Source organism: Dermacentor andersoni, chromosome 3 (assembly GCF_023375885.2).
Source record: "Dermacentor andersoni chromosome 3, qqDerAnde1_hic_scaffold, whole genome shotgun sequence".
In the NCBI taxonomy this organism is placed as follows: domain Eukaryota; kingdom Metazoa; phylum Arthropoda; class Arachnida; order Ixodida; family Ixodidae; genus Dermacentor; species Dermacentor andersoni.
This window is the reverse complement of record NC_092816.1, coordinates 24,404,485-24,540,000: the sequence shown is the minus strand read 5'-3', so window position 1 is coordinate 24,540,000 and position 135,516 is coordinate 24,404,485. Positions and strand designations below refer to the sequence as shown.

The following is a 135,516-nucleotide window of genomic DNA, read 5'->3' as shown; positions in this document are numbered from 1 at the left end:
TTTATTGGATTCAAAAAATGGGTACAAAGGGCACCATGGGGATTTACAGTAATGAGAAGGAAGAACTTGGAAGGGAAAAATCTGTACGACAACAGAGAAGCCAGTGCCTTGCTATTTGAGGCTCTAGCCGGTTGCTTAAGGACGAAAACATACTGGAGCAAATACTCTGAATTAGATGAGGCATGCGTACGCTGAAGCAAAAGTCCGAACCCACTCAGCACAACCTAATGGAATGCGAAGGGATTCGCCCAGTGAGAGCCGTAGGTAACTTGCACTTCCCAGAAGAGCTTGGATTTAATGTGGACGAAAGCGTCAACCCGCCAGCAGTCGAGATAAGCAAGAGACGTTTGGAGTATTGGTGAAAAAAAAAGCAGGGAAGAGATCGATATGACCGGATCTCTTACAGTCGTAGCTAGAGGTACAAGGTAGATTTTGAAGGAAAAATCAAATGTTAAGGAGATTTACACAAAAAGTCCCCATAAAGAACATTAATTGCATACCTGATTAGATCAAGCAAGCTAGGCGACTATTTTTCACCGCCCTGTTGCAGAGGGGATGCCACTAAATCATCGTCATCATTATCATCTCGGCAGCGGCGGTGCAGACCATGCGGGGGCAAAAAAATGGCCTTGAATTAATGCTGTCAAGGTGGTCGGGTGCAAAGCTGTAAACGACAACTAGAACGAGTACCTATGGCGACGCAGGTTGAAATTACTCACTTGGTGACATTCACATGTATCTAATTTCATTATTAGCCAAAAACGTTTCGACGGCCTGCGACTGGGCTTGCCTCGCTACTTCGCGCAATTGCAAAGAGTGGACCAGAGAGAAGAGAAATTTGCAGCGCCTCGTCTGGACGCTGCTTTTCAGGAGTCCTCACTACAAGTGGTCTTCCCATAGCACAACACAACACAAATCAGTTGCTAGGCGGGTTCTTCTTTTACGTACGAAAGTGTAGTTACGTCAGTCCCTGCTTCGTATGCTACAGTCAATTGAGCTGCCGTCGCCATGGCAGCTTGCCCAACAGTAATCTTTACTGAGAAACGTATGCAGGGAGCGCTACGTTTTTCGCATTGCATGTAGTCGCTGGAGCGTCTTATCATCAATTATTTGGTTGGGATGTTTCTTTTGAGCGTGTTCTTTATTGGAACGCAAGGTATACTGTTCTGTATGTTGTATGCGTGATTCTAAAGAATGTATACACTTTTCGCTTCACTTTGCTGAGTGCTTGTAGCCTCTGCCTTACGGGGGTAGGAGCCATTGCATCTGGACGTATGAGCCATAGATGATGATAGTTTTCTATCTGCGTTACGCCACGAAGTAATCCCGAGATTCTAGCTACAGACAACTTGGCTGTAAGAAAGATTGTTGTTTCGCCCGAGAAGCCAAGCACCGACTGGGATGGCAAATTAGTAGATAGCTATACGAAGTAAGGACAGTAGATTGTAAACATTCGTTTACTAACTAAATTAACAATGTTATAATGTGTAAGCGCGACCGAACGAGGACGTAGGAATAAAACAGACACACACAAACAGCGTTGTCTCTGTGTGTCTGTTTCTTTCTATGTCCTTGTTCAGTCACGCTTACACATTCTATCATGGATTCAAACCAAATAGCCCGATAACGGGTTCTAACTAAATTAACAAGCACGGTGTCAAGCGTGCACAGGAAAACATGAACACGTTTTGAATGATGAGCGCGGAAAGTCGCTGACAAAATGCTGGAGTGAGGAATTGCAGCAGCAGCAGCGATTGAATTTACTTTCGTGCATCTCTCGCTTCAACGCGAACGAAACGTCGAAAGCACTGCGCAAACGAAGCGACCGGCACTACGCGCACTCTGCAAACATCGCAGATCGCTTTGAAGACGAAGCCAGTGCCGGCGCGCACTTTGGCCATGTCGCACGTTGCTTTCAAGAGACGGCGCCCTCACGGCCGCGCCGCAAGCAGCAGCCGCCAAAATCTAACCCCCCCCCCCCCCCCCCCCTTCACACACGCGCCCTCCCTCGCCTCACCCCCGTGCCTCGCACACGACAAGGGACGGTGCGCTTCCGGCCCACCTTCCTCGCTCCGACACGTGAGATTGAGGCGCATTCGCCGGCTCCCCCTCGTGCGTTTTCACTCTTACATACAGCATAGAGCACGCGGCGACGATTTTATCAACCTTGGACTTTATACGGACCCTCACGGCGACGGTGACGGCGACGCGAGGCCCGCAATAAATACGAATAACCAGAAAGCTTGGCTTCGCGCGTAGCGTTCGCCGCAACTGTTTCTCGGTTAAGATGACGGTTGCATAAACTGCAACAGCCGGGAAGCGGCAACTGTAGCATAAAAAAAAATAAATTATGGGGTTTTACGTGCCAAAACCACTTTCTGATTATGAGGCACGCCGTAGTGGAGGACTCCGGAAATTTCGACTACCTGGGGTTCTTTAACGTGCACCTAAATCTAAGTACACGGGTGTTTTCGCATTTCACCCCCCATCGAAATGCGGCCGCCGTGGACGGGATTCGTTCCCGCGACCTCGTGCTCAGCAGCCCAACACCATAGCCACTGAGCAACCACGGCGGGTAACTGTAGCATACGAAGCAGCGAGTGAAGAAATTGCACTTTCATCTAGCAACTGATTTCATTTGTGTTCAGATAGCGCTATGAAAAGGCCACGCATAGTTAGGACTGCAGAAGAGCAGCGTGAACGCGATGAGCGGTGACAGGAAAAGTAACGTCAATATGGGCAACGGCGTCGTGCTCAGGCTATAGGTAGGACCCAGTTCAAGGCTACGTCACATCGGTCCATCGGATCAATTGATACTGCAGCTTCGCTGCCCAACCACCTTGGAGTTCGCCCGACCCCCTTCTTTTTATTTGTCTCAATCTTCAATGGAAGGGCAAAACACTGGCAGCGTGGGGAAATGTGTGCGTGATTGCTTGGTGAGGTAGTGCGGCACAGTGGCGTGCGACAGGCAATGACGGAGGGCGAAAAAAAAGTAAGGAAAAACGAAAATTGGTGGAATATGCGTTTCTTATTGTCTCAGATGAAAGATCATCCGTAATACCTTTATTATCGTTGCACTCATATAAGGGATAGAGCTAGGGGGAAGCGTAAGGGGGGGGGAAGCGAGAGGGAGTAGCGTTTGAATGTATAATCTAAAAGAGGCCGAATCGCCAATCCTTCTAATAAACATGCTCAGACTGCACAAAGAAGTGCGAAGTAGAGGCAGCTACAGCTTTCCCATCTACGGGGATCTAACGCTTGTGAATCTCGCTCTGTTGTTTTCATAATTTTTTCTGGTGCCTGTGCTGAGCATTTCTTTTTCTCGCTTTTAGGTTATTCACTTCTTTTATAGGAGCAATGGGGCGCTGCAGTAAGCTGCAGTCTAATACGGGGCTTCGGGAGAAAGCCCCAGCGTTCGTGACCACGGAACAATCCACAGCAGAGTTTACTGTGCAAGTCGTTAAACTTCGAAGCCAGGCATTTCACTCTTAGGGGAGGCGCGCGCTCTACTATTATCTCCTATAGTGCACTTGTCTATAGAGCATGGGAATGCCATTTGCGCAGCGTACTGAAAGTCGCTGGAGCGAGACAACTGCTCTCTAAGTAAGCGGCGCCTTTCTACTCCTGCTGACCTCTGTGCAGCGAAGACGGTCGCTGTAATGAGACAGGCCGCGCGAGCCAATAAGGCAAGCATTCTCTCCGCATCTTCGCGGCTGCTAAGGCTCGCTTGACGCATGCGGCATCGTGTACATGGCTCCGGCCAGAAATGACCGTAATCTTGCTGCACAGGGCTCTAGACAATGATGATGGCGGTCATGGTGATTCTTATAGGTCATTTGGAAGGAAAATGGCGGCATGCAGAGTCAACGGCCAGCACATCCCATAAGGTTCCGTGGTTTCAAAAAGAGAAAATTGCCGCATTTAGTACGTACACTTGAGAAAGGAGGGGCGCACCTGAAGCTTCATGGTAAAAGACAAAATGATCTGGAAGTTTGCAAATATAACATAAAAAAGTAGAAGAAAGGGACTCCTCAAACACTGCAATTCCACATTGACATCGGGCGCAGCTGGTCAAAGAAGCGATAATGCCGGCTAATTTGCGGACAATCGTGTGGTTGTGGATGCGGCGAGCATAGAAGGTTTTCCTTATTACTGTCGGCTGTATGTCCGCACACTCTTGTTTCGCTGTCGTGTTTGGAATTACTTGTTTTATTTCAATGAAATTTACAGTTTTTATTGCCTGCTGAAACAATCAAGTGGAATCAAATCTGCGGCACGCCCTTACACATTACAAGCAGGGCCGTAGGCAGGAGAAAGGCTTATGGTTTCAGCCACCCTCCCACCGAAATTTTTTCGTGCTGTCATGTACCGCCGACGAAAACAATCCCCGGCGCCGGAAAGCATTGTGGATTTTGTCTAGAATGTCTTTTTCACGCTCGAAAAGACATTCGGCGCGAACACTGCGAACACGGTCAGGATTTCGCGTCAACGCGCATTCACCTGGGGTCACATAACGCAAGGAGCCCCATCCGAGGAAAAAGTTTTAAAGGGCCTTTTTATGGCGAGCTGGCTCGTTGCGGCATCTCGCGGAGGCCGTGGAATCTACGGAGCGCATGGATTTCAATTCCGAAACATTATGGGTATAAAGTTCTCATAAACTTTTGATGAGGAAGGTGCATTGACATTTCCAAAGTCGTTCTATAGAATTTCAATTCCGGGACATTGTGGGTTTAATGTTCTTATAAACCTCTGTTGCCAAAGGTGCATTGACTTTTCTAAAGTATTACGTTGGACCATACAACGAGATAAGTCAAGTCAACGCACTATCAGAGAAGTTGACAAAAAGGGCAGTGAGGTCCGATGAGACGAAGCGTTGTGGTGGTTTATTTGTGCCGGCATGTCACAGAAAAGAATATGAACATTTTTTTCACTTGCGCCAAAGCCTCCATGTCAAGACACTAAGAGCAGCTAAAGTGACTACGCTCTTTTCCTTTTTTTTTTTCAGCTTTGACTTTTATTCGTGAGGACACGTTGAGCCTCTTCAATTTTCTTGTTCTCGCTATTCGCGGGCTGCCAGAGCCAGCCAGAGCGCATGCGTTTTTCTCGTGTTGGCCCGACCACCACGCGGCGCACTTCAGTGCGCGTTCGTTTTCCTCCGACCGAGTCGATATTGGCCTGGCAGAGTTTTGGACGCTTTCTGGCAAGCAGACAAGAAAAGAAACAATGGTCGCTCGCTGCCAGCACTGTGGGAACTAGACAGATTTCAAAGCGTTCGCTTGAGTCTATGACCTTCACTTCGATGTTATCGCAAACTCTCACGTAAAGTCTTTTGTCTCGCCGGTGTAGAATACCGAGCAGTATGCGTATGGTTCTCCGTGGACTAAGAGTCTCACGTTTTCTTTGATATTCCTTCGGTAGCCACATCAGGTGCCAAAGTGGGCATTCGATTGTGGCCAACATGCTTTCGTTTGCGTTCTTTCATTTCGGTGCCCCCGCCTTACAAAAGAAAAAAAAGGGAAGTGTTGCGCACAGCGAATTGTCGCATGGTGAAAGTTCCATTGTGTTACTTCTTCTGCGGAAATTAATACCCCACGGGACTCTTCAGTTGCCGGATACTCTTATTATATTATTGCGATAGCTATTATATGGATACTTCAGGCGCATTCCTGATGCCGCCGTAGCCGTCATGTTCCTTATAAAGTCCAAGGGCGATAACATCGTCACCGCGCACCGCATGCTATATGTGCGAGTCAAAGCGCACGGAAGGAGAGGGAAGGGAAGCCGACGAAGGTGGGTTAGGCCGCTATTTTGTAGCGATGCCTTATGCCTTATTCTATGCTATTCTTATCATCCACCACACACGGCCGCATGATCGCGTTGATAATGTGGGCAGACCGTCGCTCTGACCAGTGGCCAAGCGCGAAAAGCCTGAAAAACATAGAATCGGAAAAGGCATCGCTACAAAATACCGGCCTTAGTCTCGCGTGCGCAAGGGAGAAAAGGGGGGAGGAAGCGCGCCGCCTTCCGTCGCGCGCGTTCCATCCGGGGGTGCGGAGGGAGGGCGGCAGGCTTTAGGATTCTGTGATCTGTGAATCTGTGGTTGCGCAACATGTTTATGTGCCTTGTTTGACGATTATATACAGTGACGTTTGCTTATATACGTAGATATATCGGGGACTTATACGTATATTTAAATATATTGTTGCGAGGTTTTGTGCCTACATGCAGTGAACTTTGTTTCCAGTGACACTTTCTTGCCCTTTATCAAGCTGCATATTCGCATTCGTATATTACATTGTTTCTTTTACATCTATTTTGAAGAACTCCTGCTTTTATATGTGATCTCTGTTGCGAATTTTGGTGCAATTACAATGCACGACCGACGAAAGTTGCTCCTGCGCAATACATTGGAGAAGGACAGCGTCATTGAGATTTTTCCCTGGCCTTCGCATGTGTACACATATGTAAACAAGGTTCTTGAATGATAAAGTTGTATCAAAATATTTGTCCTTAATTTCTTCATTTCATGGCCTTTACGTTTTTCATATCAGCGACATGCACTGCTTTGCTGGTTTCGAATTGATATAGTTGTAAAGTTTGCGCGATATATTATTATTAAACAGACAACAAACCACGGAAGCATTGATATCAGATATTTATGGTGCAATTTTTAGGAAATAGAAAATATTGGAATATATTCTTATTTAGAAAATTTTTGCTTGTTTTGAAAAAGTGTAGCGTTCCAGAATTCGTTTGCAGCATCTTTGGCAATGGCAATTGAGTTATTGTTCATGTATGTGATACCTCGGAAAATTCTGAGGAGGCCGAACTATATATATATATATATATATATATATATATATATATATATATATATATATATATATATATATATATGTATATATATATATATATATATATATATATATATATATATATATATATATATGTGTGTGTGTGTGTGTGTGTATGCGTGTGTGTGTGTGTGTGCTCCACACTCTTCTAAGTTTTCTCATCTCCTCTATACCGCGTGATCGGTCTCCCACCCTTTATTCACGCATACTTTTTTTTTCACTTTGACACTCCTAATGCTAACGCTTTAATACGGACTGGCGGGGATTGCTGTTTCATGATGACCTAGGAACCTTAACAAAAACTCACTACATTCATTCATTCATTCATTCATTCAATCGGAAACGTGTATGGAGAAGCTTTACTCCTTACGAGCGTATTACATAGGGGGGGGAGGGGACGATCAGAGGCACTGGTCAAAGTTTGCACATACTACAAACAAGAGAATGTAACAAAAGTAATAATACCGTAAAACATAGGTAATATCCAAGATAATTAAGTCACAATTATTACAGAGAAAAGAATAGTACATATTAGAAGAACATAAGGCAACTGCAATGGAAAACACCAACAAACATCGAAAAGACTGTAAAAGTCCAAAAAAATAATAATAATAAAATTAGTCGACAAGTCGTGAGCGAATCAAATGCTGAAACTTAGTCAAGTCTGGTTCCGTGGCAATGACTGATGGTAAGGCGTTCCATTCAGTTATTGTGCGTGGTAAGAACGAATATGCATAATGGGATGACTGGCAGTTAATGCGTTTTACTTTGGATGGATGGTCACGGCGTGGAAAAATAACTGGCGGTGACTGAAAGAAATCATCATGAAGTGATGGATGGTGATAAAGCTTATGGAAGAAAAGTGCTAGGCGACATATTTTACGGTGAAGTGCTAAGTTGTCCAACTCGGCTTTATTCTTTAACGAAGTGACGCTGGTGTAACGTGAATAATCTGAAAATATAGATCGCGCAGCACGGTTCTGCAAGGCTTCGATGTTACTGATGATATAAGTTTGTTCGGGATCCCAGATGGCAGACGCGTATTCAAGTTTAGGACGCATTAATGTTTTGTATGCTAGTTTTTTTACATGCATTGGGGCTTCTTTTAAGTTATGTTTAATAAGTCCGAGAGTACGGTTTGAAGAGGCAAGGGTAAGATTAATATTATTATTCCATGATAAGCTTGACTGAAGATTGATGCCAAGGTACTTGTAAGTTGTTGCGAGTTCCACAGCGTTGTTATCAAGGGAGTAGGTGGTTGGAATTCGTGGCCTACCGGTGAAATACATGAGTTTAGTTTTGGAAATATTTAATGGCATTAACCAATTAGAACACCATGCACTTATTGCGTCCAGGTCAGTTTGTAGTAAGTGGCCATCAGTGTTACTTGTTACACATCAATAAACTACACAATCGTCTGCAAATAGTCTGATTTTGGATGACACAAAACTGGGTAAATCATTATTATAAATTAGAAAGAGTAAAGGTCCAAGTACGCTGCCTTGTGGAACTCCAGACGTAACATCAGCATAACATGAGTTGGAATTGTTAACTGATATAAACTGATTTCTAGATGAGAGAAAATCGTTGATCCATGCAATTATAGTAGGGTGAATGTTAAGCTGTGAAAGTTTAAGTAACAACCTATGGTGGTGGAACACGGTCAAATGCCTTAGAAAAATCTAAAAATATTGCGTCAACTTGGAACCCGGCGTCTATTAGTGCGTGTGTGTCGTTAATAAATCCGGCAAGTTGGGTGTCGCATGAGTAGCCCTTGCGAAAACCGTGCTGATGCTTAAAAATAATGTTATGGTCGTCAAGGAAGTTGATGACTTGACTATGTATGATATATTCGAGTGATTTACAAATAGTGCTGGTTAAGGAGATGGGACGATAATTAGGGAAGAAGCACGATCACCTGATTTGAAAATGGGTAGTATTTTAGCAATGCGCCAGACATTAGCAATATCACCAGTTGATAGTGACTGGGAAAATAGAGCGGTTAACATAGAACAAATACTATGCAATGCATTCTTTAAAATTTTATTATTGAAACCTAGATGGTCGGCACTAGATGACGTTTTAAGATTGGTTAGTAGAGATAAAACACCAGCCTCACTGATGACTACCTCATGCATTGTGATTCCCACTAATGTCTTTAAAGTTGGCAATGGGTTAACGTTTTCATGAGTGAACATTGTTACAAACGTATCATTAAGAAGTTGAGCGCAATCTGAATCGGGGATAGCAACACCATAAGAATCAGTAAGAATGATGTCAGTGCGAATTCCAGGGTTCACCACACGCCAAAAGCGACGAGTAATATTTTTTAGCATGGATGGTAAATCATGAGAAAAAACGTTATGGCGAGTAGATTTTAGCAATGCCTTATCAGCCTTTTCACACGCTTTGCGTTTATCATGGGTACTCGCTAGACCAGTGAGCGTTGCCTGCCTGTACAGTCTCTTCTTTTTGTTATTAAGCCGCCGAAGCTTGTTGGTAAACCAAAGAGAACTGCTTTTGAAGGAAATGGATAACATAGGAATGTAGGTGTCAATGAGTGAACTGAGAGTGGCTTTAAAGGGGACCCAGTTCTGTTCAATGGAACGTGAACGAAAATCGTGCAGAAATTGATCTGAAAATGTTAATTCATTGTTAATTGCGTCGAAATTGGCTTTACCGTAACACCTTATTTTCTTTTTGGTAATTATTCTTTTGCTCACGCAAAAGTTGCTGCTTGCAAAAGTTGCCTGCTTCATGAGTTATGTCGGAAAATATATCAGGATTGTTAGTTAAAACTAAGTCTAGTATATTTGCCGAAGTTTCAGTGGATCGTGTTGGTTGACTAACAAGTTGGGTTAATGAAACGTCAAGACAAGTGCTGAGAAAGGTATGAGCGGCCGCATCCGTGGCCGATATGGAGAGCGTCGACCAATCGATATTTGGAAAATTTAAATCGCCAAATATGATAATAGCCGACCGCGAAAAAAGCGCGCACACCTCGCTCAGCACTCGATGATACTCACCAGAAAACGCGCCAGACATGTCGGGCGGACGGTAAAAAACGCCAATGATCACACCAAATGCAGTACCCTTCAAGGAAATCCAAATACATTGAAGAAAATAATCGACAATGATGGGTGCGGCAATGAATTCTTCCTTTATCGCGATGAGCACACCGCCCCCTCTGCGCTGTGGCCTATCACATCGAAAAAACTTGAAAGTGGATTCACTTGTAAAGGTGCTGTTGTCGTGCATGGTGTTGTTAAGCCAGGTTTCGGTAAGTAACACTAAAGAAGCCTGGAATGAATCGATGAGCGATGAGAGTGCAATATCATTAGCGACAACACTTCTAGCGTTGGTGTATAAAAAGAGAAATTTGTTATCAGTGCTACAGTGCAATTTTACGGGTGAGCTAGTAGATGAACTTGAGCTTAATGAAACAAAGGAGGAACATCATTCATCTCTGCGCCGGGAAATAAAAACAGCCTGGCCTTCATTGATGTTCCACTCGTAAACGTCATTGTTCAAATGCAGTTTGTTAAAAACAAGACGCCCTCGATCTCCGTCTTTCTTCATAGTTCGCGAGAACTGGAGAAGCTTCCGTCGCTTTTCGCGAACTGCTTACGAGTAATCTCGCGAGATGCTCAAGTTAGTGCTTTTCAACTTATGGCCGCGGCTCAGAACCAGTTCAACTTCCTTCTCATTGAAAAATTTGGCTATGATAGGCCGCTTCTTCTCTAGAAACAGGGTAATACCAGTGATACAAAACAAAATAATGTAATGCTGAAACAACTCTACTGGCATATTAACCTTGCTTTAACGCTTGTTCTACAACGGATGTGAGTGCACACGGGAAAAATAAGTTCCACATGAAATTACCTGGCACAACTAAACTACCAACATACAAAAAAGTGAAAGACTGCTTTTATCATTGCGATTTGTGAAGCTGAAAGCAAAACCGTGTTGCGAACAATATTCTTCGGATAACAGTGAAATAGACTTCAGAGTCTAGTAAAAGGCGGCATTGATTTTCAGGTTGAAGTAACTGCCATAGCAAAACGGTAAATTTGATTGCAGATATCCAAACTAAAACAGTGTATCAGTTAGGCAATATCTAGAACCTATTGGGAGTCGATAATACTGTTAACACCGCAACACTACACTAAAGCTTCGTGAAAAATGAAATCAGATGCCGCAGTGACTTATTCGAACAAGGTGATTTGATGTGTGTTGCGCAGCCTCCTATGGGTGGTCGTAAATAAAATCCGAGAACAATTCGCAAATTTAACACTTCTCGGAAACAAATTTGCTAGCGAAACATATATGTTTCGTTAGCAATGGAAGCAACTTAAAAGAAATTTGCGAGACTGTTCGATACGAAAGAGAAAAGAATTCCTGAGACACTTACCTTTGAACTTCTACCTTACACAGGCACCGCTTAAGCACCATAACTGTTCTTTCTTCGAAAAATGAAAATTTACACAAAGTAAATGCTCGAAGTGCAGAAGACAGCCGCATGCTCTGGCAGAACACCACAGAATATAATGCGACAACACGAGATGAAAGATATACGAGAATGAGGGTACATAATATAATTTGCCTCACAAGTAGAAGCTGCAGCGCGTAAATAAAATTATTTAGCATCCCAAGTATCGTCGTAACAAATTTTGCATTGTGCTGCTTCGACGTCCCATTTTTCTTCTTCTTTTTTTGTTGGTTGTCATTATGTGGACATATGGTAAGCTCTGTTCCCAAAATAAATTTTCATTACTATATTACTTCTAGTCCTAAGATGATTGTTGTAACTGCCATTTTTCTGCTAATTGCTTGCGTAATTTTCATTTTTCAATTCGTTTCTTCTCGCTCTCAAAGTGCATATGTTTTAAGCGCATCTCTTCACACAACTTTAAAATTTCTTGACACGATAAGTGTTATCTTTCAGTTAGCTCCTATTTCATGTATAACTGGTTACTTAATGTTCTTCACTGCTAGTACTGCTTCACTGCTAGTCATGTGAAAAGATGCATTTTTGTTCCTAAACTCAGCTTCCTTCTTATATTGCTATCCTTGAGCAATTGTTTTATTTCTTGTTCTTTTTTTCAGTTAACTTTTCTGCCTATATGTGTACTGATATACATTTATACTGTATCGCCCAACTGCCAATCTCTCAAATGAGAGTAGCAGTATTGTAAATAAATAAATAAATAAATAAATAAATAAATAAATAAATAAATAAATAAATAAACATAAGGGGTTAATTTCAAAGATAGTGCCTCCCTTATTACTGAAAGTACTCTTTTACCTTAAATGATATACTATTGAGTTAACGAACATGATATAAAATGTTAATTAGTTTGAATGTGATGTTACAAGTGCCCCGATCACAAACGAATAGAGCAACTGAACTTATCAGTAGGCCAATCTTTTTACAGGTTCGTTAGCATCTTCTCTGCCACTGCTCTTAGTGTGACGGTGAATGAGGTTATCTGCGGGCTATTCTCAGCTGCTTAAATTACAAGCCTCTCTGTGAAGAAAATATTCTGGGACTTTAGTCGAAGTATATACTTTTGCGTGCACAAGGCCACTAATTCTCTATTGTGCTGTGCTCTTTGAAGGTAACTGCCTTCACGGCCACCTGTGACGATGTCAGTAAACGTTCCCCAAGTGGTTATATCTACATTTACTGACTCTTTATATGTCTTCTTGCCTTTCACCCTTCCCTCAATGCAGGGTATAGTCCACCAAGCGTGACAATAATTAAACTGTTTATTTTCTTTCTTCTTCTCAAGCTCGTTTTTTATATCGCTATACGTATCCTTTAACAAATTTTCTCTGTGAAAAACGCGACAAGAGACGTCGCGTAACTTTTCCACTTCATTAAAGACAATCGCTCACCGTCCGAGCCAGGACACGTTAACGGTGCGTGACCGGTGCGACCGTAAACACTGCTCCAACTTCTTGAGGCTAGAGGAAAACCAGACACTGCGCTAACTTTCACTCAGCGCTCGCTATCCCGCTGTCATTCGACGCTCGAGAGCTCTCCACATTGGACAGAACAAAGTTGTTTTAGGCAGCTTTGTTTCTCGTGCGTTTCCTTCGCCTCCAGCTATTTTGGTTAGCGACATTTGGGCGGAGAAGTTTAGTTAGACCAAGATGGGAGGAGGAGTTTGAGACAGCACTCCTGCAGATGACAGTCAAGGCTCAAGAGAGGACCGGTTGAGCTGCTACTCGTCCAAGGGATGAGTAACGCCCTTCGACTTTAGAATCTATGGGAAAAGTAAATAAGATCAGGTAAAAAAATCACAAAGCTCTTCATAGGGGCCTTGTTGAGTGGCTGACTGGCTAATTTATAAGCAGCAGTGCGGTGATGATCGAACTGGTCACAAAGCTCGGTACCGCGAAGGTCGCTGGCGACAGACAGAAACCCAACTCTGAAAGATCAACACGATAGGAGCTCTAGGTACCAAAATAAACATACGAAATTGAAACTCCGGAATAGTGGCGCAGCCAGAAATGTTTTTCGGGTAGGGGGGTGGGGGGGAACGGGGGTAGCCGCCTTAACTTGACCGGAAACGGGAAACGGGAGAAATGAGGTAGGAGAGGGCTTGGAAGGCCTGATTCTAACACAGATATCTGAGGGAGGGGGGCGGAGGGGCGTGTTAGCCACCCACCGCCTGGCTATGCCACTGCTCCGGAGAGACAGTCAAAAATGTTTGTAAAGTAATGACGACCGCCTTCTCTTGCTCCACTGACTAACATGAGGATGAATTTGTAGAAAGAAAAACAAACTTGTTGTTTGTAACTTAAAGATTGCACACAAAAGGTTTTGAGTTCGAACCACAGAACGTGGAATACAAGGCAAATTGTGAAACTAGAGGAGCTTAGATGCCGCAATCGTCAGCAATCATTTGAAGGTCAAGGGCGCGGTGAAGGAGAATTCTTTTTATTTATATCTTAGCCGGCGCGTATAGACTATAATGAAGCACAACAATGCACCCATCCGACCAACGTAGCACATGTTCTATTTGCACACTACGCAAGAGAACGTCAAAAGAAAAAAATTTTTTTTTCGCCTCTGCTATAGCGGGTTCTTCGAAACTTTTTCGTTCTGAAAACAACTGAAAGTATACCAAAGAGAAAAGAAAGATGGCAGTGCACGCGTTTAAAGTTTGTGCTTTATTTTTTTCAAAGGTGTCGAGGCAGAAAGCGGGCCTTAATTCACAAGGCGTTCACCTCTGTAGGAAAACCTGTGGCGTATCAAAGGTGCAGCTTCGAACGCCGGCGTCAATTTGTTACAACACACAACGCGCTCCATTAGCTTTAGTTCGACAGACGCTTTCTCAATGATCCAATGGAGAATCGAGCTATACAAACTGTGATCTTGCAAACGGAACGAAAATCAAGAAATATGTGACGGGCTGGGCGTTACGCCAGAGTTGACAGCAGACGGCGTTTGCTCAAGTCCACTTGGATATGCCGCGACTTTTAAGTAGTTTGATTTGTAACTGGCGTGTTTTTGCTTCTAGTACACTGTCAGCAATACGAAGGAAAAATAAATCCAACGAAGCCGTTCGAATAAACTTAGACGTTAAAATAAAATAATAAATTAAATGGGATATTGACCTTGGAGTGCTTTTATAACTGATTGAGATATTTAAAATTAGAATAATAAGTAAAAAATAAAAAAGAAAACCTTACTCGAGCTGTTGCAAATTACACAGCTGAATAACTGCCGCAAGGCCACGTGCGGTTACATTGTCTGCCACCTGGATAACTTGTTGCCCTTGATGTAGCGCGAAAACCACTTTTGAATCTTAAATGGCATGTCTTTCTATTCCGGGAGCGCGCTGCTCCTCTGACATCAGCAAATAGAAGTTGATCTTGTTTACTCTCCTTCCCCACACCCCATTTCACAACCGTCATTTGTTTTCATAAATGACAAGGCTTTCGCTGTGTTTGCGACGATTGCTTCGTCGCTTACTTGTTATTTTTCAGTCAAAGCATAAATTACGAAATGCGCCATGAGAGAGAGCCCTTGTTGACGGCCCTCGCTAATGAAAAGGATGCAGTGCATGTCAGTGTCTCCGTGTCTTTTTATCATTAAAAATTCTTTGTTGGTTGCATTGCTTTATTGGTAATTAATACTCGATGTTGCCGACTTGTACCAGCCTAGCTTACTATGTCACCTTCGCTGAAACGACAACAGCAGCAATGATGACGACAATCACCCCCACCACCATTATCATCATCATCGCAGTCGTCGTTGTCGCTCCTTTGCATGTATGCTAGTTCAAGACTGCAGTCACGCATTGGCTGTTTTTCAGAGCAAAGCTGAAATGGTCACTGCGTCTACGTGATTCTCTCGGAGATGTGGTAGTACTGATGACAGGCGAGGAAAACCGAACGCAACAACCTAAAATGGCGAAAGAAGTTACCTAAACCAAATTTTAGGGCAGTGCTCGGGGAGTCCTTATTTTAAGTTGCGGAAGAGTGCCACAATGGGCTACTAGTTATTGTGTCTTCTGGTGGAAACCACATGAGACACGTGGACAGACACACACATCATGAGCGCCGACTATCAAGCAGTGGTCGTTTATTCGACGAACGGAAATATCTATAACAAAAAAGAGGGGAAACAAGGAGGACAGTGTGGATCACAAAAAAAATGAAGCTTGAGACTGTATCGGGCGCTAAATGAGGCGAGAGCTATACTGCCAGCCGGCTACTAACACAAACTTTATCACGCGGGCAAAGTAAAGACACTTGTAAAAACGCAAAAAGCAAAAATGCAACCACACCAAAACAAAACAAATGGTAAGGATAACAGACAACGCACGTAAATCACAAAGAAACCAAGAAGATAACAGAAAGAAAAGAAAGCTGACAATGGTTAGAAAGAGCGCGGTGTGTGGCAATGTGCGGAAAAACGTAAAGAGTAGAAAACAAAAGACTGCTTCTGTCGAAGCGCCTCTGGCACGGTGTAATAGCTAAGATATTCTAAGAACCCTCTAAGGTATACGATTTCTTTTATGATTAGGCTACTAGACTATGAGCTGACACAACTATTGCCTTTTAAAAGTATTCACAAAACGTCCACGTTGAAGCTATTTTTTTTTTTTTTTAAACCCGCACAATATTGCCAGGTTGGAGCAGGCGTGTAAGCGAAAAAAGGCCAAGCATTGCTAAGTGTGAAAGCCACACCAGAGAGTTTGTAAAGGGTTCCGTAGGAGTGGACTTAAATGTACCCTTGTCTTTTGGGTGCTACTACCTGGTACAGGCCTTAGTTGCTTTTGTGACGACGAGTATCTCCTAGCCTTTCGGCTTTTTCTTTTGCATATTTCTGTTCTTCGATATAACTACTAGTTAACAGTCAGTGTTCGTGTTGAGCGTGTCTCAGTCCTCTTTTTCTGGTGCCATATTATATTTAGAAAACTGGCAAGACATGCCTCTTTAAGGCCCGCTATACCGAAATTCAAGTACACAACCCAGTTGTAATCAGTAATGAAGAAAAAATCCAACAAAGAAAAACATCATAGTCGTAGGTTTTTTGACCAGCCTGCACGTCGTATGCATCTTTTTTTTTTTTTTTTTTTTGCCTACACAACTGGTCAATGCGCGGGCGTCGAATCTTGTTAAGCTCCGTCGCGTTTACGAATCTTTTAAAAAAAATTGGCGTCGACATTTTTTTAGGACGATGGATAATTACACACGCTTCCTAACAGCGCATGTCCTTTTTTAGATAATCGTCGCTATCATCATATTGATAATTACTGTAAGCTGCTGAAATCTTCCCCTGTGATCCTCGCACCTAATGCTTCCAGTTCTAGCGGCTTAAGTAGAAGGCATCTAGTTCATAGCATTTTAGACTCGGTTATTTGTGTTGGCTCGTTCCTAGTCGTTCCATGAGTAACCTGCAGCTGCGTAGACGAATACGTGTCCCTCATCAGGGCCACTGCAAAGAAACCTTGCTCTCTTGCGTGGTGCATTGGCCGCCACCCAAAAGCACGGTTGATGAATACCGTTCCGGCATACTGAGTGAAAGCGCGCGTTGACAACAAAGTTGGTTGCTTGTTTTCTTTCTTTTCTACTGCTAACACATCAGTGAACTAGCGCGCAGCGGTGGAAGAAGCTGAAGTGAGGTTAGTTGTTTATCTACAAAGGACATGATCCTCCGGCGTCTAGTGTAATTCAATATGTGTATAGTGCTTTCTTACTTTTCTGCCGTTATTGGCGCCGCCAGCGTGCCATCGGTGTAAAGGCCCGTTTATAGTCCGACGTTATCGGCGCGCGGGCGAGCGTCGTTCGCGGTCAGTCACGCTACGTCGGTTGCGCTGCGCCAGCCGAGATCCCATCCCCTCTATACTTCAACGCGCGCGCCGTCGGCTGCTATCTTCGGAGCATGCGCAGAACTTTCGCCAAGTCGCGCGCCGTCCGCAAAAGCCGTCTGCGGAGTTGTGTTGGCGCCTTTTTTCTTCGCGCGCAATGCATTGTGGGTCGACGCAGTCGGCGGCGCCGGCGTGCGAATGGAGCAGGAGCCAAATCTGCGCCGGGCCCGTCGGGGCGCGCTGGCAGCCGCCGGTTACGTCGGCGCTGCAGTGCGTCGGACTATAGAAGGAGTTGTTTTTTTCGCCAACGTAACGTAGCGTGCGCGAGCGCGTTACGTCGGACTATAAACGGCCCTTAAGCGTCAGTGCTGGCGTCGTCGTTATTTTCGCCGTGTTTCTGTCAACGTCAAATAACGTCATAACGCCAGCATCGTCGTCAGACTTATTATAACTGTTTAAGGTGGCATTCAAGGTTGGCTTTCTTTCTAATTTTTTTTAATGTCACAACCAATAACTATTCATCTGCTTCGTCAACAGTTACATCCGGAGTGTCACAAGGGTCCATCTTGGGGCCTCTACTCTCCTTGATTTATATTAATAATCTCCCTAACTGTGTAACGTCATCATCAATTAATCTGTTCGCAGACGATTGCGTAATATACCGAAAGATCACTAACCTTGATAATTCAGATAAACTGCAAGGAGATCTTCCCTATGTATCACTCTGGTCGCTTATGGAACTGAACGCTAGCAAGTGTAAACCTATGCGCATATCACGTACGGCCAGCGATAGCTATCAGTGCCGATATGTACGGAATGACACTTCATTAGCGTCCGTTGACGTTCACTAATATCTCGGCCATCACATAACTAAGGATCCCTCATGGAATATGCATACTAATTATATTACTGCTAATGCTAATCACATGTTAAAATATCTCCGTCGTAACGTTTCTACCGTTCCTCCTTCGGTAAAATTGACACTCTAGAAAACCCTAGTTCGCTCAAAACTAGAATACGCATCTGCCATTTGGGGTAACAATCAATCATCACTAACCGTAAACCTTGAAGCAATTCAAAATCGAGCAGCTCGCTTTATTTTATCCAACTATTCCCGACATTCCAGTGTTACATGCATGAAAAAAAAACTGAATCGGCCAGATCTTTCATTACGCCGCAAATGTGCTCGTCTTTGCCTACTTCACAAGTTTTATCACTCTAACCACGTGCTCAAGAATCAACTTTTCACCCCACCTTCCCACGTTTCATCCTGTTCCGACCACAAATATAATGTTGCCGTCCCATCCTACCGAACGAACAAGTATCATGATTCTTTTTTACCCCGCACAAGTGTCCACTGAAACCATTTTCCTGCTTCCATCATACAGATCATAGATATATCTTCATTCAAAACAGCAGTCCACCACGCTATCGCTTAACGTTGTCTGCGTACCATTGTCTGCATATTACATTGCTTTGTTATGTACCACTCCTTTCTGTAGTGCTTCAGGGCCTTAAAAGTATGTATAATAAATAAATAGATTTTTTTTGCAATCTTCTAGTGATATCAGTTAGGAATTATACAAATTTTATGGCCTTTGTTCAATCATGCCCCATAGTTTTCCTTTGTTTGCGTATTTCTGTTCGTTATTTTTATTTTATTTTTTTCACCTCTTTATGTCAATTCAAACACCTTACCTGAAGTAACCAGCCCTTCAATATACTGAAGTCGTCAGCTACCATCCATTTTTTTCTTACCCGCCGTGGTTGCTCAGTGGCTATGGTGTTAGGCTGCTGTGCACGAGATCGCGGGATCGAATCCCGGCCACGGCGGCCGCATTTCGATGGAGGCGAAATGCGAAAACACCCGTATTCTTAGATTTAGGTGCACGTGATCGGAATTTCCGGAGTCCTCCACTACGGCGTGCCTCGTAATCAGAAAGTGGTTTTGGCACGTAAAACCCCATAATTTAATTTTTTTCTTGCTCCCTAGTGCAATTAATATGTCTTGGCTCGTTGTTCTTCAAAAGCATTTATTTTGACATAATGATCCCCCAACATGGCTTTTGTCATCAGGGTTGACGAGGCAGAAGGGATTGCCATGGAGTTAGGCCCTGAAGCTAGTCTCCTCAAGCTTGTTATTATCATATTTTGGCTCTGTCTTTGGCATGGTTGAAAAGCTGTGCTTCTTTGTAAAGTCAGTATCCCTCTTCACGGCCCTTCTTTCGGTCTTGCCTTTCCAACTGCTGATTCGTCTTCTCCGAACCGGGAAAGCTGTCTGGGCTCGAAGTTACTTTCCTTGAGAAGGCGCCTCGAAACGAAAAGCACAGTGATTCAAACTTAGCTGAGTCTTCGTAAAAATAATAAAGAAAACTTTGCACAGCTCTGGCAGCCTTATAACCTGCTAATGTAATCCTGACACAAAAAAGCAAGGACCTAAATATAAAACCAGGGCGACAGGGCGTCTTAAAACGGCAAGAGTGACTCAAAAGGTAGCTCTCTTTGATCGTGTAGTTAGTTTCCTTGGTTTAATTTTTTTTGTCTCTTTTGCGCTGGAAGCAAGGCTTTGCGCTTACAACCGGGAGCTTCCCAAGACGCTGTCTCTGTAACTTCTTAGTATCAATGCGCAGTATTTTTCTGTGGAGTTTAGAACGGCAGCATTGGAAGTGAATTGAAATTAAGAGCGTCATGTCTCCAAAAGAGAGCGGTGAAACCTACGGTTTTAGTGCTATAGGATGTTTCTAGGCTAAGGTATCGTCAGAGAGACATCTTAACCTAAAGCATGCAAGGTTAGTGCGCACAGGAGTCAGTGTGTGAGCTTGAAATAGTAAACCCAGATGTGGCAAGCATAGAATCGGCCTGAATCCCACCCACTCTTCCCCCGCTTCATGGCCACTCTACCGGAGCGGGTGAGCGCCATTTTAAGCAGCCAGCCAGAGCACCAAGTTCTCATTAACTCTCCAATTTTCTATATTTTTGCGTTCACAGTTACACAGTAATAAAGCAGAGGTAAATAAAAAAAAGCCAATATGCGCCTTTAGGTGACATGGTAGCTGGTGTAGGATTTCCACTCACACAGTGAAAACAAACATTCTACAACTAAGCCCGGACCGAGCCACTCTACCGATGCTACAGCAAAAAAGAGCACTGCGCCTGCAGAATACCTTGCGTGGCCTCTTGAGCACTCGTTCAAGTAGGTGATACCTCGCTCTGCTTATATATCCATTGCCAGTGCCGAGGTGACGAAAATTTAAGTAAGCCAGCAACAGTAATCAAACGGAACAATATGAAAAATTAAGAAGGAAACGCCATGTCACTCCACTCTACACCACCGGATAACAGTAATTTCGCAGATAAAGGCTCGAGAAATCTGCCTTCTCGAAAGCAGATTACTCGCGCGCATCAGCGAATTTTTATTCTTATGTCGATACGGCACAATGCAGTTCATGAGTTCCTGTGCAAAATGTTCATCCATCTACCCGCGTTCCATTAAGTCGGAAGTGCAACTTTTTTTTTCTTCCCCTTTAAACTGCCATCTCGTTAAAGGCAATGGTCACAATAAGCATTGAGGTAAATAAATATTACGAGGTATGGAAGCCTAATTTCGCTTTTCTGCAAGCTTCCAATATCATTACGCTTTTCGAAACAACATGCGTCAAACAGGCTGTGATACGCTAGCAACGCCATTAACCTCCTCTTTCTTTTTTGGCTTGAGCGGAGCTGTAGATGCTAGTGGCGCCGCACTACGATCCACGAACGGGCGCGCCAAACAATCCCTTACTTATCCGCCGAAGCAGCAAGCGTCGCAATGGCATTGTAAAGCCAGATGACTAAGAACACTTTCTGAAACAGTGTGAATGATGGGGTATCTTCCTTTTACTTCCATAAAAACATGCCATAATTGCGGAGTGCCGTCACATACGTTGGATAGACAGCACTGAGTGTAGTTTGATACTGTGGGAATCGACACAGGGAATGGGAGCAAAGACTGTTGTAATTTTATTCCACATAGTCGCGTCGTCTTGATTTCACATCTTCCAGTAACAGTTATCGAACCTCAGTGCAAGTAGTAAAACAGTATATAACTGAAGGGTAAAGTTAATAAAGAAATATTATGATCCGTATAAAAACACCGTCGGATGACTTGTTAAGTTTGGGAAGAGTGCCATGATTTCGCAGTAGCAGCAGCAGACACTAAGTAATCAAAGCAGCGGTAGCACTCTGACACACAGCCTATTGGTTGGAATCGTCAGTGGTAGCTTAGTTAACACTGTTGCGCAGAGCGACGAAAGGACAGGACTTAAACGAGAAAAAAAACAACACGACAGCTGAGCGCAAACTATCAACTGGTTTATTTTTCAGCATGCAGCAAGCGTACATATAGCCTACACACATGCGCAGGGGAGCGATTCCCGGTGTACCTACGCCCTCTGTTGTGAGTGATTATGCTAATCTCTTTATTGCTGAGTGAAATAGCGCGCTGGCACATGAGCCCTGTGGGTCCATCCTGATGTTGTATGCGTCCACGACTTCTCTTTTCCTTTGGTTCCTACTTTTCAGCAGAATCACCGTCTTGTGGAAGATAACCTTGCACTTGCATGAAGCGCAATGAGCGAATAGGTGCCCTTGTGCTTGTATCAGACTGCAGTTGTAACGATATTCGCGCCGTCAGTCATTTACGTACCTGGGAGTGGTCTACGGGATACCTTTGCCATGTGGGGTTAATTATGTGGGCCAAACTGGCAGGTAAACCTTTAGGTTTAGATAGATATGGCCTGAACAGGGTCTGTGTGCGTGACGTGATACGATGCGATGATCGCAGACAGAGAGGAAGGCGAATGCAATCGAAACAAGATAGCAACCCCTCGCTTTTGCTTGCTTACGCTTTGCACTTGTTTCTCCCATTTTCCGTTTGTCGTTTCCGGTACTTTCCCGCACGAATGAAGTCATCGAAAGTGGATGTTACAAGGGTTAACCAACAAAAATTAATTTCCCCGTAATTTTTCTAGTTATTACCTCCAGCTTACAAAATTTTGTTACGAAATGTGCAAAATGCATGACGTGCAAAACGCGCGCACACAAATAATTGGACAGTCAGAACTTATAATGTAATTTGAGATGGTAGTACCGCCCCAAAAGTAGCAGTCTTAAGTATTACTCCACTAGCCATGCGCAGTTACAGCGCGTAAGAGGGGTTAACAACGCTGACGCGAAGATATGATGACAGAAGCGGCGATGCCTCCTGCTTGACATACATCTTTGGTCTCTGTAGGCACCTACACATGGAAAAGGAGTGGGCAGTTTTCATGCAACATTAGCGAAACAGGCACATATAATTTCATCAATAGAGTTTTGGAGGCATTACGTAATCAACGAGTATAGGTCGCTTACGTAAATATCTTGTAAAATATTAACCGAGATTCGACAGCTACCTTAATTCTACACAAGTAGGAAGATACCTTTAAATAAAGGGGTCAGACAAGGAGACACAATCTCTACAATGCTATTTACTGCGTGCTTGGAAGACGTATTCAAGCTATTAAATTGGGAAGGCCTAGGAGTAAGGATCGACGGCGAATATCTCAGCAACCTTCGGTTTCCCGATGACATTGTTCTGTTCAGGAACACTGGAGACGAGTTACAGCAAATTATTGAGGACCTTAACATATAGAGTGTAAGAGTGAGGTTGAAGATTAATATGCAGAAAGATAATCATGAATAGCCGGGCAAAGGAACAAGAGTTCAGGATCACCAATCAACCTCTAGAGTCTGAAGGAGTACGTTTACCTAGGTCAATTAATCACAGGGAACACTGATCATGAGAAGAAAATTAATAGAAGAATAAAAATAGGTTGGATCGCATACGGCAGACATTCTCAGCTCCTGACTGGAAGCTCACCATTATCATTGAAAAGAAAGGTATACAATAAGACATTTTATTGGTGCGATTATATGGGGCCGAGACTTGGAGACTGACAAAGAAGCTTGGGAACAAGTTAAGGACCGCGCAAAGAGCGATGGAACGAAGAATTCTAGGCATGACGTTAAAAGACAGAAAGAGAGTGGTTTGGATCAGAGAGCGAACGGGAATAGCCCATATTGTAATTCACAATAAGAGAAACAAAATGGAGTTGGGCAGGTCATGTAATGCGCAGGTTAGATAACCGGTGGACTATTAGGTTACAGAATGTGTGTCAACAGAAGGGAAGCGCAGTCTAGGTGCGGCTACGCAATTAGGAAATTCGCGGGCACTAGTTAGAATTAGTTGGCGCAGGACAGGGGTAATTGGAGATCGCAGGCAGATGCCTTCGTCCTGCTGTGGACATAAAATAGGCTGATGATGATGATGAAGATGGTGTGTGTATAACATGCAGCTTTCACGCAAATTCGTAGTAACGAAAAGGCGGTATTGAGGAAACGTTGTAATAGATGCGAATGTAAGCTGAGGCTGTCATGTTTTTTGTCTACAGGATTGGGAAACTGACTGAAAATTGTGACGTACCTGCTCAGCGACACTGTTTCACTCCACCTAGTGTCAGAAGTGCGGGCATAACCTAGAAAGGGGTGTGATTGCACGTTCTCTAAAGAAGGAATCAGGGGGATCTTCGTTACAAAGCTTAAAAACAAAAAAGACTCACAGAGAGATTGAAGTGATCATTAGGGTCTTCAAGAGAAAGCATTAACATGTAACCATCGTCTTCACAATGGAACCTGTCTTTGCCAGGGTTACATGCTGCTTTCACTGGCATAGTTCTTATAGGAAGCTCGTCGCCCCACCCCCTTCAATGTGAGGCACCTAAACGGGTTTGAAAGAGTAAGGTGTAGGTTAAGAAAGTAGACGCGTTTAAAGGAGAGATTAGTTATTGTTGTGAAAAAGTTCCTCCTTTGAACATTTACAGTTAAAATACTCTCAACTTACGAGGCTGGTGCTTTCTGCGAGCTAAGGAGAAGGAGGTAAAAAAAAGGGAGAATGCAGAAAAAATGTTACCCATTCTGTCTGCTTGGCAAAGACGTTATAGTGGTATGCTTCCAAACAGCAATGGATAAAGCGTTCTTTATTTTGTTCCTGAACTGCTCGTGTATTTTCTCGGTCCAACCTTACAGTTTTTCGTCCATTTGCGACTAATGAGTTCTCGAGTTGGCTTTTCGGCTACAAAGCCTATTCGTCGCAGAAGAAAATTTCCATAATTCTCCTCTAGCCATCACCCAACCCACCATTTTGTGAAGAATTCGAGGCTTTTTGAAAGCATAGACCAACGATTTGGGCGTCTACAGCTTGAAATTGGAGCATTGAAGCCCAAGGAACCGGTAGGCGATCGGCTCTGTGACAGCCACAAGAGTCATGCGGCCCCCATTTAGCTGCCTCCAGGACATTCGTTAATAAAACGGAGGCAGCCTCACCCTTCCCCTTTCAATCACAGCGCCCTCAGCGCATACTAATGTGGAATAAAAGTGGATTCATTCATTCATTCATTCAAGTCCATCAGTTTATGGCGCCAATACTGAGAACACTATAATTCTCCGAATTTGAATTAAAGACTTACGTAAGCGTTTCGATATTTGCTCTCCTCCATGTTGTTGCACCGCTGAGTACTGATTCTCGACAAGACATGTTCCTTGAGGCAAAACTCGTGGAGGGTTTACGATGAAATGGTCCAGTCACCCTCAGGCAGGCCTGCTGGCCGCAGATGCTTTATTTTGTCCTTCACCAAGCTTGACGCCGTTTCGAGCATGCTGCCACTCGCAGAAAAGTCGCGCAACAGCTTGAAGATATACCGCTGTTGTTCGTAGGGCAACTACCCCTTCTATTTGTGGGTGCTCCCCATAATAGAATAGCATTCAACGACGAGGTCTTCTTGCGTCAAATAGCTTTGCATAGGCTGTTTTTGTTCGTTAACTAACTCCCCGGTACGAGTAAGCAGCACTATATTTAACAATAAGGATGTGCGTTAGCGTTAGAACGCTACGTCATACAATCTAGGCGGGACTGCGCAACTGCCTACACCACACCACATTATGTAGAAGGTAGAAGGCTGAAGAAGGTAAAAGGTCAGCAGACAGCCTAAGCACTTCAATACTGCCCTTTCATTTCCTTGATGAAACCGACATTGCTGGGAGGAGTAACATGGAGGTTAAACGGCAGGTTTCGGGAATCCTCAAACTTCTATCTAGGCGAAATCGTACCTAACCGCGAAGTCATGTTCAGTCCCGGTAGTGCAAAGCCCACCATGCCTGCTATCCATCTAGGCTTTATGTTCCACCATATTTCTTTTTGTCGCCAATAAGCGCGCATTGTGGTTTAAGGTTGTTTACAATAAAACTAGTCCATTACAGCCTTTGTTTTCTTGCTGCGAAGGGTAGTGATTGTTCAACGGCAAACAAGCGACAGTGCCTTTATTGATTTTGACTCCCTGTCCGGCATTTCAGATCCTGAAGAGAGCTAATCAGAAATTCAAATTTAAAGACAAGAACACAGTATGCGGATGTCGAAAAAGTTTGTCAGGACACAAGGAAGTATTGATTCGCAGCCTCCTCGCTGAGCTTATCGCAGTGCTAGGTGATCAGCTCCTGACGCACTGAAATTGCGCCGCTAGGGGAATTAAACTGTTCGCCTTCCTCCTTTTTCCCCACCTGGTGGTGCTATGTGACTGGCGTGCCTGCCTGCATGTTATGACAGCCAATGTTTTTCCGAAGCTCGACGCATATGTTTGCTCATGCAAAAAAAAGTTCTGTAATTTCCTCGCGCCATTTTTTCATAATGCGCCGACGCTTGCACATGGAAATCAAGGAGCTCAACGGCTGCAGTCAGAAACGAGAGAGAAAAAGAGGAGGAGCTATATAGACCACATGGTGTTTGAAAATATCGGTGCAAGCACCATAACTTAAACTTCCAATCATGTAGTATGGGTTCTTTTAATAATGCGATTACAAGGCTTCGAAATTAGCAGTAAAAACGGACGTATGGGGCAAAAATGTTTACCCTTAATTTTCTACTCTAAAAACATATTAAGAACGATAACAAGCCTATCTTCTTGCCATCGAATAAGTTTTTACCTCCCGTCCGGGTTTTAACTTCCACATATCAGCAGCCTTTGGAAAATATAAGATAGATGAAATGACAGAAGTACCATAATGGAGACGAATGAACGCTAACTTCCTATCTAGTATTTGGTGATCGCACACTTTAGTGTCTATACTTGCGCATACCAGAGCAACGATGAGAAGCAGCTTCAGTGGTGACAATGTAGAGCCTGGCACTATCGGATAAGTCAGAGTGAGGATAGTCCGAGCAAAGCGAACATCGACCACAATCGACCCGTTGACGCCAGATGACACCAAGACGGCTCAAGTAGCGAATTCCGAGCAGCCGTCATCATTCAGAGTGTTTGCCAGGGGTTCTTTATATTTCTCTTTTCTTTTGAGGATCTTTCGACTGCAGTCGTTTGTATGGTCCATGTGAGTTCGACCCAAGAAAGTCGATCTCCGACCTTTTCTTCCTCTTCTGAGTGCAAGTGATGTTCACAGCCGACGACGAAGCTCCACGACGATGGGATTCTGGGAAAATTTTAGGGATTCAGGTTATACAAGAGAACGCTTTCAACGGAATTAACTTCCTCTGCGGGAAATTACAAGAGCTTCACAGTCAGTTGATACACTAAGGATTTATGCGTTGGCTAGTTTGTGATGAGGCACAACAGCTGTTCTTGAGGGCTACTTATCACACGTCACATGTGCCTGAATACAGGATGGCGTCGGAGACTGTACAGGGGCGCTGTGTTTTCATGTTTTCTCATATCATATGGCTTGTTACTTCCACTTACGTAAAAGACCACGTTAAGAAATTTGGTTGCTTCCTTTCCCGCTCGGAGAAGAGGAAATCCATTAATCTATATAGGGTGACCCAGCTAACGTTAGCAAGCTGTTCAACGAAAAATAAAGATTAAAACGAACACTCTGCAAGACACGATTTTAAGAGCTGCGATTTTCGGTCGTTAGACCTCTGACAACCGAACACAGTAAGCTTTAAAACTGTATCTTGAAGCGCGTTTTCTTAATTTGCTTTCTTTCGTTGAACAAGTTGGCTAACGTTAGCTGGTACACACGGTAGATGTTAAATCCTGTAGACACCCCCCCCCCCGTCAACAGGATTCATACACCGTATCTATCAGCTATCATACTATCAACTATATACACCGTATCTGGTATGTATGTATGTATGTATGTATGTATGTATGTATGTATGTATGTATGTATGTATGTATGTCTGTATGTATGTATGTATGTATGTAAGTTGTATGTATGTATGTATGTATGTATGTATGTATGTATGTATGTATGTATGTATGTATGTATGTATGTATGTATGTATGTATGTATGTACGTATGTTTGCGTGCGTGTGTACGTGAGTTTGAGTTTCTCCTGCTGCTTGAAGGGCACTGTAATAAAATGTAAGCAGAACAAACACTTATACAATACGTTTAATTGGTTTACCTCCCAATTGTCGTTAGTTCTCAAGGTTGTTCTAAGGGTAAACATAATACACCGACTAGACAGTCTATATGAAATTGACTCTGTCAGAAAACACGTCATAAGAAACTGAAATATAGTTTTGGTGCCATTATCTATATAAAGGAAAGGGTCAGACAACGTGACATTGCGTGATCGGAAGAAGTATTCAAGCTAATAAACTGGGAAGGCTTAGGAATGAGGATCAACGGTGCATATCTCAGCAAACTTCGGTTTGCAAATGACATTGTCCTGTTCAGCAACGCTGTTGACGAGCTACAACAAATGATTGTTGACCTTAACAAAAAGAGTATAGTCGGCTTGAAGATTAATATGCAAAAGACAAAGATAATTATCAATAACCGGGCAAGGGTGCAAGAGTTTAGGATCGCCACTCAGCCTCTAGAGTCTACGAATGAGTACGTTTACCTAGGACAATTACTCACAGGGGACCCTGATTGTGAGAAGAAAATTTACAGAAGGATAAAAATGGATTAGAGCGCATATGGCAGTCAGCGTCAGCTCCTTACTGGCAGTTTACCATAATCATTGAAAAGGAAGGTGTGAAATGCTGCTGCTGATGATGATTATTATTTTCTGCTGTAGTTTGGCACTAAATGTGGTGTCACACACACGGTGTTATTGACGATCTGAGAATGTGATGTAGCATAATGGCGAACCTGGCGCCGTACAAGCACGTGACAATTTAGCGCAACCGCCCATGTAAAGTGCAAAACATCCATACTATTGCCACAAGGCTTTCAACACGCGTATACACAAAAGAAGCGTCTATGACTTTCATTTACGCAGTTATGTTTAAGAAATCACCACACATGTCACTCTACACAAAATGACTCTAAACAGCACGAAAAAAATGAAGCCTCCGGGAGCTTTGGAAAAAAGTATCTACTGTGACCGGAATACCATTGTCGGCGTGAGAAATGAAACGAAGCGAAACACACCCATAAAAACAAGAATAGCCGAAATCAATAACCAATTCAGCTCGGAACGAAAATACCTTTTCTTCGGGTGGCTGCGTCGTTTCCATAAAATGACCCGTTTCACCATCTCCGGATCTTCAAGCTCGAGTTGAGTGCTATAACAAAGAAATACAATGTGTGAAAGGCATGACTTGAAAGTGAGTCGGGTGTTGTACTTTCTTGATGTCCGCTGGGAAAAACGGGGATAGTTGTTATACATTTCCAGCACAGTTTTCTTTATTTTTTGCCGGTAATGTGAAAAATATTTCAAATTGACGAGCATTCGCCGTACTGTCGTGTTGAGACAGTGTTGATTGTGTAGAGGGGACAACGTTAAGCGGAAATCTGTGGTCGTACTTCTGGTAGATGACTTTGGGGAATAGTATATGACGGTTACGTGACGTGGCATTCTGCCCGACATCTCGTTTGAGCGTCTCTCCGACTGGTTCGGCCTACCAGCGTCCACTGAAATTGTTATCCAGTTAAAGAGATGGATCCAGGATAATGCCTCCTGTAGAACGTCTAAAAGTTTTAAAGCGAAAGCTTTACTAACCGCGTGGAGCCGAGTTTCACCGTCGCCAGCAATTTGACCATCATTTGACCGCAACCGCGCCGTAGCCTTGGCAAGGCATCACGCGACTCGCCGCGCCGACATTCGCTGCCACCGCCGGCTTGGCGAATGCGCTCTCCGCACCTGGGTCGCCGTCTGACCACGTGGCTCGCCAAGCGCCTGGCCAAGAGGAGCGCCGCGCTCGCCTAGTCAGTGCTAGAGCTTGGCCAAGGATGAGAGCGAGGCCGGGCCGTCAACTCTGAGCGTTGCGCGGGAGCAGGAGGCTTTGAGCCATCGTTGCCAAGCGGCGTCTGACCACCCCGCGGATATCGCATGGCGAGCTGCTTAACTGGAGAGAGTCCGGAATGCAACAGGCGTCGCACCGTCGAGATCAAGGTAGCGACCGCGTTCAAGCCCTGTCCGCTTGTGCTTCGAAGCTGCGCGTTTTCGTGGCGTCTCTTTGCATGTCTAGCACTTTGCATGGCACAGCAGGCGTCGCACCGTCGAACGATGCGTGTCTACCCAAGCCTTACCACAGTCATGTATAGCCACCGACCGACTCTGGAACAGCCGTCATACCTGGCTTAACGGTGATTTTATACCTAAGTATAATAATTACGGCTAAATCAAAGGTTATAAGCAAGTGAAACCAAGTGTTAACCAGGATAAACAAAGCTTTCGCTATGCGTATCCCGGGTTAGCTGAGCTAAGCCGAAGCCAATTTTTCTACCGCCACTCGACACGAATTTCTGTCAGAGCACTGTGGAGCTACTTTATGTGCCAATATTTTCAAACCATTGTTAACGCCAAAATATGGGATTCAATTTCACTGTGATTCAATTTCTATGTTTATTGTTTGAAACGCTTCATTCTTCCTTTTGTCATTGATCAACCAGTGTCGGAAAAATTGATGCAGCAACTGCACTGGTAGTTGTCTAAATATGCGCAAGCATTCTGCCACTTGCTCATCTCCACGTAGTCCGGTGTCATTATCAATGCTATGGAACTTAATCCGACCATTATATTTCCTTATCAACCATCATCAGTCGTTCGCTTATCATGTTCGATAGCGAACATGATAAGACAGGTTTAATTAAGACAGAGTTCATTACGGCACTCGTACCCACACCCATTGGTGCTAATTATGGGGGAGTTAATCAGCCACAGTTAATTAAGACAGAGTAAATTAAGGTACTCGTACCCTCTACTTTTGCGGCGAGTCTAAGCACACGATCTGTGGTATTAATTTAGATGAATAAGGGTTAATCTAGCGAAGCTATTGCAAAACCACCACTACATTTGCCGAGGGGGGTATGCAATGCTTTGTTGATGGTTCGGATGGCTGTTTTGAGCTTGTTATTTACTCAAACGTATGCTGTTTTGTGTTCTGGGTGATTTATGGGTTATTGTAATAAATGTATGCACTGTTCGCTTCATTTTGTTGAGCGGTTATAGCCTCTGCCTTACCTTGGTATGAGTCAATGCATCTTTTGCTTGCTGACAGGTATATGAGCTATTGATTAAAGGTATATGAACCATTCATTGCCTAACGTGACGGATAAGTACCTCGTTGGGTCGGCATAGAAATGCTTAGGCATTTAAAAGAAAACTGTCATATGCACAAGTAGCTTCTTACACTGGCTAGGTCGCTCAGCACTATATTGTTGCCATGTAGGCGCAGCCACTTGGGGCACAGCATAGAGCACGCCCTTACAATATACGCTTTGTAGATAGCGCACTACGCCCAGGTCTCTAATATTGTTAGAAGCTTACCGGTGCTAAAATGGTTGTCATTGCTTCCTTTTTTGTGTAATGCGTATCATTTATCACTCGTTCTTAGACAATAAATTGTTGCAGAAAGCTTAGCTACCTAGGTCGCCAACAATCTCCATTTCACGAAGAGATCGATAAACACACTGTCGAACAAAAGGACTCGTCCTTTTACAAAGCTTTCTGTGTGTTTCGTCCTTGAAATTACATTCACCGACCCGACACGCAGCATCACAGATTGTCGCTTCTGCCCCCTTCTCTTCTGTCTCGGTGCATTCTCACAAAGGCGTCGTCTGTAATGATTCGTAATAGACGCGATAACGGCAACTGCAATGTCATATATGTTCTGTTCTCGTCCGCTGAGCATGCCAGAAGTCAAGTCCGGAACGGAAGAGTGAATAGCTGCCAATATCAGGTTTCTTTAGTCGCATGATGATTTCCGTTGTCGAGGATCTATGCCGTATTGGGCGTTGTTCACGAAACGGCTCCTTTGTTCCATTGTGCGCACAACATCGAACGAGATCACTCGAAGTCGCCGGCTATGCCTGACTCGGCGGCACGGAGTTCGTACTGAAGGAGCATGAATGCTCTCTGTTTGTTCCTTACCGCCACCTCTGCGTGCTTTGTGGCTTGAAATGGTGAGAGAGGTGCCTTTTTGGCAACAAATAGTCCTAGCTTTATTTTTTTTTATCTCTTTATTTACTCAGACCTTGGAACCTGGAAGCAGACACAGGCACTAGCAGTGGCTGTGACTAATAGCCTCCCGCGCTGTAACCTTTGCCGCATGACTAAATAAACGTCGAAGCTAGCTCCTTTGCGATTCATTTCCGATTGCCTCGTGCAGACATCGCTTATGCACTATTGACATGTCAGCCTTCCTAACTCACTTTGGTAAATACTTTACTTGTTCTTTGTTGAGCATTTCTTTATCGTTTTCCAGATTGGCCACGAACGCTGTGGTAAATATATATCAGAAAATGAAATATAAACTAAATATATAAAAAAATATCGTTAGAATATGTCTATCTTTTTGTCTGTGTACGCTCAGTACGTTATTACGGTGGGTAAAAAACAAGCTCCCAATAATTTTATTCCTTACCTCCTCTTTAATTTATACGTTGCAGTAAAGCCGATACCAATGTACGCGTTGATCTTGACAGGTGTAGTAGAGCCCTACTGCTATATAGGTGGTTAATTGCAAGGAATTGGCGTGTATACCACGTTCATCCAAATGTAACCGTACAGTTAATACTCTCTTTCTCATTCACAGTTTATTACAAACAATTTTACATTAGAAATTTTCCTCGTCACCATTGTCATCATCATCCCTATATGGTTTCGTAGCCTGCCTACACCGTAATAAAAAAAAAAAGACATGAGAAGTTAAGTGCAAATTATATGCGCAGGTATACGTACGCAAACAATAATCCATACTTTTGACAATTTCAGAATGACTAGACGATTATGCTTATCTTAAAAAACCCTGCGATTTAATTGTGCGCTTGCATGTGCACTCTATTCTGAAATATAAGTCAAGAGCTTACAGACATGAAAAGGAAAAGAAACACAGTCGTAACTCGCAATGTTGAACGTGGCAGTAAGTTCGATTGATGAAATGTTCAGAAAACGAAGAGATCAGCTACATGTGCTCTCCGATCAGCGAATTGTTGCAATAATACGCTAAGTCAACAAGGCCGCTTCAATAAGAGAAGAGAAAACAGAAGAACAGAAAAAACAAAACCGGTGATCTGAAGAAACCAAGCAAGAAAATTCATGTACCAGCAAGAGTTTGCCTAAACACAAGTACCTTTTATACACGTTCGCATTTATTGTTCTTATTGATAGCAATGGCGCATGCATGAAGGTTCAGGAAATCTCATATACTCTCTAGCAATGTGTATATATATCGTTGTTTGACTGTATCCTTGACAGAAACGCTGAAAGCTTAATATAGTACTTGGCTGTAATGCAAAAGGACGACTCGATTCTGAACCACCTTGCATTGTGAAACGCATCCGAAATGTTATCCGAAATGAATAATTGAATTATTTTAAAGGAACGAACTTTTAAGCGTATGACGTTTGAATAAGAAAGCAAGTGCTCTAACTTTCTTCAAGAAACCTTTCCTATTTCCCCGCATTTCAAACGCAGCAATGATATCATTAGACAAGCGCAAAAGCGCTTTGAAGTAGACTTATTGCGTTTAATAAAGAAGACAGTACAATACCCTATTGCAAAAACCAGCGTCTTCCAGTGTGAAACCAGCGCGTTTTTGGCACTGGGTCGCACTGGGTACGCTGGCGCTCGCTGGGACTCACTGGATACCAGTGAGAACGCTGGATAAGAGCTGGGTCACACCGGAAGAGACGCTGGTTCCACTGCCATGACGCTGGGGCGCACTGGTTTGTGCCGCACAGGCGCAGGTTCGCACTGGAAACTGCGCTGGTTGTGTTTGTGCCGCGCTGGCTCCAGTACGCAAGGACGAGCGCTGCTAAATCTTAAATGCTTTAAACAATTTCATCGCTTGATACTGGTCTCTTGTCCCGAATAACGCTATATCTTGGGGTCATAAAACCCTATTTGGTGTCGCAGCTAGCAATAAAGGTGCGCGAGCTGGCCTGTTTATTCGTGGACATTTGACACTGAAGATATCCCTTTCGTGTTTTTTTTTTTTAATTTTCCCTTTTGACTGGGCGGGATAGCTAAATCCTTGAACGAAACCACGCAAACGCAGAGGACGCCGCGTTTTTTAGTAGTTCGCACGTTACATATGACTGGAAGTTGTCGCCGTTGTCGCAGTGTTGTGGAGTGGACATGAAATGCTGAAGTCGTTCAGACACGCGCGAAAGGACCCCGAGTTCGAAGCCTATCGCTGACTAATATTATCGCACCGATAGCAAAGCTGAGGTGATCGGCACGTCTAGGCTCAGGAATCAAGAAGTCTAACAAGGATAAATCACTCTATATTTCAGCTTTCGCATTGGTGTTCTTAAACAAACAATTTTTTCATGTCTACAGTGCCAGCACAAGAAGCAATGACCGCCGATGTGACGCGTCATAGACACAGGTATATGTGCTATCGCCGATGGCTCCCAGCACTAGCCTGCGTCTCTCTGACGAAGATATATGACTAGACAGACGTGTTGACTGAAAGGCATCACTGAACTAAGAAAATGTTGCATATCCATCGCGTGAAGAACAAGAAACGGCTATCGAAATCGGCAGTAACAGCCCATACGGCGTCCCGGGTCGGCGGTTCATTTAGGACTTTTTTTGAAGTTAAAATACCAATCGCAAGTGAAAATTTATGTTGTGACACTACCGAGCATGCTACTGAATACGGACAGCACATTTTTAATTTTAGTGCAGGCGTGAGTTTTAGTTGCTGGGCGATAGCGCATCTACCATGTCTGTGCGAGACGTAGGTCTGCGAAACTAAAACTGCATCTCTATTTTGACATTGCATATTATCCGCTTATGTTCGTCTGCTGGTGTGGCGTAGTCAATAAAGAAAAAAAAAAGGTGGTGTGGCGTTGCGGTAAAGCGCCGGGCTTCGGATCTGTAGGTCGGACGATTGAATCCTGGTCGGAGCAGTTTTTTTTTTTTTTATTGCACTAAAACGCTCTTTGTTACTTTCTGTATTCAAAAAAATATATACGGTGTCCAGCCACCGCATATTTAACGCGCTAGAGTTGTTTTTCGCACGAGTAGCCGCGCCTTCCCAGCGCCCCAGCATCCAGCGCGTGGCACTGGGCCCATAATCCGGCGTACTGGGTCCCAGTGGCACTGGGTTTTGCAATAGGGTACTGCTTATTATGCCCACGTGCGCGTGCCCATAAAAGCGGCTGCGCGCTTGTATCTGTGTTTATTCTGAGGAAGGCCATCGCTTCTCGGCCTTTTGGCTAAGATCAAAGTGTAAAAAAAAAAAAAGGCCATGCCACGGCCGAAACGTGAAAAACAGCACAGATGCCATTTTCGTAAGTGTGCACCTTCGTTTCCTCAACTATATATATATATATATATATATAAAACAGAGAGAGAAAGAGAGAGATTATCTTCTTCGCTGCAAGAGGCAAGGAAGAAGAATATTAAAGTCAATGTTCGGGCGCCCATGTTTGTCTGCGCTCGTAACCTCTTGCTGGCGTCACATATATCTAACAATGAGTTTAATTGCAAGGATTGTTTCCGATGTTCTTCACTGACGGCGCGGTGCCTTATTTACCACATAAAGACAGAGCGGAAAAGACAAGTATCCGCAAGAAATATGTGTCAGCGTCGGCGAGAACTTCATTGTGTGCAATGTGCACTAAGTGTATCAAAGCAGGTGCGCTTCGCAGCTATCGCTTGTCCGTAGTATTCTGGCAAGGATGCTCGCAGACACTAACCTAGGTGACCAATATGGCGTAGTTAATTCCAATCATTTATATATATCTCTCTCCCTCGCATTCTTTTGTTGCTGAAACATCCGCAAAATTAACTTTTCCGCTTCCATTCTTTCGTGTTATTTCACGTTTTCCATTTCCAGATCTCCCATTGGTCCATACTATTTTATCTGAAACCTCTGGTCCGCGTGCGCCATTTTCTGATCCTTAAGCTAAAGCACATCCAGTACTCTCACAAAGCTTGCATATATTGAGAGGTAGTCCTGCAATAAAAAGAACGTTCTCTACCACTTCTGCGCTTCATTCTTTCTAGAAAGCCTAGAAGTTTAGTTAAACCTTCCCTCTGAATGCCTTTTGAAGGGTCTTCCAGGGTCGTATTTCTAACTTGCCTCCCTCCGAAACAAGTTTCTGGCTGTAAGACACTTAGACACAGTTTAGTAACAGTTTTAAAAATGAAGAACGTGCGAGAGAAGTCCTGAATCCGCTATTTCACCCCAGCCCGCCACGGACACGCTTTTGATTAGTTCATACGAAACTTTCTCTCTTCCTGGGAAGGAAGCCGTCACGCAATCGTCAAAGAGAACACCAATTTTAAAAAAGCGGTACACAAGTGCGTTATGCAGGTCCCACGATGCGCGGGTGTCCAAGTGTTCGAGTATCTCATCGTTGTTCATCCTTTTACAGCGTGGTACAAGATAGTACAGACCCGATGGAGATGAACAGGCCTCAAGCTTCGGCAGCGATTCCGTGTCTTCGTCCTTTAAACTTTGCTACGTCAATAAATCGATGGCCGCGAGCTATTGCGCCAGTAGATGGGTCTCTGGGAAACCGATCAGGTATAAAAAAACTTGCGTGGGTTTCTAGAACTCATGTTGCATATGTTGATAATTTATCGTATTCCGTTGTTCTGGCCACTCTATTTGCAAAAGACGTGCTTTTTTCCCAATCCCCCTTTTGAGGTAAATTCGACGTATTCTGGGATACTGTATCTTTGCTTTCAAATGCGGTAAACTAAAACCAGTCTTCTTTCTTTTCTCGCTCCTTTGATTGCTTCTTGTAAAATGTCTGTTCTTTTTTTTTATGTGCATTCACGTGCAAGAGCGAGGATGAATATAAAAATCCACTGGCAGGCTTTCTCCCATCAACTGGTCGCCTGGAATAGACGGACGCTCGCAATACAGAGCACGAGACGTTCACTGGGCGTTGAAAAAATTGTTCTGTGCTGCAGGTAATAGTTTCCGCAAGACATACTTTGTAAATAGATTGTTGCGGCATAAAAGCACACGCTCAAGTGGAAAACCACGCGGAGTTATTGCAATCGTCGAACAAAATATTACTTACCGATAACTGAATAAAGGCGCAATCGACAAAGCTCTACTTTCACTGCTTGCAAGGCGAAAGCAAAAGGATACCACATGGAATCACAGAACCCACAATACGTAATGCTCTTCACGTTGTTTACATGTGGGCCGAAGATAATTTGTAATGTTCGGTGTGGGGTTTAACATCCCAGAACTCAAAGCGAGAATTCTAACCCAATATGAAATGCTTTCACCAAAATAAATTCTTTGTCTGCGGTTCAAGGAAGTTCATATAACTGCTTCTTTCTCCTACACTTAAGTGTGCTCGACAGACATTTGAAGGAACATATAAACAAGAAGTATGTTCTTGAAAAGTATCCACAGAAAATAAAGAAATAGGTGTCAGGCGAAAAGCGTTTTACGTGCTTCTATACTAACCCCCGTATTGACTCAAGTGCGTTTGAAAGCAACTTCCTCGCGTGTTGTTATTAGCTGAAGTGCCTACAACAATTAGCCTGAGTGGCCAAGTTGGAATAGTTCATTTCTGTGCCTTTCCGCAGGCTGGAATGCCTGCGAACTGGATTATCAGAATGAAATGTAGGCAGGAGCAAGAAATACGTTCCAAAGAGCCAGCCATTGATGTCGCAAACGTTGGTTAGAGTTGGTTGCAGGAAGAGTAACAGAATAATTTAGAAATGACCACAAAAATGCTAGCAGTAGAGTGTCAGTAGCAATTCCCTAGCATCTACAAATAAAGCGAACTATCAGCTGCAACTTAACTTTATGCCAACGTTTCTCTTTTTTTTTTCTCCAGTATCTTTTCATCATTTGTTCCCTGCCTTCCTAGCAACGTTCAGCGTATCCATAAAATGACCACAAACAAAAATGTGGTTAGCGCCCCGTAAGGAAACTGACCCAGTCGTCGATTAGCGTCAGAATTACAGGTGCTGCCATGTTTATCAGTGCTATTTTGCTTCAATTCAAAAATCCTGTAAAGGTTGCTACATCTTTTTGTCAGTAATATAGCGAGAAATATTTCAACGAGAAATAACATTCATGAGGGACTCAAGCGGGAATTGAGATAGCAACGGCGCAAGTGCGAAATAGACGTAGGTCTATGTAAGAAAATTTTTTTTTTATTTGAGCATAATGCGCAATGTAAGAGAGAATAATTACAAATTGAGGGTCAAATTTCTGAAGCTCGCAAACAGTGCTTGTCAATGCCGGAGCACATTCGGTAATTTCACGTTGACTGTTACTGTTAGCTGTGGCTCCGGAATAATTTCGGCCCCCTGAGGCTCTTGATCAACTTTCACAAAAATCTGCAAGTAGACGAATTTTTTTGCATCCTGTCCCCATCCCAACGCGGCCGCTGCTGCCGGTAATCGAACCCGCAAGCTCGCGCTCAGCAACGCAACACCGTAGTCATGGAGCCACCACAGCAGGTAGAAGTCGTTAGCCAGCTTATAGTTGCTACAGAGTGATTACGCCTGAAGACAGACCGAGAAGTTTCGTTTTACCTTCTTTGAAACTGGAGGAAAGCAGAACCACCTTCAAACAGCAAGGCAGGACGCCCCATATTGTGATTAATCTTACTACGCTGCCATTTGGGTTTCCCTCTGTCCCTGGCATACACATGTGGAGGTGGTCCCGCTTCTTTGGTAACAAACTGTGCGGGAGTGGTCGGCGAGATACTCAGACACAAAGGCACAGAGGAAGATACTAAATTCGTATGGCAAAAACTAGACGGTCGCTCAAGTGATGATTGCTGATTGAAAGGAACGTACGCGATGAGGCTGGGCGCGTGAAGACAATGCAAGTCATAAAGAGTGTTATTGGAGGCCCAGCGAACCAGCGTAGTCGCCACTGCGCATGTGGTACCGCTCGTGCGCCTTGGCGTCTACGTTTGTCCGCTGGGCCCACTGGCCCGCTGTCTTTTTTTTTTTTTGTATCTGCTCTAGAGCGCTTGTCTAAAAACATGAACCCTTCATTAAGGAAGAAACGTACGTGCATCTACTTTCTTCAACCTCTAAAAGTTACTGAGAAAAAGGAGGTACAATAGCACGTGTTCGCAGCTTTGTCAATGGTCAGTCTATATGTTCCGAAAATACAAAAAAAATTTAGGAAGTGTCCAAAACATTTATACGATTGCATTGGCATTTTATTATTCAATAGTAAACAAGACCATAGCGTAACAGGTTTCATCGCATCCAGTATCAAACAACGTAAGCATGCTTCATTTTGTAGGACCCTACGTTCTATTCTCTCTCCAAACAGACATACAAAGGTGAGGAGAAAATTGCTACTGTACTTATTTTTATTCATAAACTTGCAAGCACATGTAAGCGCACCTTCTAAAGACAGATGAAGGCCTAGTAGAGCCGAAGCCTTTAAAAGACAGAGCAGATGACTCAAAGCACGAAAATTGCGGTACATAGGATCAACAAAATGGAGACGAGGAAAGCTGTATGGGCGCAATCTAGTATTTAAGCAACCCATGTGACACGAACACTTTTCTTCTCCATAAAAGTCAATGGACACTGAAGTTCTGAGTACCGTCTAATCATTACGTCCCCCTGACAACAAAGAAGTGAGGTTTGGGAATCGTAAATGCGTTTGATCTCAAAAGGCTCGTAAACTGCAAAACTTTTAGAAGGTTCTCTTGTTTCGCGTCAGCGGCATCACTATCCATTTCCTGTTTTAGGGCATATCTGTCATTAAAGCTCTCTTTTTGTTGAAATACATCATTTTCTGAAAGCGCTTCTGCTCTGTGAAAGGTGACGGCGACAAGCAGTCAGTTTCTTCCTTCTTGACACATTCGTCGAACATGTCATCTGGAGGCACGTCTTTACTTCTGCTTATCAGTGGAAGCAACAAACGATTTTCGCAAAAATTACCAAGAATGGCGCCTGAACGGGCGTTTTTCAGAGAGAGAGAGAGAGAGTAATATAGGAAAGCAGGGATGTTAACCAGTCAATAGTCTGGTTGGCGACCCTACGTTGGGGGAAGGGAGAAGGGGAAGCGAGAGAAGGGAGAGAGAAGGTGGAGATACGTGTACGGACAGCACTTGAGTTAAAGACGCTCGCGCAAAGCAGAAGTTCTGAGAAAGCATAAAAGTGCCTTATCTGCCTTCTGAGTCGTTGATCGGTCGGGACGGTGCTCTAGTAACGTCTGTTCACTCAGAAGACGATTATCTAATTTCCTCAATTACCCGCCGTGGTTGCTCAGTGGCTATGGTGTTAGGCTGCTGAGCACGAGGTCGCGGGATCGAATCCCGGCCACGGCGGCCGCATTTCGATGGGGGCGAAATGCGAAAACACCCGTGTACTTAGATTTAGGTGCACGTTAAAGAACCCCAGGTGGTTGAAATTTCCGGAGTCCCCCACTACGGCGTGCCTCATAATCAGAAAGTGGTTTTGGCACGTAAAACCCCATAATTTAATTTAATTTTTTTAATTTCCTCAATGTGTTATACAAAGAATGTCTTTGTGCTTGAAATTGAGGACAATGGCACAATAAGTGTTCAATGTTCTCCTTGCATCCGCAAACATCACATGCAGGACTATCAGGCATTCCAATTAGTGCTGAGTAGGCATTCGTGAAGGCAGCTCCAAGCCATAACCGGCACAGAAGAGACGTTTCGCGTCGGTGTAGACCGGCTGGAGGTCTGAGTTGAAGTGACGGGTTTAGTCTGTGCAGTCTTGTGCGCCTTGTGTGTGCGGTGTTCCACTCTGCTAAAGAGATCGTGCGTGCTAAAATGCCAAGTTGTCTCGCGGCGTCGGTCCTTGAGAGAGGAATGGGGACGCAGCGGTCTTCTTGGTTTGATGTCCGAGCTGCCTTATCGGCGTGATCATTTCCTATGATACCGCAGTGACCTGGTATCCACTGGAAAGAGATATCATGGCCTTTTTCTCTTAAGTGATGGAGAAGTTCCACGATTTCGCACGTCAGCTGATCGTGAGCTGCATGTCGGAGAAATGACTGCACACATTGCAAGGCCGGCCTTGAATCGCAGAAGACTGCCCATTTTTCAGAGTGTCGAAGGAAGGGTACTGGTGATGCGCAACGTCGACACAGCGAAAACAAAGTAAAATGGCACAGGAATGGGGAAGCGAAGTGAACGTAGAACTTTATTATTGCAGTCTCAAAGCCAGCTTGAGGACAAGTGTCAGGAAATACTTCTTCCATTTGTGCCTCCTTTTTCGTGGCCAGCAAAGCCTATATGGACTAATAACGTTATGTAGACATAAGTCGCAAAACGTCTGCTTTGAGTGTCCGATTGTTGAGATGTATTATGCTTGAGCTATCACTTCATCTGTACACCTTGTTCCGTATGATGCTAGCCAGCGGAGCAGCTCCTACTAATCACAGCGCGTGAACTTCAGGAACTCCGTGATTCCGCAACATCATTCAAGCCGCCAATTCTATTCTCCTCATATCTCATCGATTTCAGATAAAATGCCAGCCAATAATCAACATGACTGAATGACTGAGCACCGACCAACTTTAAACAAGTCCAGTGAACGAAAACATCGCTATCAAGACTCATGTTGCCTCAAAGAAAGGAGGGGTTAGCTTGAAGAAGAATGAACAATCACCGCTTTCTATGTGGTTTTGAAAGCGGAGTATCTGAGGCAGAAAAAGGGCTGCAGGAGCGAGCAGAGAAGTGTATGACCCTGAAATTTTAGAAGCAAAACATATAAACATCGAGGACATGCATATGCTGTCCATTTCGCAGGGAATTTGCAGTAAACTAATACAAAAGTGCCAGGTTAAGGCTGAATGTTACGACGGATTTAGTTGCGCTAACGGTTTCGAGTGGAAGATAGTTGGTTAAGCATGCAGCTATGAAGACATTTTGTATTGAAGATAATACCCCGTCTAGAATTGCACATTACGGAAGAATGAAGTCGAGGATCCAAGAGGCTCAAACGAGATGAGATAGAGGAAAGGAATGAAAAAAGTATGCTAGGAGTTGGAAAAATGTATTTTGGTAGTAACTCGACAACGCTCAAAATACTATTTATAAAATAAACAATTCCTATAAATCTTTCTGTATGACTCACCTTCTGCTAGCCGTGACATAAGCTCTCGCAGAAGTCATTGGGAAAATATAGCTATGAAAAAGTTGAGTACGAGAAGACAAAGAACAAGAAAGAGAATGCCAGGAGTGAGCTCGGAGGAACATTTACGCCGGAAACGAGCAGCAGGGGTAACGTGCACCTACTTGCCGTCCAGAGCTCCGCCGTGATCTGAGCTCACGTCGATAAAAGCCAATCAGTGCTCGGCTCTCACCCCACATATAAGCCAAAAAGACCCATCTCGTGGTAGTCAAAGCACAAGCAACCAAACCGTGTCCTAGTTATAAAGGTTTATTGTTCGTTCTTTTCGCTAGTTCCTTCGGTTACTTACCGAACAGTGGGAATCTGCTGTTTCCGAGGAGCGGTGCCCTTTTTGTGTCCGTACACGAGGAAGGGTAGTCCGCGTAAGACTTCTTTGAGTTCCGGTGGGAGATTGTTTCCGGAATTTCTTCCGGAGAACGGAAGCCTGAAAACATTATGCCAAGAACACGGGGGTTACTTGCCTCATAGCTGCCAGTGGTAGATCAGAATTCCGCTGAAGTTGTAACAGACAGAAAACAATTTTACGAAGTACGTAAAGGCAATGTATAAATCTAGGTACCTAGGTCTATCACTCACAAGTGACTCTGATCATGAGGAGAAAATCTCGAGAAGAATAAAAAATGAATCGACATTATACATATGCACATATTACATTTGGTGAAAATAACGGCCACGTTATTGGTTGCGCGTAGGCAAAATTCATTTTTGAGGAGGAGGGGGGTGTTAATTATGGCCTGTGCGATAAATTACGTATTGAAGCACTGTAGAGCGCACATAACTGAGCTATTATTAGTGGCGCAAGCTTTAACAAGCAGCCCTGGCATTATTACAGAAGCCACCAAAATCCAAATCACCAAATATCGGATTACCATTATATGGTAAATCTTTGTGTGAAGATAGATCCAAAACAGCTTTTGTAAACTATTCTTTAAGCAACTGTTTGAAAGTGTCACACTCCTGTTGTCAGCTACGTTTCCCAATGTTCCAACGTAACTCTGCTTTACAAAAAGCTTACACCTAATAGAAATGGGGGACGCGGGAGGGAGTGGATGCTAAGTGCTATGTGTCGCATAATTTTAATGTTTCTTGCTTAATTAGTAGCGTAATAACAAATTACTGTAGGATCGTTTGCCTTTCTTCCTTTTTTTGCCATTTCTATGTGGTATGCGAGGTTGATCCAGTGTCCTCAGTGAACTAAACGATATACGCTTTTTTATGTATAGTGACAGAAACTGCCATATAATACGTGATGTGTAGGCAAAGTTCAAAGTGCATATTGCATACAGCATGCATTACCACATCATGTCCTACCCCCTAATCGTTTTACATAAAAAGAAAAGCATACAATGATAGCACATTCTAACACATGGGGCTGAAACTTGGACGTTAACAAAGAAACTTGAGGTGAAGTTAAGGACTACGCAACGAGCGATGGATCGAAAAATGTACGTTAGGCGTAACGTTAAGAGACAGGGAAAAGAGCAGTGTGGATTAGAGAGCAAACGGGAGTAGCGGATATTGACACGTGCACTGATTTACTCTTTTCTCGGGGACTGCGTTTCACCCCCTAACAACTTAAAGTTAACGCTTATGGCAAGACGAGTCTGCATGATTTGGAACTTATCCGAATGTTATCGTTGATTCTATCTGCTGCGTATGTTCTCGGCGAACCTTGTATGATAAGATTGTATGCACGAGGCGAATTGTGTAGTAATTTCTGGAAGACATGCGGGCCCCAGTGATGACACTGGAACCTTCGATGATTCATCTATAAAAGCCGACGCGCTTGACCAGCTGATCAGATTTTCGACGATCGCTGGCTGTGTCTGCCGCTGTCGTTATGCTTTGAATGTAACGTGCTTTAACGGACACAAATTACCCAATAAAAGGCTAGTTTCGTCATTCACAGTTTTGCTACCGTGTTCTTGACCATCACTACAACGTGATAATATTCTAGTTGACATTAGGAGAAAAAAATATGGAGCTGGGCTGGCCATGCAGTGTGTACGGTGGTCGATTAAGGGTGCATTAACGGTGGTCGATTAGAGTTACAGAGTCGGTGCCAAGGGAAGGGCAGTCGAGGACGGTAAACAATTAGATGGCGGGATGAAATTAGAAAATTTTCAGGCACAACTTGGAATCATCTAGCACAAGACAGAGACCATTGGAAATTGCTGAAAGAGGCCTTTATCCTGCAGCGGTCATAAATATAGGCTGATAAAGATGATGAAAGGGAACGGATAAACATAATACTCAAGATTGCTTTAAGCATTGAGTTCGAAGTAATGTAATTCCAAAACATGCGGTGGTGTTAGTAGAATGAAAAGGCAGGAAGTGGCGCTTTTAACAGTTCATTTGCGAGTTTCTTGTTTATATTGTTGGTAAACTTGGTATGGCCGACCATAGAACACAATATGCCATTCTATACTTCGTTTGAAATCACCGTTGCATCTATGTATAACTGTTGCTGCCGCCTCCCTCTCCACAATAAAAAATAATACAAAAAGGATGTTTTTTCTTAATTATTTTCTTCAAATGGCATTGAGGTATAACAAGCGATCTGCATATGTATTACACGCATAAAGATTTCAAGGAGTGAGATAAAATATTGATTGATGTTTGTTTTGTATATTAACACACAAAAATTAGAAGCCTGCGATAATTTATTAAGCGATAGCTGTGTTTCGACTCCAAGATAATCGTACAGGTAAGGCAAAATAGAGGCAATGACCTGAACTCTTGTTATCAATATCCTCGTAAACGTCGCATCTGCGCTTTGGTCACTCGGCTTGTCGGTTCTTGACGCTAATCTTCTGAGAGGCGGCTGTATCCGACTGAATTTTGGCCACATGAGACAACACTATATGCTCGATTAGAAGACTGAGCAACCCCTTATTTAATCTTCACTGATTACTGCGCACAGACGAATAAAATAGAATAATGTATGTCAATTATGGTTCGAGGTACATTTGAGGAAGTGAGTACGGGGAAAGCCGAATTGGATTAGTGTGATTCATTAAGAAAACTTGAATCACATACGAAGATGCATAATGAGGTAGGTGTCTCTCTGATGTTAGCCCGCGGCCGCACCCACTCCTCGAAACCCACACAGAGACATAGTTGCTTTCCGTTTCCTTTCGCGTTGTGCTAGTGCGCCCTACAACTCCGTGTTACAGGTGGTTATGCCAGTTTGCTGATTTCGTCTCTGCACGGAGCATTCCCGAGATTATATGGTATTCGTGAGTTGGCTTTGCCGCGGAAAGTTTCCCGATGCGGAGAAGCCGCCTCTACAGATGGTGCTCTCTGCAATCTTGTGGTTTGGCCAGGTGGCGTAGCATGCCTGAAAGCCTCGTGTCGCTGATGCACTTTCCTTGCCTAGACGCAGAATGCACTTGGAAAAGTGCCGCTGCCTTCACAAATTAACCCGAGGGAGTAAGTTTCCCCTGCGGGGCCCATGCACGCAGTTAGCGTTGTGGCAGCTGTTAGGCAATCACTAGAGCACCTGTGTTAAAGGAAGCAGAGGCAAGAGGTGCTGATATAACTACGGATAAGCGCACACTGCTTCGTTTAACGACCTGCACGGATGGAACCTTTCCTCCAAGAGAGGGAAGAAAAGAAGAGGCCTCTATCTGGGGGTACGTACATTCCGTTGGTTCTAACGACCTACTATCGTACAAACCATGGGCGCCAACAGTGTTCTTTATTAAATGTTAAGAAGGAAAGCGTAAGCACAATTTCGCGAATAAAGCACCCATAAGACAAGCGCTGTCCTGTTTTGTTTCCCTCTATGTGCTCCCTTTGTACTATCTTGAGCACGCTTTCTTTTTTGGTGAATCTCGCTTTCTTGGCCCAGTTTTCTAACTTTACCGCATGTTTCTTGCTCCTCTTCCACACGATCATTATCATAATCATTACTCTCGCTAATAAATTCCCCTGTCTTCTTTACAAACACTCATGTAGTATATAAATATACAAAATACACACCTGCGTGAGATTACACGAGAAACTAATATCCTGAGGGCCTGCCTCCCCCCGACAGCGGTACACACGGGCTTGTTTTACCAGTGCGCACAAGACGCTGGGACATGCGCCACACTAAGGAACTCAAGGAAACACATTGGAGTCTCATGAAAAGAAAGTGCTTTGATGTGTTTCGCCCGCGCCAGGGAAAAGAAGGGGAAAAGCTTTTTTTTTTCCCCGCAAACTGCCTCATCCCTCTTGCTTTATTGTTTCTTTATTTGGCTCGTTCACTATGGTCTTTCTTTTATGTTTTGCGCACCTGAATACAGGGTCCATCGCTCGGTGTGCGCTGCCATTTGGCGCAGTGGGATTTACGTGTACGGCTTTACGGCCAAGTGATGTTTTCAGGAAAAACAGAGACGGTGCTACTCCTCCCTATAGCTGATGTTAAGATGGCGCCATTTTTTTAGTGTCCCTCTACGCGTCGCTTGGTCAGCGGCTTGTTGAAAAAATGTTACTGCAACGAAAAGCAAAAAAAAATAAGTAAGAAGCAGAGGGATGCGACAAGTTAAAAGCATAAGGGTTGTAAGCTTTGGTCATTCTAGCAGAGGCCGTTCAAACTTTGTCATCAAAGTGTAAAAGGTTAATTTTTTTTTTACTCCTACATAGGAGCACTTTCTTTTCTGAAGGGTACCAGAAGCAAACTTTATTTCAGCGGTTCCTTGTTTCGTGTCTGGTGTATACATCTATAGCGCAAGGCGGACAACGTTTATAATTTAGTTTTATCTATTCTCGGACCTCAACATCCTCAACTGAATTCGCCTAAGCTATACACGTGACAGGATGCGGGCAGCCGACATAAGGCACCTACCAAAAGAGCATTTAATATGTCACGGGACATTATAGGTTCAATAGCAGCTTATACTTCACAGTACACAGTAAAATGCCTAAATTATTGTGTCCGATGGCAGAAATATTGAGACACTTCAAGGTATATGTTTGACTTTTGCAGGTCACACGCCTGATGAATGACTCACTCACACGGCAGGACCACAGCGAATGCCTTATGGCATAGTATACCCTTCATGAGCCGGAAGTATTGGGTTAGAATTCCGCTCCCACCGAACTGGAGGCTTCCAGTGTAGAAGCGGACTAGGAGCGGCCGGATAGGCTGACTGCCCTCTCCTTCAAATGTGTTTCAAATGTCTTTCATATATATATATATATATATATATATATATATATATATATATATATATATATATATATATATATATATATATATATATATATATATATATATATATATATATATATGTATATATATATATATATGTTATCTCCACTACGTGACCGGCTTCCCATACTTCACGTACATTCTTCTTTCACTTTCAAGGAGGAAGTGCGTATTAAATGGCTCGCAAACAAGAATTCGCTGAACTACGGATCGGATAACTTACCGTCACTGTTAGTGGAGTCGCATTAAAACTTGTGTACTAATTTCCCATGTGGCACCTTATCAAGTGCCTTAAAAAATCTGCAAATAAGGCGTCCAGTTGACCCGCCACGCCAAGGTTACATGAAAATTTGTGTACTGTCGTTACAAGTTGTGTTATTCTCGTAAGGTGCTTTGTGAAGCCATGTTGATGGGGGGATGATACAGTGGGCATTTCGTCAAGAATGTGCTTCAAGATCAGATTTGCCAACAGTTTATATAACATGTCTTTGTAATAGATATGGGCCGGTAATTAGGCACTAATAATCGAGGGAGCTTTTTGTGAATGGGATTAATAAGCGCTTTACGCCGCTCGTCTGGAATTACACCTGTTGCAATTGATAAATTGAAGAAACATCATAGCCTGGTAGAGTAGAGTCTTTCCGCGTACAGACGCAGAAATGCATTTGGGATAACGCCCCGTCCCGAGGGCTTTTTTTCTTTATGTTCACATTAGGAAGCACAAATACGATTCATTCACGTGTTATTATTAGACCATCGTCTGTGAATGAGCCTGCGCTCCGAGACGCGTAATTATCACGCCTTGTAAAGGCATTGTGAGAGTAATAATTCAAATACCTTGTAATTTGTCTAAAGTCGGTAGTTGCACCGTCCCCAATTTTCATTCGAAAAACATCCTGCCTAGCTTCCTTCCAAAACGCCAGAACTTCTGGTGGTCGCAGTTAATGAACTAGAAAGATTGTGATCAACGTAAGCACTTCGAGATCCCCTTACGTTTTCTAATAAATTTACATCTGAATTAAATTATTGTTGTTCTTCATATGGCTTAAATGTTCATACCCATAAAGGCTTGTCAATCTCTGAACAAGCCCCAAATATTTTTTTTTGTTTTTTTTTTGTAAAGTATTATCAATTTTGACTAAATGCATTACATGGCAGTGCAAAGCTTCAGAGCTACATAATTATTTCCCCTGTGAAGCGAAGTAAGGTACATCATTATTTTGTCATTGCTTGTTTGACGGCGGCTATTTAGGAGGGTTCATCATTCTGCTGCCCTCTGGCGGGCAGGTTGACACACAAAGCTAGTGGAAGAACAAGAAACACACGCTAAACGCAAACTGTCAACTGGGATCTGTGAAAAAAGAAAGCAGAGTTTATTCCAGTAACTGCTATCAGTAACTACGAAGTTACACCAACTAAGCCCTTTTCAAGCTATGCTTACTTCCATTAAGGAAGGCCTGGTTTCGAGTAGGGAGTGGCGCTGCAAGCTTTTCCGGCGTAAGGAAACAGCAGACTTGCTTTCGCGATCATGCGTGTCCCGTGCGCTTAAAAGCGTAAGCGTGTTAGCCGAGAAACTTTTCCAGTAACGGAGTCGATCTAATTTAAACATATCTCACAGCGAAGCCGGGAGAACTCTTTACGCTTTTGTTTGCGCTCGCTTGAGACACCGCTCCGCATACTAAGCGCAAAACGCAGTGAGAAGGAAAGGAGGAAGACAGAGGGGGCGTTCGAGGCATTCCTAACCAAGCTGTTTATCCTGCTAGAGGTTCCAACTCTCGGTGTACGAAATGAACATCGCTTCTCTGCGATGGAGCGCCAGGCGCGCACGCTTCGACGCACTCGTGCGGTTAAGAACACGACCAACGGGGAGTAACTCAGCTTCTATCCACGAAAGGAATTCTAAACGCGGGAACGCGCGCACGAACTCACACGCATCCACACTCGCTACAGCAACCCGGATATGCACTGCACTGAAGAGAGGCCGCCTGGGAGCTTGCGATCCCTGTGTTCTCAACGACGAAGCGGGCATAATCCCCGCCGCGCTTGAGAGACTGTACGGAATGCAATCGATAGGCGGTGCCCAGATGGACTGGATGGAGTTTTCTCGAAATCAGATTCGCATGGGTTATACGAAACGCCTAACTAACGCGTTAATCGTGACGTGTAAAGTCTGAATTCGAAGTCCACCATGTTACTGCCCCGCCTTATGATGCCAACGAGAAGGGGTGGAATAGTAATACATTCAGTAGGAATAGTCCAGAAGTATTTGGTTTCGTATGCAAGGTGTAGACTAGGAATGTTAAGTTAGCGGAATGGGAAAGGTGGTTGGAGAGCGGTGCACTTTCGTTTTTTGTCTGACTAAAGACGCACTGGTGCATGCAACAATGACCCGCTGTAGAATGGGAAGAGGGCGGTAGCCCGTCGAAAGTGCTTAAGCCGAGGAGAATATTTTTTGCGGAATATGGCGTTTAAATCTGTTCTCGGTTCTTCAACACAGGATGAGCGGGCAACGATTAACGATGATTGCGTAACGTGCCTCGACATGTTACCCAAGCATGTGCTCCCGCGTACCCTAATTTCCCCTCTTTCTATTTTTCCAGTTTCCGCATTCAATTATCTATCTCCTGCGGCAAGTGTGAGAGAGAACAAAAGGAAGGGAAGCAGGAATAACATGGGTACAATGTGCAGAAGCACTCGTGTGCTCCGAGTGTTAGATGGACGTTAGAAGGAACGGAAAAATCATTTAAAAGCTATAACGTGTCCTTTGAAACCTTCATTTTTTGTTAATTTCGCGATGAAATGTTCATTACTGCCACTTTTCTTCTTAGATTTCGCGCCGAAACACCAGCTTCCGTACGTCACTGCGACGTGATGGATTCAATGCCATTTCTCGAATTTCGGCCGTTTTGAGCAGACGTCGTCGAAGCCCATGACGCCACGGATAACTGCCGCCGAAACTTCGTCAGCGTCGTTACGCTCCTTTCGCTTTTGCGTCATTTCTGGCTTGTCCAAACCTCCTCTCACCGTAAGAGTAGGTGGCTAACACACATCAACTTGCTTTGCCCTTTAGAGTCCCTTCACAATGAGTCCGGGGCTATATACATGGTTATTTCTTTAGCTTCACCAAATTTTTTAAAATTCGTTGTGACAGGTAGCACAATTATAGCCCTCGATCTGAATTAGTCGATGAGGCAGCCGCTACTTCTGCAAGAAATCAAAATGCCTAATTGTATAATTAACATAATTACACTAATTATATTTGTAATCACACACATAACGGCACACATTTCAATTTACGACTTGTAAATAGCGCTTCCTTAAAGAAGTAAGTGGAAGAACACTGCCTTTTTACCGCAAGGTTGACAGTGCATGTCTAGAAGCCGGTGCCTCCCTCACAATTTGTTTTAAGCCTATATGCCTTGCGTACTCGGTAGCTACAATTCGTAAATTTAAATACGTGCCGTACAGTAATAAGATAAAAAATCAATTAGCGTAATTATGTTAAGTATCCGATTAGACAGTTTGATTTCTTGTACAAGTAATGGCTCCCCCATCTATTTAGATCGAGGCTTCGAATCGAGGTATCAGCCACAGGCAATTTTAAAAATTTTGGTGCAGTTAAAAAAAAAAATACTCAAAAGAACACCTTCTACATTACCTGGGTCTGCTTATTGATTCCGCATGCGACTTTCCTGAAAAGCTGCGCTCATTTGGCGACTAAGCGCTGTCAGGCTTAAGAGGAGGAAAAGGTGACCCATACTTATAATTATGTTAGAAGAAACTAAACACTGGCTGAAATCCAAAACAAGACAGAAGTTCACAGTAAGATGGAGGCTTGAAGCGAATAAGAGTAGTCGAACAAGAAATGACGGCTCGAGCACAGTTTCGACAAGAGTGCTGGTCTTCGCCAGGACATCTTTAGTCTCACTCTCGATATTAAAGCATATCTCTTCAATGTCTACATCAAATAAACTCTCTACACTTGCTATTTCTTGGGAAATCTGAACCCGCGGGATTAAAAATGCTTGCTTATAAGTAAAGGTTATTTTCCGTCGTGGTCAACCATGCTTCTTGAGAGAACCAGTGGCAGCGCCCTCACGTCTCTTACCCTTTCGAGCGCATTTGCTTTCTTTGTCTTAGTCTATCCACCCGCCTATACTGCGCCCCCATCAGGAATGGAGTAGAGTGAGCTATGTCCACGCTAACGAGGAAGGCAGTTGTTGCTCTGACGAAGACAACTTCCTTTCTCAAAGCGTTTGCTAAAGGGATGTCTCTTGTTCGACGAGTGTTGACCGGTATGATGAGTGACTGACCGGTATTGCTAGCAGCGCGCTCCCTAAATTCACGACTATAACAGCTGCCGTTGTCGGCCCGTAAACATAGACAGCTACAGCGTAATATATCGTTAATGGGTGAAACGCTGCCGAGATGACCCATCACACGATTACTGTTGAAGTTAATGCGTTACCATTGAATCGACGCAGCGACGCAACGTATTGCCATCGCCGAAACAGGTTATGTACGAAGCGTGTACTGCAGCGGGACTCTTCTTTCTCCGTATACTCAGTAGCCCAAGTTGGTCTGATGGTTGATTTCGAATCCGGTTATCTCAGGACAGCAGCCTGATGCGCTACCCATTCGGCCACTGACTACCCAGTGACCCAATTAAGTAGACGGGAAAATGATTACACAGATACAAACATAGATAGTTACATAGATAGATGAATAACCCCCGGAAATTACGTGAAATACCTTAAGAACGCTAACGCATTAAAAACAAATTAGGTTTTGGCCAAAAAGACAGCGACGACAACATTGACAACAGCATCAACGACGGTGAAATTAACAATAACAACAGCATCGATGTCGTCGTCATCATTTATTCCTTATTTTCCTTTATTCATCAATACCCTGCAGCGCCAAAGGCGTTACATCAGGGGGATTGCAACATGGAATAAAATACATGTTCTTCCATACACTGCATTTGCTTTTTAGTCAGCCTATTGCGCTGTTTAATTGTTCGAACAAAAAATGAGTTGGCATATATGTTCGTCTTGGCAGAGTATCCACAGCAATGACCACGCAATTACTGACGAAGTTGAGAAAAGCAATATGTCAAATACACAGACGCACCTAAATAAGTCTAAGAACGACTTATGATACCTTAAAAGTCTCCATAAAAAATATTAGGCCCCGCCATACAACAAAAAGCCTCTTTGTCGGTTGGCAAGATTATATCATTTATGCAGATGCGAATAACTGCCCATAGTATCATTGTATAGGCAAGCTAAACTGCTCAAGAAAATTGTGTTACCATAAAAACGAGGAACGCGTAAACCGGCCGTGAGAGTCTCTTTGTTTCTTCTTGTTTCGACAAAAACAAAACACGATACCAGGCAGGTATTACGGGTAAAAGCCGGAATAATGAGCTTTGAAAGTGAGCTGAAAGCTTTAGCGTTTGTGTATTGTTTTATCCTCGTACGAGCTCTCCGACAAAGAACATTGAGGTCTTTGTTTGCGCCTGCTCAAATGGGAGTGCTGCGTCGGAACTATGGGTGCCGAGGCATTCACAAGACGGAAGCGAGAGTGCAAATATCAAGCTGGCATTTTTCTTTTTTTTTTCTCCCTCAGTGAACACCGTAATAAGCAATTTCTACCACACGCAATGCCACACTACAGGTAGAGATTATTAAAGAAAACGAGAAAGACTTTGTATGTGAGTTTGACGGATTGCGATTAGAGACTGCACCGTCGAATTTCTGGGCGTAGCTGTCTGATTATTAACGAGATAAGAGAGTTTTAGCTTAGGCTAGGCCCTTCGCGCTTGCACGTCCCATACGCTGAATCATTGTGACTGTTACCGGCTAATAACCATAAGAGCCACCCTAACAACGATGACGTATGACAATATGGCAGCGCCTATACAGTCCAGATCGTCCGCGTCAATTCGAATTCATGATTATTACTGACTCTCAGTCCGGACAGCAAGAAATAAGTGGTAAAATTTCTCGTCATTTAGTCTCATCTCGCGCTGAGAGCACATCACCAGGCATCTTTTGTCGTTATTACTGAGATCAGTTGTTTGTTTTGATGTGGCTAGGACTATAACGGCGGTTCCAAGCCGTAAATGTAGTTTGTTGTTAACTTAGCAGATGCTGCCAGAACATTAGCGCTGTTGATGCGTTGACGATGCGGAACATACCAAATGCCTGATTATTTCCTGCGCCAATAATTTTCTACTCCGCTCTAGCACGCTACGTGATGACCGCTGAAAGGGCATCGGGTGATTCTTCGGAGCACATACCGTGTAGACTGTATTGCTGCCGCTGCTACACACCTCGTTTTCGGGCTGCCACCGTATCACTGCCACCTCAATTCCATAGAGCTTGTGTGGAGTGACGTTAAGCGCTTTCTGGCTCCTGCGAACCGCGTATTCAAAATGCAAGACCTGAAGGAACATGTTGCAGATGTCATAACATAAGTCCACAGAAGTGGACGAACTATGGAAAACATGTGATTGAGGAAGAAGAGAAGATGAGAGAACTGGACCACATTATTGACGACATTGTTGACGACCGACAACCAGTTGTTGTCAAACTAGGAGAGGACACAGCATTGTCTGACGAGGAGGCCAGTATAGAGGATGAAAAGCTTGGGTGTCAGCGACTTCTCTAACATTAGGCACCTCTTCTGTAGCCATGTGTTGTTTGCCAGTCACGCTATAAACTTGAGATCATGATGCTACTTTGAAAAACATAGTTTGTTTATTCGTTTATTGTTCTTAAACTCAGTGCACACACAGTACAAACATACACTATGGTAGCCAGAAACTGTAATGGGCAAGCGAAAATCGAGCTGTCGGGCTTCAGTATCAAGGGAGTTTCGGCGGCACAATAATGGATGTTTAGTGACTTTAGTTGGAGCATGTATCGATGCGTTGATCTCGACTGCTGTAATACACTTAACCTTAATATAGCCACAATGCGTCTCACTCGGGGAGAAGCTATCAGCCTTATCGTTTCCCTACATTTTGAGGCGTAGTAAACAAGCCATATCAAGTGTGGGGAGCAAGTACCGACAAGGGCTACGAGCAGACGTCAAAGAAACACCGATAAGGCGATGAGAAGACGACGCGGGGCGGAGTACCACACCTTGGGTCCTTTCGCCTTTCCTATTGGCTAACGAGCCCTGCGGCGGCCACAATGCTGCAAGGTACTACTGATATGGAGTATAGGGAGGTTAGCGAGAGCGGGTGTATAATCTTTCGGTGCGAAATAGTCAAATGACCCATGGAGCGAAAAAACCGCTGTCTGTCGTCTGGAGCTGCGAAATGGCACCTGAGTTACCATTGGCTGCGATGCCACGTCCCGAGCGCGCCTCTATGGAGCACAGCAGGCGAAAGGAAACACCTGCTGGGCGCTAACATGCCCGGTGTTGCGTGAGCGGAGAGGGCATCGCCGCAGTACCACGTCATCCTCGCTCTTGCTATTGGAAGCCGGCACGCGATCCATATCCCTCTCTGTCACCGCCACTGGGCTTAGCTGCTGCGTGCCTGCCGGCCTTAGTGGCCCCTGCTACTTCTTCGGTCTCTCGACGCGCAGGACGTCGGCGGCAAGCGGCGTTGGCACAGGAGGCTGTTGCTGCTTGCTGGTTGGGCAGGACGTACCACTGTCGCACATTACTCGCAGCGCAAAACTTGAAGGACCGCTCAGCGGCACTTTATTGGACATTAATGTTTCGGCATTCACAACTCATAAGAAGTGTTGAGGTGTTCTCGGATATTCTTGCAAAAAAAAAAGCCCTCATCTGGGCTTTTTGTCGCTTCATTCAGCCAGGCCTAGCTTTCTGATAAGCTCGTCCTTGCATTTTGTTACTTTGGTGGAGGAGTCCACCAGTCGATTCTCTATAGGTTGTCGGCTGTTCTTCTTTGAGAAGGGTGATTAGGCTGTCCCTGATGGCTTGGCGGCTCTAGAGGTAGTCCCACAACATGTGAGCGTTGTATGGAAGGCCACTACATGCCTGACAGGTTGGTTTACTCGATCTACCTTGTATGTAATCCGTAAAGTGCAGTGTTTACAAAGAGTCCGCCTCTGCCCATCTCCATAGGATCACCTCTTGCTTGTAGGGCTCTTTCCAGGTGGTGATTAAAGCTTCCTGTTCAATCGAAACTCCTCTAGACTTTCGTTCCTATTTATTCGGTCCAGGTTTCTTTGTTCTGCAGGGTCCACTGGCTCCCGCGAGCAGAAAGGAGGACCAGGGAGATGCGTACGGGAGATAGCCTGTGCCATCTCATTTCCCCTAATCTCTAGCTGCGTGAAACATATCCGTTGTGCCCTGATTTTAATGCGATAGCGTTAAGGAAACAGTTAAGCCTCGTAGAAAATCTGGCGTCAGCGTCCCAAGTTTCACGTGCAGTGTCTACCGTCTTTTCACGAAACAGAATTAATAACCACTCATACCCAACCACGCAGGCCCTCCGGGTAGCGCAGAGACGTTACTGAATTAATTGAATTTCTCAAAGCATAATGCATCAGAAAAATTGTAAAGTACGCGTTGCACACAACCTATATACAGACGTAATGGCCCCGGGTTGTAATTTGAATATAAGAGAAAACATAATTCTGTTACGTGCAAACCCCTTTTCCAGCGTTTCGACCATTCAAAGAGCGGCACGCCCGGTGTCTTGCAACACCTCCAGATGCCGTTCGCCTCCGCGAATCCGTAGCCCAAGAGAGAGGCTGCTTTTCTACTGGAAAGCTCGCCTTCGCGCACAGCGCTCGCCGACAGCGTTTCTCGGTAAACATTACGGTTACATAAGCTGCAGTTGTCGGGAAGCGTGAGAAGCAGTCAGGGATCCTTGAATGCTATCGGCGTTCTACGCTTAAAGGCGAAGCTTAAGCGTCTTCCAAATTTTTGTTAGCGTTGAATGATGATAGTTTAATAGTGACACTATTAAAACACCCTTATGTCTAACCCTACTATTCCTCCCAGTTGGCTGTTGCTTTTCTGAGTATAGTTTTCTTCTATGGCTAGCATGACGTCCTGTGTCAACGAGGGGATGCGCATGAGGTGTGTTGTTCCAAAATACTGGAGCTCGGAAACATGGAATTTACCAGTCATATTAAAAACACGCGAAGTTCTCTAATACGAGTGTTTTAGCGATCCATCGGTATGGTAATATCGCGACTATGGCCGCACGATGAAATTGAATCTGCGACCTCTTGTTCAGCAGGAAGACGACACAGGCAATGAACCGTGCAGCGAACGTGTACCAAAAAGAAAGAAAAAAAATAAGAATAAAGTATTTTTCGAGCAACTAAATTCGGCCAATGCAATTCGCACACCTCGCACTTGTATGAACCAAGTGTTCAGAACAATTCTACCGAAAAGCTGCACACATATAGTAGGCTCAATAGGACCTAGGAAAATACGAAAGGCGCGCGTCTTGTATATCTGGCTGTTGCGAGTTTTCATCGAAGTATAATTTTTTTTTCCTGAGTTCACAACAAACACTAAAAAAAAAAGTTACTGTAAGTCACGTGCCGCAGAGTCAGCGCTCGAGCTCCAGGAGCAAACGCGTCATTTCCCTCTGGAGCAGCAGCTTTGCCATATTGCACTTCACGCGGCTACTAGCGCCGACCCCGAACTTTTCACTTACAAGCTTCGACGAATTTTCTCGCACCCAGCAACTCAGCTCTTTGTCGATCGCGGCAGCACGGATTCCGCATGCTTGCACTTTTTGTCCTACCGTGTTCGGGCAATTTCTGCTGTGTCGCTGTCGACACAAATTGCATTGTTTGACCGACTGACTGACTAGTTGAGTCATTATTTGAATATGAATTCGATATGTTGCTAACAAGTGCAACTTGTTGCCAGTTTCTCCACAATGTTACCCGCGCGTTCTAACATAATCGAAGGATTATTAATAATCGAAAATTAATGTGGCAGCTCAACTTTTGTTGACTCGACGTAATTGGAAGCATTCCTGATATGTAGAGAACAGTCGAATAAATAATATGATTGCTTTGCATCGAATGGTCGTGCACAGATTATATGCTGTAGTATTTATAATTGTAATACGTAAGATAATATTTCTAATAGCAAGATATCAGCTTTGAAGCAAACTAAGACCTCGTGGCACATAGCCAGTCGTCCTGTGAGTCGTCCCTGCGCCACATAGATTCAGACTAAACTATCACCAGGATCAGCCTACGAAAACGCCCGATAGGCAACACTATCTCCAACAACTGGCCCGCCAAAACAGCATAATATCCATCCCACCCACCCTCGAAAACATGGTTGCACTCGGAGAGTAATCCTTCCCATTAAACGTTTAAACAAGGCGCTGTGTATTCGTTGTTGGACATTATGTCTGTATATCTCTTTGGTATGCTACTAAAGCCTTCAGTACTTTAGCAACGTACTGGCTAGTTGGCTCATCTTTTGAACTAAGCTCCAAGGGTGCGACTAAAGCAAGGACACAAAGAGAAGCAAATACCACAGAACGAGCGCTCGTTCTGTGATATTAGATTCATTGTGTGTCCTTGTTTGCTTCGCGCCGTTGCAGCGTACCGGTTCAGAGCTGTTAGTAGGGCTGGTGCGTTACTTCATGGTCCTCGATAAGACAGCGGAGAGAAACCCAGGATATACTTTCACTCAAAAGGGCAGGCTGACCGCAAATTTGGTATTCCTTTACGTGATGTGTAGTACCAACGGAAGCCGCAAGACGACAAAGGCGTCTTGTCTTCATATTCTCTTAGTAATTTTCTCCGCACCAAGCTCTACCTTCACAGCCTTCGAGTCAATGTGTATCGCTGCCACTAACCCCAAAAGCAGCGCCGTGACATTGTTCGATGTAGCAATAATTTATATCGTCTTGAGCACCCAAAATAGCATTGGCCATGATAAAACGCACAAGGGAATGTTTCAGGAATTATTTAAACAGATCGGGCCTGCTTAACGGACAGCTCGGCACTCGGGTGGTTTTTTCTATGTCGCTCCCATCCGAACGTGACCGCCGTAATTCAGAATGTAGTAGAAACCGTCGCCCTACGCACGGTAAGGGAACGGGGTCATAAGTTATCCACCACTTCGGGTTAAACGTTTTACGCAATTGTCTGTCGCATTGGCTAACGCTTACTCGTGCGCGTTATCTGCCGATAAAGTGGTCGCCTGGCATGGCAGGGCAACGCAAAGGCATTGTAGGGCAAACACAAGTGCAAAGGCAGGTAAGCAGGCAGGCAGATTAGATAGATAGATAGATAGATAGATAGATAGATAGATAGATAGATAGATAGATAGATAGATAGATAGATAGATAGATAGATAGATAGATAGATAGATAGATAGATAGATAGATAGATAGATATTTAGATAGATAGATAGATAGATAGATAGATAGATAGATAGATAGATAGATAGATAGATAGATAGATAGATAGATAGATAGATAGATAGATAGATAGATAGATAGATAGATACATAGATAGATAGATAGATAGATAGATAGATAGATAGATAGATAGATAGATAGATAGATAGATAGATAGATAGATAGATAGATAGATAGATAGATAGATAGATAGATAGATAGATAGATAGATAGATAGATAGATAGATAGATAGATTTACAGTGGTGGACTGAGTGATTTATTAGTTTTAAGTATCTCGCAAAAGAGTATCGTTAACTGATACCTTAGCGAATGACTCGGGAAATTAGCCTCTCGTTGTTTAACGTGGGCCCCGAAGGTCGATGCATGCAAGTTACATTTAATATGCGCCCATAGGAGAAGGCTGAAGCGGAGGGTCAACGGGAAAAGCTCATGTCTCCGCTAATGAAATGCACGATGATCCGGCAAATTTTAGTTCTAAGAGCAGATATACCATCTGTTCCAATGGTTTTGAGGAGTTCTTCATCTGCGTCAATCCAGCCGAACTACCCCCACCACGTCCGCGCAAAGAACTCGTTCAGTAGAATAAAAGTGGATATTAATCTTGTAGATATCCAGTATTAAAAAGGTGGGGAAAAAGCACTCAGTGACTCTGACCATAAAAAAAAATGTGTGCTAAGACTGATCATTATTAGGAAAATACCAATCAAGATCACGGATATCGGTATAGGGAAAAATAGCCCTACTGGGCGAAGACAAAAGGGATGATGCAGGAGCAGGAGGAAAAACTTTATTTGCTCTAATTGATTAGAAATTAGCGGTGGCAGATGTGGTCGGCCGTCTTCACGGTCTTATTCCCCATCTGCGCAGGGTCGACGCCCCTATTCCAGGGCACCACTGAGGGTGGCTACTCGGTGAGCGTGGCTTACTAGTCCATGCTGGACTTTCGGGTCGCTGCTGGAGAGCACCCTCTCCCACTGCTCCGCACTCGGGTCTTTTATTTGAAGGAATTGGTTCTGAACGCATTCCCATGTAATGTGGTATAAGGTGGGCTTGGCGCCGCACCAGGGGCAAATGTCTCTATACTGGGTTGGAAACATCTTGCTTAGTGTGTTTAGATTTGAGTATGTTCCTGTTTGCAGCCTCCTCCAAGACGTTGCTTCATGCTGATTTAGGCTGTTGTAGGGTGGAGGGTATTTGATTCGGACCCCCTTATAGTAATTCAACATGTCTGAGTAGCTTGGGTTGACTGGTATGGGTTCCTCAGGGTCGGTGCTTGTGGCCGCTCGGTTTGTGTGCTCTCGAGCTGCCTTGTCCGCCCTTAGGTTCCCTTCTATTCCAGCGTGTCCCGGTACCCAGAAAATCGTATGCCTGACTTTGTTGTTAGCCCTGCAGGAGCGGAGGATGTGAAGCGCTTTGCGTCCTATTCTGCCGTTCATGTAATTCCGACACGTAGCTTGCGAGTCGGTGAGTATTGTCACGTGGTCGTGACGTCAAAGAACACAGTAGCAATACTGTGGAACACAAAACTAACTTTTATTGGGCGAACCTGTGCCCACAAAAGAGGCTACACTTATAGCACAACGATAGCGGCGAACACGGTTGGCGATCGTCGAAATCTGATCAGCGGGTCGAGCGCGTCGGCTTTTATAGAGCAGTCATCGAATGTTCCAGACTAAACGTTGGGACCCGCATGCCTTCTACAAAGATCTACACCACAACTGCCATCTAGCCTTCACCGCGGCGAAGCAACCTTGTTGTGTCGCTTGTGGCTGGGAGTGGCGTTCACGAACGCATACTCCTACCGTATGGGAATGGCCGAGAGCCCGATGTGCGACTCCTGTGGGTGCGAGGAGACCATCGAGCACCTATTGTGTACCTGTCCTCGCTACGATGTCCAACGCCTCTCTCTGCGGGCAACTTTACGCAGACTGGACTCGAGATCTTTCACCGAGTCAAAGATACTCGGACCATGGCCACACCCGTCACTGGCTCGAAAAGCGATTCGTGCACTAGTGCGGTACTTGAAGTGCACGGGCTTAACAGACCGTTTATAGTGTCCTTGTGTATGGTGTCGCTGCCACACGTACTCAGTGCTTCCTCTCTCCCTTTCTTCCTCTTTCTATTCCCCTTTCCCCCACCCCCAGTGTAGGGTAGCAAACCGGATGCTGTTCTGGTTGACCTCCCTGCCTTTCCTACCCTTGTTTTCTCTCTCTCTCTCTACACCATTCGTGTCAAGCGATGAAATCAGATAACACAAGGACAGCGGATAGAAGCATCGATAACTTTCCAGAAACTTCGGATACATGCATGCGCGTCCCGCGCTGTGCGATAACATTTGTTAGGCGGCAAAACGTGTCGCCCGGTAAAGACAAGTACACGTGTCAATACCCCCCTCTTAAAAAGCATCGACCCGATGCTGCAAACAAACGTGTCAGTATCGTTAAAGACCTTTCGGATCGGTAGCCCTCCACTGCCGCTAGAGCTACGGCTATTTCCTCAGCTTCCGTTACCGAGCAGTCCTTCATTGACGCGCTGCTGATCTCTTTGTAGTCATGGCTTAATACTATCGCAGCTGTCTTTATTATGTTTGTGCCTCTTTGCTTGGCGTATACTGCAGCATCTGTGCATACTGTTGTGTTTTTTGTGGCCAGGTACTTTTCGACGTATTTCACCCTTGCGTCCCTTCGCGCCGTGTGGAGGTTTGGGTCCATGTTTTTGGGTAGGGGGCTAACAGTGTAGGTTTTCCGATATTCATCAGGAATCCCCTCCGTTCTCTGGGTTTCTTTGATTGATTCCGCGAAGCCTAGCCTTATTAGCAGTTCCCTTCCCGTTTTGGTCTGCTGGAGTCTCATGAGCTGTGCGATACTTTGGGCTTCTTTTAGTTCTTCGAAGGTGTTGCTTAAGCCAAGTGCCATTAGTTTCTCTGTCGATGTATTGTTCGGCAGGTGAAGTGCTGTTTTGTACGCTTTGCGTAAAATTGTGTCCGCTTCTTGTATTTCCTGTTTGGTACAGTTGAAGTACGGGAGTGAGTATGCGACCCTGCTGACAACCAGGTTGCCAACCAGCTTAAGTGTGTCTCCTTCTTTCATCCCATATCTCTTGTGTGACACCCGCGTGATCATGTGTGCTATTTGCGTTGTTGACTGCTTGAATGTTTTGAGCGTGTGGGTGCAGCGCTGGTTGGATTGCACCCACATTCCAAGGATCCTGATTTGTTGGCTTTCCGGTATCGGCTGCCCCTTTAGCCGTATGTTAAGGCTTTCTTTGCTTTTCTTGCCCCGTGTAATTCTCAGAAGCTCGGATTTCTCCGTTGAGCACTCAAGGCCTCTTTCCCCGACGTATTCTTCCACGCAAGTGGCTGCTTCTTGCAGATAGCTTTCTTTTTGGCACAGCGAGCCTTTAGTGGCCCAGATGGTGATGTCATCTGCATATATGGCGTGTTGTATGCCTTCGATTTTGCTTAGTTTATGCCCTAGGCCAATCATTGCGATGTTAAAGAGTATCGGGGAAATTACTGAACCTTGGGGTGTCCCCTTGTTTGGTGTGGGGAATTTTTGCGAGCGGATCTCTCCCAAACCTATTGTTGCTGTTCTATTGGAGAGGAAGGCTTTGACGTATCCGTGTACTTTCTTCCCGCAGTCTACGCTGTTAAGGCCTTCCAGGATTGCCGCGTGGCTGACATTGTCAAAAGCTCCTTTTATGTCTAGTGCCATTAAAACGTGTTCTCCGTTGTATGGTTTGTTGCTGAGAACCTCATGTTTAATATGGAGAAGGATATCCTGTGTCGAAAGCTTGGATAGGAAACCGAACATACTAAGGGGGTATTGCTCGTTTTCCTCCATGCAATGTTGTAGTCTTTTTGTTACTATCCTCTCATATAATTTGCCTAAGCACGATGTGAGGGAGATTGGTCTTAAGTTTGTTACCTGTAGCTTTTTGCCTGGTTTGGGGATCATTACAATCTCGGCGTGTTTCCATTCCTCTGGTACCGTTTCTGCAGCCCAGTGTTGGTTGAGGAAGGCGGTGAGTTGTTCCACCAGTTCGTCCCCGATGTTTCGAATAAGTGAATTTCTGATTTTGTCTGCGCCCGCTGCTGTATTCTTTTTTACGCTTCTTATGGCCGCGTACACCTCTTCTTTTGTGATTGGCTTGTCCAGCAGCTCGTTTTCTTTCCCTTTGTATTGCTGTGTGTAGGCCGCCGGGCTGTCATGTCCGAAACATTTGACTCTGACCTGCTCTAGCAGTTCAGAGTCCGGTCCCTGGAATTGGTGTACCAGGCGGTGCAGGAAAACGGACAACGTCTACTGTATTATTGTAGTCAGAAACTACGAAAGCATGCATTCCTTTTGTAGATTTCTTTTCCAAGACCTAATACTGACGTGTTCTCGCGATTGAAGCAAACCAGGTTTTCTCATTTGAGGAATTGCGAACTTTATCAGCACTCTTTCATTGAGGTGCTTGGGCGGAAAGATAAGGCAGAAACGGGAAGGCCTTTAAAAAATCAGCTAATGACATTTTCCAGGTCGTATATTAGGGCGTTTCCAGCAGGCCAGCAGCAAGGAAATTAAAATTACAAATTTATAGAATGAAAATACATGCCACGGCTACAAATAATGAAAATAATGACAAAAAGCAAGCATGACATAAAAAGTGAACCTATGTATTTTTCAAGTTGAAGCAGAAATTAGCTTTACAAGTCACTTCTATACAATATGGCACTCCTGTGATTGATTTTATGAGTTACATTCATGCCTGTCTTCTACGACAAATTTTAGTTCGCGAAATCAGTTGAACTTCATACCTCTTTGACTGAATTGCTCGGACGAAACAGCATAAGAACACAAGTGCTACAAAAAGCAGCCCGTGCTATTACAGCTCCAAAAAAGAAACAGAGATTTGTGCAAACCTTTTAAAAGAGGTAACTGAAAAGCAATGATCTGTAGGAAGCTTGCTTTTTGTAAAACCTTGGGAATATGGGGTAGGGCAGCGCATAGGCGCAGGAAATACATGAAAGAATAGCAGCTACGTCGAAAGTCGAGACCAATACGAGATATATCCCGTGTCGTCGCTCGTGGAGTACGTAAGAATAGCGACTGCGCTTTGGCGGAGTGCGTCTATATCTAAATATTATCATTCGGGAGACCATAGGGAATCGAGGGAAATCATTGAGAAAGCAGCGCGCGACAAGATGAGGAAGTAGGAGAATGTGGTGTCGAGAAGAAGTATCGAAAAGGGACAGCTACCAAAGCGTGAAAGGAATCCCGAAAACGTTTTCTGGTGCTTTCTGTCGAGAATAGCAATTGGCTTTTTTTTCTCTTTCGCTTGCTGCCCCTTTCAGATGTCATGAAGAGAGAATAAAATAAAAGAATGCGAATGTTCTGCTCCGAAACGGCTGCATTTGACCGATTTCCACAGCCATGCTGAGAGTTACACAAAATGAGTTACTTTTAAATTTTTTTACGTGTTTAAATTTTTTATTTTCTCAAGTTTCCCCAATTTATTAGAAGAGCGTGATAAAGAATAATGTGTGAAACACTAGTTAAATTAGTTGGTACCAATATAGGCCAGGTTCATTGAAGCTAGATGGTCCGATTAAATGCGTAATACGAATCCCACTCAATACATCAATGGCTCATGCACCGGTATATTGCGCTGACTCCGGAATTGGTGAATGCACCGTAAGCAGGTGAATAATAGGCCACGGTTGCTGTGCCGAGATAAGAAGTAAATTCGCATTGTTTACGCTAGCTCAACAACTAACAAAAATTAAAATTTTCGCAGAAGCAGTATCTTGAACCCTCGATACTCATTCTTTGTAGTACTGTAGTTTTTATGTATGCTTTCATAGCCTTGTGTACGTGATTAGAACGCGTATGATGTACAATATAAATGCAACTGGTTTCATAAAACAAGCTGTAGTAGTAAGTTATCACTGTCTATGCATGTATTTATGTCTTCCTGTTGCTTTACCAGCAAGTCCGTGGACAGTTAACGCTAGAAGAGAGTCCATCGCGGCCACTGTACATCTCACTTTCATGTTCTTTTCCAACTCCCATGCACCGCGATGGCTGGGGAACTGGTTTGCTTCTTTCACTCGTTCGCTTTTACTCTCAGAGGCAAGAAAATATTAATTCAGAGATTTTATTTACGAAAGCCCCGATCGACTATGAAGCGCGCCGTAGTGAGGGACTCCGGATTAGTTGTGATCAGCTAGGACTCTTTAACGTGCACGTTATTATATGTCCACGAGCGTTTCTGCGTTTCGCCCCAGTCGATTTGCAGCCTCCACGTTCAGGATTGAATGCGCGACATCAAACTCCGCAGCGCAACGACATAGGCTCTTGGAGGAAAAAGCATTCAACCAGGAAATATTGTAAAGTTCAAGAGAATCATGATCAAGGTCTGCAAGGTCTGCATGTAGTTCTATATCTCTGCATTTTGAAATGGCCATGAAGATAGCAATAACAGTTATTTATTTGCTTAACTGACGTCATTGCGCACGCGTGACCGCCAACCGCAGCTCAACGCGTGTACAACGTACAAGAGTATAGCGTTAAGTGAATATTTGATATAGCGCGCGATAAAAGCTCCTCAATAAAGGCCCACCTCACATGTGCTGCTGAAGTGATTATATGCGGATCAAAAATTCGAATAAGCGCAAAGTGGGAAAGCGGGAAGAGCGATGGCAGCTTCATTTTACGCGACCCGTTTTCGTCACGGTATGGTCGGGCCGCAAGTGAACTGAACAAATAATTTCGTGGGAGGTATTTCGACCTACATAGCCATTTCTAAATGCGAAAGGCGTAACTCCCTGTAAAGGAAAATAAACCCACCCCAGAACTTTTAAAAGGTGATGTGCCCTAAAACCTCCCCATCCTCTGATATTTACTCTGATGTGTGGGAGCAATGTGGCGATATTCCCCTCGTTTCACTTCGTTAGCTAGCTGTGGGAGGATTACGGCGACATGACGCGATTTTACTCCCCTTCAATATATTCTGTTCGTATGAAAGCTGCGACAGGGAGTTTTGGAAAACTCCCCTCCGCCGAAACAGGTTGGTCACATGGCGCTTCCCATGAGGCTGTGCGCTTGGCCAGCGACCGGGCGCGTTCGGCGGAGTTGGCAGTGCTCATGGCTGACGGTTTGTTTACATCTGTGAAGTGTCGTTCCGTGACAGCGTTTCGTCAATTTGTTTCGCGTATTTCCTTCCAGAAAGTGTTATAGACGTGCCTGAAGCTCACTGTATCTCAGCTTCAAGTACGTTAGCAGTGATCACTTTGCTGACAACCGTAAATGCAAGAGCAACGTTTTCAAGTGCGGAAAAAGGCTTAGGTATACCTCGAAGCTGCTCACTGACTCGTTATATCAGCCCAGGTTTCTGATTGTGTTTTCGTGCTGGGTGACCGTGGTTTGTGTTCTTCAATACGTGCAATGCGACTTTTATGTATATGTGAGCACATGCTGACAACGTCCGGTGTAATGTTTGAAAGAACCGCGTAGCAATGACAACGGCAGCCACTGTTCGAGCGACGACGTCCGTGCTAGTCGCACGTGAATGGCATACTCCAAGTTCCTTGCGGTGATGTGTTGCCAGTGAGAAAGACCGGAGTGCAAGCAACTGTTTTTATGTATCTTTGTACGAATATCCTCGCCCAAGAAAAACGGTATAGGACATAAGTATGCGTACTGTAAATAAAGCTTCTGAGTGAGCTATGTGAATCGAATTGTTATCGCGCATTTTGGTTTTAGTCACGTCGTTGCTTCCGATATTGCATTAACATGATGCTCTATCCCAGACACTGATTTAAAAGCATGGCTTTTTGTTGGTTTCCAATTTATTTATTCCTCTTCTTCTTTCTCATTTTATTCCCTTTACCCCTGTCACCAGCACAGGGTAGCCAGCCGGCACTCACACTGGCTAACCTCCCTGTCTTTCCTCCCCTTTGTCTCCTCTCCTCCTACAGGCTCCGAGTGTGCGTATTCGCTCGACAAATCAGCGATGTAGCTCCTTTTACAACCAAGAGAGATTGCTTGGACGCTGAGCAAGTAGTGCGGTCTAGAAAATGTATGACTACGCACTTTTCGGTGTTACGTCCGCTCACACGTCATGCTCACACGTAATAAATTCTTACTACGCTACCACTATCTCGCACAGAGTTAATTTTGCCATGAAGCGCACGCACTTACATTTTTCTTGCTTGCTGTAACTAACGCACTATACTTTTTAGCCGCGAAGGCCGGCAGTGTGCGAAGTCGCTTCAGCACTCGCAGGATGGCATGCTAATTTTGAAAAAATTACGCCATTAAATTTTTTTCGCACTATTCTGAATTAACAATTTTCTGTTGATCAAGGTTTCTGTTGATCAAGGTCTTCTGTTAATTTCAGAGAGGCAGATCTCGTATGAGCGAGCATGTGAGTCGTAATTCTGAAAACAGCACAGTTGCTCGCCGGGCGTTTTCGAGGCACACAACATCGTGGCACCGTATATATCGTGGTCATATATACTGGCACCGTTGCTTCTTGTGTGCCGCGTGTACGTTGGATCTATTTCAAAGTATTGAATTGGGCGTTTTTCAAATGTTTATGTATGTGATGATTTGTGTGCTTTCATTGACTTGTCTCGTTGAATTTGACATGGTATTGTGTGAATATTTGAAAATTTGAGCAGTAGCCTCTGCATATAAAAATCTTCACGCAAACTAAAGCGACAACCGTTTTTATACTCGTGTTGCACCTCGAAAAAACTCCGTCCAATGCAAAGTAAAAAAAAAAAGAAACTGCCACGGTTCCACGCAAAAATTCCGCTCGGACGGTGTAAAAATTCTACTCCGATCATACGGAGCATAATAAACTCCCAACCGGGGGGTCGCTATAGGACAAGCATTATAGTCCCATCTGGGTGTTATTCCCGTTAACAGTGTAGATACTTATGAGAATTCCCGTAATTTCTCCTATATAATCATATGCCGTTTGGTTGGCAATTAGAAAGTTATTTGACATAAATTAGCATATTTAGTGAATCGATTACTATGATTTATATTTTTGCAAATCATAGCAATTTGGGCGCGGAATCTTCTTCCCATGAGAGGAATCTTTGCGCCAGGTGAGAAGGTGAGCGTGAGCACTGCCTCGTATATGCTTCACCGACAGGGTTGAATCTTCTGCATTTTTAACTTTTCCTTCGGCACTACAATAATCAAACCGACTTGGACCAAGAAGCACATATATGATCATGCGTAAAAATACCACTTATATGTAACGCCGTTTAACCTTGCAACACGCTCTGTTACGAAAGAATATATAAATAGACTTTTTTTTTTTTCACTCGCAACGTTCTAGTTGCTATCATTCGTTAAAGTAATTGCACACAACACCAGGAACATTATTTGTTCATCCGGCACAGCAGCGGCGCTCACGGCAGTGTAAGTAGGCGTAGGTTAATTAGAGTAAAATTGGCGCCTGTGTGTAAGCAGATGTTTAGGCAGATCACAAACGCGGTGCACATTGTTTAGTTTTGTGTGCTGTGTGTTACAGTATAGAGAGCGCAATATAGTTGTCGCAAAATTTTATTCCAAATGGCCGCGAGCAAAAATAAATTTTTTCTTCAAATGTACCTATGCGATCACGGGTCGCGTTTATTACACCACAATTGGTGCGCACGATCAAATGTATTTAAGAAGGAAAGTTGATAATAAATATTCCCGCAAGTTTTCTATACGAAGACATAAAACGATTTTTTTTTCTAGTCGGGATGTAAACGCAACTGTTTCCGTTCAGTTTTTCTCATAATTTTGCCGATCCCAAAGCAAACACTGTCAAGAAACTACGTGACACGACTAACTCAACTATATAGCTATTTATTTTTAAAAACACCAGAATATGAAGCAGAAATGCACTGTTTGGCTGCGCTGTCAGCCCGAGATACATTGCCAGAACGAACTTGTTCAGCCTGCAATATTGCGTTATTCAATAAGTTGCCTTGAAGCAAGCAGACGGAAAGATTTAAATTAATATTAGAGACGCAGGTAAAGCTGAGTAGCAGGAAAGGGCACTAGCGAGAACGCACAGTTTCTGTAAATTCGAATGTTTAAGAAAGAAATGAAGCCCATAGGGCGGGGGGACCGCACAATGAAAACACAGTAAACAATTTAAACTTGTAAGTTATAATTGACATCTATAAAGTGATTTTTTGGAGGAACCGTGCCGGTTCAGAAGAGGAAATGAGAGAATATTTACACGAAATGAAATTCTCTGGAGGAATAGCTTGAAAAGAAGAGATGCAAAAGCTGTTTCTGGAGGTCGTTAGGCTCCGCTACTTCATCCATCAACATCTCTCATTTGCATGAAGTACCTGCGCACTGGCGCGGAAATTAAACGAGAAACCGGCAAACAGCATTAGCGCGAGAAATCTTTAGAGAAGGCGAATTTCACTCGGGTCGCGCAAAGCGCGCTTTACGGAACACCTAGTTGGGCGTACAAGTGTTTGTGTGGGAAAGCATGTGTGTGCGGGTGCGCTGGTATCACACGTGTCCGTGCTTCTGCGTGTGTTCATTGGCAGCACGTGGCTAGAAATTAAATTACCAGGGTGCTTTTAAGCCAAGCGAGGCGTTCGCCTTTCATTCGTTGCCTTTTCCAAGAAAACTAAGCAACAGGGACCGAACACACAAAGCTTCCTTTTTCTTGGCTAACATTTTAGTGCCAGCAGGGCAAGGACAGAAAGGAGGCGCAGACACCATGATGCGCCAGATTCCGCAATTTAGTTCCGGAAAATTTCCTACCTTTACAGAACATTCACAGCAGCGACACTCCGGGACAACACGTCATACTCCTCCCTTCAAAAGGAAGGACATTGAAACGATATTGACATTGTTGCACAAGCATACTGAATCGTTAACGTAGGATCCTTCCGATCATTCAGTGACGAATTTAAGACATGCGTGAAGACAGTCTCGTGCGCCTTGTCCAGTTATTCGTGATCAGTTACATCGCTTACGTTGCGGCCTACCTCAACTGGCACGTCACTGACAGGACCAAGATCAACACGCTGAGCAGACGGGCTTACAAGACGGCGCTGGGTTTAATGGAGACCACGAGTACGGCTCGGCTCCTGCAGCTCGGCGTCCATAACACCCTAGAAGAAATTGCCGAGGCGCAGCTCACCGCGCAATTCGAGAGCCTCTCTACCACAAAGACGGGCTGCAGTATACTGACGTCCCTGGGTTACAACCCCCAAGCTCCCAGCCGGCAACCGTGCGAGATCACAGATGAGGCGCGGGCCCACATTTACGTGGACCCCATACCGAAGAACATGCACCCAGAGTACAACCAAGAACGGAGGCAGGCGCGGGCCAAGGCTCTCACCGAACAGCACGCCCAAGGCCCGCACGCTCGGTGCGTGGACGCAGGGGAATACAAGCCGGAAGGCTTCACGGCAGTGGTCGTTGCGGCGGCTACCGGCACCAAGACAACGGCAGCGAGCGTGTGGTGCACGAACGCCACAGACGCCGAGGAGGTTGCCATCGCTCTGGCGATCACCGAGGCCGAGTGTCGCACCGTGCTCAGCGACTTGAGGAACGCAGTGCGCAACTTTGGCAAGGGGCGAATATGCGCGCCGGCGGCCGCCATCATCGGCAAGCTCCAACTTCAAGACCGCGGCAGCATCATCCGTGTCAAGTGGTTCCCGGCGTACGCCGGCGAGTGTGCACCCTCACTGAACCACAACGAGACGGCTCATTCGGCGGCGCGAGCGCTTACCTTCCGCGCCCCCGAGAGTGACCGTTCCGTGTGGTGGTTCGAAACCAAGGACAGATTGACCAGTGATGCCGAAGTAACCAAGTGTTACCGCTTAGCTCGACGGACAATGCCGCCTCCCCACCCGGCACTCAGTCGGGAGGAGGCTGTAATCCTAAGCCAAATACAGACCGCGTCACTTCTCGCCCTCGCAATGCTGCGCGTGCTTCACCCAGAGCTCTATCCGAGTGGGATGTGCGGTGCTTGTGCAGCGGGTCCGGCGGACCAATGGCACATCATGCGGGACTGTGCCAGGTTCCCGACGGCAGCCACCTCCAAGACTTACCCGCCCGAACTTCAAGGTGCACTGCAGTCTGCAGACAAGGACTCACAACTATGGGCCGTCCAGCAGGCCCGGGGTGCGCTCTAAAAGCACAAGCCTCATGACTCACTACAAACGGGCCCAACTGGGGTAGTGCAGAGTAGGGTATAACCCCGGGTCGACATTTGGCCAGCGTCACGACACGCTAAACCGTCGTTTGCCGGCACTTTATTAAAGTTATCCCTATCCTAAGCGCTCCGCGTAAAGCGTATAAGATTATAAGTGTTTAAAAATATTCATCGCTACCAATCGCAGTGCCGTCGCTCACCTGTGTTTTCAGCCGCTTTCTCGCAATTGACGTAATTATCCAAACTGACGTCAGTTTGGCGAGCTTCTCCGATTGGCTACCCAGGTCGAGTCATCGATAATTTTTCCAACGTGATTTTGAACAAATGTTGTTCGTAACAGTCGGAATGTTGGTCAATTTGTTTGTATAAAAAATTACCAGAGAGAGAATACACAGCGAGAATTTATCACTGCGATCTGGCGCTTCCGGCAGGCAGCAAATGTCGTCTGCTGTTACAACGTTCGCCGTGTCGGCGCGAGCTGCGCGGTCAGTGCTGGTCTCGAACTTTATTTCCGCGAGCACCATGGATCGCCATTGTTACGTTGTTGGCTGCAAATGTAGCAATCGGCGATATGTCAAGCTGCGACATCGTGACCCTTTGCAAGGCAACGTGCGAGTGATGCGGCTGCAGCGCATTGGGGTGGCGGTATCCGATCGGCGCCATCATCTACGCGTTTGTGGCCGCCACTTCACGAAGGAGGATTACCACCACAATAGAGTTTTGGCATGTCTGGCATTCGGGTAAATGCAAGCGCAAGTGAACTGGCCCTGGGCAGTTTACCGGATGAGCGGAGGCACAAACGTGAACGGCCTGCACTGTGCAGCTACATGGTGACAGAGTTCAACCGAACACAGAGCTAATATAGCGGTAACTAAGTCTCTTCCTCTTTGATGCAGGGGTAAATTTTCGGTAGGACCGCAACCGGGAACACAATGTATTTTTAAATGTTTAAAATGTTTGCGCTTAGTTACCGCAATAGTAGTTCTATGTTTGGCTGATCAACATCTGCGCCACCAGGTGGCCGCACCGTGCAGGCCGCTCAGGACGCTCACGTTTACGTTAGGCCCCATTCATTACAGCGGTATTAGTATGGAGGCGCTTTCGTTTACGCCTCAGCCCAACTGTCAATATGCCCAGCTCGCCTGCGGTTACTAGAATACGGGACACATTCGGCGCTGCAACAGAACGCTCGCAACGAACGCTTCTTGAATTGCTCTCGCGAGGTATCGACGTCCAGGCGGCTAGCGGAGAGAATGGAGATGCTTTGCGTGCTGGCTCCAAGACAACCGGAACTTATCTTGGACAATTTCCAACGTCACATAATGGCGCAGCCGATGATGGCCGAGTTTATACCCGATCACTCGGCTTGAGGGGAAAAAGCAATTGCTAGGGACGAGCGTAACTTGTAATCTTCGGTAGCTCTCTTAATAAGGGACGCTTCACTTCAATTGTGGCCCTAATCTTTTACTGTGGCTGTGCCCTACACGTCTACAAAATATGTCCAAAGCATTTCAGGGACCCTTGGGCAAAGAGGTCGACAGACTCAGTGCTAACATCCCTTTAATTTCACTGCTCCGCCTGACAGCTTCTGCCGCTATAATTCTCAACTCTGTGTCTGGCAAGGATCGAATTCTGGGATTTTATGTGGCAAAACCACAATTTGACGATGAGGCACGCCGTAGTGGAGGGCACTCCGGATTAATTTGGCAACCAAGCGATTCATAACGGGCCCCCAATGCACAGGACACGGGCACAGGACACGGACTCAGCGCGCTGCGGGCCGCTCCCCCGTTGGGACAGTCAGGCCATGCCCGACCACCGCATCATGGGCCCTCTGGACAGCCCATAGTTGTGCCCCGGCATCGGGGCTCTTGATAGCGGAGAGCCACTTGTCCTCATTGATTTGTTCTGTGCCTCGTAACGAGGGGCAACGCCAGAGCATATGGTCTAGGCTAGCGATCTCATTGCAGTGCCTGCAAGAACGAGTGGCATAGGTGTCGGGATAAAGCTTGTGGAATAAAGCTGGGCTGGAATACGAGCCTGTTTGCAATAATCTGAGGGTCAATGCCTGCGCTCTATTTAACTTCTTGTGTGGAAGGGGAAAGTCTCTCCTGCCGAGATAAAAGTGCTGCGCAATTTCATTGTATGTGGTCGGTTGATTTCTGTTCTCCACCACTGCGGGCGGCGTTAGAGTTCTCCATGGTCGCGGAAAGCGAGACCTCGCGCCTTGGAGTGGGCCAGCTCGTTGAGGTTTGTGGGGCCTCCCATGATGGATCCCATGTGAGCGGGGAACCACGTGAGGGTGTGGGTGGTGATGCTTTTGCCGTCGAGGATGCGACAGGCTTCCTTACACACGGCGCCAACGCTGAAGGCACGGATGGATGCCCTGGAGTCACTGAAGATATTGGCATGTTTGTCGTCCAGGAGGGCCGAGGCAATGGCCACTTGCTCGGCCGCACGCGACGACGTGCTTCGTACCGAAGCGGTCGAACCCCTGTGGTTGATCGACACTACCGTGAAATTGTTGCTGTTGCCATACTCTCGATTTTCTCGATTAATTTTTTTTTTTTTGCTGACAGACACGAAAAAATCTCAGCCAACTAGAGGCTAAGAGCTTCGCTGTAAAACAGAGAAAATCGAAGAAGCCCTGAGTGGACGAAGCAGCTGAGTTCCGAGACGCAACTGTACTGAAGCCGTTAATGCGCGCTTCCACGCAAGTTTGTAGTTTCTTATGCGCCAAGAAATACTGCAAGTACTTTATCTCAAAACAACATGCTGGAAAAATGTCAGATCCCATTAGTGGAAATCTACGGCTTCATTTGGGCTTTTCACCAGAAATAGGCCGTCAACATCTAAAATTCTGAATTCTTCTTGCTAGTGCAATGAACTTTTGCCATGTATTGTTTTCTGAAATCCTTACTCTCGGATGGCGTTCTAGTTTTTGGGCCTTGGCACAAAACGTGATTTGCAAAGAACCAGCCTTTGGATTCACGTGCAAGATGACTCAGGTTTAATTTCTTGCATTGACTCCTGGCCTCTATCCTAGGTCTTTTCAGAAACACGTCATGTCTCTGATTAAACACAGAACTAATCGTATTGAGGGCCTTACTGCCAAGTTCATTCTCTTTCAGAATAACAAATCATCTTTCCTTACCTACGGATGTTTATATCTGCAGATAGAAAATTTTTTCCGAGTTAGAATACCAACACACCCAACACACAGCAATGCTACAGTTCCTTTCCCTTTCTCAGGTCGTTTACAATTTGCTGGCCACGTTCGCTAATATTGTGTTCAACGTTACGAAATGATGGCATCTGTTCGTATGTAAGACGTTTATTGTGAATGCGTGCCCAGACCTTTTTCACCATACATAGCCCGCTCACCAGTACATAAAATACCGAGTGGCACAAAAATATGCATGCAAGGTTGTTGCATGCATACTTGCATACAAGGTCGTATGCATGCAAGAAGCTGACCTTTAGTTAACACTGTTGTGTCTCTTAAGAGGCACGGTTATGCTGTCAAGACACAGGAAGAAGATGGATACTTCCAATAGACCAACGTTGGGCGAATTGATGTCACAGGCTGGAACGTCATCGCATCGACGAGGGGAACTGTCTTCATTAGGGCCTTGACGAAGAATAGTCCCCTTGTCGACACGTTGGCTCCAAGACGAGGCATGCCTTCTTTACCGCCGTTGATTGGTCTAACTGTACCACACCTAGAATTCTGGGATGCAGCTGCCGTGATGCCACTGTTACGGAAGAAGAGCGCAAAAGCAATGACTTCCAAGAATCCATTATTATTACTATTAGTAGTAGTATTATTACTGTTGTTGTTGTTGTTGTTGTCGTTTGTATGTTTGTTTTGAAAACATATATACATCTGAAAGGAAAGAGGAACAAATTAAATTATGGGGTTTTACGAGCCAAAACCACTTTCTGATTATGAAGCACGCCGTAGAGGAGGACTCTGGAAATTTTGACCACCTGGAGTTCTTTAACGTGCACTTAAATCTAAGTACACGGGTGTTTTCGCCTTTCGCCCCCATCGAAATGCGGCCGCCGTGGCCGGGACTCGATCCCGTGACCTCGTGCTCAGCAGCCCAACACGATAGCCCCTGAGCTACCACGGCGGGTAGGAAAGGGAAAGCGAGGAGTAGGCTCGCAACTGCCACCGGAAGGGGTACAACGCCTGCCTACTCTTCAGAAAGGAGGTGATAGAAACAAAGAAATGGAAGACAGAAAGGAGGGGAGGAAAGAGGAAAGAAAGAGCTACAGGACAAATCTAAAAGAATAAAGAAGAACACACAGCACAGGTTACACACTGTATAGGGCCGGTCACTGAAGGTCACGCTACTACAGAATGTTAAATAGGATAGCGCCTGAGCTACAAACGTTAAGCCCTTATCCCTATCGAAAATGAAGAAAAGGCACGAAAGAGAAGACAAATAATGTACAGGTATAGTTCACGAGGGTAGAGATGCTTCGGCTAGTTGGCATGACAAGATTCTCTGCACAGTGCATAAAAAGGAGTGAACAGGAGGAGGGGAGGAGACACGGAGTGGGCCTGTGTCTGTTCGTCCGGTGTTTCCGAAGCTGTGCAGTAGATCAAGTGGAAGGTTAGCTTTCAATGTTTACCACTGCACCTGCGTATCTATGTAGCGAAGTTTTTTTTTTTTTATTTTGCAGCCTAATACTTTCGTATCTGGTTATTCGCCCGTAGTTAATTTTCTTTTTCTTCTTCTTTTTCCGATGCATTTCATTGACAGTACGGAAAAGCCAACGTGCTTCTTCTACGGGGCCGGTAGCATTGAAAGCTTACTGCCCAGTAATTTCGCCCCTGCAGCTTCAACAGCGGATGTCCGGAAGTGGAAGAAGTGCTCGGCCTTTCGCCGTTGGCTGGAGGCCAAGCAAGCCCGGCAAGCCACCGTCGGCGGCAGCAACACATCGCCTGGAAATTGCGGTCACTTGCCAAATTGCTTCGCAATGGTCAGGAGGAGCAATCTAGCAAAACTTTTCAGCACGGTGGAGCCGTAGTGCACTTAGCTCGAAAGAAGGAACGAAGCTAATGGAAGTGCCTTAAGCGCGCGACTGTTGACTGCCGACGAGGCTTGAGCTTCGGGACCGGTATGGGCGGAATGCGTGTTGTGACTACTGAAGCGGAAATTGCTTTCTGGCCTTCTTTTACGAATAATTGCTGCGAGGGCTACTTTTCCAAACTTTTGTGCTTGTGAAAGCAGCCCTAGTGTCTGTCATTTCTGCCCTGGCTTTAGCACCTTTACGTGACTGTAAATTTAGTTTAACTGCATTTAAAAATAAAACAAAATGAAGTTATGGGGTTTTACGCGCCACAACCACTACATTTTTTTTTCAGTTTCAGTTTATTTCTTTAATAATGAGGAGACATACATGTTTACATAAGTATACAGAATGAGGTCCCAGAGCATGTGGCTGAAAGGGGACCTCCTGTCAGAAAATGTATACATTAAAGGAAATACAAGGCGTAAAACAGCAATACAGTAGTCACTATGAGGAAGATTATTCAAAGTATATGTACAAACTGTAAAGTAATATAAAGTCAATAGCTAGTCATACAATTAAAACAGTAGTTTAAGGCATTCGCAACAGAACAAACCAAAATACTTATAAAGGCTATAAATCAGAAAAAAAAAACTAAAGAAAAAAGAGAAAAAAACGGCAAGGAAATGAGCAGGAGTGAAGTGAATAGCTTAGATATGTGGATTATTTTGGCTATCTAGTAGAAAAGTGAATAATGTTTTCTTGAAGAAACTCAAAGACGAAGAGTGCTTGACATTTAATGGGAGGCTGTTCCAAGTGGATAATGCTGCGAAATATCCAGATTGTTTTCCATAATTAGTATGTATTAGTGGCAATAAGAAATTGTTGTTAGCTGCAAACCTTGTGCGGTTCAAGTTAACCAAAGTAGCCGCAGAAAATATATTTACTGGAGAAGGATTACGTATTACCTTAAATAACGTTATGGCTAATTTATATTTAACAATATTTTTTACTGAAAGTATTCTGTGGTTGAAAAGCATATAAGAAGCACTGCAGCTGAATGAGCTGAATGACAATATCCGGATGGCTTGATTCTGCAAATGCTGTAGTGGTGCTATATGAGTTAGATATGTGTTACCCCATGCTGTAATGCAATAATTAAGATGGCTGTGAATAAAAGAATAATACAAGGTCAGCAATGTTGGTTTGCTAAAATAATATCTAGATTTAAGTAAAATTCTAATACCGGGAGAAATTTTGCGCTTCAAATAGGCGATATGCTTCGTAAATTTTAAGTTTGAGTCAAGAATTATTCCAAGAAATGAGCATTCATTAACTGCACTGATGTTAAGAGAGTTTAGGTTGACAGTGGGAATGAACTCTGGTGTCCTGCGATTCGAATGAAAAAGCATAAAAGACGTTTTGGTAGGATTTATGCTTAGCGAGTTAACCTGGCACCACGTTAAAATATTTTTCAGATCAGTGTTTAGCTTAGTAGTCAGGGAAGTTAGTGAACGATCGGTTGCAAGTAATGTAGTGTCATCGGCGTAAAGAAAGGCTTCAGTTTCTGTTAAACAACCGGGTAAATCATTTATATAAAGCAGGAATAGTAGTGGGCCAAGTACAGACCCCTGCGGGACCCCTTTATTGGTTATTCTGAAATTAGAAAGTGAGGAACTAAAATACACAGCTTGTTGTCTATCTGTTAGGTAACTTTTTATAAGTGCTAATGCTGGGCCATCGATGCCTACTGCTCGTAGTTTAGTAAGTAAGATGACGTGGTTTATTGATTCAAATGCTTTGGATAAGTCGATAAAAATTTATCCTGCGTAGAAACCGGCATCTATAGCGCCTTTTATTTTATCCGTGAAAGAAAGTATAGCACAATCAGTCGAGGATCCTACCCTGAAGCCAAATTGATTTGGCGAAAGAATGTTAAATTTTGATAAGTATTTGGTTAAGCGTTTTTCAATACCTTTTTCGATAATCTTGCTACAGAAAGGAAGAATAGCAATAAGGCGATAATTACAAATGTAGGAGCGGTCACCCTTTTTAAATACTGGAATAATTTTTGCTTTCCTTAGTTGACTAGGAAATACTCCAGTCTTAAAGATCAAATTGATAACATGAGATAACGGGCGAGCGATAAGATGAGCTACTAATTTAATATTAATAGAACTGATTTCGTCCAGACCTGCTCCTGTAACCTTTAAATTTTGTATGATATTAATTATTTCATCTGGGCCAGTTGGAAATAGGTACAATGATTGTAAGCATCGCTGAAATGATAGTTGATTATCAGTGGTATGATCAGAGGAATGGTCACAAAAGAACTCATTAAATGCGTTCGCGATTTCATCTGTTTGTTCATACGTGGCGTCTGATGAATGAAGTGTACTTATTGGTTTAGCCCGATGGGTTCGGTTCAAGAAGGAATTTATTACATTCCACTGCCGTTTTGAATCTGCGCCGGCTTCAGCTATTATGATTATGATTATGATGCACGCCGTACTGGCAGACCCCGTATTAATTTTGACCACCTGGGCTTCTTTAACGTGCACTGCGTACGCACGGTAGAAGGGCGTTTTTGCATTTTGCATCCATCGGAATGCGGCCGCTGGGATCTGGTCCCATGACCTCGTGCTTACGAGGGCCACGCCAAGGCCACCAAGCAACAACAACACTAAATGTATTTTTTGTCTAACTTGCGTCAGTATAGCCTAAATAAACGCTAGGTGCAACGTAAATAAAAACAAACGCGCGAAACGTGTCGCTTAAAACAAATTGTAATGTTTGCGGGGCTGTTCCGAGCAGGGCCACCAGCACATGAGAAAACAAAAAAAACAAACAAAATAAAAAAGTTAGGCTTCAGAGCCAGAAAATCTATTTTTCTGCTCGTCAATATGAAAAACCGCGTATGCCATGCGCAGTCATAGGAAGGTATCTTTAGATGCAGGCGCGGCCTCAATTCACGGGCGGCACAAGCACAAAGAAGGCACACACTCACTACAAGAATGACTTACGTTGCCAACTTGTGGAGTACCTCTTTGTTGCCGACTTATCATTTGCTTTCTGCCTCTGGTATTGGGTAACGGTAATGAAAGGGCAACACTAGAATAGCGATGGAGGGATCAGAATGAAACCACGACGGCCTGATAACCATGGCATGACGAATACGGAATGAACACAGCGATGACGGTATGTCGACGACTGCATGATTACGAAGGCATCACGACAGCATGTGAAGTGGGAAAGACGACAAAAGAATGACGAGACAATGAAATAAGGACAATTTGAAGACAAGGATGGAATGATGAGGACAATGTAAGCAACGACGACAGATTGATGGCGGAAGAAAAATGACGATTGAAGAACGATGAAAGTGACGAGGACGGAGACATGAGGGCGCAGCCATGGTGGTATGGCCACGATGGTCTGAGGACCAGGACGGAATGAATCGACAGAAAAAATAAGACTCGAAAATATTGTGTCAGTACTCAGTGTCCCTCTAAACCGTTTATCACTCTTCCGCTTAGCACATTTTCCCTTCGCGAACAAGGAAAGGAGCGGTCCAGCATGAGCTGGCGCAGCCTTCAGGAAGCTTCCTTGCCCCGTAAAAGAATTTATTCAGCAGATGCACAACTTGCGGGGCGAAGGAACCATGAAGGTACGTGGTTGATTGTCTGTTTTGATGCGTAATTAGTATACGCACCACAACCGCTGCCGAATCTAGCCGGCACAATTAGAGCCAGTGCCTGAGCGGCCAAACGATTTTCGCCTCTCTAGATGCTTTTATTTACCACATACTGCAGCACGAGCTAAGCTCAAAAAGTCCCTTGTATTTTTATGCTGGCTGAATACCAGACCCCCTTTCTTTCTACTGGTGAATGTCTTTTTAAAAAAACATATATTAAAGCTCATCGATCGGCTGCTATCTCATTACGTGGTTGAGTGGACGCTTGTCTCATCACCGGCCTGCCTGGATAGAGCGCTCATTAATAATTGATGACCTATTCGTCGGCAACGGAGGCCTGTGCAATGTAATTATTGCCTTGCTATGTATGTCTTCCTTTGAGGCATACTTTCCACGGCAGCCTTTGCTGCGTAATATGTGAAATGACGACATGGGTGGGGGGCTCAATGAAATTAAGGTTTAGCGTGCGCCTTTCAAGTATGTTCCACGGACACTGAGGTGAATGAAATAAAATGCTAGAGGTAAATTCATGTGATGCATGTTTTATTATTTATGTTTTATACCCTCAGTGATGCAGAAATGAAAGTGGTAAAAGGTAGGGAAAAGTAAAAGATGTGAAAAACTACCGTGAAAGAAAAGCAAGATTCAGTACCCCTAAATCTTTACAATATTAGCTAATGTCGCATATAGCAGCTTGTAATAAACGGATACGCCTATCTGCGATACGGTAGTTCTAATCAACTTATGTGCGGCGCAGAAAAGGTTAAAAAACATTTTGTGTGAAGCGACTCGCTTTCAACTTTATGCCGCTGTGTAATGCCCATATGTGCAATGTGGTGCGCTAATGATTTCATTGTGAAATGCATGGTGATGCAGATAGTGGTTAAGGAAAATCGTTAGGCGTGCAATATTACTCTTAGGTGAAATGATAAGCGAAGGGAGCGCCAGATTAGTTTTTGTTGATGTATCATTCGCGGTCCTGGTATAATTTCCGAAGACAAGCATACGTTCCGAGAATTTCATCAGCATATCAGGGCCACATTTTCAATAAAGTAGCCTAATTTAGCGTCACCTTGCGAATAGCGGGAACAGTTTCGTAAGGCTGTGAAAGCCTTCTCGCTTATGAAGGACAATAAGAAGAAAGATGTAACTCTTACGAAGAAAACTTGCAAGACAGCTGGTGCCAGAAGATGTTTCAAAAATGCTCTTGAGAAAAACACGTACTTGAATGATACAGCAAAGTAGATCATGACAGAGTTTCGTAAGTATAGCTTTTCCGGCGATTTCTTTCTTTCTTTCTTTCTTTCTTTTTCGCAGTAAACTCCGCCCACGATCACGTATTGCTACACAAGGTGAGCAAGGTGGTTTCCTTGCAATGAAAAGAAAACAAAAGTCAACGGTTGGTAGTTTTTCATCGCCCCTTCGTCAACCACATAATTCCCGTTCGCCTATTCTGCTTATGTTTTTCGATGCCTGTAAACTCTAGTATCCAGATCGCGGCTGCTCAGTCAGTTGGACATTTATCTGCTGGGCAACACGAGGTTGCGGTTTCGACACCCGAAGTGGTGGCCACAGTTCTGTGGGTACAGAAATTGACAAGCGTTTGTGTGCCGTCCTTCTTAGGCACGTCGAAAATTCGCAGGTGGTTGAAATTAATCCGCAGCCATTTACTACGGCGTCGTTAACATTCCATCCGATATTTCGTGACGTTGAACTTCATCAATTGATTTATACCATCAAAGTTTATATAACCGGGGCTCCGTTTGTACGACGGCTCCGAATGACATTTCACTGGCAAAATCCGCGTCCTCCCGCCTCACTCCCTCTCCCCTTTAGAAGAACCCCACCTATATATACTGTGGCGAGGAAAGCATATGTCGCCTTGAAGAAGACAAGTCCACTTGTCGAAACGTTGGCTCCTGCATTCACCTTGTTCACGTTTTGCTCATCGTCTTGAATTTCCATCTCCCGCATTCTTTTCTCTGGATTTCACTGGCAAAGACATACATACATACATACATACATACATACATACATACATACATACATACATACATACATACATACATACATACATACATACATACATACATACATACATACATACATACATGTTTGTTTTAGAGAACAAAATTTCTTTGGATGGGCTGTGATATGCAGTGCCGTTGTAGATCCTAAGTAGGATTGCTCGAAGAGGCGGATTTTTTCTCAACAACAATTAGCAGGGTAAATCGGCGAATTACAGAAATTTTGCTAATTAACTTTATGCTAATTTCATTAAGGCACAACTGGCAATTTACGAATTGTAGTCGGTGATATCCATTTGGAACGAATTGTGAGCATGAAACCAGCTTTGAGATATGCGTTCCCGAAGCGTGCGACAAAATACTATGGCGGTCCAGTTATTCTTGGGCTGCGACGCATAAGGAGAGTTCATTCTAAAATAATTTTAACCACCCGTACACTGACCACACGTGTGACGTTGCTTATCTCAAAACCGGTGATAGTTTCACAATTAGTTTCTAGTGCACGTGCCTTGAGAACTGATTGTCTTCCATCAGTACATTGCAACATGTACCCTAAATTAGTGAAAACTTGATAAGTGAAAATTTGTTCATTAGTTGATTTCATTGGTACATTCTGGTTTCTTGCGTAAGTAATGTTAGCTTTTTTTTTTTGCAGTAATCCACGTGAAGAAGCCGATCTTTTTATTATATAGTATTTAGGAGATGGTCGTCGCCTTTAATTGGCGCCGGACGATCGCCTGCCGCATAAGAAATCGGCTTCTTAATTGCACCGCATACTAAGAAGCCGATTTCTTATTACATAGGCAATCGCTTAAAATCCTCAACTATACAACACATACATGCACCTGTGGTATAGAGAAACAGCGCTGAAGCTTCGCGTGCCTAGCGCCGTAACACATTGGCTAGCTGACGGAAGAAACATATTTTAGTAGAACATGCTGAGATTGTATCAGCATATTTAGCGCTCAGTTTGATTTTCCACTGAGATTTAACGCACAATTACCAAATGTCAATTATTTCAGAGCCACCTGGTCAGCGCTAGTTTCTCATATGAGAGCAGACGCACGGACGGAGAACATGAATGAATAAAATAATAAATTATTTGCTCAATACAGTGTGTCAACAAGTCAGTTATAGTTATTCAATAAAGGTGGTATATAAAAAGTGTACGTGGATTTTACACTTACAAACCTCGAAAGAAAAAGAAAGGGTGGGAACAATGAATGCACTCTTAGAAAAGACGTTCACTCGCAGAAGAGTAGACGGGTGGGCCCCAGCTGTTAGCGCGCATATTACTACACGCCACGGTTCTGTTGGTGGTTCTTTTACGGCGAGGCTGTTAGCCTCTAGTATGGTTGGTATTTTTCGGTTTGTGCTCATCCAAAACACGGTACCGCTACCTAGCTGCCGCGGCCACTCAGCCAGACCTCAAACGGCAGCTGGAAAAGGGCTTTGCGTTTGAGTTTCCGCCTAACATAATTTTGTTTTCTCGTAAATTGAATTGCAATCCGATGCCACCATGTCTGCAGGTTGTGTCCAAGGCTTGCCTTACGAATTTTTTAACGCACATTACTTTGTGAAATTCAATTAGTTCAATAATGCGCTTGCGCTAGGCGGAGTGCCTACAAAAGTGAGTATGCATGCTGCACTTCAGTAAACCTATGTGCGCGCGCAACGAACGTGTGCACACGATGTATCTGTATTGCGTAGCGCGCAATACCGCCGGTATGCAATTTTTTATTTTTGCGCAGTTATTCCTATACGTTCGCGCGCTACGCAATGCCGCTGTTACGCACATCTAACGTCAGTCGGGGTGGTGGTACTTGTGCAACGTCAGTTGTGCTTGTCTCACGTCGGTAACACCTTCACTGTACATCCACTTTCACAGAGCGTAATGGACGCGGACTTTTTTAACGTCAGGCAGGCCTGATATGCGGAAACAGCGGAGGAAGGTATTACGCTGCATATATTGTGCCCCGTGGGAGTGCGCGCTCCCAGTGTTGGGACCATATAATAAACTCTCCTCGTAACATACCGCCGAGTCGCTTCGAGCCAAGAGTGCCTCTGCGATATGAGAACCAGAAGAGATTGGGCAGCTCGGGAGCAGCTGCGGCAGAGGCATGTAATCTCATTTAAATGCAGGGAATGTTTGCTGGGCCAATAAAGAAAGGACTCTTAAGATAAATTAAGAACGAGTTCTTCGAATACTCGCGAGCCGAAATATGTGTTTCTTGTTTCTTCCCTTTAGAAAAGTTCCCTACAAATTAGGGAACGTTTTGATTGCTCGTGAACAGAATTCAGCAACTTTCCTTTTATTCTTGCCTTCTTATCTGCGCAACATGCGGTAGACTAACAGCACAACCAGAAAGCAAGTATCTGCATTCTCAACGCAGCATCTCTTACACTCGGCGTATGGAGGGTTTCTTGCCGAAGATGACAATCGGAGATAGCCACCAGTATTGCATGAAGTTCCTGGACACAATAAAGAAAAGGACACTTTGGGTTAAATATTGCCTGAATTTATTTGCCAACAGGACAAAAAAACACGGCTATTGAGCGGCTACTTGTTAGGCAACCGGAAGCTTTAATGGGAACTGGGAAATTATTCCGAAATTTTATGCCGCAGGATAGAACTGTTTGTCTATCATAATTACTACACATCCTTAAAAGCAAAAGATTATTTTGAGTGACAAATTTGCATGCTTTGCAATGAATTATCTGTACAGTGCGAATAATGACCAAAAATGAGCACTCATCTACGGGGAAGATGTAGTCAGCGCTAATGTAAATTGGAGAGTTATTATGGCGAATTTTGGAATGTGAGCTAAAGGTAATCGATTCCGTGATGCAGGAATTGTTTATCAAATTATTATTCTTACAACAAAGGACACTATTATTTATACCATGGTGTAGTTTATAAACAAGAGAATGAATATCTTGAAGAGAAGGTGGTTGCTTCATCAGCATAAATGACGCATAGTGTGGTAGGAGAAAGACAATAACGAAGAGTGTTACCATAGATTAAATATAGCAGTGGGCCAAGGATGGACCTTTGAGGAACGCCTATATTAGCAACTGAGGTATTGAAGAGGTTGCCTGAAATACTAACCGTCATTTCTCGACCTAGCAGATAGATTTTTTATTAGTTGCAAAAGAGAACCTTCTCTACCTATTGAACGCGGTTTAAGAAAAAGGATATCGCATTTGATGGAATCGAAAGCTTTGGTGAAATTGATGAAAACGGATCCAACGAAATTGCCGTCATGAATGCCCCTTTTAATGTTGTCTATCAAAGAAATTAGCGCTAGGTTAGAGAGAGAGAGAGAGAGATAGCAAATGATAAATGAAAGGTAGGGAGGTTAACCAGGACTGAGCCCGGTTGGCTACCCTACACTGGGGAAAGGGAAAAGGGACGGGTAGACTAAAAGAAGAAGAGAAAGTTCACTGGCGATATCGTTCAGTCACTCAGTCCGGATCACAGACGCTGACTAAATCCTGTTGCTTTCAATTATCGCAGCAGCGCTTTTGTGGCCTTTTGTAGCTGCGATATGCGAGGCCATGGTCCCAAGATCTTGTTCAAGGTGAACGGTTTTCTATCTAACTGGTTGAGATATGTACAGAGATGTCTTTCATTTTCAAGAGATGGGCAGTAGCACAGTAGATGTTCTATAGTTTCCTCGACACCGCAGGCATTGCACTCGGCGGTATCATCCATTCCAATAAAAAAATGTGCATGCCTTCGTGAATGCGACGCCCAAGCGTAAGCGACACAGCATTGTTTCCTCATTACGCGGAAGCCCTGGTAACAGCCGCAGTTGCATAGATGGATCGAGGGAATGCAATCGATGTTGAGTGAATTCAGGTCTGTGCCACTTCTCCAATGTCATACGGTGCGCTAGCTTGCCTAAGTGTTGGGCTGCGTCAGTCCGCAATAAACGTATAGAAAAAAGGGTTGCTCCTTCGTGTGCTTTCCTAGCAGCTTCGTCAGCGAGGTCGTTGCCGGAGATACTGCAATGGCCAAGCAAGCACTGAAACACGACGTCGTGTCCTTTCACTATCATACGATGGTGCATTTCTCGTATCTCCGACACGAGTTGTTCACAGGACCCGCGACGAAGAGATGACAGAAGACATTATACGGCCGTCTTCGAATTGCAGAATATTGCCCACCGATTAGCCGGTTGGTTGTTAATATAATCAACGGCACCTGGAAGGGCAACAAGCTCCGAACCGGTCGATGTTGTCAAGTGAGAAATCTTGTATCGGAAGCTTAGTGATCGTGATGGTATAACCACTGCGCCGGTGGAGCCGGTCTGGGTGGAAGAGCCATCCGTACATATGTGGACTCGGTCAAAGCAGAAAGTGTTCCAATAATCCAGAGCTGCTTGCTTCAAGGCCAAGGTAGGCAGGTTGGTCTTCTTTCTTATCCCTGCAACCGTAAGAGGCACTTAAAGTTGTTTTAAACACCACAAAGCTGAGGTTGAACGTGCTGAGGGTGTGAAGCCCGATGGTAGGGAGGCATGACGCTTGCTGACCTCGTTGGAGAAGGACGCCTGTGGTCGTCGTTCTGGCAGGCAGGCAAGAGAGCTTGATTGCTTCCGTGAAACCTGACGAACATGGGCCCTAAGCGTGTCGGTGCTGATGTGTGTCGTTATCGGATGGTCTTGAGCCATTATAATGGTTCCTGCTGTTGAGGCACTCCGCGAAAGGTCTAGGCAAACACGTAGTGTCTGTGCTTGCACGCTCTGAGGTTCTCTAAGATTTGACTTGCATGTTTTAGCAAGCACGGGAGAGCTGTAGCGTGGGAATCCGATGAAAAGTGCTCGATATAACTGTAGCATGGAGTCCACTGACGATTTTTGCCGGTGATGACCTTGAAGAGTTGAACGATAGATGTGAGTTTCTTCTTCAAGTGGGCAACCTGAGGGCTCCAAGAGAGGTCCCGCTCAACAAAGACATTCAAAAACCGATGATTTAACTTGTAGCAGATAGGCTGGGCATTGATGCATACTGGATAACCAGACATCGCTTTTCGCGTAAAAGCGACTAACGCACATTTTTCTGTTGAGATGGTAAGGCCTTGTGTGTGAAGATAGTCAGATGCCTGTGTTGCTGCTTTCTGCAGCCTTGCGCGAACCTGCAGGAGAGTGACCGCTGATGTCCAGATACAGATGTCGTCGGCCTAGATTGAAGCACTCACTGTTTCCGGTAGGGATTCGGCCAGCCCAAGAAGCGCAAGGTTGAAAAGAATAGGGCTTAGAACACCGCCTTGGGGAACGCCTCGGCATGTGTAGTGGTCGGTAGTCGGACCATCCTCCGTACATACGAACAAGGACGTTTGTGTCAAATAGTTACTGACCCATCGATATACTCGCCCTCCTATTTCAACTGTCAAAAGTGCGTCCAGAATGGTTTAATAAAAAACGTTGTCGTAAGCGCCTTTCACGTCAAGAAAGAGTGCTACTGATAATCGCTTCCGAGATTTTTGCTGTTCTACAGATGATACTAGATCGATGACACTATCAATCGATGAACGGCCTCGTCGAAATCTCGCCATTGAGTCAGGGTAAATTTTGTTGTGTTCAAGGTACCATTCGAGACGCATGAGGATCATACGTTCCATGAGTTTCTCGACGCAGCTGGCAAGTGCTATAGGCCGATACGATGCCAGTTCGAGCGGTGACTTTCCTGTTTTAGTAGCGGTAGCAGGCGGCTGCGTTTCCATTCCTGTGGGACGACACCATCTCGCCAAGAACTATTAAAAAGGCTGAGGAGTTCTCCTCGTTCTTCTTGACCTAGGTGGCACAAAGCAGCATTTGTTATGCCATCGGGCCCTGGTGAAGAAGAACACCTCCAGAGTGCCATAGCAGCTTCTAACTCTTCCATAGAGAATGGAGTGTCCATACGTGTATCTCGTGGACCGAGGATGTCGCCTAAAGTCATGTCAAAGACTAAAGCTGTGCCGCCGGCGACTTTCGCACAACATTCCTCCGCAACTTCTCTCTCATGGCGGTTTTCATATAAAGCAAGGGCGTTGGAAGGATGTCGTTGCTGGGGGCTTGAGCTAAAACCCCGTAGGGTACGCCACACACGGGATAATGGCTTGCGGGGGTCCAGTGACATGCAAAAGCATTTCCATCTTTTATCCGCTAGCTTGTCCATTCGGCACTTTATCTTCTTTTGCATGCGCCGAGCTACTCTGAGGTCAAGAATTGACTTCGTGCGCCTCTACCTCCTTTCAGCACGGCGACGTAGTGCACGAAGCCTTTCCAACTTTGATGAATGTGTGAAGCAATGCGTGCGATCTTGCATTGCGTCTACAATTATGTCTTCTAATTTGCGTGCGATATGTTTCTCGCATGTGTCTTCCACACGAGCTTGAAAGACTGACCAGTCGATTTGGCGAGATACAACCGGTAATGCGGCGTCTAGTCCATCAATTCTCACATAGGTCGGAATGTGATCACTTCCATGCGTTTCAATATCAGTGACCCACTGCACGCTCGAAATCAGGCAACGTGACACCAAAGTCAAGTCAAGGGAGCTGCTGTACATTGTTCCTCGCAGAAATGTCGGGCTTCCGTCATTTAGAAGACACAGGTTGTGGCCTGATGCAGATGACATTAGTGACCTGCCCCTCGAATTTATCCTGGAGCTTCCCTATATATGGTGGTGAGCGTTGAAGTCCCCTGATATTATCCAAAAACCGGGAGTAGCAGCCATAATATCTTCTAGTCTTTTGCTATCAAACTGACTTGTTGAAGATAGGTAGACGCCAATAAGAGTAAAAGACAGCCTCTTTTCAACAGTAACACAGTCGTATTGGTTACCGTCGTGTGGAGCTACGGGTTGGGAAAAATACGTAAGGTCTTTGCGAATTTAAACCAGAACCTTACTACTACGGACACACGTGGTTGAAACAAAAGGTTCGTATCCTGATGGTCTTATGGAGGCTGATAAGTTCGGTTCACAGATAACCAGTATAGGAATGTGGTTGTAAAGCAAGAACTATCGCAACTCCGAAATACGTGACCTCGGGCCTCTCGCGTTCCATTGGAATATGGAGGCACTTCTGACATCATCCCGGAATGATCGCTGTTGTTGTCGATGAGCCATGGTTCTTCCTTAGAAGCTCTCAAGCACTGGACTTCTGAAGGCTCGCTAGAACCGGATTGATGGCATCCAGCACTTGCAAGGCACTTCGAGCTGTTGGTGTCTGTAGCTTGTCCGGAAGAACACGAATAGCACTCATCAGAGAGCTGATCATGACAACAACTTGTTGATCCTGGTCGGACAATTTATCAGGAACAGACGAGGTATCCCTTGCTATAGAACTCTGATTTCGCTCAGTAGGGGCATGTAGCCTCGGGAGAGCAGGCCAAGCGTCAGCAGCCGTGCTGTTCGATGCATCTCTGTCCTTTGAGCTGGCTGCGTTTGGCCTGGGCGGAAGAGCGGGTGGTAATGTACGTGACTGGCGTTCTGGAGAGGCTTTGGAGGTTCTTGATCGACGTCGGCGACGTGATCGTCGTCGCTTCATAGATGTTTCTGTTTCTCGGTGAGGCGAGTGATCTCTAACCATTTTCTTCAATATTGCCATTTCCTTTCGAATCAAGGGTCATTCCTTCGTGAATGCATCGTGAGGGCCGCTGCACTTTGTGCGCTTCAGCACACTGGCCTCGCACGTATTAGTGGTGTGGGGCCCAGTGCAACGAGAACAGACGGTAGGGTTATTTCACACTACTCACATGGCCAAGCTTCATGCACTTAGCACTGCAGCGGTTTTGGTATAAAGGAGCGAACTACGCGTCGGAAGTGGCCCACTTTTACATGCGATGGGAGGGATTCGCCTTTAAATATGATCTTAACACACCGTGACATGCCGAGACGAAACGCGTTTGTGATGATGGTGTTTTCTGTAGCCGGCTTGATTAAGATCGACAGGTCGGAGTCGACAATGGCCTCGTCAACATCGTAAATTACGCCACTACTGATTTGTTTGCCCAGCGGAATATTAGGGCGGACTTTCATCCCGTCAAGTTCCGTGACTTTGCGCAAAGAATCCAACGCAGCCGCGTGTTCTACGTCAATCACTAGGACGTTCTTACGGGTGTTCACTCTGATGTCTTTGATTTCATTCGGAACTGGCGCCTCTAGATGTGAAGACACGGCTTGCCTGTTGAGGCGTCTCAGGTTGTCAGTGGCGAGAACTGGCAAGAACAGGATGGTGAGCTCCTCGGTATCCCTCAAAGACCTCACGGTAGACTCACTCGAATTGGATGATGCGCTCAGAAATATTCGCTTTGCTTTACGACTCCGCACCAGCTCCAAGGTGTCGTCACAAGAATATTCACTGCTGATGTAGTACTGCATGGTGTCGTCGCTGTCAGTGTCACTCTCGGTGCCGTTGCGCTTCCTGGAGGCAACCGCCGCGGGCACTGGCGAGTCCCGCGGACGCGCGTGAGATTCCATCTCCATCGCAGTTAAGGAGGAAAGAGCAATTCAAGGAAGAGTCTAAGAACTTCACAAAATGAGTAGAGCTGGAAGACTCGGCGTTCCAGAACGGACACTGGATCGTCTCGGGGTTAATGAGGTAATTTTTTTCAGATATGAAGTGGTGCGAGTTCCAGTTAGTTTTTCTATGACCTTGCTAAAGATGGGACAATCGCAATGTATCTATAGTTATATCTGTATTATCTCGTTGCCGTAGCACGTTGTGGTACAAACTGTGCAAAACAAATAATTCGATACTGGTTACCTTCGGTAACTAAATTGTAACAATAAAATTGGACTGACCTTGCAAACATATGATTGCAAGAGAAGTTTGTGACATGTTCTTGTAACAAATCGTTTGATTTTTCCTCGGTTTTACCGAGGTTTATTATTTTTTTCTTTCATCTTTTTAATTGCTGAACTGTTTCATACGTTCTATATGTACTGTCGAAATTGTTTAATTCCGCAAAAATCGCTTGTTAAATATAAAGGTCGCATTTGTGTTCAAGTCATTTCGTCTTTGTTTGTTACATCTTCCCTATGTACTCTGCTTTTGTTCTGCGGGCTGCCCGTTGCTGTCATTTGGAGGGGGCAAGCTACTCGCCGTAGTAGCTTTTTCTGATTGCTCCTGTCTTTCATGGAAAGGTAAATAACGAAACGAATTGAATTGAGTTGAGTTGAATATTGCTATTATTTTAATTCCAATTAAATTCCTTCGGAAACTTTTGGGAGTGACCAGGCAGAAAGACCTCGAGAGTGACGACTGCTGAATGATGGCGATGTTACCATGATGGCCTGAGGGCCATGGCATCATCATGATAGAATGACAAGAGCAGCATGAAGTTGACGGCATGCCAGACAACTGCGTGATTTTTATGGGGTGACGACTGCAGGACGACGTGAAGATGACAGAATAATGATGGCCTGATGACGACGAAGGCGGCATGTCACGAAAGCAAGACGGCAAAGAAATGACAACGATCGAATGACGACGACCAAGTGACGACAAAGTAATGACGACTTACTACATCATGCACAGGTCTGCATTATACCCGAACGATGAAGAAATGACGGTGACGTCACCACGACAATAGTGGGCTTCTGTTAATGAGCACGTCGCCGTTTGCGTATATCATCTGCAACTCCCGGCCTCCTTGCTTTGAACTATTTCCGATGCTGGCCCGCACTATATCCGGGACGGAAATCGTGCAAGACAGCATCCGGCTCACAGCACACAGCATCCGGCAGCCAGTACCCGACACGGCCAGAGATAGGTAAACAGCGGCCCAAGTTGTAAAATCGGCAAGACGGTCACAGCCAGCACCCGAAAAATGAGGAGAGGAGCCACAGAAAGCATCGTTTTATAATGATACAGAACCGATGCACTGTGTGAAGCGCAGAATTTTACAGATGGCTCGCGATACAGCACCGTCTGGGTTTCTTCAAAAAGTTGCCACATGGACCAACTTGTTTGTGTAAATCAAACAGTTACGTTTGATGCGAGCCTGTGTGTGAGGACAGTAGAAAGACGACTATGCCCGACGATAATGTGAGGGCAACGGTATTACGACAGCTTCTTTTACTTCGAGAGGAGACGTTGTAAACTGTTCTGTTACGACCTGGGCCGATCTCGAAGGCCGTGCAGTCTAACACACCGTCCTAAAGTGTTAGCTGCCGCTAGGCAGTAATGAGAGAAACCGGCACGAATGGCGCTCATGAGAATTGTGACCTTGTGACCGAACGACAACTAGCGCGCGCGCACGCGCTCTAGCCCAAGCTATGTCACCAGACGAACGCGACCGCCATCCCAAAAAGCCAGTTAGCATAGGCACGATAGGAACGTGCATGCGATCGGGGTATAAGTTCTGTGCTCGGCTTCAGAGGTTCGATCCCACCATCGGACACTTGAATTTTCTTTTTTGATAACGAGGCGAAACAGAAATCTGCCTACCTACTTACCTACCGCAAAGTGCCTGAGATATGAACCGGATAATTTTTCAACCAAAGCAGTGAAAGCAATGGCAATGTTTATCGTCACGCTGTAAGCACCTCAGCACCAAGAAGATGTTGCTCAGAAGGCTGATGCGATGAGCGCGCCAATGGTTTTGCAGGCGTCACACCTCGGTGGTGGACGAGATGAGACAGAAGGAAAAGCTTCAGGGTTGGACTGACGGATGAAAGAAACTGGGAGGGAGCATTAAGTGACAATCTTGAAGCCTAGTCATAAATAACATAAATATGATGTAGGCCCTCGTCCCGTGACGGACAAGTAGTAACTTCTGGTTGCGCCGCTTTGGCATTGCCTGCTGTGGCAGTTGCATTACGCTTCTTCGAAGGAGCGAAGACCAGTGGATCAAAATTAGCAAGAAAAACATTTAGCAGGTCCAACTACTGTGTCAGAAACTTGAGAATTCGAAGCTTTCAAGAGATTTGCGTAGACGCTCCACACCTAACAGAACGAAACATTTTTTGCACGCCGCCGACTTTAGCAACAGTATCCAAAAAATTTTGCTAGCCTGCCAACTTCAAGGTTAAACTGCAGTCCCGTCGACGAGAAGCTATCCATGAAAACAAGCTTGAAATCCTTGCACCATAGAACCCTGAACTACGTCTCAACTTCGCCGCATCAACGGTGCACCACTTATCTTTGCACAGCCCGGAGCAAGCGGAACTCCTAGTCCTAAGCCTAGGGATGAACTTCAAGGCCCGCAAACGACGCAAGGAAGGTCGGCTGTGCCGTGGAGAGCGCGGTGAACCCCGTCGAACCTGCCAAGTGAGAATGAGGCGCGTATTCGTGTCATAAGCATTCTTCCGAAGCTTCGTTCAGGCCCTTATATTTCGCAACTATCTCCAGCAGAAACGGCCGACATGAATGGTATTCAGGACACAAAGATGATCTAGAATAACACCAATATAGTCGTGCGCCCGGCAGACAAAGAAATGCTAGGGCTTTGCTTAACACGTGAGACTGCAGCAGCAAAATGCTGTTCCTACTTGTGAACACGCACATCCATATAGTCACGCACTTGCGCGTGACCTGGCATTAGATCAGTGGAATTCATCTGAGTTCACAAGTGCACGCCTTCATGCCCTGGACCCTAATTTACAGCTCCGTATTGCGCCCGAGCTTCCACGACGTGACTGCACCCTTCTAGTCCTTCTATGGCTTGGAGTAGCATTTTCAAATGCGTACACTTTCCTTATCGGAATGGCCAACAGCCCACTTTGTGACTTGTGCGGGAGCAATGAAACAATCGCGCACCTTCTTTGTCAGTGCTCTCGTATCAACCGGCAAAGAGCAGTTCTCTCAGCCACCCTAGACAAACTGGACAAGCGCCCAATGACAGAAAACAGAAAACGATCGAGGAGCTCTTAGACGCTCACCACACAATCCAAGGCCGTCGTCTCTAGCTAACCCCGGCTGGCCGCACAGTCCTCCGGAAGCTTAGTCTCGAGGCTATCCCCGAGGTTACAGAGTACATGACAATCCCGCGAAAGGCCAGGGGGCATATTTATGCCCCACATCAACCCCGCAACATGGACTCCGAGTTCCATCAGGGCCATCGGCAGGCCCATAGTGAAGCCATTTGGCGACGCTACGCCTCGCAAGATGGAGTGGTCTACACAGACGCAGCCAGACGCCCTCGCGGCGACCTCATGACCGCGGTGGTAGCGGATCACAACGGAGGATTGATAGAACATACAACAATCACGGCTGGCCGAGTGGTGGAAGCGGATGAAACCGCGATTGCCATGGCCATGCATGCGGAAGCGAATACCGTCATCAGCGACAGCAAGCAGGCCATCGGCAATTGCGTCCACGGTAGAATTTCCAAACAGGCGTACCATGTCCTCACACGACGCCTCCTAAGCGGCTTGAAAACCCTCGTGTGGACCCCCGCTCACGCGGCTGTGCCCGGCAACGCGTCGGCTCACAGTTTGGCTCGAGATCTCGCGCGCCGAAACTCGTCCGCGGATGCGGACGGCGTGAATGAGGAGGAGAGACACGAGGAACCCTGCGAGACTTATCATGATATAACCCATAGGTATCGCTTGAGGCGTCGCGCGCTCCCACCACCGGCCAAGCAACTCGATAAAACGCAAGCGATCGCGTTTCGGCGACTTCAGACAAACACATACCCACGCCCAAAGTACATTACCAAAATCACAGGGGGCAACGAAAGCGACCAATGTAGGTTCTGTTCAGAAACAGGAACACTCACACACATAATGTGGGAATGCACCTCGCTCCCGTTTTCTCATCTCCCCGTCAGCAACGAGACTGACTGGACAGCCTGGCTCAGTTCCGGGGACGTCGACCGACAGCTTGAACTGGTGGACTGGGCGGAGAAGGTCAAGCAGGCCCTAGGGCCTTACTTGAGCCCAATCCCTCAGCCACGTCCCCCTTTACCCTTCCCCCTTTCAATAAAGTTTATCACCACCCCCACAGAAAACAAGATCCTTGGAAACTGGCCTACGCGAACATCAGCGCGATCCTCTATGAAGGTGCTGCTGCGGTACTTAAAGGACACGGGACTTTTTGACAGATTGTGACTGTACACTGTGTGAGGTAGGATTGTACGGTGACAGTGTGTAGCACTAGGAATGCTTTTGCGACAGTGCCCACCGAAACAGTTCGTGTGTACGTGCGTGTGTGTGTTTAGTTCTTTTTTTTTCTTTTTTTTTATCCTACTCTCTCTCACCTATCGCATCCCTTTGCCCCTCCCCCACTACAGTGTAGGCAACCGGAGATAATCTCCGGTAAACCTTCCTCTCTTTCCTTTGCCTTCTCTCTCTCTCTCTCTCTCTCTCTCTATATATATATATATATATATATATATATATATATATATATATATATCTGTACTCACCTTGAAAATGGTCTGACATAGAAGTTGCAAGTATACTGCCATTACAAGAAGATTTAACTTCGTTGCACAAAACGCTAAGATCTTGTGCTACGCGCTGTTGTGTCATAGTGGATCTGCCCCTGCGTTATATGGACTGTACAGGAATTCACAAACCTGACGTATCCATGCGCCCCATCGTCGGTTACACCCCTTACCCTCTTTGCAAGCTTTCAGTGTTGCTGCATGGAGTGCTGTCTCCCACTGCCGGCCACTCCCTAGACTTCACCGACAATGTCCGGAACTGCATACTCCACGAGCACGATAATTTATTACCGTTTGACGTCCAGACTTTGGACATCAAATGCTCGGCCAGCAGCATGCATTTGCACCGTCATGTGATAAGAGCCGCATGCCCAAATACCTACACCAGGCATAGCGCCCTGTCGCAGGCCAGTCTCGCGGCAGCCGAACTTGTTGATCCATCGCACGCTTGAGGGCAGTACAATAGCGGTGCGCAAGCGCCCCGTCACGTGGTATTTTTTTTTCATATTTCGCGGGCTTTCTTTGGAACGCTGAAGAAAGGACCACGCGAGGTATATCGTAACGGAAACAATTTATTGAGAGGTTTCTCTAGGTGCTCTACAACTTTGCGTATCACACTTGGGGTCTGCAGCCAATACTTAAATGTTGATTAATTAAACATAACTAATCCTTTAGTTAGGGAGAAAATAAAAAAATAGCCTGAGTAACTCTCGGCCAGTGCGAATATTTTGCATTTGGTTCAACTCGCGTCCGGAGTGCCTTTCATTTTACAACTTTGGCTCAAGTTATGTGGGACAACCTGTTTAGCGGTATGATAATGTGGCATTCTGCGCGTGATATTCTTAATGCATGTATTGTTTATTTCATTGGAGTATGAAGTGGTAATGGGCATTTTTCTTTTTGATCACTTTATCATATTATCTAATTCGCACTGTTTTTTAAACGCAACCTAATTCTAATACGTCCGGATGGTTGTATAGAACATACACCTTAATATGTACTTTCTTTTCCTCTACGCTGACTATTGTGCTGTTATGGAGGGTCCTCTGGCACTTTCAAGCTGTTTTCAACAGCTTTGCACATCAAGGACTCTCATCATATTGTTCAAAATAAAGTTCTTAATGCGAATTTGAAAGATTCAATGTAGTAATTACGCTCGCGCGACTCACAGCCGGGCGAGCATAAAGTTAGCGCAATGGCGGTTTCATACGGACGCTCGCTTAATGTTCGGCCGACGGTGAGGTTCAAGCAGTCACTTCACTCATGGTAGGCGTCTACTAAGGGCTTGACAATTGCACTCTTCGGCTGCTCAGTTTCACTTTTCTGCGTGAGACTGACCGTAATTCATTATGCTAGAAATATTAACAGCGTCAATTTCTGTCATTTCTGGAAACGGTTACGAGTTACTTGGATAGCGCACTTCAAGCCTTCAGCTGGGACTAATCGCATGGTTCCTTCGCTGAGAAAATTGATTGATCTAGTCTCTATGATTGATTGTCTACTTCCTACATCGAATCTCTTTCAATTTTGTGTCGCCGTGCTAAAGGTAGTCCAGATGAAATCATTTGTTTATCTCAGCTTCCCTGGATGTGTAACTCTAAGAAATTTTTAAGACATTTGTTTAAAAATCCGCTATGTGACGCGTACAATAGTACCACAGTTATGTATAAGAGTATACGGCAGCATATATGTGAAATGTGAAATTTTTATGTGACGTTGAGTAGAGGGCGCCCTATTCGTGCGCCAAATTTTTCTTTTATCATGCCGACGAAAACCTCTCTTTCTGTACTAGAATTCTCGATCTGTTTTCTTCGTTCTGAATGTGTGCTGAATTATCCTCCACTGACTTTATTGACCAAGCTACTGCAAAGCATTATTCAGGCCAATGTCCACGAGACTTTCGCCTCCAGGCATCTTTTTATTTTCTGAAATAAAAGTAATTGAACAATATTTATTTCAGAATGGTGACCCACTACACCTTTGCACAAAGAAGCAATAAAAACAATTTTAATATAAGACGGAATGTCATCAGATCAGAATATTCATTATGAGAATCTGATGAGGTGCCTGAAGGGCGCACATGCGAAATCACAAAAGCTAGAGGAACCACATGCAGAAAACGAAGAGCCGCCTATAAAAAGAAGAAACATCGAAGATCAAAGAACACCGTTCGTTGCCAAGATGGCAGAGGTCGCTGCATCTCCGCTGAAACGCTGACCTAGAAAAGCAACGCGTAGCTTCGTTTTTCTTTGTCCGCGACTACGAGGAATACGAAACAATGTTTGTCTTTCAGACAATGTTTGAAGAGAACATTGGGCCGCCGGTGCCTGTTCTCTTCTGTCTGTCTTTGCTTTAAATCTTCTTTCTGTTCATTTGGTCCAATTTCATTGGCACACAAAACGGGGACGTATGATTACACGAAACTGCAGAAGTGGTGGATGTTTTTCCTGGGGTATTGTTGTTCACTAATTTAATCTGCGAAAACAAAGTGGATCTTCTTTCTGCTCCAGCTTTTTACCCACAATTATCTATTTTATCTTATCTTTCTTCTGTGTTTCTTTTAATTAGGATAATAAACTTCGCATATCCAACTTATGCTTATGCTTAGCTCGCCGGATTATAGCGTATTGCGTTCGATAAACATGGCTTGAAGGACAGTGCTCAAAAAATAGCTTACGTCGTCATTTGCGTTGCTTACCTTGTCTATTTCCGCTGTGCCATCTTACTGGCTGCATAAGTTATGTGTGCTGTGTGACGCGACCACCTAAGAGCCTTGCCTATTTGAACATAAAAAAAATGAGCGAAGGATGCTACAATTTTATAGCTTGGTGCATGGTTTTACATGCGGCCTATAGCATATTGCAGAAAAAAATCGATATCAAGGCAGCTATACTTTAGCCAACTATTTTTCTTACGCACTGTCTCTGTTTCTGTTATGCCATTATTCGTTTTAGCCAGGCAATTTTTTATAAGCATTGTCTGCCTCAGAGAGAACAATAGTGCCAGTGAGCTAACTTTTGCTGCCCTGCACAAATAAGGCGCCATGGGTTTTCAATGTTATCAATGTTTAATGTTTTGCATAATAAAACGATGCTGCCACTCGATTTAGGTCTCCCGTGTGGGGGGGGGGGGGGGGGGGGTAACAAATCTCTCGAGGAAGTCACTCCACAAGCTAAATATGAATGTTTTTTTTTTTTTTTTTTTACGGATTCGCTTTGTTGTACCTCTGTAAATAGGTCTCCTTTACTTTATCCTCCTTTCCTGTCCTTTTACTCAAACCCCTCCGTTCCCCTCTCCCCTGCTCACCGTTGTTCAGCTGCCAGCAGACTGCGCTAGACAGTTACTGCGTTCAGTAGCAATTTTTTCTTCCTTTCCTTTTTGTTTATCTATTCATTTAAGTAAATAACCAGTTACCACTACAACTACTATACTAATTAGGTGCGTATACACTTTATAATGCATCATTACTTTGCACAACAATAATCTGTGTCTCTCTTCTTTGAGCTCTGTGCCATCGCGCTATAGTTCAACTTGGCCACGAAAAGGAGTGCATGGGCAGATTCCATGATACTCGGCAGCCTGGCGTATCTAACTATTGTTTTGTCTTTCTTCCTCAGGGGTGTTCATGCGTGGGTGATCCCAAAGCAGTGCGGCGTTCCGGTCTGTTCGGCTTTTGCGTCAGCCTCCCAGAAAAAAAAGGAAGTTGACGGAGCCTAATAGTCTGAAACAGGCATCTTTGCTGAGGAGGAACGCGCAGAGGCGTGAAAGGGTTCCTCGAACTTTCTTGGTATAGGCGGTGTTCAATGGGCTTCAATGTGCGCCACCGGGCCGTCAAACAAAGGAAGCGGTGGCGGGCAGATGACAACGTTGCCGAAAGAAAGCAAAAGCTGCCATGCGTGACTGGCTGCTGTGCGGCTAGTGAGCCGGTTACTTCGATTAAAGTTGCCAGGCCGTGCGAACGATCCGAGCTGTTCGACGCTGCAGAAAGCAGCGAGGCAGCAGAATGGTAGGAAGTCAAGATAACGTGGTTTTTCGCCAGACCTCCACCTCCCCCACTAGGCCTATATCTTTATTGCTGTTCTTTCTTCTCGTAGTTGACTTTTATTTTGCATCCCAGTAGGGCATTCCACAGGCCATATTAGGAAGTCTTTTTTAATTAGGTTTTTATGTGCCAGTACCGCGATCTTATTATGAGGCACGCCGTAGTGATGGGCTCCGGAATAATTTGGACCACTTGGGGTTCTTTAACTTCACCTAATCTAAGTAAACGAGTATTTTCGCGTTTCGCTCCCATTGAAATGCGCCCCCCGGGATGGTTGAGAGTCCAGTGCAGCGAACGCTGCGAAATTATTTTCACGCCAAGCTGCAACGTATAATTAATTTCTTCGCGCTCCAACCACACCAAATTCGGAGCTTGTGTAGTGTGTGTCGCTGTGTTGTTTTTTACTCAAAAACAAACTTTCTTCTTTAGGCTCGTTTCTATAATAAATTACTTGCATATTGCTGCAGGTTTCTAATACAAATGTACCGCTGCTTTGCTGACAACGCTTCACGACTTCATGACTGATAAATTGCAATATGGCTTTGATGCAAACGAACAATCAGGGAGAAAAAATTCACTGACGATTTATGATGCTCCCTAATGCGAAATTTGAGCGCAGCTGTACAGGTGTTTTCGTTTCGCATGTCAAAGAGAGAGAGAGAGAGAGAAATAGAAGACCGAAAAGGCAGGGAGGTTAACCAGACGCACGTCCGGTTTGCTACACTGCACTGGGAGAAGGGGGTATGGGGATGAAGAGAGAGAGCACAGTTTCGCGAACATTTTAAGGTTCGCACCGAGTCTACACATGGTTGCCAAGACCTGTCGTCTTGACGTACTGCAACAACGCTTTCCTGGTTTTCTGCGCCATCGACGCGTAGGGCCATGGCCCAAGGATCTTTATTTCCGAAAATGGTCTAGAATCCCACCGCTTCGACGCTGTCCGGAATGTTTCAAGCTGTGTCAAGGACAGAGACATAGGATGTTTGCAATCGTTTCTATAGTTCCGCGAGAGTCACACGCTTTCACAATACCGTGCTCATCCATTTTGCTCCTCACGCTCTCTTCTCTATCGTAGTGTTTCTTCTCCCGCTGGGTTCCGTATTCGCTCTTTCATCCTTCGCCGTGCTCGTTCACTCTGTTACGCCGACGGACACCGCCGATGCCGAAGGACGACGACGCTCAACGCAGGAACGGGCGCCTAAGAGCTGCGCTCTAAAACAGGGCATAAGCTCTCCAGGTGGTTATACCGCGCGAAAGGTTACGTGGACAACCTATAATCTACATCTGAACAGATAACCGAGCAGCTTGGTGAACGTTGGTATAACGCAAAGACAGAATGCAAGATAACTGCAACCCGTGCACCTTGTCGACATCGTAGCTCGATTCTACTTCTAGAGCATAATATCTATTGACACACTTGTTCGCCAGTGATATCCACGGTTTTGTTTCTTTTCTTTTTTTTCTTTTCCTGAAAGGTCTACAAACCGGATTTCCACGATCATGGAGAGTGATGCCAATATACCATTTTTTTACCACACAAGAAAGAAAACGAAACCATTGTTTATGTTAGCAATCGTTGTTCACCAGATATTATGCATATAACTGCAAATAGTTGCATAGAATATGCATTGCTCGTTAGAAAATGCGCACGTGGTATCGCAACAAGTTATAGCTTGTCGCACAAACTTCCCACCTCACTTACTCTGACTTGAGTCGGATGCATGAGCTAGCAGGGGCCCCATTACAAAAGGTCATCGCAGTTTTATGATGCATAATGCATCATGTCAGCAGTGTTCTTTTGAAAAGTTTCAGGACTCCGTTCACGCGAATTCTCACAACGATGCATATTACTTCTTTTCTTTTTTGAGTAGAGCTACGGACCGCGTGAGGTTCTATATAGGTGGCTCCATAACTGCACAATGTCCTTGCCTATACGTGCTCGCGTATAAAGACCTATTCTTTGATTTCTATCTCTTCATATCTCCATTTTTGTAGTACTTCACCCCCTATTAGCGTACACTATCAAACTGGATATCTTCTTTAATGTTCCTAATATTCCTCTCTCTCGCTGTAAAGGTGGTCTGAATAGCCTGCTTCTTGCTTAAAGATATAATAATGGTGGCGCAATAATCAGAAGAATATAGAAAAATTAAAGTGCGTACTGTCTGTTTTGCCTTGGCAGCTAATACAGAAAGATAAAGATTATCTGAGACCACAAACGGGACTGTCTATCCTTGGTGAAAAGCGACGTCATAGCGGTGACGTCACAGGTCACTACGACCAAAGTGTTGTGGCTCTGTGGCTGCGACATTTTGCCTCAGCACGACCCACTAGTTTTCTGGCTCGCTTCCTGGCCAAAGCCATTTCAACGCAGGCAGGGAGCGAAAATTCCAGGGAGCTTTTAGGCGCACGTTAGAGGAGCCCACAGTGTCGAAAATAATGGGCAGCCGTCCACCACGGTGCCTCTAATAGTTAATACCTAATTTATGAAGCTATAGCAATTTAATAAATCAAATTGAAATTTTGAAAAATTCACTGAAGCCACATTGAAATTCAGTGAGGGAGTGACGATATTTTGCACTTATATGTAGTTGAAGTTGTAGACGTTCAGTTATAAAATGTGATTAGCGGCAGCGAAAGCAAGCTGGAAGTAATTTTTTCATCGAGCAAAATTCCCCAGTGCTGCTTTGAACAGACGAGACAAATCGTTTTTTCTTGAAACACAACTCGCGTAAACAGACAATGCGCTTTAGCTCGTTGACTCTGCGGAGACAAAATAAACAATGACCACCTCGCCAACAAAGTGGGTTCTGCTCCTGTATTCTTTCAAATTAATACCACGCGCTTCTCTGCGTTTCGGACAACAAGAGGTTAACACCAAAAGCACTCGATAATGGCTGTGCGCTAGTTTTTGTCCCTGCCATTTTATTACATTATATTTTCAGTTATTTAGCTCACACACACACAGTGCTTTAAAAAATTTAATTCTGTGGCCCCGATACCTTGCCTGTGAAATAACAACTAGCTGAAGCGCTAGAAATATAGAGAGCTGCTGTCTTTGTATAAAGATGAAGATGTTTACCTGGCCGACGGCCAGGCATACGTTCATCGCATATTCCCTTTTATAAATGAATAACCAACTAATCGGGAGCAAGAAGTGGAGACAATGCAAACGACCCGGCAGCGCTAAACCGACCTGGTAGCGCATATGTTTCGTAAAAATTAAATTAATTACATTATGTTATTATGTTGTTTTAGGTTCCAAAACCACGATATTATTATGAGGCACGCCGTAGTGCGGGGCTCCACAATAATTTGAACCACCTAGAGCTCTTTAACGTTCACGTAAACCTAAGTACACGGGCGTTTCCGCATTCCGCCCCCATCGAAATGCGGCCGCCGTGGCAGGGATTCGGTCCCGCAAATATAATCCGTAGATGGGCCTTATTGCGGGGAACTAATATATGGTAAGCACTTTCGATTGGCAGAAATTTAGCGCTCTAAATCGCCATCATCGGAGGAAGACGTAATCTCATGAGGACCACACATTCAGGGCCCAGATGCTAACTGTGGACTTCCGAGGAAGTGTCAAACAGTTGAAATACATGATTTTCTAGTGCGAGTTCTATATATAACGTCTCGGCAGGACAATGTGAGACTTTCATTTTTATGTGTTCAGAGCAGTAACTGGTCGATACCACGCAAGACAAGATAACTTGCTCTTGGGCGAGTGGGTGCTCGCGGTCTGCTTTTTCCTTTAACTGGTTTTTTTTTCTTTTATGAATCTTGGCGTTGTATACATTAATCAAGTCGTACGCAAGAGACACGTGATATTACCATTCCACGCATCTAGGGTCATCAGGAACGAAACGGTATTTCATCCTTCTAGGGTTAGCACTGTCGCATGCTATGATCAGACGGGTTGTCATAAAATATGAAACTACTGCATTGTAACCACTCGCTAGTTAAAACGTTTTAATGACCCGCTATATTGCACATCCCGTCAGTGCTGACGAATCAGAGCTTTGGAACGCATCTTAATGATGGTGTTCTTGTGCAAGAAGCTTTGATGCATTTGCTATCGAAACTTCCAGCGACCCATTTCAAGCTCCTAGCCGACTTCTTTCAATGTTCAGTTTGAATATACAAGGATTTCTACAGCCTCTGCTACTTATACCCGCAATATGTCACTCGCGACATGTACGGCGGTGCAAGCCGTTCCTACAACGCTGGTATCAGTGTTTAGCAGCGCGCGAAGAAGTACATTCTTTTGTCCATTTATTTACTGGCTTGATTTAACACATCCCTTTAGCCCATTTATTCTCTTGTGAAGCGGGCGTTGCTCGCTCGATTTTGTTCGCGGAACCAACTCGGAAATGCCATTTTTCATTCGAGTCTCTTGTAAGCCTCTGAGCATTCGTCCCAGGTGCACTCACTTACTATCCCGGTTTTCGAATTACGTTCTCTCTTTTTTTAATTCACAGCACTCTTGTTGCGCGTAGTCACCCAATCATTTTCACTTATACAGACGACTCACTGATGCCTTGGCTATTACTAATTTATTTGCTCGCCTTTTCCAGCATGGGGTATACTCTCCCAGGAGTATGCGCAACCGTATTTGTCTGTAGTTCTTGCGACTACATATTTTTATATGCTCGTATTTTCGCATGTCTTTTCATCGCTGCTTTCACTTCGCTTGAATACTAATCACAACTGCGTCTTTAATGCAAGCACCCGAGTAACAGGCAGGTTCTGGTGGCGTGTTCAAGAACAATCATCATGTTTCCGCCTTTGCGCATTTCACTCATGCAGTTTCTAGATTCGCTTTCAGTTTCATTTGTAGATCACTTAATACAACGTATCTAGGAAAATAGTCCTGCATTTGTTCTGAGAGGGCACTTATTTGTCTTGGGAACGCCAGGTGGAGTCGTGGGAATTGCAAATTCGTACTTGCAAATCATGCTTCAAACAGTGCTTCAAAAAATGCTGAAAATTTTTTCTTCAAGTTTCCGGACTTCACAGAGCGCTCCTTCGCGAAGGAGCGCTCTTGCACAGTGAGTCACGTGCGGGCAGTTCATTTTCACTCTCAGCGGCAAACATAAATTAAGGTGCTGCGGCGCCTGTGGGTCTCTTGAGCTTTCCTCTGCTTATTCTTTCCTCCTTTATATCTTGTTTATCAACGTTTCTCTCCCGTCCTTCCTGAAAGATAAGCAGGTTTCACAGTGTGCCCCTTTCGGCGACAGTTTCGAGCCTGTTCCTTGCTGCTCCTTTCCTGTCGATATATATATATATATAGCAGCCCTAGAAGGTTGCCTTGTTCTTGTTTGTTTATTTAATTCACAGAAATATTGCTGTCATTCCAGTGATTCATTTCTTTCTATTTGGGGACAAATTGCTAGAACGTTCGGCGTTTGTGCAGTATCCTGTTTATGTCTGTATCTGTCACTTGCATCTGCGAATATACTGGAGGGACACCCTGTTTTGCCTCTCCACTCCAGGTACATGCGCTTCTCCTTAGCGGTCTCTCTAAATTTCCGACACCGAGAACTGTAACGAAAGCCATAGAGTATCTGAGAGGTAAAACTAAATCTTTTGAAAGTACACAAGGACGCCATTTCGTGGAAACCCTTCAGTCTAACAACTTATTTTCGAAGTGTCAAGAACATGTGTTCTCGGCTTCGACGCTGCTACCTTGCTTAGCGTTTCACTTTCTTGGCACGGCGAGGGCGCCACCAAGTTTGCACATTATATTTCCAGAATATTCCACTGCCTTCTAAGGTTCGTATAAAACTTCGATATCTGACAGAACAATACTACTGCTTCAGATGTACGAGCACTGCGCACTGAAGCTTCCACAGTAATGATTATTTTTAATGAAGTCTGAAAGTAGCAACAATCGGGGTATAATTGACCAGATGCAGTTAACTGTGGAGCCTGGCGTGAGCTTATACCAGGTTTGACATGACACCTGGCGGAGTGTTTGTTTATTTAGTAACTGTTAGTCAAACCACCCAGGTTAACCTGCCCACGTTTCTCTCATTGAAGCATCTCGCTCTCTCTCTCTAGTAACAGCTGAACAAAGCGAACCTAGACATGATCAGAGCCGACTATACTAAGACGCAGTTAAAAAAAAAATGGAGGCTACTCATTTCCTCGTGTAAAACGCTTAGAAAACAACATATACTGAAACGTTCTAACTCCACATGAAATAAAATTGGCGATTTCAACATTACATTTGGTCCTAACAGCCCTTCAAAGTCTAAAGGAAGGCTATTTCGCAACCTGAAAGCAAGAGCCCTCCTACAAGTGTGTGTGAAACAGATTATGTTCGCCGACCAAACTTGCGCAGTGTGTGAGGAGGTCTGACACCTTCTATTCTCACGTCTCCGCGACACTGAACTCAACGTGGTCAACGTCGAGCAGTTGTCGTCCCAGACTGCCAGAGACATACCTCACGTGCAACACACACATTAATCAGCGAATAAACCGTGCGTTAAAAGAAAAGACGTTCGTAATTTTCAACAACACAAAAAAATCAAGCTAGCAAGGAGAATCGTCCTATTAAACACTCGCGTTAATTAATAAAACCTCATGTCTGCTCCGCAATCTGAATAACACCACAATCAGGAATTTGACAATAAAGCAACATAGAACAAACTATTATTTTACAAACCCTGAGCAACAACGTGGCTATGCAATTACATCAACTTGAGACATGTACGAGTAATTACGTCGTACTGTCATACAGGCAATGATGGAACGTTTTTGAATGTGATAAATTTCACTTGCTTATCCTATACGCATAAATTTACTTGAGTTTGTATATGTTAAAACTGTGCTCTTCGCATGCATATGGAACTTTTATTGAGTCTAATGTACATGCCTTTTTATCTTTACTGTTATTCTTTAATTTGTACAATTAGGACACGGTTTTGACACAACCGCAACGCAAGGAACCAACAGTCCCACAAAAGAACCGCACCCCCCCCCCCCCCCCAGAAGAAAAACACTTACTAGCACTCGTTATCGCAATGAAGATTACCAGTTCACACTTAACTAGCATTAAATACTCTATGCTAGTATAACTGGTATTATTAAATAGATTTTTGTTGGCAACACAAACAACATTGCGCCTGGTCTACAATACACGAGCTCAAAAGCTTTCAAACACCGAAGCTGTGCCTAAAGCAATGTAACAGAGCGTATGGTGGGGGAGGGGGGGGGGCGTCTACGCTCCAAAATTCAGATAAAATAGAGAACTTCAACATTCATCAATACGATATCTTAGTAATGGTGCATTAAACGTAACAAGGAATTACGTGCGTGCATCCTTTTGCCGTTATTGCTCTTGAGACTTGATAAAGCATCACAGCGTTTTTTTTTTTTTTTACTTTAGCCTTGGCTGGAAGTATCGACAAGAGTGCACAAAATGTACAGCCCAACAAACACGCCCTCAAGCCCTTCAGTACAAGTATTTCACCGACAGCATGCAGATGTGCTCTCGTCATGACGAATTGGTCGAGCGACAGCGCTCCTTTGTCAGTCCACTGAGGCTTGCACAGAACTAGTTTACTCATGCAATAGGAATACCTGCTCAGAAAATAAAGTGAAATACTTGTGCTTACCAGCTGTCATTAGGAAACTTGAAAAACTTCGCAGAACTGGAATTCCCAGTGTTAGAACAGCACAGAACCACGCAACACATGTGATGCCTTGTTTTAGCCATTTTCGTCTAATCCTTGGTTGACGGGCTTCCCTGCGTCTTCTGTTCGTTGCACGCCTGATCGAGCTTCCCTTTCTTATCTTTCCCATCTTCACACCTGGGATGACAACGGAAGCAGATGACCAAGTCCGATCCGACTTTTGATATCGCTGAGCGAGTGGCAAGAGTGAGCGGTGGTAAGCTCGACGGACACACGAAGTCAACCACTTCCCGCACTCTAAAGAAAGTTTACACCCTTTTGGGGGTACATCTGCCACACAACGATAATCGTCATCTGCCTTGCTGCGTTTCCTTTCTTGAAAACGCCGCGCCCGCTACTTTCTTGTCGGCAGTGCTATGTCATGCTGATAACGCGCATGCCGTTCGTTACTGGAAAGTACCGGGCTCGCAGCGTTAAAGAAAGGAAACGCATAGAGGCAGATGACGATTATCGTTGTGTGGCAGAAGGGGCACTCCAAAGGGTGTAGACTCTTCTTAGAGTGTAAAGAAAGGAAATGCGGACAAGACAGATGACGTTTATTGTCGAGTGGCAAGATACGACTCAAAGGGTGTAAACAGTTCTTCGAGTGCATGCTTCGACTGATTTAAAATTCAGAAAAAGAGAAATTTAAAATATATAAGTCAGGATATCCGGCAACCGCTTGGAGCGCGCATGTTCCTTGAAACCGAAACTAGCATTCGCCTTGCGGGGGGGGGGGGGGGGGGGGGGGTTGGTTATACTACCAGCGTTACGCTTAAACTTAGTTCTCTAGAATATCATTGCGTAGTAAAAGATGGGTGGGGCTTATTTTGCAACTTATTTTATCTTGCTGGGGCTTATCTATCAGTCGTCTTGTGTAGTTGCGAATGGCCTTTTTGGAATCGCTGACGATGCAGTGTGCATTGGTAGAGGCGTAGACCAAAGCGGTGGCCGTTTTCTTCTCCTTCTTCATGTATAGTGGTGGGTATTGATTTGGTCGCGGTGATAGGGTACTGCGAGCCCGCGACTACGGCGACCGCCATGGCGTTCTGTTTGAAGTATTCCGCTGTGTCCACATAGGCTACGTCTGCGGCTTGATCATAGCGCCTTTGTAGTCGTTTAGCTCTGTCTGCACGTCGCTCCTGGCTCTGTTCACGATGTGTATTGCAAGGTATGGGCGGGATAATCAGCTGAGCGCGAATGTTCGGAGGGACGGGTACTTCTGGTCCGAATTTGGTGGTGTACGTTATGGCTAGGGTGCCTAGAATGCGCCTGGCTCTGGTGGAACAGGCGAGTCGTTCGTATTGGTTAATACGCTGAGGTCCAATAAGCTCGTCTATGGTGTTGTGAATGCCGAAGGTGTCCAGTTTCTCGTTAGAGGTGGAAATGGGAAGATGTAGGGCTTGTTTATTGGCCCTCTTGATTATGGTATTGAGTTTGAGCTTGGCAGTTGCACTGATGCTAAGGTAACGGGCGACATAGGTGATTCTGCTCATGGCGTAGGTGGTTACCAAGTGTATCAGGTTGTTTTCTTTCATGCCATAATGTAGATTTGCGATGCGTGCATGACGCGAGTGGTTTGGTGTACACGAGTATCTAAATGCTTAGGTATCTCCGTGTTTCTGCCGTTTTGTTGGATGTGTAAGCAAAGGATACGGATGCTAGGTACTGTAGGTATGCGTTGCTGATGCATGTGGAGTTGTATCTCGGGGGGGGGGAAGGGGTGGTGAGGGTCTGGCCGTCAACCTTCCCAATTAGGTTTTCATAGAAGGAGCTCCGATTTCTGTGGGGTGCACTCCAGGCAGCGCGGTTCTACATGCGCAACAACCGCGTTGATGGCTTGCTGCAGCGTGTATCAGATGTCCCCGCCACGGCCCCCGGGGACTCACAGGGTAATGTCGTCTGGGTAGAGGCTATACTTGAGGTTAGAGATGCAGGCTAATGCAGGTGGTAGTCCGAGCAAGGCCACGTTAAACAGAAAAGGGGAAAGAAGCAATCCTTGAGGCGTACCTTCGCTGCCGAAGTCAATAATTGGCGATTGCAGCCCTCCTATGGTGATGGCGGTCGTGCAACCTGTAAGAAAATTCTTGACGTTGTTATATGTTCGGTGTCCAACCTGTAGTTGTGTCAGTTTTGTCAGTATGGTCTCATGCGTGACGTTATCGAAGGCCTTCCTTAGGCCTAGACCCAAGATGGCTCTGGTGTCCAGCCTGGACCTTTTATCGCCGTCGATAATTTGGTGCTTGAGCTGAATCATGATATCTTGAGCAGAAAGTTTTGCGCGGAAGCCAACCATGGTATTGGGGAAGAGATCGTTGTCGTTCATATGTTTGTGTCAGCGTGTGAGGATGACGTATTTGAGGACCTTTCCGACACATGAACTAAGGGAGACAGGGCGGAGGTTTTCGAGTAGGAGGCGCTTCCCGGGTTTGGAAATCATAATGTGTTTTTAGCTTCTTTTCATTGTGAGGGGAGGTGTTCAGTTTCCCAGTACGCGTTAAAATAAGCCGTGAGGGATATTATAGAGTCCTCATCTAGGTTGCGAAGCATTTTATTCGTAATGCCATCAGGTCCCAGGGCAGAGTTAGGACGGAGTGCGAGGATGGCTTCAAGTACTTCTGCTACTTGTATGGGCGGGTCCAGGTGGTCGTCAGCGTTGCCAGTGTATGCTGGAGAGGGTGTAGTAGGTTGTGGTCTTACGCAACAGTCTATCAGCTATTGAAGAAGGTGTGCGTCCATGCCCGGATGGGCGTGAATTATCCTTTTCAAGTAGTGCTGTTGTGTTCTCTTGCCGACGGCCGAATCGGGGAGGCTATGGAGGATATTCCACGTTTTAGACAGGTTTGGTTGACGCTCCAGGCTGTCGCATGTGCTGTGCCAATTTTGATTAGTAAGTTGTTGTGCACAGTCTTCGATGGGAAAGGTGAGAGTGGTAATACGCTTCCTGAGATTTCGGCTGAGCTGTTGTGTTTGTATCTGCGTTGCAGACTGGCGAGAGCTTCCCGCATATGCAGTAACTTGTTATCTGCCTCCTGCAGATCGGCTTCCTCTGGCACCAATTTTGTGGCTTCACTCACGTCTTGCAGCAAGGATGTGACCAAATCTTCCAAAGGGGGTTGTGTACCGGAAAAAGGGTGAGTGCTATGGCCTGCCGGAAAGTGTCCCAATTCGTGATGCGGAGTTGACGGCCCTTGGGCTTTCGCGGACACGCTCGAGCTGTGGTTTGGATTAAATAGTGGTCCCTACCCAAGTTGTCTTGTGGGTTAATCCAGTCTGCCTGTGGAATTCGTCTTGCGAATGTTAGGTCCGGAGTAGTGTCTCTGCTAACGTTGTTCCCCATACGAGCGGCACAAGTTGGATCCGTGACAAAAGTAAGACCGAGGTTCTGTCCGTCCAGCCATAGTTGTCTTCCCTTTCGGCGGCCCACCGGGTATCCCTATGCCACCGCAGAGGCGTGTAGGTCCCCTACGATGAGCAGGGGGCTCCGCTAGCTACTTGATTTTCTTTGGTGAAGAGTCGTAGAAACCTATGTTGTTGTATGGGGCTGCTGTATACATTGAAGACGAAGAGGCTCTGTTCCGTGCGCCTTGCAGACGGGAAGATCTGCAGAAGAGTGTGGGCTGCTGTATCAATGTCTGTGTCATGCTCAGTAACAGAATATTTCGCTTAACTAGTTTGATTACTTGGGGCCTGCGGTTATCATCGGAACCTGCGGTGTACGCCACATATCCCGACAGCTTAGCCGGTTTTCCGGTCTCTAGTAATGCGATAACATCGGTGGTAATGCATTTGGTGGTAAGTATTTGGGTTGTGTGTCTGTAAGTTGTGGTTTGAGCTTAGCGCGCTCACTGTAGTTGCTATAGCTTGTGTGGTGTGAGCTGTGTTGGAGACAGCGCTGGTCCAGCTTACCTTGGGGGGTGCGTCTTGCACTTTAACTGTGGTCGTCCTACGGGTAGCATTTCCTTGCTGCTGCATCGGTGTTGAATCTGGTGCGCCCCAGGAGTGGCTGCGTCCCTGTGAATGACTGCGATCTCAGGAGCGGCTACGTCCATGAGACCGACTGCGTCCTCATGAGTTGCTGCGTTCGGTAGCCTGCGGTTGGGGCACCGACTTCAGTGTTGGCAGAGCTGAATCTCCATTTGCAGAAGTCGATGAGCCAGTATGCTGGTCCGCTCCTTGTTATTGCAGTCGTAGGTGTTCCCATCGTCGTTGGATTAGGAGGTGTGGTGTCTAGAAGCGCCGATGGCAGGCCTTATCGCCAGCCGGTTGGTCCCTGCTGCAGAGCGCGCAGTAAGGGCGACAGGGGTGATCAGCCGGCAGATTAACTGTGTCACAGCTCTTGCATTTCTTCTCGGTCGGAGTGGGGCATACATCGGCCCTGTGGCCGATGGTGCCGCATATGTCGCAGACCTCGATGCGCTCTTTTGTAGGTAACATCTGTATTCTGCTCCACAGTAGTGGACATGATACGGTACTTGCTTGCTTTCCGTCGAATACGATGAGCACTCAATTATTATTGCCCATGCGTCGGACCTGCTGAATTGTAGGGTTCACCTGGTAAATGAGACTCTTGGCAAGGTCTTCTTCCATGTTATATGAAGGGATATTATAACTCATTTGGCTGTGTTCTCCGGCAGTGGGGCGTATGCTGTGGCAGCGTAGCAGACTGCTCCGATGGGGAGACTGTAGATGTGGTAGTATTTTTCGGCGTTATACATAGCTGGCGTGCTAACTACAATGACGTTATTATCCATGTATGAGCAGTATTTGACGTACTCTGCTTCTTTCGTGGTAAGGCACGAGATCTGTAGTATTTAGTCGCGTATCTGCGCGTCTCCTAGTTTGGACACGTTGAGACTATCTCTTGGGCGAATGACGACCTCGATACCGTTCTTCTAAAGTTGTGGTTGCCGTGGGGCGCATGGGCGGTGTAGGTCGGACTGCTGGGTATTGTCGGTGCAGGCGCTTGATTTTGCACGGAGCGATTCATGTACGAGAAGGGAGGATGCCTGCGTAGACTATTGTTGCTTGTGGCGATGGCTGAAAAGCCACCCTGTTTCAGCGGTAAGTTCTTCGGGGTTCCATGCCTTCAACCTCTACTACCTCCATAATCAGAAAGTGGTTTTGGCAAGTAAAACACCATAACAATAATTTTTTTTTGAAGTGCATTGAAGGGTAAGGAAAGTCATACGAAAGTCATAAAAACACGTCCTGGGACTCATTTCAATGTTTGGCCCGCACCTAAATCTAAGTACACGAGTGTCTTTGATTTACACCCCCATCGGAATGTGTCGATGACAGTCGGGAATCAGACCTGTGATTTAGCACTCAGCAAGAGAACGGCATAGCTACTGAGCTTTCGCGGTGGTTCGAAGCTATTCACACATATATTTTCCGTTGATGCTTTGGTGGAAAAGTGGCACTTTTCAGAGTTCGACACAGATAACTAAGGTTATCTGTGTCGACCTACTATGTGGGCCGCGACTATCGGTAGACCCACACGCTTTTCCAATCTTTCGTCTGAGAACAGATTGCAACGCACGGGAACTATCCAAATTAACTTCACTGAATAGCCCTGCCTCGTACTGACCTGTAGAACGATTGAAGGTCTTCTTTTTAAAGCGTTAGTATCGTTACGGTACTTCACGTGCTTTCCGGAGGCTATCTATCTATCTATCTAACCGTTTTACCACCTGCGTAATCATTATTTGAACTGTAAGGGCATCGGGCTTCAAAACCAACCATCGGATCAACTTGCGTCACTGTGTACATATGCGCAGCTCTTCAACGGACCTCTTTCACGCGTACATGGGTCACTGTAGATGTCGGTCTGGGTAGGTGCCGCAGTTCAATGAAGCTCTTTGGCGCCGACGTCGAGAACTGGGCATGTGCTGGTCTGTGCTGAACTTCAATGAAGCTCTGTGATGCCTACTTGGGTCACTGGGCCAGTAGGCGTTTGCCGCTCTTGACTGACGAACGAGATACATTAAATTTCTCCGATGCTCAGCGGAATCGAACCCACGTCACAAGCGTTCCTTAAGGTCAAGCAGCCCGATGCATTAGCAGGCCACACCACAAGTGCACTGGTTATATGCAGCTTTCACTGAACACCTTTGACGCCAACGCTTTAGCGAGCTGTGCCACGAATACACTGAGTATGTGCCGCTCCTAAATGAACCTCACGCCAACTTTGGTCAGTGAGTATGCGACACTGAGTGTTCGGATAAGCGAGGGAACTATTCTCAGCGTTCGTATGCACCAGCGCGCTGCGCTTTTCGTCTCGGAGGCCCCGCGCGGACTTCTGGGCAGTGTCACTAGATGGCGCAGCGTGTCCGGAAATTGGCGCGAGAGAGGCCCCCGTTTGCCGCCAGGTGCGTTTATCAGCGTTCGACAGACCGTCAGCCATGCGTTTTGGAGGCCACGCGCAGGCTTCGCGGCGTCGGCGCTAGATAGCGCCTAGTGTTCTCAGGGAAGCGCGAAAGAGGAATCCCGCTGCAGTACACGTCTCATACGTAACTCGTTTAGACGGTCGCAATGCGTGTGTCGTTAAACTGATTCAAAGATAAACGCATTACCGTCGACAGTCATCGTGAGATAAGTTACGCTTCCTTTTTTTTTTTTCTGCACGCGTATTCACATGCCCTACCGGAAAATTACCATGGCTACCTCTTGTTGGCTCGAACAGGCGCATTATTCGTTTCGGGTGCGTCTCGCGACTACGGAAAAACACTCCTTTCTTTACTACTTTGTCATTGGAAGAGTGATAGACCTCATTATTCATTCCAGTGTTGCCGTATTTATCTCGCAGAGCGCTCTCACATTTATTATTGGTTTTTCTTTTGCGCGCTCGACCTTGTCGTGCATTTTCTCAGCTCTTGGTCGATGTACTGCGCGTTCTGTGGAACATCGACGCTGGTCACCTCGCGCCCAAGGTCGGCGCAGTCGTTGCCACTGCGCACTCCACTGTAGCGAAAGAGTAGGGAAGAGGGAGAGGTTGTTTGCTATACGCACGAAGCAAAATACAAAAGAGCAGCGTGACCGTGACGAGCTCCGCTTCTCCGACGCGAGGGTGACCGCTTCGGCAGCTGCCGGGGACCTGACTTCTTTTTTGTGCGTTGCATGGCGTGTATGACAAAGTGGGCCGTTCACCAGTCACCGTATAAAAGGGCCACGTAGCAACGTTTGCGAAATCTTCCTGGATGTGCTCTGGTCCGGATCGATGGCTGTAGTCAGATGATGCACACCTGACATGTACAGCCTGGCGGCGACGTACAGCCTGGAGGTTTCAAGGTCATGTGTCCTCGATTCTTTCGAAGTCATTTTGAGATTTCGTTTTTACAGAACAGGCGCACTGCAACCTGGACCTGATGAGCTTCAAGACGCTGTTCTCAAATTGGTTGACCAAAGATTTAAAGGAATGGTTCCCAACAAGAGATCACTGGCATTGACAGAAGGAAAGAAGACACGCGACATTCCATTTTTTTTATTAAATGTATTTAAGGAGAGGTTGGTGCCTTTGTGTGGCGCCGGCTACTCCTCTTCTCTTACGTGATCGTTATCGTCGGAATGTTGTCAACAATCATCAAACTGGACAAATAAACACATCAACGAGCATTCACGTACTAAATCTCAGTTATCTGGAATGCAGTGTTGGTGTCTGCGCAATGTTGCAATGTAATGTACTGTTGGGGCTGGTGTCACATTGGTGCCTTTCTTACAATGGGCATTCAGTCATCCGAGACAAACCCTATTCTCTAGACTAGCAGTGTGTCATGTATCTTCTTCACTTCCGTACATGTCAGTGCTTATTGCTTGAAACCTTTTCTTGCAAGCTGCATCCAACGAGCTAAGGCAAACGATATCCTCAAGCATTTCAATATGGCGTCACGAAAATCGCCTAATATATGTAAAATAATTTTGTTTGCCAAGATGAAATTACCAAACACTAAACGCATGAAAGCCCCCTTTGATTACTAAAGGCGCTATATTCGCGGCAAGTTATTTTTTTCCTGACTAAACGAAAGGCCTGCACATGTTGTGGCCAACTATGATGATTTTCACCCAAAAACCAACGATTCTCCTTCCATTGGCAACGCGCTTCTTATTTTAGCTCGCACCCTTATGATTTTTCAGTTACGAAGCACCATACCAGCGTTTAGTGTAATTCACTTGCAGTATAGTAAGAATATCTTGCAGCCGTAAAACTCGGTGCTCGCCAGTGGCTGTGTCAGTTTTATTCTGCAGCGCACTGCGTGGCTTCGTATAGCGCAGAACCCTTTCCGGGTTCCTTCACTGCGTGCAATGTTTACCCGACTGGACAACAATGTGGCCACAGAACTGAAGGCATCGGGACCCAGGACTTGAACGTAACTTTCTTTTGTAGCTGCTTGATTCCAATTGTGCTTATTGAGAGTGACTGAACTGGACGACGGTCTTGAAATGTCCCGAGCGCGATGTGTGGGCACGATGTCCCGTTGGATGGATTTGCATCTGCTTACGCTACCTCTTACAGCAACAGTGTACACAACAGTAATATTCTTTCAGTCTGGTTAACCTCCCTGCCTTTCCGTCTTCCCTTCTCTCTCTCTCTCTCTCTTTCCATAAGAGAAATATTCTCTGCTAAATGATATGTATTAGTGTGAAAACACACAGCCTGTTGCCCGTTGCTCTCTCGCGACACTGTTTCTAGTCTTTCCAACCTGTACCATTTAAACACGTGAGCGAATGAATGTATAGGCGTAGGCGTAGATTTATGCTTTACTATACGTTGCACCAATTTATTACGATCATACACGGTTCTCCCGGCTAAACTGCTGGGTATCCTGTGGGCGGGAACATTTTTATAAATTATTAACATGAAATAAGTACTTTCTTTCCTGCACCTTCCACTGCAAACGCCAAGTGGCCGGCGTGAACGGTAATGCTGAAAAAATAACTTGAAATTTTATATTTAGGAAATAACTAATGGTGCCGTGTGTGTCTCGGAAGCGCACAAGCCCCCTCGGAGGAGACGGTTTAGTGCAGAGTTGTTCTGCACATACAAATAACGCCGTTTGTTCCTCGAATTAGATAAACTGCTCGTAACCTAATCGTGGCCTGCGTGAGAAAGTGCTTAACCACTGCCCGTAGCAATATTTTTGGCAGATATAGCACATGTCTCCATAACATATCGAGGTCGTAATTTGCAAACATTAACATCATCCCTTCCCGAGCACAGCGCTGGAACACGTTTAAACGAACCTTCTGATTTGTAAACAGTTGGAAGGGTCATTACAGGTAACGAAGTTTTAGAGTAATTGTTGTTAACGAAGTTAAATTCAATTAGTGTGATATGCCAGGACGTGGTTGTTTTCTCATCCAAAAAGAGCCAAATAGGAAGACATTTAAGCATAGAAGTTACTGTCTGCGCAAGAACGCACAGCCTACCAAATGAGAAGTACAAGTTGCAATGGGCACAGGAGGCCATAATAAATGAAATATATTTTTTTGAATGAAGAACAACAGTATTAATAATAACAGAAAATAAATCAGCAATGGTGACGATTGATTTGTAAGGGGTCGTTAAGACTGTAAAAGTTAAATCATTTACATTTTATGCAATGGATTCAATTTGGTTTCTCCTCATTAGACACTTTACCATAACGTCTGTCTCATCGAGTTTAAATTGTCAAGTTCTAGAAATAATGTCCCTTGGAGGCTTGAACATTGCCTGTATTTTATTTAATTGCTTTAAGGAATTGTGTGCCAAATTATGCTCGTCAAACTAAAACCGCTCCATTTGATGAGAAACATTGATAAGTTAACACCTTGCATCGCAGGAAATGTGTTCGTTACGCTTGAAACCTAACATATAGTGTATATATACTTATAGACGCAAGGACAGTTTTCAACGGTAGTGAACGCGCTAATAGGTGTACGAACAACTTTTGTGCAAGGTACCTTCTACCGTGTTTTGATTTTTTTGCACACACCCCAACTATGGGGTGTGTTGAAATAAATGGGTGCTAAGTGAGTGCAAGAAAGCGTGCGAAATGGAAAAAGAAACACCTTTGAAAGACCATTATGAGTGTAAAAATGTTTTGTGTGTAGCCTTTGGCAGTGCGTGCGAAGACATGTATGCAAACCTAGTAAATAATAACGAAAAATGGGATTCAGTTCAATGGAAACGTTTCCCGCCACGTTCAGGGCGTATACATGTAACGGGGAAGATATTCTGCACCAAAGGCGGAATGCGCACGCTTGGCGGCTATTCATTACTCCAACCGATCTCCGACTTTATCATTTATTTGGTATTTCCAGGCAAACAACAATGTTTTTCGTCGCCCGAAGCAGACCACCTGTTTCTAAAATGGTTTTTTCAACTTTGTTACACCCTCATTGCACTTTAGAACGATGTGTCGGAACTCACTGTCACTGGAGTGAATGGCAAGATGTATGCGCAGAGCTTCCGTGACATTGAAATGGCTTACGGCTGTGATGGCGACATGTAAAAGAGAATGGCACTTTTTTTCGTAACGACTGCTGCTATATGCGTGTCGTAATGGGGGACAGAGTGCGCCATAGTGTCGAAACTTCTAGCAAAGACGGAAACACCAATATTATGCCGCGCATCACATCGTTCCGCCGCCAAAACGAACTAAAAAGGAAAAAAAGCTCGAGCTTATGACGCGATAAGAGACCTTGTAGTCGCGGAGCAATAAGCCCAAGGCTTACAGAAACTCTCATCCCATGACGGCGAGGAATTGATGACGACGAAAAACAGCGAGTTCTTGTCGTAACGGCAAAACTCTCTGTCACCGATAAATAAAAAAGAAACACTTTGAAGTAACATAAAAATGTCTCACTATGAAGTATTCGAACAAATTTAGCTGTTAGTGCATGTGGAAACGAGTTCTTTTTTTCGTTATGTGTTTCAATTTTTGGGATGCTAGAACTTCCAGCTAAATAGCCGAAATAGCTAAACTATCGACCAATTTCTTTAACAAGTAACATTTGTAAATTAGTCGAACACATTATACACTCCCAAGTCATTAACTACCTTGAAGAAGATAACCTCATACTTAAGCAACAGCACGGTTTTCACAGAGGCTATTCATGTGACACTTAGCCCATTGGCTTTATTCACGACATAAATTCATCAATAGACACCATAATTCAAGTAGATGCCGTATTCCTGGATTTTTCAAAAGCATTCGACCATGTCCCTCATCGTCGACACATTCACAAGCTTACACAGATGAACATCGACTCTACTGTTGTCACATGCATAAAAGACTTTCTTTCTAAGAGGATGCAATTTACATCGTTTAACGATCACAACTCATCTCTAGTCCCCGTAACATCTGGTGCACGACAGGGAAGTGTGCTTGGGCCCCTACGTTTTTCTAATTTATATTAATGACCTAACAGACAGCATCAAATATCAGACTATTTGCTGATGACTGCGTCATATATCGTAATATTCACTCTAACTGTGATCATGACATTCTTCAATCTGATCTAAACGCAATAAACGTATGGTATTCAACCTGTCTAATGCCTCGAAATCTTGCTAGAACTAAATTCACGTCTTTTACTAAACAGGCACCCCGAACTTCAACGTCTTACATCTTAAACGACAGCCTTGTTGAACAAGTTTCCAGCTACATATATCTCGGCGTACACCTAACTCCTAACTTGACGTGAAATAATCACATTAACCATATCCTCGCATCTGCAAATCGTTCGCTTCGTTTCTTCAAACATAACCTGAAACATGCTCCCGTACGCATACGCAAATTGGCATACACAATACGAATATGCCCTAATATAGAGTACGCATCAGCCATATGGGATTCCGATCAGACCTACCTAATAACTGACTTAGAAGCCCAGCAGAACCATACCGTATGCTTCATCTTTTCAGATTATTCACGAGAAACCAGTGTAGCAGCATTAAAATATCGCGCCGAGCTTGAAGCCTTGTCTCTTCGTCGTAATATATCTCGGTTAAGACTATTCCATAAACTTTACTATCACGTATCTTTTCATAACGAGTTCATGTGTGAATCCTCAGCCATTTTTCCGCATCGGTATCTTTCTTGCAAAGTCAAATGCATCATGTGTCGTTTCCTCGCATTTTGTCAGTCATTTATACCTCGCACCGCGATAGAGTGGAATTATCTGCCATCGCACATTGTCACGGAAACAAATGCCTCGAAATTTACAGATGCTCTACGCAGTACCATGCATACCTGATATATAACGTTTCGCTCTCTGATTTGTAAACAGATTTTTTTTTCATGCGCCGATAACCAAAGTCTCCGTGACGTTGTCATAGTTTGTGCAAATCATTTAAATTTGCTGTACTGATAACTGTTTTTATTTTTTATTTTCTTCTTTGTTTATACGTTGATGCACTGTAATTAATTTTAGCCCAGTTTTGTTTTTGTATTGTATTTACATTTACGCGCTGTTATTCGCCACACCAATGTAACATTTACCCTATGTAATACCCTCCCTAGAGGGCCTTTAGAGTTATTGTGAAATAAAATAAATAAATTTATAGTAGCGAAAGAGAAATTTTTGAATAAAAGGGAGTTTCTCTTTTTCGGTGAGCTTGGTCGTAAGAATGTTCATGCCAAATATGATGACGAAACGCATATGAAAGTAAAATGCCGAATAATATACCAGGAACCCCTTTTCAGATTTTGTTTGGTGTTACACATATAAGCGAAATAAAACCTTTTCCATTCGAAACTTCTTTTTTACTTTATGTTTTCGGGGGCAAAAGGCCAGCATGTTTTTATTGGACTAGAATAAACTTATTTTTATTCGTTCCCCCGAGGGGCCCTTGTACTTATATTCGGCTTCGTAGTATGTGCAAGACTTCGAAAAATGCAGCCAAACACCTCCACAATGAACTCCTCAACAACAAATTGACCCATATAACGAAAGATTTCTTATGTCTCGGCGAAATTTAAATCTGTTAGTTTTAATTGTGTGTGAACGTCTATTGAGAACGCTTATACAACGAAGGTTGCTACAACGAACTTTCCTGTAGAGCGAAGGAGTTCCGGCATTTCCGACGGCTCATTTCTTGCTATACGACAATCACACGTAACTATACGAACACAGTGGCCGCCGCCACTGCCCTAGGCAGCCGCAACTGAGCTGGTGTGCGCATGGAGAGCACTGATCGACGCCCCAGCAAATATCGCGATGGAGAGCCCAGCTCCACACTACCGAAAGCCTAACGAGTGAAGACGTTGATGAGCGCCACTGGCGTGGCATGCCAGAACGGAAAGGAAACATATGCATAGCGATATTTCGGCTCCCATTGGGATGCAGTGCTAAGTATATGGATCAAAGGCAACCATAAAAACTAACGATGACGCACTGCAGCAACGAGGAGTCTGCAGGTTTTAATTTGAATTTCAAAGGAATGAACCATACTTGAGGCATACCCGATTATATTTGCTGGATCCTACATTAAGCCTTCGAGTTTCGTCAAGACTTCCAAGAAGAGACACGACCATTTTGTGTGGCCTATGGTTTATTATTTCTTTTCTCTCTCTCTCTCTCTCTCTATGCCATCTTTCCAACCCCTATTCCGCTAACCCAGTACGTGGTTGTAAACCGGAAACACGCATGCAGTTAACCTCAAGGCCTTTCCTCGCTTTCTATCGCTCTCTCTTGAGAACAAGGTGCATGCACCAGCTAATTGCCTTGTCTTTCCCTGTATTTCACTGTATTCATCTCCTTCTTGACAACAAGGTAAGGAATAGCGGCATTGGATGATCTGCAGCTACACTGTGTCACCATGGGTCATGCCGTAAACCTCGATTCCATAAGGTCTTCTGCAGTTGTTTATTCCGTCGGACGAAGCATGCAGAAGAAAATTAGCGGCTTCATTTACTAAGTGTAATTTGTTATCACGTTAAACAGCGGATTTGCTTAACTGAACGGGCCTTTCGAGTCCTATTATGACCGGTCAGTTGCAGAATATTACAGCGAAGTGACAGGCATAACGAAGAATTTGGCAGTCCCGAAAGCTTCGTTTAGTGGTAAATATCTTATTGTGCATAGAACAACTCTATAATGCAAAACTGACATGAAGTAGCGTGGGGCCACTTAATTGCATGGGTCGCACACTGCACATGTCACGTAACCATACTGTACAACTGACACGACAGTGCTGAAGCTGCCATAGAGCTTTGACAACTCATGGAAAGGCCGGCAACGGAAGGCTTAGCATTCAAAACATTAATAAGGCAATTTACCGCACTAGCAAATCACCGCTTTTCCATTTCATTTCATGTATTTTTTTATTAGATGGTATGCAGGAGATGATGTCGCTTTGAATTGGCGCCGGCTACTCCTTTTCACATAGAGATTTAAAGAAAGAATAAATCATAATGAAATAATGAAATCATAGCACAAATTCCACTCACCTAAGTACACCAATGACACACTATAACTGAAAAGCAACTCCAAATCATAAAAACACGAAGCCCAGTCACATACGTACACTCTTGCCGCACTAAAGCTGAAAGTGAACTCAGATACACAGCAACACAAAGTCCAGTCCCATATGCGCGCTAAAGTAAACACAAAGTCCGGTCACATCACTAGACTAAAATCAGGGCACATAAGAAGCCACGGATTAGATTCATATGAAAATACCTAAAACCAGGCATTGGATTGGCCAAAGTCGGATAAGAAACATAGAATGCGCTTATCACATTTAAACGCTCTACTCAGTAGTTTGGGAGAATATTGCTCGCTTCTAGAAATATTTGAAAAGCCAGTAACACTCGTCTTTGCAATTAGTATGTTGGCCAAGGACCTAATTGAGACACCAGCATACAGTACTACATGAGAGCGGATTAAATGCAGATAAAGGCCAACGTAGCTAGCGCCGGTCCCCCAATTCACGTACCCCCTTACCCACACTGCAGCTCAGTATTGACTGTAGCAAAAAAAAAAAGTCTTCTATAGAGGTAATAAATTCTACGTAATGACTTGTTACTAAAATAAAACAAACCAGAGGTGAAACGCGCAAGGGATTAGAAGTACGAAAAGCACAATAAATATACAAATAACACTTTAACCAGTTTTAGACCACGAATAAATATTTCTTACAAAATAAAGGATATGTCAATAATCCCGGTCCTTGTTCAATAACTGGTATCAGTTCTTTTGTTATTGTTTTTTTATAAGCACAATTCTTAAGGTTTATTTAGAACCATAAATTGCATTAATACTTCGCATTGATTTGTAGATATCAGCTAGGTTGAAGGACGTGTGTTTCTTAAGCGCTTCCAACTTTTAAGAAGGTCTCAAAACGCGTGACAATTAGAATTAGTGATGATTATTTGATAGAAACATAAATATAGTGAAAAACCGTTTTGACGTAAGCGTACAACAAAATTTATAGATAATGAATTGTTAATTAAGGTGGAGTCCCCTCTTAGAAACTTACCTTATCACGGCATGGTTCTTTTCATATGTTAGCTGCAAAAAACAATTTGTCAACATCGGTCGCAGTAAATCAATGGCGTCCTCTGTAGTCTTCGGACTACCTCAAGGTACTCTCCGACGCCCTCTGCTTTTCCTACTTTTTATTAATGATTTTCCTAAAGATATATCCGTTCCGATAAGATTTCTCGTCGATGACTGTGTTTTATACCAGAAAATTCAAAGCAGAGATGACCAGATCATCCTCAACTTCAGAAAACAGAGAATTGGTGTGACGAATGCCAAATGTCGTTAAACAGGCAAAAGACACTGTTTACGGTCATAACCAGAAAGAAAAATATCCTACGCTTGGACTATCATATAAACGGTAACCAGCTCACAAACTTCTAAAAGCATAAATACTTATTGGCAACATTTACCATCAATTTACGTTCGAAAGCCCAGATACATCTCATGTGCTCTAAGTCCTTAAAATCATTGTGGTCTTTAAGACGATACCATCGCGGTTCAAATTCACAAATCAACTGTCTCACTCACAATATATTAGGGAGGCTTATCGTTGAGTACGAAAAAATTGTATAGAATCCAAATGCTTCGGAATCACCACCAACTGGCCCAAGTTTCCTTTCTAGTACAATCCAAATGCTGTTGCCAATTGTAAGCGCCTCGTTGCCAAATTTGCACATATCGTACCTTTTATTCCCCGACCGAATTATGAAAACGTAGCAGTCTTTCAACTCTGCAACAGAGACACCAGCAAGAAAAGGTGAAATTCTTTTTCTTTTATCAAATCATTCATAAGCACATTAACGTAAGCGGTAATGATTGCTTTGAATATCGCATCAATTAGCCTGTCCGTGTATTTTATTCTGTTGTCCGTGTCTTATCTTTTGCGCATAAACCCATTTCTAAAAAATCATAGAGCACATACACCGGGAATGGTATATGCATATACCCCTACCTAGTGTATGCAATGACTGTTTTCAATTTAATTTTTCCCTCGTTTGATTGCAGAATAGAACAGGCTGCTTTGCTTCCGTTGTATGTGCCACGACAGTGAGTGCTTTTTCTGATAGTCACGGTGGTGTTGTGTTTAAAGAATATGTGGCAGAATATTTTGTCTTAATGCTATGTGTGAAATATGTCCAGCTGTTTACTGGTGTTCGGGAAGCTGTGCGCATTAATATCTCCTTTGACCTGCACATGTCACAAATGATTGATAATCTATGTATCTATGTATTTGTGCGTTCTTCTTTTTTTGTGTGTGTACTACAAAAGGTTTATTTGTACAATTTATGTACATTTTCTTTTTTTTCTTGCTATCGCCTCATGCAATAGCCTAAGTAATGGGGTTGATAGCAATATATAATTAATTAATTAAAGAAATAAATAATGAGTGTTAATTAATTGACAACAATAAAACATCAGTGTACTTTTACAATGAAGCAGTGAAACATTATAGACAAATTGATTTATAGGAGCCATCAGTACGCTTGACTTGAATGGCTGCCGCTCAAAATTATCAGCTAAATTCTCGTATGAAGCGCTTTGGCGGCAGGACAGGTAGCAAAAGTACCTATTCATAGAACGCGCATTGAGGATCATCAAAGTTGGGCACTGGTTCGCCATAAATTTTATCGCACATTGCATGCTTATCGCGATGTTACCTCTGAACGAAATGAAAGGCAAGCTTCCCATAATTGGCACTTAATCAACACGCAGTATCCCACTATAGAAACGAGTGCGCTGAGCACGCTAGATATACCATAGCCGCACTACGTCGATAACCAAGTCTTGTGCCTACCGACTTCGCCCCCAAAGTGCCGGGGCGGTGTAACGTAACGATAACTTTTGCTCTATTTTACTCATCACTTTTCATCCACCGCTCACAAACAGCAAATCGTTCTAATAACTTAGGCAGATCGATGTTGGGACTACTGAGAAAGCGCTACAAAAATTTGAAAAAGGCAGAATTGAGAAATCAGTATATTTGCGTCCGTTTATTAGGCACACGATATAACCCATAATATTAGGTCCTTATTTTATACTTATCATGTTCTTCACTATATTTTTGAGCACTTGGTCTAACGAGGCGTGTCCTGTTATTGAGAAAAAATTATCGCTAAAAGCTGTTGAAAGGGTAAGTGATAAAAAAAATCTCGAGAAACTGGTCGTCGAGAAGCAGCGGCTCCACGTGGAACGGGAACGTAGCCGACTGAATACAAAGACTCTCAGTGGCTTGGACAACCGCCAGTGCGATCGAGTTAATTAGGCGGCCTTGCGGCTTCGCAGTATCCCTGCGGCTCGCTCGATACATTTCTGGGCTCCCGTCTGAGCAAACAGGCTCAGACGTTAGGGAAAGGCTCGCCAACTATGCAACTCCTGACTCCTTCGTCATGGCCAGTTTAATAATTTTGCAGTGGAGAAAGACCGCGCTCTTACGAGTTGGGGAAAACGGCGAGAGGAAGGGGAGAAGGCCGAAATGGAAAATTCTTGCGGCACGAAGTAAGCGCACGGTTTGTGGTTAGAAAGTGCGCCGTTTAATATAGGATCTGGGTTAGACCAAGAGGAAATCTGTTTTGCCATGCGGTTGCGGCAGATTCAAACGTCAGTCGCAAAATTGTTATCGTCGGAACTGCGACGCATGGTATCATGTCACTTAAGCGTATTGTGATATTTGAAACGTGAGGCTCAGCAGAACTAATTTCAGGCGTTCGATGGAGTGCAGAGGGAGCGGAGGTTATTAAAGGAGTAACTTCTACGCAACACTCTGCCGCCATGTGCATATTACATGATCTTCAGGCACGTGCTCAATCAAGACAACTCAAGCACGAGCTGCAGGCACTCGACAAAATAAAAGAAAACGAAGTAAGCAAAATGTGCTGCGCGGCACTATAACCATGCGCTAATGAATAAAATAAGAATTACTAATATTTCAAAAACCTTATTATAGTCGTTTTCTTGCCATGAAACCTTGCTAGCATCCCCATGGACGTTTTCTGTACAAACAAGCGTAAACTTCATTGCCAGGCATTTCAAGCCACTTTCCGGCTCGCGTCACATATTGCGACCACGAAAGCTGTGATTAAATATATTTATTTATTTACTTATATATTTAAAATACCCTGAATGCCTGATGGCGTTACAGAGAGGAGTGGTGAATCATTCAATAAAGTTATAAATATATATATATATATATATATATATATATATATATATATATATATATACCAGAAAGAAAGCAGTTCTGGGTCCGGGTAAATATTCACAGTGAAGTAGACGCGCGTATGGTATGAAGCGGCTTATTGACGTTTCGGCCGGGGTCCGGCCTTCATCAGAACCTGATGAATCTGATGAAGGCCGGACCCCGGCCGAAACGTCAATAAGCCGCTTCATACGCGCGTCTACTTCACTGTGTATATATATATATATATATATATATATATATATATATATATATATATATATATATATATATATATATATATACTGGTCCGACTGGCGTATCCGTCAATGACCGAGCACGAGAAGACTAACTATATAGGTCTGGAGCCATGCCACGGTCGCATTCACCGGCACGCTGCCGAGCCTCTACGCGTGAGCGATTGCTTCGTAATATTAGGAATCCGGGTGACGTGCTCCCATGAGAATTTCTGGAAGCCTATCATATACGAAACAATGCGTATGGTTCACGTTAGTGACCTGTCAGCAACTTTGTGCAGTGGTTAATACCGTGTTTGTGAATACTTTCCGTCAACGTACTTGAAAGTAATGTGGCTCTGCATTCATGCGTATCGGTTTTTCCAATCTGTTCGGGTTACGCAGTTCCTGCGCATAAATTTCTTTCGATTGTGAAAGATAATTAGTTGCGCGTTCTATATTTTCCTTTTCTTTTTGTTTTTTTCTGCGCTATTGTCTTGTTGGCGCGACACAAATGGCAAACTTGCTACTACTTGCCTAACATTTCTCACTAAGCCGTGTTAATCTTGACTTGTACAGTGTCTTACTAACGGTGCTGCGGCACCCGACTGGCTCAGGAAACGCCTCTTGCGGACATCAAAATGCGGAATCAAAAAGGTGTACTAATCGACTTTCTGTGATATTTGCTCTTAAATTCCTTATGAGGGCCGCAATGTACTCATTTAGCAATTGTGCAGAGAGATTACCGTACTACATAACTCCATTTCTGCTAGCTTGAACTTTGCAAAGGTATTAGTTAGGCAATTGAACCAATGACAAGGTGCTTCTGAAGAAATACGTTATTATGTTGATGGTAGGTGATCCGAAGATCTAAAATATTCTTTAAACACGTAATAGCGGTTATTTATTGGAAACAACCTGCCACTTACGTTGGGAGGTAGAGACGTAAAGTAAAAGAAAAGGAAGCTCCTAAAAGGAAAGAATAAGCTACTCACCTCCTCACCACGAAATATCCGAACACTACAAGAAACAAAGAAAAATGCACCAACAACCCCACAAAAAGCTAGGTAGATCACAAGTAGGCTAGAGACGTCTACAAAAGAGAACCTTTCAAAACACAGTGCACCTCAACCGCACCTACCCCACGCAATTCCTCAACGCTCGCTGTAGTCTATGTAAACACGAACATAGAACATATTCTCTGGAAATACACATGCACGACAAAGCTTTTTTATCACAAATGAACCCGGACTTCCTTCAGGAGCGCTGGCGTGACGCTCTGGCTAGCGCAGAATTCCACGATCAAATTTGGGCCATCCAGCAGGCCCGGGAAACCGTGGAAAGGCTAAGCCTCATCGCGAGCACCCAAGTAGCCTAGGCCAGGCCGCCAATCTGCAGGTTCTCAATAAAGTTTTGTCCAGTCCAGTCTCATCCGGGAAGCTTTCCTTCTATGATACCCTGCGAGGTTTCTATGAAGCTTTTGTATGTCATCTGGGCTGTATAGCTTGTAAGCAAGGCAACTATACTTGTTATTTCAGCAAATACTTTCTATCTTATCAAGTGTCAGAAGCACCAAAAATATTGAAAATACCACATGACAGTCGTTTAGTTCAATATTGAAAGAAAAAAAAAATCTAACAAGAGTTCTTTATAAGGTTCCAAGGAAACAAAAGAGAAAAATGAAAACGTACCAATGGGTGTTTACTTCAACGGGTTTTGGAAACTTCTTTTAAGCAAAACGTTTTTCTTTTTTAGTTTACTAATTCAGAAGTTCATTCACATTTCTTGAACCCACCTTTCAGAGCATGTCAACAGCACTCGGAACATTTCAATCTGTCCTGCTTTCATGAAGCGAGCATTTTTGCCTTTAGCACTCTTTACGCTGCATCGCCAATGCTCCATTATCATCAATTGACGTCATAATGCTTTCAAGACAGCCGCTCAACTTATCAAATTATTCTTTTTTTTATTTCGCGTGTGTGTGAATTCGCTTGCAGGTATTCGTTGCTTTGTGTCCCCTACTAGAAGTTTTGGGAACTGAAAATGTTATACTTGCTATTTATTCCAAATGAAATGACAAGTGCAAATATATTTCCACATTCATATTACCAAACGGCTCCTTCAATTCCGTTTCCTTTGATGTCTCCATGGCAAGCTATTTTTAATTTCGCATCACTGATTGCGTCCGGAACCGCCCGGCAATATGACTTGGAACAGATGTTCTTGCTGCAGAACTTCCACGTCTGTTCGTACTTCCAATAAGAAAAAGTCAAAGGCACGTATAGTACCAGAAATGTTCGCAACACGCGCAGGCACCGACCTAAATGAGGCGAAGCTGCGGGTCCTTAAGTTTAAGGGAACTTCAGTGTTTGTCTCAAGCTTTGTTTCCAATTTCGCGTCCGGCTCGATGCTGAGAGTTTTCGTGCGCCCACTTTTTAAACTCTGTGCGACTGCAGTACCAAGTTCCAGCCATGGGAAAAACACGTACAAGGGGTCGTATTTTGAGCACTGACATTCCACTCCATTGACGAATTCAGTGCTATTGGCGTTTTCAGTCAATCAGACAAAGCGTAGCCATGCTGTCCGCCAAACAAAGATGGCAACATGCCAAATTCAACAATATTTTAGTGGAAACAGTGTTATATCAAGGTTTGCGATGGGTAGTGCTTTGCATCTATGTATATGAAGTGGTGCATTTATGCTCTGTAGTGTACAGAGCTTGAAATGAGCTATGTCTTTGCACACACCATATACTTATATAGATGAATTCTGCAGCAGTTAAGAATGGCTACAACGTGCGTGTGTAATTCAGTTAGCGGCATCAACAGACTTCTGGCGAACTCTCCTTTATTGCGTTTTTATCTTGATTTACATCATTGTTCCTTTTCTTATTTACTTGTTTAATGAGTTATCAGTTCTTTATTTTACTGCATCAAAGAAAAAGAACATCATAGGTACTCCCTATCTCAATTTCTTCTAAGCAACCGATGCATATATTATAGATCAAAACAACTTGGTGGAATACCACGGTGTCTAGTCCTTGAAGATTAGTGACACGTATACTTTATATTTCATCGGGTGATCGCGCTTCAGCTTCTAAAAAATGTTATCGCTCAGCGCAGACCGTGCCTGCATGTATCGGAAGTTTCTGGAATGTTACCGATGGTTTAGTCCACTGTCTGTTGCCACCAAACCTTGTGTAGTCTGATTGCATGCATGCGCGACGTGGATTCCGTAGTATTCTCTAGAAGACACGCGGGCACCAGCGATTTCTCTGGAACCTTCGATGACTCATGTATAACATCCGACGCGCTGGACCCGCTGATCAGATTTTCGACAATCGTAGACTGTGTTGGCCGCTATGGTTGTGCTTTGAGTGTAGCCTGTTTTTCTGGGCACAGGTTTGCCCAATAAAGAGTTTCGCCGTTTACAGTCTTTTTTTGCGACTATTTTTTGCGAACTTCAGTTGATCTTGAGTCAACAGCCAGAGCCGTTATCCGGGCAATTAAACGAGAACCTCCGAGCAAGTTGCGAGAACAAAACGAGATCATGCGGGAAACCAGTCAAAACCGCATTACATACGCTGGCTACTTCCCAAACAAGTTACAAAAAAAATTGTTTCCGTGTTCTTCCAAGCGTTTGTTCACAATATCACTCGAGCTGAAAGTTCTAGTGTGTGGAATTTTTATTTGTCATTTTCAATAGCGACCTTCAAAAGGCAGATAGAGGGCACTATACACTTGAGTGACATCTTTTGGTGCTGAGACAGAGGTCTGAACTTCAACTTACAGCGCAAACACCTGAGAAGAACCACAAAAGGAAGATACGGCACACACTACCGCTGTAACACTGGCGCTGTAACAGCGCCAGTGTGTGTCGTATTTTCCTTTTGTGGTTCGTCTCAGGTGTTTGTGCTGTAAGTTTAAGTGCAGAATTATGTACCAACTAGGCCTAAATGAAGTTTTACTGAGACAGAGTTGCCTATGCTCTTTTCGACACCAGCGTGTGGCCAGCGGTTCATGAGGTCCGCGGTGCATCCGGCGCGCCGGTAGCGTCAGGCAGCGTCTAGGCTGGTAGCGTCCGTAGCACAGCGGATGTCTCTTTGACCGAGACAAGACTTGCAGTGAGTTTCTGTCTGTGACGGGAAACTATTGCGTCCGTATGGACCAGTGAACAGTATGTCGTGGCGCGGTGTGGCGTGGTGGGGTGTGCCGTTGCGAACATGCACTACACCCATTTTAAGATTGTGGCTAGTATCAACCCCACCCAATCTGCTATGGCGTTAGCCCCATTTCATGCTTACATTTACTCTCGCTTATGGCAGAGCCAGCATTTCTTTTGCTCCGGGTCGCTGCGCCGTGTGTGGTCAGCCAGTGCCGAGTTGGTTATCAGCGGACGCTCACGAAGCGCATAAACGATACGGCAAAGCGCTACAAAGCCGAACATGATCGAGAGACCTATTTATGCCCACGGGTACGGAAGGCCGTTGTTTCACATTCTTTTTCAAGCGAAGATTGTATTCCCACACTCGTGTCGGAGTCGGTGTTGCCATATGAAACAACACAAGCCGCGCAAAAATAAAAATTCCTTGTTGGGCTGCAGATTCGAAACACCGACCTCCGGGTCGCGAGACCACCACACTAACGGATTCATCCACTGTCGGCGTGTTATTTTTCTTTATTGCATGGAATTATTATTAGTGTCATTCGAAAATTGTTGCATTACATTTGGACGCACATGAAAAACAAATGCGCACATGCTACGCTGTCCAATGAAAGTTCAAAATTCGGGCAAACAAACACAAGCGTCCAGACACGAAATGTATTCAGGAACGGGTTCAAAGGTAGCAGCCAAACTACGCACTTCAGCAGCCTCTTCTCGAAAGACAGGCCTTGTCAAGCGAGGTGGCTCGGCATGTCTGTCGATCATTCGGCTTCTCCATAATCAATAAAGTCCTAATAAGATAAACAATTGATATGGTGTATTACTGACTGTCTTTTTGAAAGGAAGGAACCGGATACCATAAGATGTGAGAGGAAGTTTTTTTTTATAGTTCTTCTTCAAATGGGGGGGTCCAAAAAATGAAATGCGTCACCACCAAGAATAAAGCAATGTTCTATTATCTCGGGTTGATTGCAATGTCTACAATTTGTATTCCAAGGTATATATAATACTTTTTCCTGATGCCATGTTTTAACAGGCAGTGTGGAAGTGTGTAGCTTAAAGAAAAATGTTTTCGCTGCTGGCGTCATACACATTCTACAGACACGGCAAAGAATATCTTCACTAAATAGAGACAGGCACGGCTTTCCATGCATAGGTTCAGGGACAAGGTTGTGTGTAAGGGCTATATTTAGCGACGCTTGATCAAAGCTAAACAAATATTCTAGAGTGAATATGGCTTTTAATAATGAAGTAGTGTCGACAATTAAGTTCTCTCAGAAAGCCCCATTACGGCAGTTATTGAGCAACGTTTGTCGTGACAAAAGGATAAGGGAAGTGTGAAGCAAGACGTGTTCAAGTAACGGCGAGAATGAATGGATGGCGGACATTTTTAAGGAAAACAAATAGCATGACCAACTGTCGCACAAACAAATGCACAAGACTCAGGCCACCCCTCTCAAGCGGAAAAAAATGTTGTCCCTTCTCATGATTTGTTATGATGAACGCCAAATAAACCATGCAAATATTCTCTAAAATGCCTGAACATGGATACGTGAGCGATGTAAGACCTTCAAAACAAGTAGAAGCTTAGAAGCAAGAAATATATTGCATGCCTTAGCTCTCGCAAAAATGTAGAGGTTACGTCCCTGCCAGGTTGTCAGCTTTCGACGGATAATGGTTATCGTGCGCGTCCAATATTGTCCACTATTACGGACGTTATCGAGTGGCACACAAATACATTGCAGCGGAGATTGATTACAATGAATATTCGCGAATACAGAGAGAGTTAGCGCCCACACGCCTAGCCAAAAAGCCCCATTTTCATCAAAATTTACTATAGCTCCTGCAGTTTCATCATACGTGCCCTTTAAAGCGGAGTTTTATATGTATCGAGAAGTAGACGCAGGCAAGGGTCAAGTTAATCATAGGCGTCCCTTCCCTCCGGAGGAGAAAAAGAGTGTGATCGCGTGTAGGTCGCCTCGGCGCCCGCCGTTTCCCGCCAGTTCAGGCCCGGCAGTTCGATGTGAGGGCCGCGTTTGGTTGGTTCTGCCGTAGAGCAGGCTGCGTTGAAGGAAGGGCCGCAGGAGCTGGCCGCTCGTCTTGCGTTCGGCCGAAAAAGACGAGACATTTCATGAACGCTGCCGGGAACTCGCTCGAGAAAGGTCTCGTTGTCGACGTGCCGGCCTCGCCGTGAGGGAGCGCGAAGTCCTTACGACAACGAAGAGCCATGGATCCCAAGCTTCGTTTGCACCCCTTTTCACAGTAACGGAAGGGCGGTCGATTTTTTTTTTTTTTTTTGTAAACTGTTTACTTGCATCCCGCCTACGCTTGCTGCTACGACCGTATTGGCATGCTCGTCTTGAAATGCTTAAGCCCAGACTTCCACACTTTAGAAAAAGAAACGCCCATGAATAACAATTGCCGGTATACCTTTGCAAGGCCGGATCCACCATCCTCCCGCTTCAAAGTGACCAAACTTTAGTTCCCTTCTACGCTGCTTTTCAAGAAACGCGTAGGCATGACGTTTCAAAAAGATCTTATTAAACAAATGGCAAGAGCGTCTTCCGTGGCATCGATTGAGTTGAATATAACTACACTAACCTAAATAGAAACGATATACAATGCAGATATATGCCAAAGTTTATCTCCTCTCTGTTGGCAAAAAAAGAAAAACGTGCGAGTTGTGCTCGTCTGTACATAATAGCTCAGAACTATACTTTGGTCATACCAATATGGATGCAAACCTTGCATCTAAATCGCATTGATTATTTCGAACCGATCTGCCAGCAAATGTTCTCCAGCACATCTGGGTGTGAGCGCCTGTTCAGTAAAGGAGGGAGGAAGGGGCGGGGAACATTCCAAGTTACGTCCTAGGAGATAACGAAGCCCCTTGAAGCGCCTCTGGTTCAAGTAATGAGAACACCGTTGTGACATTGAACAAATTGCAACGCCCTCTCTCTAGAGTTTGCAGCTAAATGGCAAAATCACGCATTTCTCATGACGCATACGAAAACGACGCCGAGGCAACAACCGCATGCGGCGATGTCCGTTTGTGGAACGACTTTGGTATAATCAGCGAGACTGGACCAAATGTAACACTACATGATCTTCGAATCCCATAATGCATCGCACCTTACCAAAGAGAAGGAAAAAAGAAGGGAGAGAAGCTACCTGCCGTCGACGTAGCGATGAAGCGAGGTTTCAACGGCTAACGTGTCATTGATGTTCCGCGAGAAGGACCTATTTTGTGTGTTCTGGTCAATCCATAGATACTCCCTGACCGGCGGGTGTACGTATTTCGGGCCATTTCCTTAACGGGCAACTCCCCAGATTTGTATCGCACGAGAGGGAAGTGATTATTTGCACTTTTTCCGTTCATCGTGTCATGCGTAAAATACGTGGTTCGAATTGCACAAGAGCGCAAGACTTATTTTCACTAAGCAAAAGTAATAAATACGAACATCGAGTATGAAACCAAAGCATTGCCGGACAAGCAAGGGTGCTTCATCTCAGCACACCAGCGATAGCGTCTGTGCTGTCCAGAGAGCTGGCATTTTTTTTTTCGGCATGATGTGATTATAAAATAAAAGAATGTGCAGCTTTACAGCGCCCATAACTTTATCGTATGGTTCCTAAATTCCAGTCATGCATTGAGTGAGGAACGTGACATGATGTTGTGCGAATATGATTGTTGCAAGTACAGAACCAAAGCTACAATACTGTGATATCAACGTGAGTACGCCACTGACGTCTATACCATGCTCGGACGAAGCGCTACTACGCCCACGCATATAGGGGTCTTTTTCAGCGACACATGGAGAAGCGTGGCCATTTTTTTATAGCTAAGCCGTGAGGCACTATATGCGAATGGACAAAAATTGAAAAGAAAAAGAAACGAGATATAAAGATTAAAGCTTCCAACCCAGCAGCACTGCAATAAAATATGGCAGCACAATTATGTGAACTACCGTATAGAATTGTGTAAGGGCCGCATCCAACGTGACTAGTAACGTTTGGCCGCACCAATGAAAGGGCTGCACCCCCAACTTGGCAGCCCGAAATTTGGGGAATAAATTCCAACAGAGAAGCAATCGCGTTCGGTGACCCTATGCTGCGCGCGCACTTTGGCGAATTTTCGCACGCTGCGTACTTCCACGTGCAGCTACTAATTCGCGAGAGCTGCGTGTTGACCTCCGATGCAGTGCTACATCCGTGGTATGTACAAGTCGCGGGTTGTGCCGGCACCATATTGAACTAAAGGTTCGGTCCCGGGTTATGGCCGCCCCTCGTCAAAATTGTGAAGAAGAGTGCGACCCTTAACCCGTGTCACACCGGCAGTCACGAGTTCCTATAGGATAAGGGAGACACCTATAGGAGACTGAATAGAGATTGAAAAGTCCGGGGACTTTACCAGTGGCACAGAACAAATGGAGTTGGGAATATCTGCCGACTTGAGCTGCATAATTGCTGCAATAAATCCTCTTCCATAGCATGCCATCAATCAACTGATAATGCTGCTCATTTTGCCTTACTTACATGACCGGGATGCCCTTTAGCACTTGGCGAGCTATGCGAGGCGATCTGCATAATGTTTTGGCTGTCGAAGCCTCTAATCAGTAACCTAACGAGCGCCGAGGGGATTTCGTGCTCTCGAAAAGAAGGATCTCATGCTGATATTGTTAGGCCAAACATTGTGCGCTCAACAGCGCCTCGTAAAAACTCCGGTGCAAACTAAACCAAGGATGCGCAACATACTTATTTTTGTCTTTATTGCAGCGTTTCGGTAGTCTAAGCGTAATGGCGTGCCTTTAACGCGCCGCGAAAAGTTCGACGCTAGATAATAGGCAATTTGACCTAACAACTGCCTTTGACTAGTGGCTCTTGTGTTTAGGCCAAAGAAACACAAATGTAGTTCGTTAACGAGACGAAGTCTCGGGCAACGTTACCGCGCCTTGGGGCAGGCACAGCGGTAAAGCTAGCAATAGCTCCTGCAGGCGATGCGTGCATAATGGTGCAGACCAAGGTATGATGGGTCTGAATAAGCAGCGATTAATAAATATTTAAATCGTGTAACACATACCGGGAAACACTTCTGACTGGACCTGTGATGCAAGTCTGAATAAAATGAGGAAAGTGTTTTCAATAAAACGAGTTCAAAGGCAGGAATCTGGGTGTTTTTTCGCAAAGCAATGGTGTAGGTTCAGTTCTTTCATTGTTTCTCATAGTATTTTGCATCATGCATACTTTCAAGGGGGCTAGCTAGGTATATTCTAACTAGTCCAGACATGAGAAGAAAAGAACAGAGATAATTTAATTGAAACAAGGCAGAGAGGTCGGCCTCAGCTAAGGCTCTCTAGCCTGCTACTCTGCAAAGGGGGAGGGTTAACGTGGACATGTAGGTGTGATGATGGATGATGGTGACATAGCAAGAGGGATGCGCAAAGCTGAAAGTAAGTTCAACACTCTGATGATAAACATTCACAAATGTCATCCATGAAGCCACTATCAGGTTTGGTATCAAATCTGTAACATTTTATGTTATGATATGTGAAGTTTCTGTTCATATTCGGCCAGCAGGAAAAATGTCAAATAATAATTGAAAAATTATAATTAGTTCTGCAGGCGTACGTTCTTTATTCTTCTGAAGACAAAATAGATATGGTTAAAGCTAATTTTCAATGTACGGCATTAATTGGCGCCTCAAAATTATACTTGTCAATAGTGGAGAGTAAAGACGCCTGCAGAAATAGTTCTGTTGCACAGTTCTTTTCCTACAGCAAAAGAAACTTTGATTAGCCCTACTTTATTTAAACTACCGATCAGCGCAGAGTTGGAGTTAAAACCAAGTTCAATAGTAAATAAGCGCTGAGAAGAAAAAAAAATGTGTTCTGTTGTCTCGACATTCACTACATACCGCGACTATTATATCTATATTACTATATATTATATATTATATTATTATCTGTAATTAGTATTAGAGAGAGAGAGAGACAAAAGAAAGGGGAAATGCAGCGGAGGTTAACCAGATGGGTAATAATTAGGATTAGGTCTGAAAATAA

The 135,516-nt window shown here is 44.6% G+C and overlaps 1 long non-coding RNA gene across 2 annotated transcripts; it reads right to left on the bottom strand.

The window, feature by feature from the left end:
• Positions 1–25,570: 25,570 nt before the first annotated feature.
• On the bottom strand, positions 25,571–106,606 carry LOC129387932 (uncharacterized). Of its 2 annotated transcripts, none has more exons than XR_011892977.1 (3): positions 106,358–106,606; positions 28,708–28,785; positions 25,571–26,737 (listed from the first exon to the last, which is right to left on the bottom strand). It is a non-coding gene; the product is annotated as an uncharacterized lncRNA (long non-coding RNA). The 2 variants fall into 2 exon arrangements; XR_008615084.2 differs by lacking the exon at positions 106,358–106,606 and adding an exon at positions 42,085–42,213.
• Between the last annotated feature and the right edge of the window lie 28,910 nt (positions 106,607–135,516).